The sequence below is a fragment of the Corticium candelabrum genome, chromosome 16 (genome assembly GCF_963422355.1).
Source record: "Corticium candelabrum chromosome 16, ooCorCand1.1, whole genome shotgun sequence".
In the NCBI taxonomy this organism is placed as follows: domain Eukaryota; kingdom Metazoa; phylum Porifera; class Homoscleromorpha; order Homosclerophorida; family Plakinidae; genus Corticium; species Corticium candelabrum.
The window spans coordinates 5,171,945-5,301,567 of record NC_085100.1 but is presented as its reverse complement, the minus strand read 5'-3'; the positions used below and the strand labels follow the sequence as shown (position 1 = coordinate 5,301,567).

The window sequence follows — 129,623 nt, the reverse complement described above, 5'->3', positions numbered from 1 at the left end:
TTCGCAGTTCATTTTTTACAGCATCCTGACCTTCTTTGTACACTTTATAACGTTCGAGACAATCATTCAGTTCAACTTCATTAACACTCTCTTTCTCACGATGTGTTTCTTCCTTAGAATTAGAAGACAAAGCTGGAGCTGAAATATTCAATATTCCCACTGCATTTAACACCAGGTCAGCGCTCTGATTTCGAACACCTTTAAACCTTTCCAGCAGGAAACTTGTCCGCCATTGAGACTTAGTCCTTGTGAACCAGAAACAAGTCAGTGACAAACCAATAAATTTATTCAACTAACTGCCTTCTCATATTCTCAATAGTATGCTGCACTACGAGAACAATCAATTGCACCTCAATTGGTAAGCATGTCTCTTTAAGTAGCCATGCACTTGCATTTGTAAGACCAATATTATTAGAAATCATTTGACGATGTCAACTAGTCATTTATCAGTGAGTCCGTCTGTCAGTATGCATGCACATGCACGCATGCACACACACACACACACACTATCTACTGGGCGTGCTGTTCAGACCAGGCAAAATCCTTGTAGCGCACGCAATCAATATCGATAAGCCATTGGCGCCATATGGATTACAAGGAAACATGTACCTCTTTGGGACTTACCTGCCGGGTTGGTGGGCACCCAGTTGAGACTAAAGACCCCACTTACCCTACCTAGGGTGATGACAACATAATAATAAAGCCACTATAGCCTAGTGGTTAGAGTTCTGGTTCTCTGACCATGATGGCCTGGGTTCAATCCGGGGGTGGGGGAGCACAGCAATATAATGAAGCAAGTCTGCTGGCTCTATCTCGCTGTCTATTTGGCTATGTCTGTGAGAGCAGACTTGTTTCCGTCAATGGAGAGTTTCTGTGATCTGGTGTGGGGATCATTGTCAATGAGGATCAGTGCTTTCCTGGTAGTCATTGATATCTACTGAGCATGCTGTTCAGAGCTGGTGCAATCCTCGTAGCACACACAATCAATGATCAATAAGTCAGTTACTAGTGCCATATGGATTACGAAAACATGTACTTCTCTGGGACTTACCTGCCGAGTTTTTGGGTGCCCAGTTGAGGGAGACCCCACTTACCCTACATAGGCATATTTTTTGGGCCCCGTTAAATGTGGCCTTAGCTGTTCCCGTATGCACTTCCTTGCGGTTTGCAGTGGTCTCATAATACGAGGCTACGGTGCAGCGTTTGATCTCGGCAGTCAATGGACATGTTTACAAATGCAGACCTGCCAACCTAGCTAAACCAAAATGAAAAAGTTTGATCGACAATAATGAGACAAAAATTGCTTTAGCTACGCCTACAATAGCACATTAACATCAATAAATTTATGTCATAATATGCGTTAAATAATATATGTAATTATCAAAATCTATATATTTGCATGCTTGATCAGAGTAGATGCCATTTGAGTTAATAAATACGTAAGAGTCAGAGTCACTCATCTTCTGGTTCAACGGTCTAGGAATCCATTTATCTGCCACGATTCTCCAATGCTAGGTACGTTTCAGAAAGTCTCAGAGGACTGCCTGAATTACTGTATGAACATACTAATTAAATAAAATGCGCAACAATTGAAGAACTTCGTGGATTCCGTCACATATTTTCCGAGATGATAGATTCCATGTTTCACTTCATAACTGATTACTGGCAACAACAATCCCTCCATTATCTTCCTCCAAACAAATGGATTTGACCCAGTCCCTTTCACTGACCCAAGTATAGAAATAAAGATGCATAGAATTTTTGACATCTACTCTCTGTTCGCATTGATTTTGCGCTCGGAAGTGACTAATGATGTATCTGTATTTGTTTACCACACTCAGATGTTAAGTGATATCACATTAACTGTACAATTTAGAGGTGATATTACAATAAAAAGATGTTAGGCAACAGTAGAGGAAGTTGCAGGCTATCAAGACAAAACAGAACGAGAAGAGGAGTCAGAAATATCAAGCAACTACTTGCGAAACAAGAGCAACTGTGAGTTGATGTCAAGGCAGCGGACCGTTTAGTGACCTTGTTAATTGGCTACTTCCTCTATTAGTAGCATTCTTGTTGTAAGGCCATACCTTCTCAATGAGTTAAGAACCCTAACGACTCTTGATATGCAAAAGCCTTATCAAACTGCCTGTGTAATACATATGCCGTCGTTACCCTAACTATAGAAAATCCGGCAACTTGTGGTTTTGAACGATACCAAGATCGTCACTGTCTGCCCTATTGCACAGAAGTTATTACAGATTTTCAAAGCGCAAAGTCAACACAAACAGAGAGTAACAAGCACTGCTTCTAAATCATCTGATAAAACAGAAAAAATTATATGACCTACGTGGGCAATTTTGTCGACTGACTTTTAACTTCATGCAACCTAGCAAAAATTCTGGTTCACTGTATTCTGCATGTCTTGCTCGTCTGAGTACAATGGAATACAAATATAAATGACTACATTGCCTACATTACCAACACATGACATAGCTCAGCCTTGCTGTGCTCACCAACTTGTCACTAGATATACCATAACATACCACACTTGAAACATTACACTGAGTGCAGTTATCTGCTGTTTCTCTACATTCTGCCTGTATGTATACATGCTGTTGGTCTACAACCTTATACACATCTTTACAAAATATGCAAAAGGTACTACGTATATATTGACAAACCCATTCTGGGTAGCAGAAAGCAGTTTCAAAATAGATTCTCCATCCATTACAGCTGGAATTGGCCTTTGAGCAATATCAATGAATGTCGGTGTTAAATCAATGTTCAGCACAATGCCAGTTATACTACAAAAACACAGCAGTTAAAGTTAATGTAATCTGGCATAAAAGCAATGAAAACAAAAGACAGACAATATGAAAAATTTAAAGACATTCTCACTTCTTTTTGTTTGGGATTCTTGGACCATACGCAAAAAACGGCACCCGAATGTCATCTTCATAAGGCTTGCCTTTCCCCTTAAGCACACCAAACTGTCCAAGATGATATCCATGGTCTGATGTAAGAAAAACGTATGTATTATCTAGAGCATTCATCAACCACAACCGTAAGAAAAGTTCATAGATCGCATCATCAACTGAACGCATTGTCTGTAATCGTTTTCGATACAATAGATCAGCAAAGGAAATTTCAGTCTCTGTCAGCAGTTGATTGTAAGTCATAAACCAGTGTTTACCATATGAACCATTGTTGAAGTTGGGAGCCCTACAATTAGATGATACTTAATTCAACTTAGTGACAACATATCAAACAACCACAAGCAACTTCAGACAATTGAAAGAAACCTTGGAATCTTTGCATTCATATACTTGTCCCGATATTTGAAAGCTGCATCCTCTGATCCATGTGGAGAAGGGTAGCTCAAAATCATAAATAGTGGTTTTCTCTGTTTTGCAGTCATAACAATTTGCATGTGTCTGATAGCTCTCTCAGTCATTAACGTTGGCAGGTAATCCTGCTCATTATCACCATGACGCTCCAGGTAAGTAGAATCTCGATGAGAATTGTACCTATAGTAAATACAAGTGCCACTAGTAGGTGCATTTAGTACATTCTGTTTCGAGTACAAGTAGTCAAATTTTCAGCATAAGCACCCGACAATTTAGCTATAAACAACACACAAGCACATCCATACACTGACGCACAAACTAAACAAAACACACAAAACTTCTTTAAAAACCAATAATACATTAATTAACTCAAACTGTGAATTCATAATATTAAAATAATACAGTCAGATATGACATTCAGTTGATGTAGTCTAATATAGTACATGACTAACAATATGATTTTGTAACTAACCCAACAAGCATTTTAAAATTTCCCAACAATTTTTAAAAATGTTAAACTGTACCCAAAAAATTCATTTTGGTGAGACACGTTAGCTAAAACACATTTTGCACATGACACCAAAGGTTAGGGGTAGTCAATTGCCTCCATTTATTGGGAGGAAGGGAACTGAAGGTGGTGTATGCATTAGAAAATGTATATTTACCATATTTCTTCGATTAAACGCCGTGACGTTTATTTTTTAGCTAGGGCTTCAACTGTGACGTTTAAACAAGAGAAGTGTTTATTGGAGGACGGCGTTTATTTGTTGCAGGTTCTCTTTCCATGCTTTAATGTGTCACGCTGTAGGTTTGACATCTTTTCAAGAGAACAACACTTACAATAGTGGTGTGAATTTTGTACTTTGAGACGTCATGTGGTAAACAGTATCTCGGTCAGTGTGGAAAATAACGGTAGGACATATGTCCCACCAAATGTGTTGTTTGTCCGACCAAATACTACACTAGTGTTGGGACATGGTTGGACAAAACATTCATCGGTGTATATATACGGATATACGGATATATGATAGTGTAAACCTTGTCTCTTAGCATGTGATGGTCTTTCCAATGGTGTAACTGTTAATTTCATGAACTTAGGTGCCTCCAAGCATGCTTTAGCCAGAGAAAACCTCAGCTGCCTCTATAACGCCTCTTCTCCCTTGGAAGTTGGTTGCAAAAAATCACATGCAAAATGGCTGCAGTAGGGGAGGTACTTAGTTAGACATGTAACACCATACAAGAATGCCCTACCTAGGCTCAGTCAGTCCTAGCCAAAAATAATTCCCTATTTTCCACTGTCAGTAGTCTAAAGAAATGTTTGCCTTACGTATGCCTCCAAAACAGTCATATGATCTTTTCTTCAAAATCCGAGCAATAGATGAAATGCAGCGCCTATTCGAGAGTGGCGTTTATATTTTATTACTACTCCTAGCTGCGGTGTTTAAACAAGGGCGGTCTTTATTCGAGGATGGCATTTAATTGAGGATGGCGTTTAATCGAAGAAATACGGTAACTGCATGTGCAGTGCAGTAGAGATGGTGTACACAGATATTGATGCACAAATGAACTTGTCCGCACAGCTAAGACTTGCTGTCCGTCTGCCTCTCGGTAACCCATAGCAAGAATTCGCAAACGTTTTAATGCTCATGAATGGCAGAGTACAAAGTGAACTACTAGTAAATTTGCAGGAAGTCCATGTCACAATTAAACAGAATTAGAGGACTTTACAACTTGAGCACCTGACAAACCAAGCTTGCAGAAAGCTAAAACAGCACTGTATGTGCTGGCAAAAGGGCCTCTATTTTTCAGGATGCATACAAAACAATGAGATAATTTGTCCAATTGCAAGCAGCAAAATGCAATGAGATGTTTCACATGCATATTTGGACATGTCTTATACAAATCCTAGGCAAATCAGACCAATGTCGAGCTTCCTTCATCACCTATGTCGATGTGCCGTCAGCTTGAATTGCAAGCAGCAAGCACTAGCTCTAGAGTTGCACGTGGCTATACCTACAAAGCAAGAGACAGTCATATTTGCTTTATTGCTACATTATATTGAGCTACATGTCTCCATACGTTTTCAGGAGGGAGGGAGGGAGGGAGGGAGGGAGGGAGGGAGGGAGGGAGGGAGGGAGGGAGGGAGGGAGGGAGGGAGGGAGGGAGGGAGGGAGGGAGGGAGGGAGGGAGGGAGGGAGGGAGGGAGGGAGGGAGGGAGGGAGGGAGGGAGGGAGGGAGGGAGGGAGGGAGGGAGGGAGGGAGGGAGGGAGGGAGGGAGGGAGGGAGGGAGGGAGGGAGGGAGGGAGGGAGGGAGGGAGGGAGGGAGGGAGGGAGGGAGGGAGGGAGGGAGGGAGGGAGGGAGGGGTCGGAGAAAAGAGTACGTTTTGTATGCTCATGAAAATGGAAACGACTATGACCCTTTAGCTAAAAAATGACTGAATCCTTTCACTTGAGTTCTGCTAGTGCACTATCAATTTGCGCATGAATAACAAAAGCGTCAAGTGTGTAAAGACCACCTAAAGGACAGCACATTTGACAGCTGACCAAATGCAGAAACGCATGAAACAGAACAGAATCTTATAATTCATCATGTCTAGCTTCTAAAGTGTTACCACCCTACATTTCTCATAAGTGCCTTGCCAACAGCTATCACTGTTTGCTTTAGGTTTAAGAACACAGATAGCACACTGTACGTCACACTGCTTTCTAATTAATGGAACAGCAAAACCCTAATCAAAAGTCTCATCAACTCTGTTATTAGCTGCTGCAATTGACCGGTTACCAGTTGTCAGTTCGGTATGCTGAGTGCCGCATTTTGGCAGTAACCACATATGCAAATCTAATGCTTAATCCCCTTCGTTTGACAGAAGATGAAGTTCCTGATGCCATCGAAATGCAAGATAGCAGAGCCTCATAAGTGCCTTGCTTGTTGCGGTGTGCCTCATTCAAGTGTCAAGAAAGCGACAGTGAAATAGTGCGGTAGTTGACAGTGTTCCTTGGGTTACCTTCCAATTAGCTAATCAACACTCATCTGCTTGCAGAGTGATAGATCCAGATGGTGGTGTTAATGAGAGGAGGAAGTTGGAGGAGCTCCAGAAGGTGAGAGCCATCAATTACTCAACTCTTCCCCGTTCTAGCAAATAACAAGATTCCGCCAAAGAAGACACAAACGGTTGCAGGGCAAGCGAGTGAAGGCGTGTTTCTAGCCAAATACGGTTACTGCCAAAGTACCCGGAACTGGAAAGGGATCATTTCTTTCACACTACAGTCCAGCAGCCAGAATCTTACAGATTTAGGCTAGGCTTCTGCTTCTGCCACCCAAACCAACTTGTGTCAAGTTTGCATTAACGTGCATCTCCAATTCATTTCGCATCATTAGCATCTTTAATCTATAAAATCATGTCATAACTACCAAGGATAGATATTTGTGCAAAATACTTGAAAAGATTTCAAGCTAGCAGTATATGCAAGAAGAGTAGTCACCAACATGATTCCAAAAAGAATATGAACAGCTCAACTACATATACACTGTATATGTATCTATCATGTTAAGTTAGCTTTCGTTCCAAGAACTACACTCAAACTTCCCTAATCCGGACCTCCAAGATGCAGGCACCTCCCTAGACCACACTTTTCCAGCACATATCAGGTCTTGGGACTCTGAGGGTAAACACTTTGGCAAGTAACTCCCCGTATAAACACTCAATTCTCAAGCCTGTCTTGACTATCACGTGCCAGTGCGTAGGAGAACACGTATGTAACTGTAGTACAAAGTACACATGTACATTACAGTGTAGTACAAGTGTGTACTGTACACGTATGCAGACCTGGTATGACGTTCACCAAACTATACATTAAAATAGTCTGAGATTCCAAGGACATAACACACGTTAGCTATCTCTATCTTCCGGACATTTCTTGGGGTGCATTCGATTTGCCGATTCCAACCATTCCGGAATGAAGAGAACAGTCATTCCAATCGAACACTTGTTCAACTCAAACCACATTAGGGATGGAGGGTGTGTTGTCAGTGTGTGATGCTTGTGCAATTGTTTCTGCACGTCTGTCGTCATGGTGGACGATCTACTGCTCATGTATGGTTTGCAGTTTGGTCAAAACAAACAGGTATACCTTTCATTCTCACACCTCTAGTAAACCAAACCACAAACTAAACCGAGTAAACCGGTCAATGGAGTGGTTTACTCAGATATAAACCGATCATTCCGGAATGCAAATCGAACGATTATTCCCGGATTCCTAGTATTCCGGAATGGTTGGAATGGGCAAATCGAATGCACCCTAGATTCCGGACAGCGGCTGGTCCCATACTGTCCGGATTAGGGAGGTTTGAGTGTACTCGATCTGAGAAACTCTCAGGTCTTTGCAAATCCATTTAATTACTGAAGCAAGATACAACAGCAACAACTAAATTTGTTCTAAACAAGTTACTAGCAACCTCTCCATGTCTCAAATAAGCATTGCAATACCATTCTGACTACAGTGCATACAAGACCGATGACAAACACAATAATTTTCAAAGGTCTCTCAGAAGCGGTGCTAATAAAGCAAATCTAGTGCAACAAGCTTTACCTGCTTTTCTACTTGGCTGCAGATACATACAAGATAAAAGATTCACATCATAGTGAAAAGCAAAAGCGTATACAGTCAGACCTTGTTATTCCGATCACATTTGTCCAGCTGGTTTCCAGACCTCTCAACTTTTCTTCGCACCAAATCGTGAAACTGTCTTTTATAAAACACCACGCCCATTCAACATGTCCAAAGTAGGCGTGGTTTACGCCTCAAACTTCCAAACGTTACTTTTACTGCAGTTACCTACCTCGCCCGGAGACCCCAAATACAAGCAAGCAGAGCCGTATACAAGAGTCCAGTGCAAAGAATCCGCTATGTCCAGAATGACAGGGCCAGTGTGAAAAATAATGGTAGGACATACGACAAAGTCCCACCAAATGCGTTGTTTGTCCGACCAAATACTGCACCAGTGTTGGGACATGTTTGGACAAAAAATCTATCGGTACTCATATATAGTGTAAACTTTGTCTCTTAGTACGTGATGGCCTTTCCAATGGTGTAACTGTAAATTTCATGAACTTGGGTGTCTCCTAGCATGCTTTATCCAGAGAAACCTCAGCCGCCTTTAACACCATTCCTCTCTCGGAAGTTGGTTGTAAAAAATTACATGAAAAATGGCTGCAGTAGGGTAGGCACTCAGTTATACATGTAACACCATACAAGAATGTCCTACCTAGGCTCGGTCTGTCCGAGCCAAAATAATTCCCTATTTTCCACACTGTGGAGCTACACAAAGTGACTGTCAGAGGGTCTCACAGTAGGCTCATCGAGAGAAAGGACTGGCAATCATGAGAATTGGGCACAAATCATGAGATCGTGAGACACGCCCGTAAGTGAGACTCACGACGAAATAGTGAGAGTAGAGAGGTCTGGCTCTCTGCTGAATTTTTGATAACAAATACACAGTGACCCATGTACCTTTAATCAGAAAGTGAGGGTTTCGAATTATCGGGTGTTAGAATAATGAGGTCTGATTGTAATAATGAAAGGAAGCACTAACAGTGCTGAACCATAGGCGATGAGAAATTGACCCTTTGCAATTCCGGGTACTTTGTAGAATTAGCAATGTGCTTCCAAATGCACTGCAAAGCAAGAAACTTACCTAGGCATGTGTTCCTAGAACACCAGTCCAACGATTGATTATAGTCTCAACAGCAAGGCACAGGTGTACGTACTACTCCAATCGCAACAACGCCTAGGGTTATCAAAACCAAACAGTTGCTGCACATGTACTTTGTACTTGCAAGCATGCACAAATTAATTAACACCACGTACACGCCACTAGACACAAGCATCCCAAAACTTGTTTAAACGTATGGCTGAGTCACATTACACACTTGTTAACACAAGTGGCTGAGAAAGGACAGGCAGTCTTATCATCAAACTGTGAATCACTTGGGCACTTTCGTCGCCGGCTACTCTGCGTTCGCTATGACCTTGAAGGTACACACGAAATTCATGATCAGTAATCAAAATAGGAACGTCCTGCGTGACTCCACGTAGACTGCCGGACAATCTCCAAAACCATGTCAAGATTACACAAGCGCTACACTGTACCAGTCAACGCACGCTATACATCGCAAAGCTGTTACATGGTCTGGTTGTTTCTGTCGAATTGGTATTTCCGTCGAGTTGGTATTTTTGTCGAGTCATTCCGTTGAGTGGGTCGCTACTTCCGGTGAGACAACTACTATAGCCCTCGCTACGCCTAGGGTTAATTCTTGAGAATCTGAATTTGAGACAAATGTCATTGTCACAAGCCTCACCATATTGCAAAAGCAAAATGAATCCAACAAAACGTGCCACCAACATCCAAACAGGTCAGCAAGTCACTAAATTCCAACTAAAATTCAATTTCAAGTTCCAACAATTTACTACTCAACGCTTAATTTAATACTTATTCTTCATCCACATCACACAAATCTACAAATCAAATACAGGCTCTTTACTAAAAGAGAAATACCACAGCTTCCCTCAAATATTTCACATATACCTCAATCTTCATCACCTTCGAATATTTGCACATCGCCGTTATTCTTAGGACAATTTACCACTTATAGCTTTTGCCATAAATAATGTAACATCCCTGTATTCTCCCAAAAACCATGAATCCTTATCAGTATTTTTACAAAATTACATGTATACGTGTACAATTACAACATCATTCAACATACTGACTATCAAGCTTAAGCTCAACACATTCCAACGTGACAAGTCTTCGAATCTCATATGCTCTATCCTTTATATCTTCAATACCTGCAACACCTGTTTAAATTCTATATTTATCGTCTCTTCAACAGCAAATCTCCTTTCTCTCAGTAATATTACGCCTCGTTGAAGATGTAGAAGGCACATGGTGACAAATCAGGGAAATGTGAAGAATGTGATAATATTTCCTAACCTCAATCTCAAAGCAAGTCGACCATGGAATTCTTTCTGTAAGAAGAGGCATTGTCATGCATCATGACTGGTCCTCTCCGTAAGGTCACGCCTATTTTTTCATATTGCTGGATATAATTTCGTTCTAACCACATGCTCGTAGTAGTCTCTGTTAACTATAGTTCTTTGAAGAACTGTGATCTACAAAATGCATTGGATACCAAAGAAGACGATGTGCATGACCTTCAGGGTACCACAACATCTGACACACTTTAGAGGACAAGAAAACCTTTGATGCATCATTCAGTGCTTTAGTTCAGGCTGAAATGAATAGACCCATGTCTCATCCCAAGCTACAATTCACCGCAGAAGTTTCATTTCTTGAGCAAAACAGTGAGGTGTTGCTCAGAAAGGCACACCCATTCTCTTTCTGGTCCTCCGTCAGGACGCGAGGCACCCACTTGGTGGCAACTCTTCTCTTCCCAAGATGATCTTAAGGAATTCAATGAGCAGTGTCGTGAGGGATGTCCATTATTGCACCTATCTGCTTGCATGTTAGCCGTCGATCTTCCATAACAAGTTTCTCCACTCGTGAAGCTGTTTCCAATGTTGTTGCAGCCAGAGGCCTTCCACTTCATGGAGTGTCAGCAACATCAGTTCTGCCCTGAGAAAATGCACATATTCACCACATTCAAACTGTCTCATAGCATGGAGCATAATCCTCTAGAGCAAGAAACATTTCTTGGTGGATTCCTGCTGGCATCTTGTTCAAAACAGTACCTGGAACTTGATGACTGAGTGTACTTCATCTCGTGTAAACGAGAGACATGTGGCCATGACATCCATGCTATGAGACTTGAAGACACTGTCGCAAACTATCAGATGAAAAAATTCCACTAATTACACCACAATACAGGAAACTGTTTGAATAACCCCATACTCAATTAAACAGCCTAACCAAAATCACACCAAAAACAATGATGTTAACTCACCTCACAACAGTATAATTATAATATTTTGAATTTCCTTGCAACACCATCCATGTATCCCATCCAGGAGGTATCACATCTCCACGATAATTATTCATGTACTTGCCAAAGTATGCTGTAGGCAAAATACAAGACAATATAGTAAACAGACATTTACTCATAGACATAAACAAATCAATCATAAAAATAACAAATCACTTGTCAACTATAAAGGTGAAACAGTGTTCCTTGCAAGAGGCGTATCATGTGCCGTCGTCTGTACTGGTCACATAATTATTGAACCTCAATTCTGTACTTCTAATACTGAAGAAAATACTTTCAACAACCCCACACACAAACAGACACACTCCCTCATGTTAACCTAGTGTAACTGTCCCTCCTACGATTTGGTTATAGGATTAGGGTTAAAATTTATACAATACAACTGATTTTGTTTTTTGCCCATAGCAGCATGTACCTGCTATCAGAAATTATAAAATTGACGCATTGATGAGTGTGTCTAATGTGTAAAAATAGAAATGTAAGCAGACAATGTCAGACTCATGCTCTGTACCCAAACGTCATTACTTGAAGCACCAGAGCAGCACAAAAATTAACAATAATGTAATGTTAACAGTGAATACTGTACTAACCAGGAACCAAGTTAGAAGTTAGGGGTTTGTTGGGTCAGTGAGCTACCTTGAGTTTGCTAATAAGCCATTAACACTACAATACAATTGGCCACGAGGATTCTCTGTGAGCTAAGTTCAAGTGAAGTAAAACATCTTCACAATTGCTCAGACCCCAAATAGGGAATCACGTGGTGTGATTTGCAAACAATGTCGCAGATTCAACGATGAGACAACAATTGACAGTGCATGTGGAGCAAAGTGGAGGTACTGCCAATGCAGTAGAGAGATTTATCTGCACAGAAGACAACCCCGCAAAACTATGACCAAAGTGGGACAAATGAAAGAGGAGTCTGCAATATTACATAGAAGAGAAAGGCATCACAGGTGACAACAAAAGAGGGGTACATTGCACTGGGTCACAGGTCCAAGAGGTTGCCAGACACTTCTCTTCAGCCATTCAGACACTTGGTTCATATTTCAAACCACCAGTGAACGAGTTTTATGAGCCTTATAACAGCGAATGTGAAGACAGTCAAACATGTGGAACAAACAAGTACAGAAATTGACATTTGCCGTCTATACCTACTGCTATGTCTTCCAATATCGAACCAAAGGATAATTCCTATGAAACTGTTAAAGTGAAAGACACTCGCTCTCCTACATTAACAAACTCTGCACAAGTTGACAAAGAAGCCTGTTCTCCTTGTGGACCATCTCAAGTGGAGTCGCCAGCTCCTATGGAGTCTATAGGATGATGATATCCACTTTGAGATAGAAGACCTCCTGCGTGTCTGCATTACTAACACTGATTATTTTTCAAAGTACCGGTTTTTGCATTTGACTCTTGAGTTATGCAATTGACTGCGTTTAGTTGTCTAGTGTTCTATATCTAAATACACTACGTACATGTACATGAATGTGTGTGCGTGTGTTTGTGCATGCATGCGTGTGTGCATGTTTGTGTGTGTGGTGATATAGCTCAGTTGGTTACAGAGTTATTGCATGGCATGAGATCATCCGGGACCCTACAGGGTTGCAAGTTCAAGTCACAGTGATGGCGAGCTATGGCATAATTTCCTTAAGTTAAGCAAGATACTCACACACAATCGCCTCTCTCGACTTAGGAGTATAAATGAGTACCTGGTCTTTGACTGGATTGGCAAAGGCCCCCAACTGCAACCAAGTCCACCAGTCACTGGAGTTTAGGTGGGACTTCAGGTGCCCATACCACAGTTATATATAGAGTCGCAGGTGAGGCTCCTGCGAGTACCTGACCAGGTTCCAAGAGATTGCTTAGTACGGCCCATAGCACCTGCGTAGTGGGCCAGCACTCAAGCCATCTGGCTGGGGGTGACCGCGTCTAACAGCAGCTCCTTATCCATTTGCGATTTTTGTCCATTTGTGTGTGTGTGTGTGTGTGTGTGTGTGTGTGTGTGTGTGTGTGTGTGTGTGTGTGTGTGTGTGTGTGTGTGTGGCTGTAGTTCAGTTGGTTAGAGAGTCATCCTATGGAGTGTGTACATCCGAGACCTTGCAGGGTTGCAAGTCACAGTGATGGCAAGCTAAGGCATAATTTCCTTTAAAACTCACACACAATCGCTTCTCGTCATCAGAAGTATAAATGAATACCTGGTCTTTGACTGGGGCCCTAAGAGGCCATCGACTGTGACGTGACATCAGCCACTGAGATCTAGGTGAGACTTCAGGTGCTCACACGACAGTTGTGGCTTCACAAGCCGGTGCTCCTGCGGGTACCTAGCCCAACTCCAGAAGATTGCTGCACAGGCCCAGAGTTTCTCCTGAGTAGTGCACAAGAGCCCCCTTGTTAGGTGGTGGGGGGACAGAGTTAGCCTCAAACTTCCAGACCAGAGAGCACGCGAAGCACGCAAACTCTAGACTGGACCAAAACAATACTAAAATGATTTTGGAAGTACTTATCAAAAAGTAATGCTAAATGGTAGTCTGACAGCCTAGAATTGTTTTATCTAGTTCAATAATGAGATGGAAAGATACCGCTTTTGTATTATGCAAACATATCATTTGTAAATGCCATGAGATCTCACGAACAAAGAAGAGACGTCTGCCGTGTTTGCGGCGATATCTTGGTGGACAGCATGAAATGACGACTTTGATTCTTCAGCAGAACGCTAGCTAGTCTAACCGCTTGACTAGCGAGACTACAGCTCGACCAGTTGTCAAAGGTGATGGTCTAGCAATGCTGCTGTGCATGTCCTGTCACCGCAAGCTTGAAAAGATCGAAGAACTGAAGCTAAAACTAAAACAAAGACGTGTGCGTGCGCCAGAGTCTCTATTCACGACTCTGGCATGCACTTAGCATAACCAATTACTGCTAAACCAATCAGAAATTACAACCGACATTCCAATTCTAAGATGCTGATTGGCTTGGAAGGCTATTTCCGAAATCATTTTAGTACAGTTCTGGTCCAGACTAGAGTTCACGTGCTCCGCGCATTCTCTGGTCTGGAAGTTCGAGGATTGGGGAGAGTGTAACCCAGAAATTGGCAGCTCCTAAGGTTTTTCTACCTAGGTGGCAATGTTTGCTCAAAATATGTCACGCTGCTCTGAAAAAAGGCCAATCACAAATCTCTGATCAAAGAAATTCAATCACAGAACAGTATTCACATTTGATCTTTATGTGGGAATCACACACAATGGATGACCAATCCAATACCACTCACAAAGTCTTTCACCCTGAACAGTTCCTAATAATATTTTCATGTGTACAAACGATGTGGTCTTGTTGGAAATGCGCAATTGAAACATATCTGTCAGCAACAACCAACATGTTGTTGCTGTCGCCACGTAAACACCAAGTGCTGGGCTTCCATGGGGTACATGTATGCTAAGTCAGGGGGCTAGCTCTGGCGGAGACGAGACAGTGTTACATTTACAGATACTATTACAGATCTAGACGGTGCAGAATTTGACAAATTGCAATCACGTGCAAGTGAAACCACAGTCGCTTTTTGTACAATTTTACGTAGACTTTCAAGAATCAAGCGCGCTTGGAAGCAAAAGGATGTCCAAATTCGTAATAGTTCGCGACCAGTTGATAGTCTCGTAGAGCTGTGAAGCGAGGGTGAAGACACAGCTTCGGTTATTAGATACTCCATCCACGTACCATCGCTAATGCCTCTCCATACTACTCTTACCTGTTCTATATCCAGCATCTTTGAGATGTTTGCCCACAGTCTGCCTCTCGGGTCCCCTAATCCATGATTGAGTGTAGCAGTCTCCATCCAAATTAGAAGACACATTATGATTGTGAGCGTATTGTCCAGTCAATATAGAGGCACGTGACGGGCAACAGAGAGGACTCGTAACAAAAGCGTTCAAAAACTGAGCACCACGCTTGGCGAACAGCTTGGCAGTCTTTGGCATGGCTCTCATTGACTGTAGTGTAATGTCTTGGTCATCTGTCAGAATGAGGATTATGTTTGAGCGATTATCGGCTACAGCACTGGAGACGTAAGTTACTGATACGACCTCCAGAACAAACACAAAAAACAACGCCAATCTAGAAACAACTCTCCGCATTGTTCGGTGACGTGCCGAGCCCCACAGGAGTACAAAGTGGAACGTCTGGAGTCCGAGGTCTTTTACATAAGAGAATTTTTTAGTGCATTTGCTGTACAATCTTGGTGCAGTCGGAGTCCTAAGGGCATGCATGGCAGATGCTCAGCTGTACAACTAAAGACCCTATTAGATAATATTACAGCTTCTGCATCTAGTGGTTGCCGCTGGGTTCGCCTGCTACACTTTAGGCACACATACGGGAGCTCCGTATTCGTACACGTAATGGATTTGCTACAGTTCACGTCTTGGATAGCCACAGCTGTCACTGTAGGCTTTTTCGCGACAGGAATGTGAGTATACAGTAGCATTTTATGCTTTGAATATCACATTTAGGTGTAATTTAGGCTTGATTTTGTAGTCACGTGTGCATGCAGTTCAGAACAAATAAGAGCACTGGAGACATTCCGATACTACCGTTTCTGTCAGCTGGGCTCAAGTACGTGTTTCAGTAAAGTCTGTTTAGATTTTAGGGCATGTTCTCTAGGTGGTAGTTGGAAACTGTTATATAATTATAAACTAGAGGGTGACTGCAAAGCAAAAATCAAAAATTCTTTTATGTTAAATCGATAGTGCTGTCAAAACATATTTGAGGTTGTCTCAAATAATGATGCGATAATAATGTTGAATAGCGACAATAATGGCACAGTGTACTGGTGAGTTCATGCAAACTCTATCTAGAGCTAATGCTGTGAGAAAGAGAACAAAATGAGTTGATGTTGTGCGTTGAGTTCACGTTGACACACTTCACTATACTGTAATGCATGCGACTGCATTCACTATACATGATGATCAAGCAGCTATACGCAAGTCTAGTCATCAAGAGTCTGATCTCTCTTAGCCATTTGCAGTAGTTTTACTCCTGCACAAGATTCTTTCTTGCTCTCATTTTTCCATTTCTCAAATGCGCTTTTTTGTTTTCTTTTGCGAAGGTTCCAGAGTACGTGCTGCAATCTTGAATTGTGGAGGCAGGTAGATGGAAAATGGTGGCCTCAATTTCGCTCTTTTACAACCTAGACTAAGTTCTTGAATAGGCCTGGCTGTATCTCGAAGCAATCAGGCTTAAAGTGGCTACTACAGACTCCTGGCGACTCAGTAGGACGCGTTATAGTCAGTTGTAGTCGCCCGAACGACACAAACGTCTCTGTGATTGTCCTTCTTATTTGCAATTCCCACTCTTTTCTTAGCTTGAGGATCTTTGGAAATCGAAACACCACTTGCGTATGACTTGCGAGAATTGGTGCATCCTGCAGCCACACAGCACTGAACCACTCTTTCCACAGATTTCTTTGTTTACAATACACGTACCGTGGAGTCTCCTCTCTGTGATGTGTACACTACACCACACCTGTTACCGGAACTTAAAGAACCGGTAGCAACTTTGACCTGCTATTTCTCAGCAAAGACTTAACTTGAAAATCTAAAACTATTTTCTGTCATGTATGCAACTGAGCTATCGATTTCCAACATAAAAGAATTTTTGATTTGTGTTGCAGTTACCCTTTAATGCAGCCTGTGGTAGATCTCCAGCCGGACAAAACCTCTGGAGGAGTTGACACTCTAGGGTAAAACTTTTGCTGGATCCCAGAGCTGCTGCTCTAGGCCTAGGGGTCGGTTCCACTGCCAAAAAGTGCACTAAAGTCTAACCTCCACCATCTGTGGTAGAAATTAATTAATTTTACTCCTGTAAATCCTCATTGCCTAGGGCTAAACCTTCTGGTCATCCTAATATTTAGAACCTTTCCCATCAAACAGGGTTGCTGTTTTCATGGTGATTGGGCAAATTGTCACCCCAGACTTAAAATTTGTGGTCCCAGACAAAGAGAAAAGTAATTAAGTATTATATAGTATAATAATAAATGTCAGCTTGTCGGTCATCTACTTTGCATGGATGATCTGAAGATGTATGGCAGAAATCCTAATCAGCTGAAAGGGTTGTTGCACATGGTTCTTACCTTTGCTGATGACATCCAGATGAGCTTTGGTCTGGACAAGTGTGTTGTTGCACACTTTGTCAATGGCAAGCTCTCTAAACACAATGCTGGGGTGACGGTAGGAAAACGGACACCATCAACTGTCTGGAACCGGGTCAAGTCTCCAAGTATTTGGGTGTGGACGAGAGTAACAGTATCCAGAACACCACTATGCGGGAGACACTCCGTCGTGAATACTTTTGCAGAGTGAAGATGGTTCTCCGGACTGAGTTGTATGGTCGGAACAAGATTCTGCCATCAATGGGTTTGCACTGCTGGTTCTCACTTATGGTTTTGGTGTCATTCATTGGAGGACCACGGACTTGCAGCAGCTGGATCGATAAACCAGGAAACTTCTATCTATGCATGGTGTTCACCATCCTGCGGCCGACGTTGACCGGCTGTATGCTAGGGTTACAGCAGATCGAGTCGACGTATCAGTCTGGTATTGTGCGGACTATGAATGTCTCAGACAACCTACTATTCCACTTTATTCTCATAAGTTGATTAGCGTACCACGTACGCAGAAACTTCACGACATAGATAGGACATTGCAAATCCAAAAGTTTATTGAGCAATCGATAATGAGAGACCCGGTTGTAAGCTTTAGAAAGGTCTAAAGCATAGAGATACATTTCATGATTTCCTCGAGTCAAATAATAATTGATAGATTTTTTAGGACATATCAACAATCAGAGCAACTATGCGACTTCTTGAAGCCAAATTGTCTCTTCCAAGAAAACAGGCATCATTCTTGATTCTATCACATATAATCATTTCCAATGCTTTAGATGCCACACATGAGATAGCAATTCCACAATAATTATCCTGATTCGAAACATCACGTTTTATGTCTTTAAAGGGGAAGTCCAACAAAAATGAACTTAACTTGTATGAGTAGATTTTACAAATAGTCCATCGGCCAACTACGAGAAATGAAGTTTCATTGCCCCCATCTTGCAAGGAATGTTTTTTAGTAGCACATGCTAGATGAAGTACTTGTTGGCTAATTTCGATTTGTTGCCACTTTCAAAAGCTGTCCATTGTTGATAAATTACGACGATCTAATCGCCTTGCGCGTCCAGTGCCTGCATACAGGTCTCAACGTTGCTTTTCTCTCTCACATACGATAGAGAGGTTTGCGGAATTTTGCAGTTGTACATTGACTAGAAGTATATGTGTCTTCCAGTTGGCGTCTAATGTTAACATACAGGAAACTGTGAACCAGGCGTGGGTTGCAGTTACATTGATGTGGGGTTTCTATAAACTGGTTTCTTCTACTATATGGCCTCTCGTACTATTAGATGATTTTTAGCATTAAGTTTGAACAGTTTAACTGTCTACCGCAAAGTAATCGACACCCTTTTCAAATTTTATAATATTGTTCACCAAGCGTATTGTAGTATACCATATAATTATCTAGCTGGTGCGATTTGAGAATTGATTAAATTTCTGCATTGCAACGACAGAACGTTACTAGATCTAGTTGTATTGTTGCCTTCTATACCGGTCTATAGCCTTGTTGTTCATTGCTTTGCTCACTAAAATACGTGGGATACATAGCGGTTTGCTTTGCAAGCTCTGAAGCCATGCAATTTCTCTAAAATAGCGATCAACGTATGTCTAATTCTAAGTAAGCTCATACCAAAGCGACCTTCTTGCACACGGCAGTTTCACGTGCAACATGTTTCAAACTACTGCGCAGGTGAATGAACATGCAGTGATTGCCTGGGACTCCAAGAATACATGACTAAATATTTGCAAATTTTAGTTGTGGGCACTCCGTGATTACTTCGCAGTATTTGCAGAAATATCATGATCACAGAAATAACCGCGAGTTATGTATAAGATACCTGCATGTCGTTGCTTTGAATTCATGCATTGGTTGTGCTAGTACATGCATGCATGAGCTGCCAACAGACTAACTGTAGAATCTTGTTGTCAAAGCTCACATCTCGATCCCCTAGATCGTGCCTCGAGTCAGAGATATTTCTGACTCCTAGAGTTCTATAGGTGAGGTATAGACTCACATCGTTGTGAGTTTAGTTTGAAATGATGTGTATTAATTTCTAGTATGGATGTGAACGCCACGCTATAAACAAATGAACATGGCAGTTTCATTTGATTTCAGATTTGCAGTATAGATCTGTTTTTTTGTGACACTGAATTGTTCCATCATTGCAAGTAGGTCACTAGCTAAGGACGTAGAGGCGACCAGCGACTTGTGCGAAATTGCTCTCGAAAAGCCTCATGCTAAGAAGTTCCCTAGAGCACGAGCTAACCGATGTACGTGTATGTGTTCAACCAGTAGTAGACTCTCAAAGGCCCTGCATGTCCGCCTGGTCATAATCGAACTGATGGAGTTTACACTTGCCACCTGGTTGACATTTCTGAACGCTACCAATATAGCTAATTATTGAATTCTAATTAACGGAGATAAACAATTCAGGACGTATTCAGTGGACGAGCTAGAAGGAAATTACCATACCGTATCTGCTGCCGAACGTGTATACATACAAACGTATGTACCTTGGTCGTTTACTGCATCAAAGCTAGCTGACATGCACCGCACTATACTGCAACACCTGTTGTTGCTGCCAGTACACCTGCATGTCAGTAATGACTTCCAGAAGTACAAGTATACATCCACTAATGCGGCAAAGGGATCAATTCACTGGGCGGTAGGTGTCTGCTTTGTCACAAAAGACCAGACGAAGAGTTGAGAAATTGTCATATAGCTATACATGCGGTATGAATATTAATTAAGAACGTTGGAGAAACAGTTCACAAGACTGCTGAAAATGAAGGAGACGATAGGACTGCGTTTCTCACTCGCACAGTGACCGACTTAAATTTCGTTGCTGGTAAAATTTGTTACTACCTGTAGTACCATGAAAGCTGTCATTCTAGTTAAACGCACAAGCACAAAGTAGATTCAATACTCTAGAGCTATTAAAACTTCAAGAAAACAGCCTCAACTGTATAGTGGAGGACCGGATGTACATGCGATTGCTTTCAGAAACTTGGCAACTGTAAATATCGACGTGATTGCGGCATGGCTCAATGGGCCAGTGACCTGTCACCGTTCTAACTGCACAGACCTTTTACTGCAGCACATGCTAGATGATAGGCCACAGAAGAAGTAACAATAATAGTTCAACTCCGATTCAGACGACGACTAAAAATATTTTAGAATTATTGTTACTCTGGCAAGTCTAATTAGAGACTTAGCTAACAATGTTTCCTAACCCACACCCATGTTACACGCTAGGCCGCCTCTAAATTTACGGCACTGGCAGCCTGGCACGTTGCATTTATAACCTTAAGGATAAATTACCTTACTTATACAACCTTCTATTTGCTTTGTTACGTACAAAACGTGACAAACAGCCCCTCTAAAAATGCTTTCAGCGTTTTGTAAGTACGTAGATACCCGTATAACCATCACTTGCCACCCGAGGCGATGCGCACATTAGATATTAGTTATTATTTCAAAAAAGGACAATGTTTGTAAGTGGCAACATTTTGAATTTTGTCAGTGACTATTTTGGCTACCATTTACCGTCAAAAAACCTTTCTTGCAAGATGGGGGCAATGAAAGTTGATTTCTAGGCGTCTTTTAGACTTTGGCCAGTGGACTAAAAGGCAAATCGATCAGTATAAGTTACTTCATTATCTTTGCTTTCGTAAACAAGGAATCAATGTGTTTACTGATGACTGCTACGGATATATCAAGAATGCTGAATGTGAATGCGAAGATATTATGAAGATCTGCGTACTTGCCCTCAGTGGTTGCTCTCTAGAGTAAAACGGTGTCAGCAGAGCTGTTTTCCCATCAGACTTTCTAACAGCATTTCCCATTACTACGGCTTACCTAGAGAACTTGCTTTTGCTTGAGTAATTGTTTATCCTTGTTCTTTTAATATCCAAAGAGAAACGTTTTTAGCGGGCCGTCTAGTGTGTGCTACAGAGGACAAGCCTCTTTTTACATCCAGTATGTTCACTTTCTTTTACAATTCTGGATGTGAAAATGGAATCATCCTCTGTTGTACACACTGGACGGTGTACTGAAAACGTTTCTCTTTGGATATTAAAAGAACAAGGATAAACAAATACTCAAACAAAAGCACATTTTCTAGTAGTAATGAAGAATTCTGCTTGAAATTATGACGGGAAAACAGTTCTACCGACACCATTTTACTTTAGAGAGGAACCACTGACGGCAAGAAGGTAGGTCTTTCTACTCTCTGTTCGCGTTGACCTTGCTCTTTTGAAATTCTGTAATATCTTCTGCACAATGGGGCGGACAGTGATGATCTTGCTATCATTTGAAACCACCAGTTCCAGGATTTTCTATAGTTAGGGTACCGACAGCATATGAATTACACAGGCAGTTTGATAAGGCTTTGCATATCAAGAGTTGTTAGGGTTCTTAACTCATTCAGAAGGTATAACTTTACAAGAAGTTGCTAATAGAGGAAGTAGCCAATTAGCAAGGTCACTAAACGGTCTGCTGCATTAACATCAACTCACAGTTGCTCTTGTTTTGCGAGTAGTTGCTTGGTATTTCTGACTCCTCTTCTCGTTTTGTTTCGTCTTGATAGTCTGCAACTTCCTCTACTGTTACCTAACATCCTTGCATTGTAATATGATCTCTAAATTGTACAGTTAATGTGATATCACTTAACATCTGAGTGTGGTAAACGAATACAGCTGCATCATTAGTCACTTCCGAGTGCAAGGTCAATGCGAACAGAGAGTAATATTCTTGCATTCACATTCTTTGGCATTCTCGATATATCTGTAGTAGTTGTCTGGAAACGCATAGATTCCTTCCCAGTGGGCGTTGCACATCACAGAAACATTGCTCGTTCTCGTTTTACGAAAGTGAAGATAACGAAGTAACTTATACTGATCGATTTGTCTTTGTAAGATCTACTCATACAAGTTACATTCATTTTTGTTGAAACTTCCCCTTGAGTGACTGGAACAATAGAGGATTGTAGCCACTGACTAGGAACAAGAGAAGGCCTCAGAAATCCCGAAAAGGCAATACTCAAATGGATTGACAGAGCAGATCCACCATATCTCAAATGTTCAGCTTCAAGTCCATTTATCCCCGCAGATTTATTCAACTTCAGACTATTAGTAGACCTAACCACTTCAGAAGGATGAACATTGGCAACCCATCATAGTAATTTTGTATTACCAACCTGTTTGCATTTAATGGACATTCTTCATTGTTTTAGGTTCAGATTCACTGTTTGTGATAGCTCCAAAATGTGGCTTCCACAAGTTTAGAATTTTATCCTCAGAGATTGCGTCCCCTATCCTTGTTGGCTTGCTCACTGAGGAAGTACCCAGTTCGTACCTTATTTTCTTCCAAGAGTCCATGGGATTTTCATCCTTGATGTCCTTCATCAAATTCTTGCACAAGTCTTCTCTTTCTTTCAGTTTCAATTTTTTCACTCTCCTTTTGAAATGTTTCCTTGACATGAACATTGCTGAATGCAGATCTCCAGCGAGAGGCTTGCCAGCAGATTGCCATAAGAGAAACTTTTCTTTAGCTTCCCACTTTAGTTCCTTGATATCTTCGTTCCAGCCAATCTTCCTGACACTAAATCCTTTTCTCCAAGGTATACTTAACTTAGCGGCTTTATGTAAAGATCCAACGAAGTTGTCATAGTATGATAATTTGCAACTGTTGCCTATGATCACATGATTCAGGTTCGTTACATACAGCTGCCTCTGCCGGAAGTACAATATTCCTTAGCTCCCAATCCACGCACTGACGATAACTAATTTTGTCTCTCTCCTTAGCTTCTCTCCATATCAAACGTTTCTGTACAGGCACATTAGACTGCTTGGTATCCAACATCTTTACATTCATCCATTACTGATCATGAAACACAGAAAGGGAGTTAGAATAACCCCAAGAGGTTCCTCAGGAGGCTGAAGCTGTTCCAGCACTGACAAGTTTGTCGACGTTGCATAGGAATCCGCCACAAGTTTGAAACCACCAGACTGTTTGGACTTATAGTGCACGTTGGTTGGACATTGTCTGAGCTAAGGAGGGGGTGATGTAGTGTATTGTGGTAATTGGCGGGTGGAGTCTGTAATGACAGTGCTTCTTATACACAGAGTATAGGTGTATACTAAACTGTATTGTCTTAGTGTTGTACGCTATTATAATACATGTAGTCCGCCCACTATAAACCACTCCTACTACATCCCTTTTTCTTTACGGAAAAAGACAAAGAAAAAAAAGTAATGTTGTTTTACTTGCAAACATTGTCTCTTAGATACTTAGATGTCACTACGACTCTTCCACTTCCTGTTGCTGTCTTTTTCTAGTCATTTGGTGTCTGCTGTGTCCGAGTTGTCCTGTCTGTCTTATGGCTGTTGGTTTTCTTTGACCCTTGGTTGGCTGTGGTGTCTTCTCCAAATGTGTTATTTTCTTTGTCGGTTTTAGATGTATTTGTTTTTACGATAAACTCTGCCATTGGTTGTTGTCACCTTGTAGGATCTCCTGTCGATTTGTCTTGTTGTCACACCTTCCTTTCATTCTTGTGAGGTGTCTATTGGTTGATTTCTGACAGATTGATTTTTGTTAGTTCCCATTTATCCTTGGCTCCTTTGTCAAAGTGGTACACAGTACTCCTGTGTCGATGTATTCCTTATCAAGGATTTTGACTCCTGAACTGTAGGTTTTAGTAGCTGTGTGGATGTTGGAAGCAGGGTTTTGGTTCTCCTACTGAAAAGTCTTTGAGCAAGGCTGGTGTTCATTCCTTAAGTTTGCGTGTTCCGTAGTCTAGTAGACACAAATATGGGTCCCATTTTGCTGTTATGGCTTTCCTCATTATGTTTTTCATGATTTTGACAGCATTTCCAGCTTTCCATTTGACTTTGGTTGTTCAGGGCTACTTGTTTGAAGGTTGAATTTTCACGTTTGTTGAAATTTCCCGAACTGCGTTGAGCTGAACTGAGGACCATTGTCAGTAATTAATGTGTCTGGTATGCCATGTTGATCAAAATGCTGCTTCAACACTCTGATTATTGCTTGTGTTGTTGTTGTTTCCATGCTGTCTACCTCTTAAAAAAGTTACTGTAGTTGTCTACAGTGGCCATGTAGTTTCTTTCTCCAAATGAGAATAAATCGGCTTCAACACATTCCCATGGTCTCCTCGGTATTGGATGGAGTTGTAGAGTTTCTTCTGCTGTCTTGGTTGGTATTTGTTGCAAATTCTGCACTTGCCAACACAGTCTTTGATGTCTGTTGTCATCCTTAGCCAGTAGACGTGTACCCTTGTTCTTATAAAGGCTTGTTTACTATAAATGCATGCACGTTCACAATATGCGTCCAATCCACAAGTGGCACTACAGATCGTTGTTCACAATACGGACCGCGTGCTTGCACTGTGCTCCGGCAACTATGATTTGATTATGTAATAATTGTCACATGACAATATGCTAGCCACGTGACTATTACGTGTCACCTCTGCACCACGCATTCTCTCTGGCTCTGGCATTTGTATAGGGCTTGCTTTGCACTCCCACTAACAAGGAAGTCGTCTAACAGCTTCTATTAGAAGCTCTTCGATGCTCTCCATGACACGTTCTCTACCTGAATTTCTGGACATTGCTATGCTACATCTCGTGACCAATTAGACATGTTCGGTGATTAGAGAAGTATAAATGACATTTCCTGTTTGGCTTACGATGTTTCCGCTCAAGCGCATTGTAATAGAACTGATCCTATTGTTGTGCTCCTCTGTGTGCCACTGTGCTTCGACGGCGGCATCCTTTAATGTTGGCGCACACCGTCAGATTGGATTGCAGCGCATGCATATTGTGAACCAGCCTTAAGGCATCTCATCATGCCTACATGTGATCCGTGAATGTGGCACGGTTGTTTTCCTGTATGATTGTGGTGGTATAACTAGTCTGTCTCCTCTCATGATAAGTCCATCTTTGATGTTCATAGTAATCGGTTAAGGAGCTCGGGTGATTATTTTTTGTAATTTGGCCATCCTCTTGCTATCGTCTCACTTAATTGCTGAAGAGTGGTATCTCTGCTTGTGGCCGCTTGAGTCTTTGTTAGCGTGTTCAGTCTTATGGCAAGATGTTGCGACATGTTTATACTCTCGAGATCCTTCTCCAACTGTGTTTGTTGTGGTGGTTGTGTTTCTAGCGGTGAATAGATCATATGGTGTGTTGAATGCTGTCAGTCGACTAGAATCATCATCAAGTTTGATGTGCTAATATCCGCTTTTGACATCTAACACACTGAAGTATTTTGCCTCACTCAATTCTGGCAGTAACTCTTCCATTGTATGCATCGGATAATGTGTCGACATAAGGCTTGATTCAAAGGTTGAGAATCAATACATATTCTTAGCTTGTTGTTTTGTTTCACCACCGGGACTAGACTTGATATCCAGTCAACATGCCCATCTTCTTTCTCAATCATTCCATTCCTCTCTAATCTGCATATCTCAGTCTTCTCTCTGTTATGTATTGCAATTGGGGTTCTTCACTTGTTGTATGTCCCTGTTGATATTCAGATGTGTTTCCCTTTTAGCTTTCCAGTTTCTCCAGTAAAATATCTGAATATCTGCTGCATATTTCTTGCTTTGTCAATTCTGGCTCATTTGATCTGCGCCATAGATATATGTGGACTGAATATTTTCGTGGTGCACATGTAGCAGTGTCATCTCTTGTGCAGTTTGTGCCCTCAGCATTGGGGTTGTGGCAGTCTCTATCACCACAAATTCCTTCTTGTATCGTCTTCTATTGCAGGGATTCCTCGGTATCACATGACATTTCTCCAAAGGAGTGATTTTCCTTTCATTGTACGAGGATAGTACTTGATTTGTCTTCTGCAGTGATTCAATATTTGGCATGTCTTCTTTTCTCACTACATTACACGTAGCGCCCGTGTCTAGCTGAGAGGTTATCAACTTTCCGTTCAGTTCCAAGTCTGCATATAATCTGTCGATGTCAATGTTAGCGTCATCATCTGTTCCTCGCCCGTACTGTCTTCACCATTGCTGAAGAATGTTGCATTGTCACGTGATTCTTCAACAAGATGTAGTATTTTCCTCTGAGTTGAGAGCTTCTTCTGTGTGGCTCTGCAAACACTTGCAAAGTGGTTCCATTACCACATGTGTCGCATATCTTCTCGTGCGGAGAACAGTGCTGTGTTCCAAAGGTGTGGCATTTACTGCAATACAAACATTTCTTTTGCTGCTTTTGTTTCATCATGCTGTGCTTGATCGTTTTCGTTCCAGTGTATCTTGCTTGTACTCTGTGCATGCTGTCATCTTTGCTTGTCATTGCTTTCATATTTGTGCTGTGGTGGATTCATTTGCTCTGCAAATATCCATGCATCCTGGTAGTGTTAGCTCCTTTTGTAGTAATTGCTTCCTCACAGCATTGTCGCGAATTCCAGTTACCCATCTATTGTATGATTTGTCGTGCATCTGCCCATACTCACAGGTTTTGCCCCATTCTTTTGGGGCAGTCATAAATTCTGTCAAATGTCTCGACTTTGTCTTGCACTCGTTGATTCAATTTGAATCGTTCGTATATGAGATTTGTTTCTCCCAGATAGTGCTTCTCCACGAGGCATAGCACTACCTGCATGTCCGATTTCTCGTTCTCCGATGTGAACGGTAGAGCATTGTAGATTCTTAACACATCATGATCTGTACACATTAGGTACGTTGCAATACATACCTGCGGCTCCTGGTATCTTAGGTTCGTCAAAATCTTATATGACTCCCAGATCTGTCTCCATTCTCTCCATTACTGGGCTGCATTTCCCGTTACTCATACAACTTTCGGGAGTGGAAGTCTGCTTAGCATTCTCATTGGCATTGTTGTTGGTCATCTTGTCGTTCTGTAATCTGAACTTTATTTCCATGTTCTGGTATCTCTTGCTTTGCCATCATGCACTTGTGACACCGTGTAATGGCACTGCTTCTTATACACAGAGTATAAGTGTATACTAAAATGTATTGTCTTAGTGTTGTACACTATTATAATATGTGTAGCCTGCCCACTATAAACCACTTCTACTACAGAGTCAATTAGAATTGCGGTGTGCACTGTACTTGTAGTGTCTATTCAGTGAATAATAACAGTTGTGTTTTGGGTGTATTTGAGTCCACTTCTATGCATATTCCTCCTTGTCTAACTAGAACTTTACGTTATATTACAGTATGCATTTACGAAACTGTACACTAATGCTGGTCCTGGGACCAGCCGCGATGTCGAGAGGAGCTGTACCATCCCAGACCCGTTGAGGCCGATTTTGAATCAGTACTACACGGGTCTGGGAGACCTAGGCTAGTATAGTAGAACTTAGCTAATCCAAACCTTGCTTTGCGTACCCAGATCATAATAGGAATTCTGAGGAAGCCCCATCCGGGTTGCTGCCCTATTGAAACAGTTATCTAGTCTTTAGCAGATGCACGTATCTGACTATTTTAAATTCTGACTGTCATATTTAGAAGATTGTAGTTGTGTTAGCTGTTTCGTTTACCATAAACATGACATATAGAGACGTACATTAATGCACAAGGGTCTGGGTGTCAGTTTCACTTCTAACTAGGTCCAATTTAACCATTCTTGGCGTGGTGTTTTGTTTATTTATGTGTGATGCGTTGACTTTGTTGAGGTAGAGCTTGCTGAATTAACCTACTGCTGGTCTTATGACTTTGCCAGAAAGGAGGGGGACAAGTTTAAATGCATGGCACAGTTATAACAGGGCCGTAGGGGAACGAAAATTAGACTGGTCTGGTCTAACTCGCATTAAAGGGGAGTAGCCTAACATGTGGTAAAAGGCAGTGGATATAAAATGCTTTATGTTACGTGATCACGAGATTCAACAGAAGACAGCAAGTTATTTATGAATATAGCGTCAAACAGGGGACGATTTACCATCTATACATGAGCACTAAAGAAGAATATCAACAGAAAGTGCAAAATATGCTTAGTCTATGTTTGCTGCCAGCAACAAATTTGTTCAGGCACAATGGTATTCGCAGTGAATCTGTTTGTTCCTTATAAGTGTGAAGTATTAGCATGTGATTTTGAGGCGAACTTGGGACATTGTCACCCTACTACGCAGGACTGTCCCACTGCGCTCACTGCTAGCGTTGTTAGCAGCAGTGTAATTATTTTGGAAAGAGAAACATGCTGAGCTGTTGAAAGAGATCTCAAGTTTGATGAACTAACTGTTGCCATAGTTTGTGCTTCATTTGAAGAGGCAGATACAGTTGTTGAGTTGTCTGGCTTGAGGCAGAAAAGTCGCCTTTGTAATGATCTAGAACAGATGCTAACTCTGCATATACTCATGAGCTTTCGCTGCTTTCAATATGAGATTCTCAAGGTTTTGCAGAACTTATAACCAGGCTGACTAAACCTGTCCTGAATAGAACTGGTGATGAGCTCAATGCTCTCGTAGTATCGCCTAGCAGCAGTGCTCTTTAGGTAAAGTTGACCAATATCCATCGGATTCTCCAATTCAAGAAAAGATGGAACTCTCCTCTTCCTAGGCAAAGAAGCAGCACTGACTCCTAGTAGTTCTTGTAGAATATTCACTCTCTCCCAAAATAGATCAAATGCCTCAGTCGTTCTAATCCTACGGAGTGTAGTGCAAGTCCGTTGGGCAATCTGTTGTCCTTCTGATGTTGTAAGCAAAGGATTTTGTAGGGTGCTGCTTAAATTATCTGTGTGCTTCAGAATACGTTCACCAAGAATCAAACCGAACAAAAAATCGATTCTGAAATTGACTGCTTCCACGCCTAGTGCTCTAGCTCTGACTTTGGACTCGGTAGAAAAACTTCTTTCATAGCACTTGAAAAACTGCATAGTTATCTACACACTTGTGAGCGACGAAGCGGTGACAGTTGATTTTGTAGGGCAAAACGTTAGAAATCAAGTGGTTGCCGGAGGCAGTTGTTCTTTGAGTCGTGCATAACTGGCATCTTGTCTTGGAGAGAACTTTATGAGCTGTGATATCTCCAACGCTGTGTCCAAAACATTTATAAGAATTTTGTTCTTCTTTACAGTGTCGCTGACAGCCAAATTTTAGTGCATGAGAATAGCAGTGAATAAAAAAAGTGGCAAGTGGCTCTTCAGTGCTTATCTGCGTAGCAATGCCCCTTCTGGAACCAGCCATATTGGCAGCCCTATCATAACATTGGTCACGACAGTTGTTGATCGACAGGTTCATTCTCAACATAGTGTCTTTTGAACTATTCTATCGCTTTGAATTAACTCGATGACCTGAAGACGTACAAAGTTTTCTTCAGCCTCCAATTGATCATTTACTGTTTGAAAACAAATCACGATTTGCTCTCTGTTTGCAGCATCTGTAACTTCATTTGCCACGAGACAAAAGTACTTGGCTGTTTGGATTTCATCCACTATATTTCTAACTACACGTAGAGCCATAATGCTTAACATTTCATTTAGGATTGGCAAGCTTCTATTGTATAGACTCAAATATGCCCCGTTGTCTTATATCTTTCAGCCAGTTGCAGATATTAGGGTGCAGGGCTTTATGCGTGGGGCTTGTTTCTTTCAGCAAGTTGCAGATGCGGGACTTATTAAGGTGCGCCTCCTTCTAAGCGATATTTCTTGCATGGTTGCCCAACAGCTTGAAGGTCTGTGTCTTTACTCTGCTATTCCCTCACTGTCTTTTTGTTCATGCCATGTTCTCATGCAGCCACCCAGTTTCCAACTACTTTCACCTTCTCAACAACTTTCAGCTTTTCCTCTAAAGTATAGCGATGTAACTTCTTCCGTCTATGGGATGTTAACGCTTTGAATGTTTCTTCATTCATAGCTAGAAGTATGCGTGTTTCCGGGACTTTCATACAAAGCATGCATAGTCTTTCTAATGTAACAACCCCCATGGGGCTTATTTACGACTTGGGGCTTATTTCTCTCAGGCAGTTGCAGATGTGGGGCTTATTAGGGTGCTGGGCTTATTTATGTTGCGGGGCTTATTTGAGCTTATATAGTATATTTGTTGGTTTTGAGTTCCAACTGGCTTCCAAACTGTGGACAATAATCATCTCTTCTCAGGCAAGCTAACTGCATAAAATTACTGTCACTTTCGTCACCGTCACCTCTCAGGGCAAGACCTTGTCTAGCCAGATATCGTATATTTTCTGCAAATCTTATCAGACACTGGCGATTAATACCCTTCTCAGCAGCATGGGACGAAGAAAGCGATTCATTTACATCTTTCGTCGTCCGAGGTAAGGTAACTACAACTTCCATGGTTTGTTTTTGCATTTCTGTTTTGTCGTGACTGCTAAATGAAGCTGTGCCATCTTTCCAATTGCTATAGACACTGGAAATGAAGGCAGAGTCTTTCATGTTGCCATTACCTGGAGACATCTTTCCTTTATCGTAGAACAGTCGTTTATGTATGACAAAAGGTCATGTCCTAAGTAGCATCATAGTCACTAAGTGCAACAACGGCCACCTCTGGAACCAAGCACTCCGAAATGTACATAGACCACTTTGGTATTTCCGTACGATTCCTTGGGAAACGCAAGCTCAGTTGGTTGATTCAGATTTGGTCCAACATCCGTTAGAGCCAACAGCCTAATCTTGTGCTAGTCATGACACTAGCTCAGAATAATTGAAATTGAAAGCATGTGCTAGCAGACTCTCACAATGATTCTGATTCCCGGATGTGTATCAGAACTCTGAAAATAGAGCACTCTCTCCAAGTATTTAGTTACAAAAACAATTTTGGCTGAGACATGTCAAAATTCCATGCATATTGAATGCAGAAAAAATTCTACTTTCACAACCGTGACGGACGTTTCTAGAATGATGCAACACTGGTTGGTCGTGTTGGTGCATTATTATATAGATTGATATTATAAATTGATTATTTAATTACTTATATCTCATACCGAAAGTTGATTGCATTGTACTTCTGGCAAAAGTCATCTTTCTGAAAACCGAACAGGCCAGGCTGGACTGGGCCCTACGGCAATAATGTTGGATGGTCTTTGTGCTTACAAGATTTAGATATTTATCATAAAAGGAACCCAAGAACAACATCCTGAATAATTCTTATTGTTCTGACATTGCTTTTTACACTAACTCTGGGCAAACATGGTTTGAATAGAAGCTCACAGGAGAGATTTCATGCAGCAGTCCAATGAGAAGAGAAAGACTTGAAATCCTTTTATCATGGCATGCTCTTAGAGTCATCTTTTAGTCTTTGAACATACGTGTATTTGTAGGTAGGTGGGTAGGTAGAGTTATTAGCAGCAAGTGTAATGTTACACTAAAATGCTAAATTTAGATGGGTCAGCTTTAATTAATGTACAGTAAATTGCAGATTGTGTAAAGCTGAATCATAGGTAGGGAGGTTAAAATAGGTAGATAGATATAGATACACAGATAGCCAAGCATATACATAGCCACACAGACCGGGAGTGCTTGAGCACACTTTGAGTATGCTCTTTACATTGTACATGTACATAACTTTACAAAGTCTCATGACTCATAGCTGATTCTAGTATAGACGTCCGTGAATGGATGTTCATGTTAGTGGTGGTACTGTTTGTTTTTCTACATACCACAAGTTTAGCAATAAATACAGACATTATGTAGCCCAAATTCATTTCTTTTGTGATACTAGGATTTTGGTAATTTTGTATGCCCTTTGAAAAGATAATGCCTCCCTATACATGCAGTGATAGTAAAATTATAATCCAAGCAACAGAGTTGTTTCTATAAAATTTATAAAGAGTTACATGGCAGTTTAGTTTTGACCTTTGACTTGTGTGTAATGTAACGAATTTATGAAGAGTTATCAGATGTTGCATAATGGTATGTCTTTTGATTGGAAAATATTAGCTATAGTATGGAATCACACTTTGTGTGATTGCTGTTGCACATATTGCGATGGTGATAACATTACAGCAAATACCGTATTTCTTTGATTAAATGCCGCCCTTGTTTAAACGTTACCCTCAAATAAATGCTGCATTTCAATGAATTCCAATATATCTAGCTCAAAGTTTGAATGAAAAATCATACGACTTCTTTGGAGGCATACGTGAGGCAAATGTTTCTTAGACTACTTGGATACTGTTTCACTGCATGACGTTTCAAAGTGTGAAATGCGTACCTGTGTTCTTAGTGTTGTTCTCTTCAAAAGGTGTCAAACCTACAGTGTGTACGTGCTACAGTGTGTACGTGTCCTAAAGCACAGACAGAGGACCTATAACAAATAAACGCCATCTTTGAATAAATGCTGCTCTTGTTTAAACGCCATGGTTGGAATCCTAGCTAAAACATAAACATATGGTGTTTAATTGAAGAAATACGGTAGCTCTATTTGCTTGTATAATTTTTGCTTACGTACATAATATTATTGTATTGTTTCTGGTTAGCGCACTGCTATGGACTTCATATGGAATAATGAAAAGTGATTACACCGTTACTCTTGTCAACGCTATTGGACTACTTCTACAATCGACTTATGTTGTGGTTTATTATGGATACACAATTAACAGGGTGAGTTCATGATAACTACTGACCAATTGGTTGTAACTACAAGTATGAGGCCCACAAGGAGGGAAGAGCCATACTTTCTTCATGTTGCAGGCACGCATCCACCATAAGACCCAAAGGGTTGTGTGTAGTAGGTCACTGTCAAAACAACAGTGCAATTTGGATATCTACGAATTTGAAGTACCATGTTTAGAGGTTCATGACACATACAGTGATGATTTTCAAGTTGTTAAAGTTAAGTGGCTATCAGAAGACTTCACGACCACCACCACCACCATGTACGTGTTCATTAATATCAGCATCATGGACAGCTATTAAAGATGACACAATCGTGAGGTCATTTCTCTATTGTGGATTTCAAATGCAGTGGATGGCTCACAAGATAACGAGCTCCTTGACTATTTTTCTTAGAGCAAAAGTGAACTGAAACATACAGCTGACTTGTTGACTCCAACTCTGATGCAGAGTTTGAAGGTTTAGTGAATCTGAGATGACAGACGATTAGTATATCACGTAAAGGTGTCATATCCTCCAGCACGGCCCCATCTCATACTTCACAGACTAAGCTGATGTGCGATGGGGGTGGGGTGATACAATAGTAGGTGCAGTATCTTATATTTGTATTGTTGAAGTTTCTAAATGTTGGTCTATTGAGATTTATTAATTAATAGCAATAGCAATTTAATTTCAGCTTTAAACCAGAAGAAACGGGACTTTACTCAGAATGTATGGCTGGAATGACTTCTGGTTTGTGACTATGCTGTGGCTGACTATATCTGTCACACTCATAGTTTGGTCCAGTCAATCTTAGTTTGGTATTTACCCATCAGAACATTTTAGCCACAATGTTGCGCCATCTGTTTGTCAGCTTAGTCTTGATCCAATGTGGTGGGTCTTCCAGCAAGATAACAATCTAAAGCATACTAGCAAATCAACTTGTTCTTGGTTTCAGAAAAACACCTCGGTTTAGAGTGGCTAAGCCAGAGCCCTCACTTTAATCCAATTGAAATGCTCTGGAGAGATCTGAAACAAGCAGTTCATTCTCGTGTTTTAAAAAAATTGACAGAATTAAAAACATTTGCTGTTGAAGAATGGGCTATCATTTCTGTGGACAGATGCAGAAAGATTATAGAATCATACAAAAATCGCTTAGTTGATGTAATAGCTGCAAAGGCAGAGTTATCAAATACTAATAAAGAGTTCGCTTAGCTTTACACACAAGATTAAGAACTGAAACTTGATTTTTGTAAATTTGGTCAATAGGCTGAAACTTATTAGAGGCTTTTTGGCATTCACATTAGCAACTTCAGAACTGAGCTGGACCAAATAGATGTTTTTTCAAGATTGTCATTACTTTACTCTACTCAAAATACTTCATAAAGGCCTCGTTTTGATTTTGACTGTGGTCATCTAGATCACTTTTTGCTGTCCCTGGCACGGTTCTGAAGTGGTATTAGAAGTTGCAATGGCAAATCGTTTTGAAGTGTTATATCAACCTAACTATCCATGTCTGGACTTTAATAACAGCCATTTAGTTTATTTTACTATAGGGTTCACTTACTGTTAAGCACCACTGTAGGTACTTGTATTAAAAAACCTTGCATGAGCTATGTTTGTTGGGACTCTTTGGTCTGTGGATAAATACAAGATGTATATAGGAGATGTATTAACTTTACATTTTGGAGAAAGAAATTTTGCAGTAGTCATTAAGTGTGATCATTTCTTGAATAGTTTGTCTGATTTGGTGAGATATGTATTCTTTGCACCTTTGCACTTTTCTTTCTACCTAGAAGTTAATGCTAAGAATTTTTTGCTTGAGCTAGAATATCAATCATGCTTCTGCTTTGTGTTGGCATTTTATATTTCTGCAAAAAGAAAGGGTTGTTTTCAACTGTTGTAAGTTTTTGACGTTGTCGTTGGAATACCTGTGATTTGTGATACTATTTTCGTGAGGAGGAACTCGTACGACAATACAAGTGACATTGTAGATAGTGCTAACTGCCATAATTCTATTCGTAGTTTTGTTAATAGAACTATTTTTGGACAGAGCAGTTTTCTAACTTGGGGCATGTCATCCTGGAGAGATGATAATGTGAATAGCTTACTGCCTTACTAACATTGCTGTGCATTATTGCATTTGTTTCTAACAACAAGAACAAAGCTTGTAAACATGGTACATGTGCATGTGCACTTTATCACTTGTCTTTTAGGACTGCTACGTAGTAGTACAATCTACTGAAAGAGTGCTGACCACAATGTGCCGATTCCAGAATCATTTCACTGCATGTAGTTTTTGCTTAACACACAAAATTTTATAGCCTGCATTGTCAAACTCATGGTGTCTTCAGTTTCATCACAGTATGATTCAAACTACAGAAAGCAGGTCATGTCAAGGCAAATGATACATGGACAAGAATCGAGCTGTTCATACACGCCCTCAAATTGGAAGCTTGTTTATTTCATCTAGAACAAGATTTACTAACAAAGAGAGCTACTAATAGAATCAAGAAGCACTAAAGTGCTAACTCTCAGCTGCTAGCTTAGGTTACGGAACAGCTGTTGCACAAGTACTGTACTGACACCTGCTAACTAACATGAAGAGAGTGAGAAGGGACTAACACGTGGGATTGCATGTTGACATATGGCATGCTACTGGTAATTAACGCTGGCGATAACTATGAGCGTATTTGCTGCATTCCAATTGACCGGCTGGCCGGCTGTCTACTGACACACTACTGTAACCATAGTGTATGCGCACCTTGAGTTAATCAAGGAAGTTACAACTATTAATCAGAATGTCACTTGTGTTTTTCATGGGAGTTTCCCTTTAACTATTATTTTGACAACAGGAAAAAGTTAAACGTCAACTGCTTGCAACTGTTCTGGTAGCCGGTGGCATTCTATCATATGTGAAATATATTGGCATGAGCTCTGAAGAATGGGCGCTGTTTCACTTGGGAGTCATTTGTAATATTGTTACAGTGGTTATGTTTGGTTCTCCACTCGCTTCTATGGTAAGACTGTGTGGCTGTTGTTAACTCAGACATATATTAACATCTTACTGGTTATATGTAGGCAATGGTAGTTCGTACGAAGTCAACAAAGTCAATGTCTTTTCCAATCTCAACTGCTATGGTTCTTGTTGGTGGAATTTGGCTAGTCTATGGAGTACTGGTTGGAGATCTATTCATTGAAGTGAGACTTTATTTATATATGCAATAATTGATTTTAATATTGCATGTGATTGTTTTTTCTATTAGCACTGTTATGCAGTGTCATCATTTTTAGTGTTGGGGTTTATTGTTATGAAGGTGTTATTTGTTGGTTTTGTTATACTGTACCAAACTCATTCCAGAATTAAATGAATAGAGAAGCACTATACAGTGCTAAACCCTCGGCTGGTGTACATGCACACCACTGGCACTAAGACATGTGTACAGTGTAAGGCAGCTGAAGATGAAGAGGCATGAATGATTGACACCATTGAAAATCCCCTCACGTGGTGGTTACGCCTACCGTATTTATTAACTGCAATCATTTAAGTTGTCATAATGTGGTGACCAAGTTGTCAGAGCCAAAGCAAAACATTAATGTGGGAAAACATGCACGTGCAAATGTAGATAAGGCGTCTCTTTCCTTCTGACTTTGGATACCATAACAAAAATGAATAGAGACGCATTAGCGTACTTACAGGTCAGTCGCTTTGTCGACGAACAGACGCTGTCATAGACAATGGATGTTCCCCTTTGCAAATTCCCGTCGAGTGCCAAATTTCTGTTGAACACAACACTAGTGATTTTTGCAACAACACCGTGACCGCTCAGCCACGCACACCGAAAATTCAAGCTGTCAGACTGCAGAACCACTATGCAGAAACACTGGAACAAGCAAAATGTTACAAGTCAGGTACAGCTACACCTTCGCTCTCTAGCTAGATGCCTGTTTGTTGGTGGGTAAACATACATTTGCAAATGTAGACTGTAGTCGTTGTTTCTATGTGCTAAACCCATAAAGCAAAGTACTAGACATCATGTACAGGACGGACCTCTGATGGCTGAATTCTCGTAGCACAGCTGCCAAACAAATAGAGGTGGAGCCTTATGACGACATCACGTTTGTCTATTGGCCGGAATAGCTTCATTTGCATCTGCACTAATCGAGTATAAATACGGTCAGGCGCACGTTGTCCCACTACTATACCCTTAGTTCGGATATCCGGGCCTCGGGTAATGAGCAACAGAAAGCCAGGTTCTGACAAGGCACATTGTGATGTATTAATGTCATACAGGTAGTATTCAAATATGTCAATCTTCTTTTTAGGTTCAGCATAGTAAAAAGATATTTCTGGCAAAAAGTTGAGATAGAAAATGGAGTCTTGTTAATTATGCTTATCTATTTTGTAAGCAGACTAGGAGATTAAGCACACGAGACTTTGTAAAAGTCACGTAACTGTAGGAAGTGTATTCAATAGGCACAGAAGAGTGTGGTTATGTACATACATATTTATCTGTCTCTGCATGCGAGAATAGTACATGCAGCTAATTGTTCAATCAAGGAGCAATGTTTGTATTATATGTTGTGACATAAATGACAATGCTGATGCTTTGTTGAATGGAGCCTACAAGTTTGCATTGTAGATTGAGTTTGTCGTAGGTCTACTAGCTACTACACATCATTGACCTGTCTTGAGCACATCTTTTGAACAAATAGAATTTGCAGATGTTTGGGCCTATAACATCTGATAACATTGACATGACATACTGAACAAACACTATACTGTTTTTGCTGTGTAGCATGCATATATGAATAATTAATAACACATTTAGCTTTGTTTACCAAGCCATGCTCGTAGGCAAAAGTGTGCCTCCTCAACCAAATCTAGGTTCCTACACCGCTGACATTGGTGTATGTACTTATGTACATCCACTTTTCATGTGTATTTTGTTACTGTAATATTACTTGTCTTTGTGTCTAGGTTCCAAATTTTTGTGGCGTAGTCCTTGGCTTAATACAGCTGTCGCTGTTTGCTTTGTACCAAAAGACAAGTGGCAATACTTTGTCAGTATAGATCATATGACTGTAGGTATAGTAAAATGGGTATGTATGTATGTTACCAAATTACTGTGCATTCAATTCAGTACGTATCTCTTTCTTTCTAGAGTGTGTTGTAGAAGTCAATTGCTGTTTCACAGCTAACTGTTGCTGAATCTGAAATATTTGACATCTGCTTGCTTACACGCAGCATCCTGGATTCTCAGTAGTTGATATTGAATCAGATTGTAATACTTACTTTAGGTGTAATCAAATTTATTTCCTAGTTTGATATTAGAAGTGACGACCTGGCATCAGCTACTGCATGTTGATAATAGCAATTTAATATAAGAAACTTTAACGTTTGCAGTTATCAACTGCACTCAATGCATGTATGTACCTGTCGATATGCTATAGACATGTATTACTGACTACATTTACCAGTCAGTATTAATTAACTACATCACTCAATTAATATATTGACGGTATTTGCCATGCAGTGTTGCCTGTGTACATTAAGTTAACTAAGAACATCAACTATTTTCACCTACTACTATTGACTGTGTTCAATAATTAGTATTTAACAATGATTAAATTTGATTGAGAAGACAAACAAATGTGATCCTTCACTATGCCATGCTCCGTCTTCAAATTTGTTTGAAATTGACATTGCGCATTCACATTGTATCATTTTCTAACTAAGTTACATATGTTGGATGGTGGTAAACATCTGTCGACCTATGAGACCAAAGACGTAGTTGTCTGTCACACTTGTATGAGAGGACTTGCTTTCTAGTAGGTATCAGAACTTTCTGATGCAGAAAATTGCCTTAGACGTTTCTCTGGATATAATTTCGTTAGGGAACTGTGAATATGATCTATTGCAAAATTTAGACAATTAATTAAGAAACCATTATTTAGATATTTATAAACCATATTAATTAATAAATATTGACGTCATCTACATATATATAATCAATTAAAAGAGGTAAGTGTTCTATGGACGAAGCCATTTTGAATCTTTGTTCCCTCTGCGCCTGCAAACCGCAACTCCTTTCTGCTCCTCCTCTGGCAAGCGACCTTCTTTACTTTCGAAGAGCGACTGGTGTCCTTCGCGGTGGCCGGTGGCTTTGTGCTTCGCTTTGTGTTGGCGCGTTTGTCGGTAGATTGTGACGTCGCCAAACTTGGTCCCTAGGCGTGGTGCAAATAGCTCAGTTGGCTAGAGAGTCATCTTATGGAGTGTTCACATCCGGGACCCTGAAGGTTTGCAAGTTCAAGCCACAGTAATGGCGAGCTATGGCATAATTTCCTTAAGCAAGAAACTAACACACAAATGCTTCCCTCGACTCAGGAATATAAATAAGTACCAGCAGAAATGCTGGGGAAGAAGGCAGTCTACTTAGGCAGCTGCTGCAGGACCCCCTGGAAGACCAGCCTCAAGCTGAAGGGGCATTACTGGGCAAATATAACCTCTTCTTCTTCTTCTTCTTCTTCTTCTTCTTCGAGGCGCTCGCAAACCGCCGCACTTCTGCGCTCCTTCTTTGGCGCGCGGTCTTTAGCTAATTTCTCAACGTGGAATAGCAACTGCTGCCGTTCGCGGTGCTCGGTGACCTGTATAGCGTATATCTTTGCGCCGCTGGCGTTTTACTTCGCGCACGCCGGTTCGATTGAGGACAGTGAAGGTGTCGTCGTCTTCCAGGGACGACGTGATTTCTTTCCGATCGAACCCGCCTCCACTCGCGCGCAAATGTCTCTAGAACGGCGCAGCGGATCTCCACCAATTTTAAAATTCTCAGAACGGAATACTCATAATAGTCATGAGTACACCGCACTCTCTAAATGGTGCGTTAGATCGCTTGAAAGGTCTGGGAAAACGAGGTGTCAGCTCTGGATATGGCCGCGCATGAAGGTCTGGGTATGCAGTTGTACCTAGTTCCCGTATATTTCTGTGTTGGGAAAGATGGCGAAGGCTGTTCGAAAACTTGTTGATGATACTCGAAAGAGTGGTCATCACGAATTAGATTTGGATGCGAAAGGACTATCTGATCTTCTTGAGTTTCCCGAGCTTTGTATGTTTGTGTTGTTCAAGTTAATTAACTTTGATGATCTATTTCATTGGTATTGTCTTCTGTTAGTCAAATGCACGAAATTGACGCGGTTAACATTATCACACAACAAAATTACAGGTATAATTTCTCAATCCCTTCGAACGTACGGTTCTGCCTGCCTGTCTGTCTCTGTCTTTATGGCTTTGTTGTGTTGCAAGGACTGGTTAGCATATGTACAAGTAGAGTGTATATGAGAAGAGAGTGTCTGTCTCTTTGTCTGTCTGTCTGTCTGTTAATACATATATTTTTCATAAATGAACCATAGCACCAAAGCAATAGCTAATTTACGTGTCCATTACATACATGAAAACTGGTGAAAACTACAATGCACACTAAATATAGTTATACATACCAAAATACACAGACACATTATGACTAGACAGAAGGGACCTGTGGTCCCAGTCTCTAAATGTTTATGACTGTCCACTGAGAGCTGAAGTCTTCATGCAGCTATGTTTAGGGAGGAGAGATGACAACTGCTTCGCAAGAGTCTTGCTATTGCATCTCTGAAGTTGCACGATACATCTCTTCCTTCAATAATCCAAGAATTCTGGGGCATTTGGTTTGTCCTCTTCATTGACTGAACCGGTATATATCTAAAGTCCCGTATATGCAATGTTTGTATAGTAAAAGCAATGCATGCATATACTACATCTTCTTTTCTCAATGAAGCTAAGTAAATACAATTGTGTATTGATTATCAATATGTTTACAAGTTTAATCTTTAAGGCCGTTGGACAGCTCTCCCTGATCTTGTCACGTACTGTCGTTTAGTAGACTGTTGTTCAGACTGCACAGGGTTTGAGAATCCATCAAGTTGGTCCAAAGATGACTGATTTTCTCCCGAGTCAACAGAAGACTGTGATTGCTCGGCGGAAGACTGTGATTGCTCCACTTCATCTTCTTTTTGACTGCTTCATTATTTAACTGTCGTCTAGTTCATCTGAAAGCTCCATGAGGAGTAGCCACTAGATAAGACGTCAGTGCTGCTTGCTTAACAACTGTCCTGCTCTCTTCCTTGTCTGTGATCCAAACTTTATCTCCTGTCTTCAATGTCAGCAATTCTTGTACTCTATGACGTTCATCAAAATTTTTCTTTTCTTTTTTTGTAATGCTGTTAAATCTGGTATCAACGGTTTTCTTTCTTTTGGCGTTATAGGAAGTGTTGTTCATAACTTCCTACACATAAGAAGTTCTGCTGGACTATATCCTTTACTGAGAGGAGTTGATCGGTATATCAATAAAGCCATATTGGAATGGATCTGTTGCTTTCGTAAACAAACTTTTAATCATCTGTACCGCTTTCTCTCTCTGCTTCCCTATTTCCTTGTGGACAATTGGGGCTTTAAGTTACATGTCGAAACCCGTAGCTATTAGCAAATGTGACAAAGTCATTTGAGCTAAGTTGAGGGCCATTATCTGAAATGAATGTGTTTGGTATCCCATGACAGGAAAATTTTGTCTGTATCTCAGTAATAACATCTCTTGAAGTTGTTGACTGCAGATGAGCCACTTCAATATAACGAGAGAAATAATCAATAATGAGCAAATAAGGACTACGTTTAAACTCCAATAGATTTATACCGACTGGACCATTTCCCAAGGAGAGAGCTGTGTTGGTATTCTCTGGTGGCTCGAGTTGGAATTCTCTGGATGGACACGAAAATGATGGAATGCGCTCTTGAAGTCAATTTTGATCATGTATGGGGATGATCGAAATGTCTTAATCATAGCAATGGCTGTTTCCACTGATGGGTATTTCATGGTAAAATCAGTTTTGTCGATTGCATCATTCACACTTTTGCCCAAGGGTGCTGATAGATGACAGATAAGTCGCCAAGAGCCATCTTTTTGGGTACTACACCCAAGCCAGAAGAAACGAAATTAGCCAGTGGATGATGGTTGTGTGGCCTGGAGAGAAAACCTTTGTCACACTCTGCTGCCAATGTCGCCGAAACAACGTGTGGATGCTGAACTGCCGACTGTAGGTTACGTGCTGCGTAATGAAGAATGTCGTCCTTACAACCCATTCTGAACCCTTGCTCTAAGTTCTCTAGTAACAAATCAACCTTCCGTGCATGGGGTGGCATTGCAACAGAAAATGAAACTTTTACATTAAAGCTCGGTTCACAGGACGATGCTGGCACGAGCATCGTGCGAGCGTCCTGGATGCTGACAATGAGCGAGCGTCCTGGACGCTGACAATGAGCAAGTGTCAGCGTTACACTGTGAACATGTCAGCGTCCACGAAGCTCGCAAGACACTAGGCAAGTGTCCACGGTGCTGGAATAGAGAAAAGTTCTAATCGAACATCCTAGTCGGAAGTGACCCAGCGTTCGATGACATCACGTGCTCCATTTCAACCAATCAAAAGTCAGTCATTGTACGTATCCGGGATATTCTATTTGTTGACGTGGCATCGATCATTGATTTGTTGATGGAAATTTTCATTGAGTGTGTGCGTGGTTTTCCCTGCATTTGGCAAGTTCAGTTAAAGGACTACAAGGACATAAGGATGAAAGAAAATGCTTGATTGAGGCTACGGTGCAGCAGCACAACAAAAGCAAAACATCGTTGTCCATGTCTGTTGCGAGTACACTGTACAGTACACACATGGTTACTTTGCAGCACCAGACCACTGTCGCAGTGTGTTCTTTGTGCGATGGACGCTCGTGTGAGCATCCTTGTCAGCGTCCAGGATGCTCGCAGTACGCTGTACCAACTTCGTACTGTGAACTGGGCTTAAGTCTAAAGGTACTGTCCTTAACTACTGTGGTTCTCCTGCCGCATTTACTGCCTGTTTGACTTACAATCAAGGGCAGCATGTTGCCTGCCACAGCGGCTACAGGTGTGGGCAAACTTGCATGCTCCTTTGCCGTGGTTGCACGTTCCATTTTGTAGTCTCTGCACATGACGCCCGAGTTGGCTTTCGTGAGGGCGATGACGTGAACTCCCTTGCTTGTAGGCTCTCCCGATTGACTGGAATTGCCGTCGCCCATTGGCCGAAAAGACTGGTGTCACACTGGGACGCTAGGTGCCCAGAATCCCGACACTTGAAACATACTGTTCTTGCCTGGTTGGTGAAACAGATGGACCATAATGACGCATCTACTTTGTCCCAGGGTTGAGCCGGCTCTTGAGAGGCTGCTTTACGGAATGCTATGTCGTATTGTAGCCATGCTGCTGTAGTAAATTGACTAGCTACTTGAGCAATTAATAACTGGTAACCAAATAACTCGGACACTCAACTTAGGTTACTCACTGATAGCATGTTTACAAACAAAGACCATGCCGTCAACCACAAGGTAAGGTCCATGACCAAGCGGTGTTGATGTTTCTGTGCTACACTCAGACCTGCAGGGCCAACCTCTAATGTGACGTGCGACTGGTCAGTCATTGCACCGGCTGCGCATACAATTGAACTGGGTCATTCAGCCAACAACGCATCGAAGTCAACGAACTCGCTTCTAGGGATCTTCTAAACCCATTTTTCTGAAACAGGATAGACGCTATGCAATGAGTGAGACTAATCTATAAGCATACCTGTCTGTGTGTGATCCGGAGCTGGCCGCTTGATATCCTCCTCATCTTCCGAGAGCTCTGGCGTACTTGCTTCTCCTCGTGCAAGCCTTGTACATTGGACTTTAAAAGACCTTTTGCTGGTTTCTCGAGATTTGCTCTGCCGGAACTCGTTGCACCTGTGTGGCCATCTGCATCTACCTGCGACTTTTTTGCATGCACTATTTTTGTCACCAATTTGGAGATAAACTGCTGCTGCTCCGTGGAGAACATAAGTGTCGTTGCCGTCTGAATTATCTCCTGCATGCGCTTGCTCTTCCTTCCAATCCTGGTATTCGGCTCATGGGAACCACCGGATGCTACTGGCAACTCGGTCTCAGACGCTGATTTTGTACCCTCATTCACGTCTCTTCGTGTCCCGTTTCAATGGTTTCATAACCTCACGGCCTTTTCATCCTTTGTGCCAGTTGAATGCTAAGGCTGTTCAATTCTAGCTCCAGCGTTTCACCCAACAGAGCCAAGTACTCTTGAAGCGACCAATCTGAGCGAGAAGTAGCTCTGCTCTTTTTTTGCGGCATAACAGAAACAGACACTACGACACTGTACAGAGTCTGCTGCTGTTTAACCCACCAAAACACGTCACTATGTACGTCACAAGCACCCGCACACTCTTCTTCCTTAATGCCCGTAGTCGAACATGTATTTTATCTCTCTAGATAGTTCATATTTTTCAAAATTAAAGCTAAATCCACTAGCAAGCAAGGGCTGAGTATTGCTCCAAGTAAACTATGAATACTACACTATGTGAATAAAAAGGAACATAGATGTTCCTGTCTTGTAAAACTACAGTTATGTCATAGACAGCGCTACTTGACTATAAAATTAGATGTCTTTTTCATTAACTTTCTTACATTGCATTGTTTGTCTGTCTGTTTGTTTGTTTGTTTGTTTGAACTTCATCTAATTGTGTCTCTGTTGTGTTCAAACATTTTGGAAGATGTGGCCTCCAAGCTGATACTAGTACTTTCTACAATGTCTTTCAAATCAGTGCAGTCTTATCGATGAAAAAATCTTTAGCAATATTTGCCAATTTGGGAGGTTCTGAAGGAGAAGGTTCTCAATAGTTTCTCAGAGTACAACAGTAAAGTAATTGTCAAGAAGCTATCGAGATTGTCAGAACCTAGGAATGACATGCACCTTTTGTTTGACTATGATATGCAAATCTAATTCCACTAGTTTTCCAATTTTTGAAGCAGAATTGGACTAATTAGGTTTTGTGCAAGTAGAGGATTTATGGCAATAAAACAATCTCTCTCTCTCTCTCTCTCCTGTCTATCTGTCTGGTCATATATATTTGATAAATCATAAATGAGAGTACATGATGGCTGCTTACAAACCTGTACAATTGTTCAGTAATGTTCAAACTACTTTCATCTGTCTTTCTGTCGATCTGTCGTTGTCTGTTCTGTATTTGTATGTCTTTAATTAATTAATATGATTAGCTTTGATAAATGAAGAGCTAACAGAATTTGTTTTAGCTATTCCACCAAACATCATAGATCTTACGAACGTGGAAAGTATCAATTTGTTTGATAATCATGTTGAGGTAACAAGTTATTGATGCGACAGTAGTTGTAGTGGTTATAATTAAATGACAACTATGTTATATATGTAGTCTCTGCCTTCCGCTATTAGTGGCCTTTTAAAACTAAAGCACTTAAATCTGGGGTGAGTAAATCACGAGTTTTGAAATTATTGTATTACTATATCATGTATATTTCAGTGTTCCAAACTTTGGTGAAAACATACACTTAACCTTTCAGTGTTACCCTTGCATTTGGTACAAGTTATCCATATGGCTTCAACTGCACGTAAAAGGGGGGATGGGGGGGACTGACCACAAAGTAAGATAGCACTGTCGTGCATCATTGTGTTTCTGAATTGTGGTCATCAATAGATTCATGAGCTGAGGTGTCAGCAGTTATTAGTAAAGTCAGATGGACACAGAACTGGTAGTATACGCTGTATGCAGTAACATACGCTGTTTTGTTGAACACTAAAATCAATTTTGGGATTAATCTAAATTAGGTAAAAATTGCTTGGACTAAAAACACTGAAAGGAACTTGACATTGAAATATACATGAGGTACTGTACCTATTTGGCATAGTAATTGCTCTTCTCATTAGGATGAACAAGTTGTCTGACTTACCAAGGGGTTTTGGCTCATTTCCAATGCTGGAAGTATTGGATCTCACTTATAACAATCTGACAGAGGCATCTTTGCCTAGCAATTTCTTCTTGCTGAGTGAGTATTGGTTTAGGATGGTCAGGTGACAGAGGCTTTGAAGTGATGTATTGTAGGTCAACTTCGTGCATTGTATATGGGAGACAATGAGTTTACCAGACTGCCGAAGGAGATAGGAAACCTCTCCAACTTGCAAATTGTAGTGAATTAGTACTGCTCTTAAATTTTATCTATTCATTAGACTAGTTATACACATACTTGTATGTGTTAGCTGTTTTGGTGACAGGTGTTGACAGTGGACGTGTGTGTGTGTGTGTGTGTGTGTGTGTGTGTGTGTGTGTGTGTGTGTGCATGCGTGCGTGTAGTGTGGTGCTGTAGCTCAATTGGTTAGAGTGCACTTGGAGAATGAAAACATCCGGGACCTTGCAGGGTTGCAGGTTCAAGTCACAGTGATGCGAGCTATGACATAATTTTCTTAAGCAAGAAACTTACACACAATTGCTTCTCTCAACTCAAGAGTATAATGAGTACCTGGTCATTGACTGGGGTGGACATGACCGCTGGCTTGGCAGTAACATCATGCAAGTAACATAATGCAGCAGACGGGTACTTGTGGGCCTTGGTGTCTAGTCCCAGAGCTGCGTCATTGTCAGTGCACCTGGTACCTGTACCTGGATGACTCCGGCCAAGCTACAGGCAGACTGTAGTGCTGGCCAAGCCTCCACGTAGCACAGGCCCTGTCTCAAGAGGCAGGGGGAGCTATGTCTTCAACTGACCCTAAGATCAACGTCGAATGACGTGGAGAGCTTGACATTTGTTCATTTGTTTTTGTCCATTTGCATGTGTTTGTGTGCATATGTTGATGTGCTGCTGCATGTGCATGTTAGGTGAGAGGTATGATCGGTGTCTCAAATGTTTTCTTAGCTTGTGCTGAGAGACAATGAATTAGAAGAACTCCCTGCAGAGATTGGCAAACTGACTAAACTCAAAGAACTCCATCTTCAGTGTAATCAACTCACTTTCTTCCCTACTGAGCTGGGTGATTTTGTTGTAATTAGTTGTTGTATGCTTTCGTAATGTTGCTGGTCTTTTTTCAGCTGGACTGGCTCTTTATGATACATCCAAGTCTGTGTTGAAGGCAGAGGGAAATCCTCTTTTACCAGAATTGCAGCAGAAACTGAAGATTGGTCCAAAGCACATGCTTGAATTTCTGCGATCATCTGGATATTCGCTGTGAGTTGAGTTGGCACTTCTTGTGTTATCGGGTCTTGTTGGCAATAGGCACATATAGGCAACTGTAATCTAAAACAAATTAGAATTCCTAATATGACTATATTGTGGTAATGTTCTGTTTAATTAAAATTTCAGACTTTTCAGTAATAGGTTATTGGAAGAATTAGGTAAGAACACGATGATGAGGATGGGTCGTACCTTCTAATCCTCGATTGCAATGAGCATAAGCTTCCAGGACCAGGAACACTTGCTTAAGACTGTTTCTTTCAAACGGGCAGTTGTAATATCACATTATCCAGATCTTGTTACTTGTGTTTATAGTTAATTAACTTAAATCATAGGTACATGATACTGAGACTCAAGATTCATTGTCAAAGATAATGTCAGCATTGAAGGCCTGTGCTGTGAAATAGTGTTATGTCTGCCAGGATGTCATAGCATACATACCTTATCATGCATGCTGGAATGAAAGTGCTGGCTTTGCTTATGCTGTACTTATCAAAACAGTAAAGAAGCAAAATGTGTATTACTGTGATATTCATGTTCATGAAGCAGAACTGTGGAAGGTTTGACTTTAGTTTGTGTTGGAATGTTAAACTCAAAATTTGGTGTTTACTTTTCAAAAGTGGATGTTATTACGATGCCAGAATGTTCTGTTTGCATAACACCTTTCGTAATGCCCCACATAGATGAAAAAAGCCTTCACAGGTTTGAAACATTTTCAGATTAAAATTACATCAATAATTCTGTAATATATATATATATATATATATATATATATAATTATTGCTGACAGAATAGTACTTGTTGTTAACTATTTCAAGATTGGTTTTGTTAGGTTGGTGAATCATTTTAAGGCAGCCCCAGACAGACCAGTTGTCGAGAAGGACAAAACACTGAAGAAGAGCCGGATGAAAAAGAAGTGAGATAGAATTCTCGTAGCATCGATTGTAGCATACACTGGTGAAATATAATTAATAGTGTTAGCTGTTTCTTTAATGTTATAGTCAGTATTTTTGTTCTAAACAGATCTTGTACTGTATAGTTTATTTATTTTGATTTTGATTTGTTGCAGCTCACCTGATTGATGTGTCACTGAAGTTACTAACTCTTATGAAGACTAATTGAGATTTGATGGCTGATTGTTGCTAAACTGCTAACACTTTCGTTTTACTGTTTTGTAGAATAGTAGTTCTAATGTACCAGAGAGTTAAATGATACGGGTGACAGCTAATTGATTAACTCAGACTCATCTGCTCCAGTTTATGATTTGGAGTAATTGCTATCAAATTGAAGTTTTCCAAATCTGACCCGGTGTTACAGCGAGAAGACTGCTTGCCCAGTTGAGACAATCTTTCTTCAGCAATTTTTTCATAGTTCGTTTGACACTGGGGTATTCTTCAAGAACAGCTTCGAAATGTTCACGGGATAGAGGGTAGATATCACAGACAGAGACAGCACAGACAGTGGCAACAGGAGGGGAGTTGTTTAGTAAGCAGATTTGGTAAGCAGATACACAGTCAACAGACAATTTGTGGAATTATGCCGACAGACTAACAAAATACATTAATTAATTAAGTTTATTCCATCACCACGTATCCACGTTTCGTTAATTAAGAGCGTGTTCACACCAACATCTGGACTAACTGATTAGGCTAACTATGATTAGGCCAACATCAGCGCAAGCGCGTTCAGACCGCTAACTATGATTAGTAGTAAGTCACTGGGGCACGTGAGTGTAATTAACCTTTCCGTTTCCGTCATGTCCGGCAAGAATTTGTTATAGGTTTTGAAGAGGGAAACATTTTGTTTGCTTTCTCTGGCAGCTCCTTCGGGAGTTGTCACATGTACAGCCACGTACGTAGACACATCTGCCTGCGCTTCCGTATACGTCGCCATGCTGTTGCTGCGTTTGTACGTTTAAACATACAATACCACATCAGACATGCCCTTCTTGTAAACTACTTCACGTGCCAAAGTCACGTGCAACCACTAACGCGACTGTGGTTGTACTAGTACTCTTCACGGCTTTAGAATGGCGTTACACTTATTATCATTAGGATCAGTGTGAACGAGTAGCGTTAGTGCAAACTAATCATGAATAGGCCCCGTGTGAAGACACGTCAAGGCTTACAACTATTCTAATCTTGTGGCTATACATAGAGTAACACGTAAAACAACATTTCGCATCACAGACACTTCGAATAGGATCATGCTCGTGGCGAACAGATCAGTCAGACTAGCGCCAACCTGCTGTAAGGCGTGTTCTCGGTTTGTGAAAGCATGCAGTACCTATTCTTTTTTTCACAGGTAATCTTTATATCTAAAGGCCATTTCACTATCCGCAACCTGTGGACGTGCTCAGTAGAAGATGGCACTGCTACTGGGAAGAGAGCCCAGATTCCGAGACAGACAAACATACAGACACACACACATACATACATACATACCTACATACATACATGCATTATTTGTACCTACGTACATACAAGAGCCCCTAAGGCTCAGGTTCGATACTGCAATGACTATGCTACGATGCTACAATGCTACAATGCTACAATGCTATCAGCAGTCACTGTCTATATGTCATTTCTTCTTCTTCTTGGACAGAACTGACACTCTGGAGAGAGAGAGGCAAGTGTATGTTAGTTCCTTGCCCAAGGTAACTTATGTATGTGGCCCTCCCGCACTCAAACTCTGACCCGATGGTCCTGGATGTTGCCAATCTCCAACTGCACACTCTAACCAATTGAGCCACATACATACATACATACATACATACATACATACATACATACATACATACATACATACATGATGGTGATGGTTGTCCACTGATTTCAGTGATGACACCAGTCAATGTCTGTTTGCTCTCCTGTGTGATGCAAGGCCCGCACTTTAACGGAAAATTGTCCCACATGAAAGACAAGTACATATATTCTTCACATTAGAAACCAGCACATAACGCAGATGTGCTGTTTTTCTATTCTGACCTTTAAGTGCTATTGTTTTAACTCTTTTCTCTTCAAATGTTCTAGTGAGGAAAGACATACATTCCTCCAAGTTGCTCTATCTGATGTTATCTTTTCCAAGTTGTTGGGATCAATTGAACACTTTTTCAAGTTGGTCTCTAGTGAGTCTTCAAACCGTTTTGGCTTTGACTGAGGACGTTTCCCTAAGCAAACTGACCAAAAATAACTGCTTGGGAATTCTGTCATCAGACATCCAAATTAGACGTCCAGTCCATCTGAACTGAGATTTGATAAGAAAGTACTCAATTCTAGGCATATTGGTCTTTTCCAACACTTCAACATTCGACATCATGTCTTGCCAGCGAACACCACAGATGCTGTGAAGCAAAGAAGATGAAAAGCTTCAAGTTTCTTAATGTGACGCCTGCATGTGGTCCAAGTTTTGAAACCATACAGCAAAATAGATAGTACAACAGCTTTGTATACTGCAATCTTGGTATCGATCCAAATGTCATGTCTCTTGCATAATTGTTGAAAGAGCTTTCCAAAGCCGGAGTCTGCTTTGAAAATACGCTGTGATACTTCTGCGTCTATTGTAGCATCATTGGACATTCGCTTCCTAGATATGTAAAGTTGTCGATATAAGACATTTTGCTCTCGTTGATAATAACAAATGGAGGTTTGAAAGTAGAACAGGGGCGCGTGGTTGAAGTATCATTTCAGTCCTTTTAGACTGATTGCCAGGCCAAAGCAATTGGTAGAGTTAGCCAGACAATTGACAATACACTGGATGTCAACAATACTGTGAGCAACTAGTGCACAATCATCAGGAAATAGGAAGTCCCTAACCAGAGACTCTAAAATTTAAGATTGAAGATTCCACCATCCATTCTGAACTGAATGTGAACTCTCTGTCCTCATAAAAAAAGGCATCCATCAACATGACAGAAAGCAATATGCTAAAAAGTGTGGGCACCAGGACACATCCTTGCTTAGTTCCATTCACTGGAAAGCAATCAGATTCTGAACCACCTTCAATGACACGGCCACCATGCCTTCATAAATGCTTTGACTAGATTCACTATTTTGAAACTGCAGTCAGTCCACTACAACTTTGTGCTGGCCAGACATCCGGTGCGAGGCAGCAACACATATGCTATGAATACCATCTTTGATGACAAGAATACAGAAGCCATCTTACTCGTGGACGCCACCAACGCCTTTAACAACCTAAACAGACAAGTGGCAATAGCAAGCATTTCTATCAGCTGTCTCGCAATTTGGCCTGTACTAGTGAACACTTACCGACAACCATCCAATCTGTTTGTTAGTGCCGAAACAATCCTAAGCAAGGAAGGCACAACTCAATGTGATCCACTAGCAACGCTGATATATGCTCTCACAACAATTCTCTTGATGATGATGCTGGTGGTGGTACACTGTCCTCCTTGTCGTCACGGTGGAGAAAACTGACTGACCACATCCCGCATTTCGGATACTTGTCAAATCCGAAAAAGTCTTGGCTAAACGGCAAAAGACAACACCTTAGTGCTGCAAACGGTCTGGCGAACGGTCCGTTGACGATGACATTCAGTGCTTTCCTGGTGGTCATTGATATCCACTAGGCGTGCTGTACCTATGTTCACGGTCACCGAAATGCCTGCAATCTATATCGAATTGGCTAGTCATTGATCGCCGTGTGGACTACACAGAAACATGTACCCTGCTGGGCTCTCCTGCCGGGTTGGTGGGCGCCCAGATGGGGGTAAAGACCCCACTTGCCCATCATGGAGGGGCATAATGACACATAATAATAATAACAATAATATCCACTAGGCGTGCTGTATCGAGTTCGCGGTCACCGTAATGCCTGCAATCTATATCGAATTGGCTAGTCATTGATTGCAGTGTGGACTGGACAGAAACATGTCCCCTGCTGGACTCACCTGCCAGGTTGGTGGGCACCCAGATAGGGGTAAAGACCCACTTGCCCATCATGGAGGGGCATAGCGACACATAATAATAATAATAATAAAAGTCAACCAGTTCTCAAACACCGACATGGAGACGAAGGCTGGATATGGAGAGTCTCACACTTCGACGTGCAATCCCAATGTTGCTGGAGGTTAGAAAGAGTTCATTGGGCATTCGTATGTTACATGAATTCCGACTTCTCCGGCATCGGTTGGGAATTTCCCGTTCGAAGAGTTGTGAGGTCACCATCAATCAGTTGAAAACGGAACTAAGCCCAAAGTCGAGCGGACCAAAAGGCTGGAGAAGAATCGTAAGAGACTTCGCCAGAACGGTTTGTTTCAACAAGATGCTGGACGTTTTTACAGAGAGTTGGGTAAGCAGACTATCCAGATCACTTCCCCGCCATCCGAGTCTGAGATCGAGCAGTATTGGGGTGAAATCCTAGAAACTGAGGTACATCACAATGAGTCTGCCTTCTGGCTGAGACGTCAAACCTATGGCGAGACGCACCGGAGAGATTAGCAGCAGTGGTTACCTATCTCAAACAATGAGGTCACATCGTGTCTCAAAATGAGGGGAACTGGAAGTCTCCTGGTCCAGACAAGGTTTATGGTTTCTGGGTCAAGCGTATCACGTGTCTTCACACTGATCTGACTCGTAACTACAACCTGCTGGTTCAGAATCCAGACTCTGCACCCGACTGGTTGTCTCAAGGAACAACCACTCTGATTCCTAAGAAATGACAAGACTGACCAGGCCAAAAATTACCGGCCTATCACGTGTCTTTCTGTCTTCTATAAGACCCTCACCTCAGTCATCAGGCAGAGGATTGCAGGGCATTTGGTTTACAGAAACCTCATGGCTCCGGATCAGAAGGGTTGTCGACAGGGATCTTTTGGTGCAAAGGATCAGCTGTTGATCAACAAGCTGCTTACCGAAGACTGTAAGACCAAGCACAAGAGCTTGAGCATGGCTTGGGTGGACTACCAAAAAGCCTATGACAACGTGCCACACGGTTGGTTGCTCCAATGCCTTTAGATGAATAAAATCAGTCCAGTCTTGTGCGGGTTCCTGTCACGTGTGATGAAGTGTTGGAGAACATCGATGGTACTTTCTTGCGGGAACAGTATGATCAAGACAAGGCTTATGCAGATCAGGAGGGGTATTTTTACAAGGTGTCTCATTTTCTCCACTTCTCTTCTGTAGGGCTCTCAATCCTCTGAGTAAGAAGTTGAACAGAACCGATTACGGCTACCGGATCACCACTGGGCATGGTGAGACTGCCAAACGTCAGTTCATCAGTCATCTACTTCACATAGGTGATCTAAAGCTGCATGGCAGACACTCTGATCAGTTGGATGGCTTGTTGCCCACAGTTCGTACCTTCTCTGATGACATCCAGATGAAGTTTGGTCTGAACAAATGTGCTGTTGCACACTTTGTCAATGGCAGACTATCTGGACACAACTCTGGAATGACGGTAGGATAAACGAACACCATCAACTGTCTGGAACCGGGTCAAGTCTACAAGTACTTGGGTGGAGATGAGAGTAACGGTACTCAACCCAGCATGATGCGGGAGAGACTCCGTCGTGAGTACTTCCGAAGAGTGAAGGTGGTTCTCCGGACTGAGTTGTATGGTCGAAACAAGATTCTAGCCATCAAAGGGTTTGCACTACCAGTTTTCACTTACAGCTTTGGCATCATTCGTTGGGGTACACGGACCTGCAGCAGATTGATCGACGGACCAGAAAGCTCCTCTCTATGCGCGGTGTCCACCATCCTTCTGCAGACGTTGACCGACTGTACGCTCCTTGCAGCGATGGGGGTAGGGGGTTACAACAGACTGAGTCGGCATATCAATCTTGTATTGTGAGGCTGAACTGTTACCTTGCTGACAGTTCTGATCCTTTCATACAGATGATACGGGAGTGTGACCGCGGAAAATCTTCAAACTTGATCAAGCACATGGCTTGCCGCTTTACTGCACAGCTGCCTAGGAGTCTTGCTTGGGACGACAAGTCGCAGAGCTTACACAGGAATGCATCCATCTCGGTTGAAGGTGGCTTTGAGCAAGCGCCTGAAACAGATGCGAGACACTACCGTACGTGTTGCAGTTCTCTTCGTGTGCAGTCCTGGAGCGGGAAGCTTATGCATGGGCAGTATCGCCGTCTCACTGAGCAACCGCCTGTGGACACAAAAGATACCTACGAATGGCTAAAGGCAGCGAATCTTTCTGCAGCGACTGAGGGAATGGTTGTTGCTGCTCAAGACCAAGCTCTTCGGACTCAGTGCTATGAGCGCAAGATTCTACCTCGTGATGTCAGTCCTACTTGCCGCATGTGCAGTGTAGCCCTGGAAACAGTCGACCACATTGTGGCAGGCTGTAGTGCTTTGGCACCGATGGACAACACTGACTGACACAATCAGGTGGCCTCCATCATTCACTGGGATATTTGTCGCCATTTTGGGGTTCCAGTGGAGAGCAGATGGTACCGGCATTATCCTGATAGGCTTGTGCAGACGGATGACATCGCTATGATGTGGGATACCACCATCCCCACTGTCAGGAAGATCAAAGCCAATCGTCCAGACATCTGTCTCAGAAATAGGAAGACAAACACTTGTCTTCTTATTGATATCAGCTGTCCTGCTGATGGCAACATTGACAAGAAACATGCTGAGTAGTTGGCGAAGTACAGCAACTTGCGAGTGGAGATAAGCCGCATGTGGCATTGTCGAACACTTGTGGTTCCGGTGGTCTTGGGAGCATTGGGCACAGTGCACGCAGGTATTGCACGGTGGCTGGACATTATTCCAGGTCATCATAACCTGCAGCACTTACAGAAAACAGTGCTTCTGGGATCTACTCGGATCCTTCGTAAAGTCATGTCTTCTTTCTGAACAGCCGTGATGGTCTAAGCACTTCTGAAGCAGGGTTTGCTTCCGGTACTTGTAATAGACTTTACATACCTGACTGATCTGGTTGAGCATGACACACATAATAATAATATATTTTGTTTCATACCGCTACAGGTACAGTGCTCTAGACTAGACAAATTAAGATACATACCACTAACAAGTAAAAATAGACAGTCATAGAAGAATAAATGTAGAAGAATAAACAGACATAAATTAAGGTTTAATCCTGCTCTTGAAGTCCATGTAGGACAACATCATGATTCTTGTCCTTGTCTCATTATCCACCGATCGCAACAGATTACCTTGAGTATCCAGAATGAACCCGCTCACTACTTCATTATGAGAATGGACTGCTCTCCATAAGAAAGAGAGCTGGCTAACTCGCAATAGATCTGGAGCTTCCATGATAGGTTCTCCAAGAGTTTGCCGCAAAGATGTTCTGTTTGAGATCACTAGCCCTCCACGATACCCCTCTTTTTCCAAGCTTGATGTGGTAAACGTTTGGTATTTCCCAGTCCATAATCTTCCCAGCTACAGATAAAAGGGAAATACCTCAATGATTGTGGCAATCTGATATATCTCCTTTTTCTTGTGCAGATGTACAATGTTTGCATCTTTGAAAACAGTTTCTTGCCTCCAGCAGTCACGAATAAGGTCTCCCATCTTTGATACTAATAGCTGCCCTCCATATTTGTAAACTTCTGCAAGTATCTTGTCAGCACTTGCTGCTTTCTTGTTAGACATTGCCTTGATAGCACCAAAGATCTCATCATTTTCGGGTACCTTACACATTTCAGGGCAAACAGGAACTTAAGGAATGCTCTCAACAGCCTCTGAAAAATGAATGATGATCTGTTGAGCACAGATTGGAAATGTTCAGCCTAACGTCGTAACACGTCATTCTTCTAAGTAACTAGAACTTTCCATCAACACTGCAAAGTGGAGCAAAGCTGCTTGCCACACGTCCAAAGATTTGTTTAAGTGTAGTGTAAAGCGATTTGAAGTGAAGATTGTTGGTTGATAACCAGATATCTTTGGCTGTTGTCTTCCACCTATTGTACTGGGCTTTTTCTAGCATTATTTCTCAAACATCGGTAGTCAGAAGCTTTAGAGACATCATTGGGCTTAGACAGCCAGGCATCATACTTTATGTACAAGTCGTCTAGGAGAGTGTGGATGGTATCATAACTTTTGTCAAACCAATCTTGATGTTTATGAAGCTGCTTCCCTAGAACTTCGTGTGACACAGAGTAGATACATTTGCGTAGATAAGACTAGTTAGATTCAATATCATCTGTTGACAATGTGTTAGTTTCTTTTTCAAGACAGAGGCAGTCATTTCATCACACAGTTTCTGAGCAAATGCTCGAACACCTCAATTTGTCCACAGCTAGCTTTTGCAACAGTGAAGATGTTGTGCGTTGAGTTGGTGGTGTGACTGAAAGCCAAAGTTTAGATCTCAAAAGTCTGTGATCTGACAAATCAGACAAAGGTGCCAGTACGTGTTCAGCAGCTGTTCAATAACCTAGGCTAGCAAGTGAGGGTTTAATTAGCATTTTAGTGCTTCTTCAATATCATTTGCTCGTTGGTATTAATTAGAGCCTATCATGACGCAAGCTTTGCTATTCAAGAAAAATGAGGTTGAAAGAGCAATTTTTCAGAAACACCACAGTGTTGTTAAATATGTGTCAGACAGAGTTTGAATTGAAAAAGTGGGAGGGTGGTCACCACCAATCTGATCATTGTTTGAACTAAAGAAAATGTCTGTCAATTGGAAATGCCCACTTACTTATAATATGACATGCCTCTACATTTGAGAGCATTAATTCAATTAATCTGCCATCATGTCATTAGTTAGTTACAACAACACTTAGTCCAAAGAATAAGATTATAAGATTATATAATTAGGATTATATTATATACAAATAGGATTAAGACTATAATAGCATCAACATGCATGCTGGGTCTGCTAAAATGTAGATTACTGATGTCTTAGTAACATAGCTAGAGTATGTTCAACGTGAGCAACAGTAATAACTTTGCTAGACAATAAATAAACTGCAACACATATACCCATTTGCTTGTCATCTCTTTTACAGTTTTCCTGTACATATATAACTTCTACATTACAAACTAGAAAGATAATGTGTCTATAATAATAATAATCAATACCACAGTGAATTAGACTACATGCTGAACACTCCCATAAACTACATGACACAATAAAATAGACAGTTTGCAATAATGTTACATGTATCATTGTACAAATTAAGTCTCATCAAATCAAGTCAAAGTAAACCGGTCTCTATAAAGCCTAACACAATAGAAAAATATCACCCAAATCTCGATCATAGTAAATTGAGTACTTAGTACGGCAACACAAAAGGATGTCCAACAATCATTCAGCGAATTTACAAAGGTGCCAATAAACATGCAGCAAATTTAATTGCTAAGAGTTACAATCACCCCACCATGCACGTGTTTACAACTGGAGCCTACAGAAGAGCAGAAGCACATTTGAAGACAAAATCATAATCGATCCATTTGCAAAGTGATGAGGTTTTGGAATCATGCACTGCACAATAATCAATCAATAGACACATGTGTACATCAATTAACATATACAATCTAAACTGACGTTGTACATCATTCTGACAAAATGCACTCTATTTCAGATGAGCACATACAGTTGCCAACTAAAGAACATCTAATCTCAGTTATCTAACCTCCAAAGTGAGCTCCTTCAGCTAATCTTGCATAAACTCTATCACACTTGTCCACCACATCAACAAGTCCACGTTGGATAAAGTACATCTTATTTCCCATTGTTCCAACTTGAACAATGTCATCGTCAGGCAAAAACAATTCCAACTGCAGGTTAGTAAGAATGGATGAAACAAAGCCATGATCAGCATTCTGAAAGAATGGAACAGATTCAAGGAGACCCTGACATTTCTGATAAAGTACTTCCTAAATGTCAAAACATTCATTTCAATAATGCCACTGTGCTGAAATGATTGAATTACAATTTAATTCTAATATGGCTGCACTAAAAGATTGTCTGATTGGGGTAATCCGCCCGCAAGTGTTTGGAGAGCCGCTGAGTTTCTTATTGCTGAGCATAGCGAGGCTTCTAATCCGGGTCGCACAACAGAAAGGGGAGTAGTCCTATATCTCCATCCAACTCTTGGTCTATACAGTGTATATACGGTCAACTACTCACACGTCCCGTAATACAGTATGATGAATCCTTCACTACACTGAGCTGTATCGATCTAACACTGTTGATAGTCAAGTTTGCAGATATCAATTTCTATGTCAGTAAATACCATACCACTGTCGTTACAACGGAACTGAGTGCATATGTACCCTGTACATTTTCAATTGTCTTGATTACGATCGCAAAACGACGACTACCTACCAGGGTTAGATACGTAATCTAAATTACTAAGAAGTTTGCATGCTTACTTCCATGACAGGGTTTCAATAATACCTATTGTCTAACTAGAACCCGCGGCATTTCAGAAAACTCTATTGGACATGTTACTCACCAACGCAAGGCGTCTATGGATACCGTAAAAGTAGTATTTAAATACGTTTTCTGTTGGCCTGGGCATATTTTGAGAGATGGCAAGATTCTCCGTGTGTCTGGCTACTGTAGTCTTCGTGAGGTGTTGCAGGAGGTTGGATTCGGTGATCGAGTGGACGATGTACACATCGTGACTACAGACACTTCCTCCAAACAAGACGCTGAGTTAGATAATGTCAGATTAAAAACTAAAAATATGAAACTCCGCCTGCCCGTCTCTTTCTGCTGCATGTTACCCCAATCAAACCATTCTTTGGTGCGGTCTATCATAATTCATTTCATAACCAACTCTTGCAAATTTAGAGTTCTGAGTTCTGATAGCTGTCTTTCATTGCTGCACAAATTGCAATATATTGTAGAGCAGGCTAGCTCCATAATATGTTGCTCACAATATGTTTTACTAATCTCGCATACCAGACCATCTTGCACTGAGAGGGTCTGGTACGAGGCTAATGTTTGACCATCATCTTGCAATTCAAATAACATTGTTGCTTTGATACAACTACAACAAAGCTAACTAAACTGCACATCTCCCGCTCTGGAAAAGTTATATGATTATCTATCACATTTTAGCTTCACATTTTAAAATAATATACAAAAAATGAAATAAAATATATTTAGCAAAAGAAGCTATGTTGACATAAAATGGTTAGAATTAATTAGTTGTACAAAGTATGATTTCATGCTAAACACCATATTTATAGATTTGCTTTGTAAACATGAAGCAATGCTAACTGCTGTGCTTGCAATGCCAAAAATATGCAGTCAATCTATAGCAGCAAAACAAGGGTGGCTATCCTGGACGAGGGACACAGGAAGTGACAGGTTGCTTCCAGATGCTACATTTAAAATCTGTTCAACAGATAAAACTGAGAAAGGAATTAAACAACTTGAACAGCTGATGTGTAAACATAGACATAGCAGAAAACTTCTCTCTAATGCCAGGAAAGACTAATGCCTTATCTTAAGTCTTTCTCTACTACGACTGACTTCAAGTGAACTGAAGAAAAAGTGGGAAACTGGGCCCAATGTCAGGTACGTGTTCAGCCAACAGACTCTGTACATTAGATATGAAGACCTGCAAAGCAAGCTAGAAGAACCCGTTCATCAATGAGAAGCAAAGAAAGCAAAGACTCGATCAATTTTCACAGATAACCACAAGGATTGGACTGTGGTGAATGACTGGAGCAAAATAACATATTCTCTGGTAAATCCAATTTCCAGCTCTAGCTGTCCCACTACCGGGTGTTCAATGGTTTGCAGGAGGTCAGGAAAGAAAAACCAGAATGACTTAATTGCCCCTACAATGAAACATGGCAAAGCACCAGTGATGATATGGGGTTGCTTTGATCAATAAAGTTATGTACTGGCAAAATCTGACTCTGTGAAAGACCCATAAATCAGCTAGCGTAAGTACAGGGTTGTCCTCCAAGAAGACCTACTTCCATCAGCTCAGATAATCTTCCCCAACTAGCTGCAATTTTAATGACTGGATATACTTCAACAATGCACCAAGCCACACAGCAAGGTCTGTAAAGTCATAGATGGAAGACACAATTCAAGTTCTTGACTTAATTGCAAGAAATTAAGTTGGCTAGCTCAATCTCCAAATATCGACATGATACAAAACTTGTAAAATACCATAAAACGCAAAATGGGCATTTACAAACCTTCAAATAAAAAAAAATTATTTGATTTTCTATGACAGGAGTGAGAAATATCAATTAAGATCAATGTCAGAGGCTGCACCGCCAATGTTTTTTTCACATTCTGGCTGTGATTATTAAAAAAAGGACTACGCCACAACATTCATTCGTGTATTTAAGTAGTTGTTTATTGTTAATTATATGGTGATTTATTTTGATAGCTGAAATCTTCTGTTAACAAATTGCCATGTATTTGGTGTAGATTCAGTCAATATATTTTCAGACTAAAATAGCTATATAAACATATTTATGAGTAACTTAGAATAAGAATCAAATAGTTATATCTGACAATGGTGATAACTTGATACCACAAAATTCTTTAAACGCACGTTAATATGTAAAACTCAAAATTTGGAAGGCGGTCTTATAATCTTTCCAGAGCCGTGTGTCTGCTAAGAAGCACTAATAGTCTGTAATCATTGGTCACTGCCATGTGGCACACAAGACAAATCCACATTTCACATTGAATTATGATGTCAAAAAGCAAGGGTGTTCAAGTTTGTGAAAAGCTGGTGTCCAATAATGGTGCCAAGAGGTGTGCCTGGTGCCAGAACACGACGCTTTCTCTGCAAGTGGCCACTTCAAAAAGTAGTCAGTTGCAGTGACAATATACTTATTGCCTCGAGGTGTTTCTGGAAGTGGCCCTACTAGATCTACACCAATGTGGTTCCACACATCTCTCACAGGGATAAGATGCAGCTCAGGTCGTTGTTTTGGTATTTTTGGATTTACTCGCTGGCATGTGTCACAAGAGCTACAAAATTGCCGTACGTCTTTTTTCATTCCTCTCCAGTAGTAGCTGAGTTACCTGCATGAATTTCAGTTGAGGTTATTGCTGTTGTGTAGATTGCATGTATGTATGTTTGTATACAGGTATATACGTATCATGGTATGTATGTATGCATTTATGTATGCGCACTGGAACCATTTGCCATGCTTTTGCATGTTGGTGGCTTGTGTGAGATGGCTGAATTTAGTTGTAAAAGGTGAAACAAGGACAAACTAAAGATTTTCTTTGCAATTGCATTGTGACTAATGTGGTTGCTCCTGCACAGCACACATTTATGGATACATCATGTACAAAGTCATAATTGAGCTCAGTCGTATTGACTACTCATTAAATATAACTGAGCTCAGTTGTGTCCACTACTCATTCCATTATCATATATACATGTATAGGTATATATAGGTATGTATGCATGTGCTGTATGTATGTATATAAGTATATATGAATGTATGTACAGTATGTATGTACAGTGTGTAGAGTAGGCAAGAAATTCACATGCAATTGCCTCTCTCTATGGAGTGTCGTTTCTGTCAAACCAAGTAGAGCAAGTGCATGCTTAAATTTTGTTACCGTTTTGAAAGTTGTATTGTCATATACTCTGACTTGCGATTCTATTTAGTTAATGGTTGCCATTAATTTTTTTAGAATCAATTGACTGAGTCGATCAGCCTTGCAAAAGTCTTAAAAGATATTTATTTAGCAGACACATTGTAATGTTTGTTTGTCTATGAATATCATGTGTGAAGTTTTCGTTCAATAGAACAGAGAACACATTGCATTTTATGTTGTGGAATATTATATAAATAAGCAAGCTGAAACTTGCACAAGTTAAATTAACTAATGATTGTAATTACATATAATAAAGACTGTACCTTGCTGAGGATTTGTCGCGACCAACGTGACAGCCATCAATACTATCATGGCAAGCTTGAATGACGCGCAGTTTTTCTTCTTTCGACACTATTACCCGCTGAAGGTTGATGGTGTTTGACGTAGAGTCTACTTGCTTGTGGTAGAGCACTCCATCCTCCTCTTTGAAAAAGCCTGCTTGCTGACGAAGACCTCTTGTAACGTTTGCTGTAAATTCAGGTGGATACTGCAGTTGTCCGAGTTTATGACTGCGTAGGTAATCTACTAGCGCTTGACAACAACTTTCAAAGAGTTCGGAAGACTTGCTCATGTCACAGTTCGAAAACGGCGGGAAAAACTATTGTGGTTTACTTTATATCAACACGGATGTATGGACTGGTACACACGAATACTTTGTCCGATGCTACAATATCCGGCCGGATAGTCTAGACTATCCCCCGGATAATCTAGACTGTCCCCTAGACTATCCGGGGGATCCTATGTCCTGTGACAGGTTAGAGCTCATTATTTGTAGGCGTGGTCATAATAATTGTGGACTGTAAATACGTGTGAGAATCAAAGCTGATTCTATACACCATCTTTTTTCCAGTCTGGATCTGCCGCTGATTCTATTGCATGAGTCAACTACACTGTAGAAGCCAATAAAATGGGCGTGTCTATAAAATGGGCGTGTCTATAAAATGGGCGTGTCTATAAAATGGGCGTGGCTGTAGGATCACGCTCCATTTCTAGAGGTTACGCCACTCTCCTGCCCTGCATCTTGCTGCCATCCCTAAATGCGCAGACTCTCTCGCGCCTGGAATGGTTATACGGGCACCGAACAAGACTAGCGAGAGAGAGTCTGGGTACGAGGCTAAAATGCGCCATGGCGGCAGGCCTACGCATGACGCGGCGGCAAGGTCTGGCTACGCGAGACTTAACTAGTCATACGGCTCTGGCTGTTTTGAATGCAATGAATGCCTCTACATTTGTCATTCTAGTCGTTTTTGTGAGTCATGCAATGTGTGTCAAGGAAGAAACGTCGGTGTTTAACGTGCAACCAAATAGCCGTCAATCTCATCACGAAATTTCACTGGTACGAATCCCTTCTGTAGGCAAACGAGCTGCAGTGCATTGGCTAGCTAGTTTATTTGCGTTAACTAATGTGTGTGCAATTGGACATGGAGATATGGTAGTCTAACTGGTTTCTGTATTCTTTTTACAGGGAAAAGTGAAGTGTGTGTTTTCCTGGGCCGCAGTGGGAGGAACGAATGAGGTAACGCGTTCATATTCATGCAAACACACCAGCTGAAGTGGCGTTGTTCGGTCTCTGAAAGTGGGGAGGCAATTGGTAGACTCATGCCAGTCGCCGCGCTTTTAGAAGACAGACCGCCGGCTGCGGGGCGTTTCAATTTTACACCATTTTCAGATCAAATTCGTTCATAGTCACTTTAAATTTGCATTATGTCAATTCAAATTGGTACCTTGTTAATTCAAATATATACGACTTCTCAGTTCAAGTTCATACTTTGTCATTTCAAATTGACGTTATGTCAAATCAAATTGATTCAGACATTTCTAATTGGTCACTTGTCATTTCAAATTCATTCACATTTATTTCAAATTGGTCAACTGTTAATTGAAATTCATTCACAAGTCATTTCAAATCTGTCATGAGTCATTTCAGATTCCTACCAACACATGTCAATTGCACACAACTGCAATTTTACTGATTAACCACTATAGTTTGAAACTGGACCACTATATTCTGTAAACTGAGCAAATACACTGCATCACACAAATGATCTAGCATATTACAGTACACAATGAAACACAACACTAAGTTAAGTAATTAAGTCATCTGATGTCATTTTCAAGAGGAAGATCACATCTGTTCATATTACATAAAGGTTGGCTAGTGCCTTTGGCTAAAACAACGGACAACCAGCAGTGGATCTAAAGCTGATTCAACTGCTTCTTCAGCAATTTCTTTCGTAATCTGGCATTTATGTGTGACCTGCATGTGCTGTGCCAATGGGGTGCCGTACAGAAAGTCTGTCTTTTTTATACTGTCTTCATGAATAGTCTAATTAGTAAGCTACCTCAGGAGTTTGGTCAATACCTTAACCCACATTCAAATTGGAAATGCTAACTATCTAGGTAGGAGGAGTGCAATCTACACAAATCTACACATAATTTTAGCAGGACACAGATTTTGAAATTATTGTGAATGAATTGGAATTGACAGTTGACCAATTTTGAAATGACTGAATGAATTTGAAATGACAAGTAACCAATTTGAAATGACTTGTGAATGAATTTGATTTGACGTAATGCCAATTTGAAATGACAAGGTATGAACTTGAACTGACAACATATGAATTTGAACTGACAAAGTATGAATTTGATTTGACATAATGCGAATTTGAAGTGACTATGAACTAATTTGATATGGAAATTTGTGTATTTGTATGGTATACATAGCAGCCTTGTACCCAGGCCTCTTGCGCACTCGGAGAAGAGGGCCTCGTGCAAGGCTATATCCATAGACACCTCGCATTGGTGAGTAACAAGTCGTAACAGAGTTTTCTGACCGTCTAGGTAGCCTACTGAAATGCCTTGCCCTAGCTAGACAGTACACGTATTTGTTGAAACCCTGTCATGGAAATTACCGTAAACATGCAAATTTCCCAGTAAAGTACAGGACGTGTGAATAGTTGACTGTAGGTGGCATTCAGCTTCTGAATGTATTTCTTGGTTGTTAAGTACACACAATCTCTAGCTACAGTACGAAAGGATGGGGCAGCTGAACTTCATGAGGCTTTTTCGTTGCTGTTTGGTCACTTGCACGAATCGTTCCTACACTGATCTGTAGTCGGACACGGAAATTTTTGAAGTAGGTCTTCTAATGAAACGTGGTTGTGGGAGGAGAAATTTCAGGTTCGTGCGCGTACACATACACACACATATTTAATTGTGACATTGCCTACAATGGCCTATTAATCGCTCTATTTCGACTATTCGAAAGCGAAAACCATTAATTTCCTTGCACGCTATGCTCTTGAATGTCGTGCTTAGCAATCCGATCAATGTGGGACAGAATAGACAGCTTTATTGCTCAAGGGTCGATCACCAAAGGGACCGACCTATTGAAACTGACATCGCTTTGTTCATTTTTATTCGGTAAGCATGTTTGGAGAATTTGAGTGACAATGAGCCAAGAATGACAAATTAGTAGCCGCACAAACATTTAGGATCTTGTCTTTACAGATACTCAGTATGTATAGATACCAAGAGCTCGATAGAGAGACCTATAGGACCATGCCCCTTTCTGTTGTGCGACCCGGATTAGAAGCCTCGCTATGCTTGGCAACTTTTAGTTGTATGGTATCCGCAGGTGGTGCTTTGCGTTAGTGAGTATCACATCGCAACGGAGTTTTCTGACTGTCTACTGAAATGCCGGACTCTAGCTAGACAATACATATTGGTTGAAACCATGTCATGGAAGTAAACATGCAAACTTCCTAGTAATTTAGATTACGTATCTAAGCCTGGTGGGTAGTCGTCGTTTTGCGGTCGTGATCAAGACAATTGAAATGTACAGTGTAGGTATGCACTCATTCAGTTTGATCCATTGTAACGACAGTGGTATGGTATATTTGTTGACATATAAAATGGTTGTCAGTGCACTTTCCGGCCATTCCACTTTACAATTTTTAGTTTGGTTAAAAATTGAAAGAACATTGTGTATTTCAATTTTTGGACCAATTATAACTAAAAATTAAAATTACAGAATTGAAAATTGAGTTGCTACAAATAAGAAAATCAAAAATACAAAATTGAAATGACAGCTGCAGTTTGTGGTCAAGTATATTCTATCTAGTCTTCTAACATAAAGGATTCTCTAGGATTGCAAATTCTTGCTCAGTTAATGTGGCGTAATTTGTCAATTGTAGACTTTGCTGGAGGGATTGGTTTGTAGCACACTTGCAGGTGTATACAAAGCAATTAGGGTTGTGGCACAAGTGTACACATAGCAAGCTATCTTCTTTGAATTTAAAAGGTGATTATTCCCCCAAAACAATAATTAGCACATGATGAACATCCAGAGTTTCTGTTGAATTAATTGAGCGCATTGTTCTTGTTGATTGTTACACAAATGGTCAGATTGCCTATTTTCTTCAGCAACAATATCTTCCAGGAGATTGTTATCTGAGGAGTCTGTTATATAGTTCGATTATCACTTGTGTGTACTTCTTTGTGTTGAGTAATTTGTGCTAAAACAATCTAATCAGCTTAGCGATATTGGCAAGGGAAGGTGAACTGTTCTGTGCTTAAACCCATGCCACAATTGTAATCCCTTTGGTGCAAGTACAGGTGCATCTTTACTATACCTGCAAGTGTTACAAAGTAAATCCCTCCAGTGCAAGTGTACAATCGACCAAATATTTTAAGGTGCCACATCAACTGAACAAGAATTCACTTTCTGGTCTCGCTGGAAGGATGTAGGTGGGAAGTGTCTGGATATGCAAGACACTTTGCTAGAGATAGTTACTAATGGCTATTTCATCAGCAGTACCTATTATTTGAGTAGGTGGTCTGTCAATTGTCGCCTAGATTGTACACCTTGGAAGAGACAGTGCCAACAATCAAATTGCTTTGTCACATCTAGGTGCTGTCACTGAAGACTAGGTGGAATATGCTTGGCCAGACAGTGCAGCTGTCATTTCAATTTTGTATTTTTGATTTCCGTATATGTAGTATCTCAATTTTCAAATTAGTAATTTTTAATTTTTAGTTAAAAATTGGTCCAAACATTGAAATGCATGATGTACATTTCACTTTTTAACCAAACTAAAAATTGAAAAAAGTGGAATGGCCGGAAAGTGCACTGATCTATCTAAAGTGTTAGGATTGATTATGCTGTAGTACGAGACGAGTGAATAGTTGACTGTAGATGGCATACTGGTTAGCAGTCAGCTTCTAAAGGTGTTTCTCGGTTGTCAAGTACACACAATCCCTAACTACAAAAGGATGGGGCGATGGAACTTCATGCGGCTTTTTCATCGCCGTTTGGTCACTTGCACGAACTGTTCTTGTACTGATCTGTAGTTGGACACGGAAACCATTTTTTAAAGTAGGTCTTATAATGAAATGTGGACGTAGGGAGAAGAAATTTGAGGTTTGTGTGTACTAACACACACACACACACACACACACACACACACACACACACACACACACACACACACACACACACACACACACACACACACACACACACACACACACACACATATCAAGAGCTTGATAGATAGCCATATAGGACCATGCCCCTTTTTGTTGTGCGAGCCAGATTAGAAGCTTCACTACGCTCGGAAATTAAATCTGCATTTCTTAGTTTGTGTCTATTTGTTGGCTCAACTCGTTAAAGAACAATTATTATATTCACTAAAGTGCGAGCAGAATGCAACAAAACAGAACAACCACACACGTGGCTGTAAAACACCAGCTATAGAATTCTAGAATGCACATAGGCAGTACAAAGATCTAGAGAGTTCTATAATTAAGTATCTAACTATGCTAATTAGTTTCCAACACTATTTAGTCCTGTTGGGAACTGTAGGTACCTGTTTCCCGTGGGTAGGTGTGAAAGAAAATGAAAAAAGAATGAAGTTAGACCCTTGGTTGAAAGGAATGTTGCATGTGCGAAGGCTTTGGCTCAAGAGGGCTGTTACGGGGATGCTATGCGAGCTCTCGGCTCTAGTGGCTGTGAACACGATGATGAAGGTGCTTTGAAGAAGCTTTAGAGGCATTGACATCCTGAATATACGCTTCCTGACTGGTCAGATGACATTCCAGCACCACTTAATTTTGTTGCACCTGCTGCAGTACTATCAGCTCTATGTGCATTTCCTCACTTTACTGGTTGTTCTAGACTGCATGCACAACACTTACTGGATGCTGGTGATGGCTGTACTGCTCCTTCCTCCATAGATTTTGACTGAACTGTGTCGTGTCGCTTTATCTGACAGGTACATCAGACAGGCATATTGCTCCTTGGCTTACATGTTCACCTCTAACGGCTCTATTTAAAAAGCAGGGTGGCATTAGGTCAACAGCTGTAGGAGAAGTGTTACACCGTCTGACTAGCTGAATTTGTTGCGCAGCTGTCAAACCTCAACTTTCTCGTGTTTTCCCCCTTAATGTTAATTGGGTGTTGGAGTTCCTGGTGGTCTGGAGACTGCCATTCACTCTGCTAGATCTTCTATTAATAATCACGGAGATGAGATAAACATGTTGAACGCCTTTAACAACTGCAGTCGTTCATCTTTTCTATGCCATATTCATCAGGAATTCCCATCGTTGTTTGCATGGGTCCAGTGCTGTTACCATTGTCGGGGAAAGCTTTGTTTTGGGGATCACACAATTTATTCATACAGTGGATTGCAGCAAGGTGACCCTTGGGCCCGCTTTTGTGTTTGTTGGTGGTCACTGATCTATTGCATAGCATAGATCCTTTTCCAAATCTGCTCTACAACTTTGCTATCGTGACGACAGCACTTTTTTGGTTCACGTTCAGATGTGGCTTCATTTTTGGAACAGATCCAGTCATTCCCAGAGTTTCTATTAAACATTTGACGTGTCACAAGTCTAAGGTTGAGTTGACATTCTCGGCGCCAGTTTATGGTACAGATGCATTCCTTGACAATACGTTTTGCCAGAGAGTACACAAAGTTTTTCAATGCCAACATCATAAAATCCTCAATAGAACTACTGTGAATTCAATCATTTGTTGTGCACAGTTCCACCAGGTAAGGCAGATGACCAATTACTTCATTTTGATACAGGAATGCAACATTCTTTGGAGATGCTGATGCATTCTTGATGAAATCTGGAAACCACGTTACCAATTTGACTAGAGTCTTGGTCAACGGGAGGCATCTCGTTTTGCAGCAGCTGCTTTTGTTGGCAGTTGTAACATCACAAGATTGTTACATGAAAAACTACTTGATTAACCGGTTTTGACTCTTCCTGATGAAACACAAGCAAGGGACACTTTTCATGAGACAGTCACCTTCTCACAGCAGCATAGATCCTTTTTGCGGTAACAGCAATTTCAAGTTTCATTAGACTACTCCCTTCAGTCATCAATAACTTGTAGCTTACATGATTGCGTGATCGCTTGAATTCTATCCCAGCCTCACATGCTAGTTCATGGTTGTGTGCAGTTCCTAATCTGAAATTAGGACTTTGCCAATTATGACACCACAGAAGATATGATGATAGTTGCCCTACATTTATGGCTTGGAATTACCATGTTTTCATCACTACCAAAAGCTGTCAGATATACCTTCAGACAAGTACTGGACGAATTTAGTGACCACCTTTTGTGTTGCCGTTGATCAGAGAAGTGCTAAAAGATGCTGTAATGCCTTATCATGCAAACTTTGTTTTCCACACTTTACTTATCGACAACTCAGACACTCGATGTGAACAACGATGTTCGTTTGACAATAGCAGCAGACTAGGAGAAATTTATCACCCCGATTTCATGATGGGTCTAAGACCCGGATATTGTGATGTTTTAGTTTTGGAATCCTTTACAGTCTTCTCATTAATGAGGCAGCTGGGTGTGCAGGCGTAGTAGCAGCAGAAGCGGGAGAACGAGCAAAGAACAAACTATATGAAACTTCAGTTCATAACTGTGACAGGAAGTTCTTCTCATTTGTCGTGGAATGCTTTGGCTGCTGGTCTCTGAAGAGGTTAGAGCATTTGAAAGACATAGTTAGAAAAAACTTTTTGTAGAGGACAAATTTGAGTAGAACTGTAACCAACCTCCATGAGCAACTCTCAGCCAGATTGTGGGTACACAATGGCCACATGATTTTACAGAGATTGTTTTTGGAGGCACGAGACTTATCAGATGTAGCTTGAGAATATAATATATGAGTATATATATATATATATATATATATATATATATATATATATATGACAGATTAGTGACAGATTATGACTTGTGATAGTTGACTATCTACCTAATTATTGCGATATTGCGACTTAGACTCTTTGTGCTTTCGTCCTTAGGGCAGATATGTGTTATCTGTGTTATCTGTATTATAAATAAATAATATATATATATATATATATATATATATATATATATATGATGTTATATGCACGAAGTGGTGTGAAGTATATTGATGGTAAGTGATGCGGGAGATGTGGGTTCAATTCTCACCAGGGCCACCTGACTTTTTCAACTAAATATATTCATATCTTCAGCCAATGTTACTATCAATGTCTTTAAAGATATAACGGTAAAAATGGACAAATGTTGCCAGCATTGTCCCTAATGCGCGTATGCGTGCACACACACACACCTTTCCTTTCACTGGATTCATTCTAATAAGGAACGGTGCAGGCCAAGGTCACGACAGACTAGGTTGGGAGGTGGAAATTCTCTGACAGCAAAACACTCAGTGGTTGCGGAGGCCTAGTTGAAGGAGGGCTGGGTGGCAATACTGACATTGGCCAGTTAGGGACTGACTGTGTTGCTGCCTTTGATGGTTTACAAGACCAGATGATTTACAGCAGTGAAGCCACAACCTTCAAAACAGCAATGTATATCAAACTTCGATGTTGTTTGCCTTGCTTAGCATCGCCGTTTCTGCTCATCCTTGCAGTCTTTCTCTTTTTCTTCTTTCTTGAAATTCACTTCTTGTCTGGTGATCCAGATTTTATTCCTCCACACATTTTGATCTTGTGGTTGTATCCTCCAAACCTCAAATTTGCAATCCCTCAAATATCTCAGCACTAAATCGTTCCATCACATTCTCTGCCCTCCAACAAAAAGACTTCATTGGGATACACACCTCCTTCTCCTCCTCCTCCTCCTCCTCCTCCTCCTCCTTCTCCTCCTCCTCCTCCTCCTCCTCCTCCTCCTCCTCCTCCTCCTGTGTTGCTTCTGTCTAAACAGACATGCTACCCCTTCAGTTGGGAAGTCCAGGCAGGTATGGCAATGATCTCTCCAAGTAGATCTTGATTTATTTGCTAAGTCATATCAAGAGCTTTCTGGAATCTTTAGATCATTTAGGTCTTTCCTAATTATGTGTTTCCGGCATTTTCTAATGCCATCTTGTGGACATTTTTCTGATAGCCACCCAAAGAAGCACATCTTGGGAATTCAATGGGTATTCAAGCCAAATGCTCTAACCATTGCATACGTCGTTTTATACATTTTATGTTTATAGTGTCAGGATCTCCCCAGCGTTGGGTTATTGATTCCTTTGAGATATGATTTTCCCTCTGTGTTTGTTGTGATAGAGATTCCAAGACACAACCAAAGACATCTATGATGAAAAGAAGTAGCGCCGCCAGCCAGATGGCTGGGTTCCTGTGCACTAAGCAGGAGCTATGGGTCGTGCCAAGTAATCTCCTGAAGCCTGGCGAGGTGCTCGCAAGAGCACCAACTGTGACGCCAACTGTGGTGTGGCCATCCTAAGTCCCATCAAGACCCCAGTGGCTGATGGACTTTGTTGCAGTCGGAGACCTTTGCCACCCCAGTCAAAGACCAAGTACTCATTTATACTCCCGAGTTGAGAGGCAATTGTGTATTTCTTGCCCAAGGAAATTATGCCATAGCTTGCCATCACTGTTACTTGAACTTGCAACCCTGCAAGGTCCAGGCTGTTTCCATTCTCCAAACGCACTCTCTATTTGCCAATTGAGCTATAGTACCACACACATCCGACATACACACACGTCTCGCGTAGCCAGACCCTTCCCACCTACATCCTGCTGGCGAGATGCAGGCAGGAAGGGTCTGGCTACACGAGACTAACACACACACACACACACACACACACACACACACACACACACACACACACACACACACACACACACACACACACACACACACACACACACACACACACACACATCACACACACATTGTGTTTTTCTTTTTCTTTCTTGGAATTTTTCTTTCAATTTAATACTTCTTGAATTTTGTTGCAGTTTACCATACGCAACATATTTTCTGTCCAGGAGATCTTGTATTACCACGTTGTTGGTGTCAAACTAGTCGTCCCTTTGGTTCTTTATGAAGCCAATAGTTTTCTTGGCTGCATTTGTTGCTGCTATATTAAGTCTAGTCCATGAACCTTCAGGTTGTTCAGATGCTGCCAGTTCTTTTTGAGTTGATCTTCAAAATTGAGAACAACTCTAGGATCATTCAGACGACTTATGTCAAACTTTCGACTGAGAAATTCAGATGACATCTTTTGTAAATCTTTAATTTGACATTGGACCTTAACAGCTGATGATCTGTCCAGCACTCAGCGCTTCTGAGAACGCATGTAAGCTTGGACATCTCGTTGTCCTGTAATAATATAATCAAGTAGATGTCAGTGTTGAGAACGAGGATGTTTCCAGGTTGTTTTCAATTTATTAGGTAACTGAAATCTGGTGTTAGTTATGCTCAGCTCATGAGTGGCACAAAGTTCTAGCAACAGTCAACCATTTGCATTTTCTTTACCAACACCATTACACCCTATGATTCCTGGCCAAGAAGCATAATCCCGACCAACTCTAGCATTGAAATTACCCATGAGAATGAGTTTATCATGTGATGAAATTTTTACTAAAAGTTGGTGAAGTTGATCATAAAAATTTTCCTTTGAAGCATCGTTTGAAGTTTAATGTTGGAGCATATACACTAACTATTGTTAGATACCTTTTCTTGTCTAGAGGTAACCTCAGTGACATCAGACAATCACTATGTGCAATGGGAAGATCAACAAGTTTGTTGGCAATGTTGGTCCTGATGGCAACACCTACTCCTGATTCACGCCTGGCATCCAATGATTTCCTGACCAAAAGAATCTATATCCATCATTCACACACACACACATTAATTAATTAATTAATGTACTCTTAATTTGGATTAATTAATTCGGGTACTCTTGCCCACAACAAAAACGTTTTCTTTTGATTGTGGCTAACCATGGATATTAAATAATTTAACTAGGGATACAACTTAAAAATTAATTTACAATTGCAATACATGTCACACACCATATAATGTTGACTGCAACAGTACCTCAACATACCACATGCAGTATAGGTTAGGGTTGCTGATGCATGACATGGTTGTAATTAAAAAATATCGTGGTTTTTGTTATTATTGTTATTTCTTGTTTGTTTAGGACTGGCAAATCACATTGACTAAACAGGATGGGTATGTTTGCGTTATTGAAAGGTATATGTCAGCATTGCTGCAATGTGACATGCATTATGTTGGCAATAATTTTGTTTTACCTTTATTAGACCAGACAAAGCATCATACTTATTCTTCAAAAACTTTGCAGCTTCAGTAATTGGAGCTGATTTCAATTCAGCTGAAGTGTTTGTAAGTGTTTGTTTAGTTTGACTACCCATGCTTGAGTAAAAGACAGTTAGACAGACTGATAGACAAATAGTTTGTTTGCTTATATGTATATGTTATTGCCATACAGCATACATACTTGTTCTTTGGAGACTTGAGGTATACCTTGACCTTCGTCAATTTCTTTGATAAACCTTATCAAGAAGTTATATAGGGTGGGTAGCGGGGAAGTTTAATTGTGTTTGTTGTTTGTTAGTTTGTTTTGTTGCTCATTGTTGCCCCCAGTGGGAACTACATCATATACATGATATGAAAGAAAATTCAATAATAATAATAATAATAATAATAATAATAATAATAGTAGCGATAATGGCTACCACTCCATGGTTTAGGGGTTCAAACCCCAGTAAATTATGAGTCTCTCTCTCATGTTTCTCTAGCTTTGGGAGTTACATAATTCTGTGCCTAAATGAAATTACAACAGGTACATACAATGTTGGCTGATTTGCACTGGATCAACTATTGAATGTCTTTACTACAAATATATTGTTATATCATGTTCTTTTACAACTATGGCAAGGAAGGCCTAATTCAAATAATGATGCTGCATATTTCTAGCTTACAGAAAGTAAGTTTGAAGCAGTTACTATGGGTGCAGTGTCCATGTGCATAGCAGTAGGAAAGCTACATGTACAATGCAGTTGTTGCCGTGGAATCAGCATTGTAAATAAGACTGTTATGTCTACAGTAAATAGAATGCTGAGCTGTAGGAGACAAAGATTAGAATGAGGAGGTTTTGCAAATGATTGACTTGGAGTAAACGGACGAGGTTGAATACATCAAATACATCAATGTCTAAGCTTATCGTCCATGTGCAAAATAGTTGGTGGTATCTAGTCTCATAATTCAGGAGTAGTATTATTAACAGATGTTTAACTAAGCTAGCTGAAAGTTCAAATGTATGTAATTGTTGACACTTTATAAGCAATGTTTAGATTGCGAGATGAGTGTGTTGGTTGTGTGACAAGCTCACCATATAGTAATCTAAGCCCAACCCATGACAAACACGGATCAGCTGTGGTTTGTTTCAAAGTTGCTAGGTAAGACCACATGTGTTGCCTCAGTAGATGAATGAGGAAAGCAGGTGATGTCCTTGGCTTGCTTTTTTAAGCTAGAATGATTCAATCACATTTGAGTAGCCCAAGTCATCATAGTCATTCTATATATGGGCATGTTACGGGCAGCAATTGCCTTTACTTAACTGTCAGAGATATGTTGGCAATTGGTTGGATGTTTACATTAAAGTATTTGCAGCATTTTAAGGTAAATAGTGCCAATCTGACTTTCATTAGCCTTCTGAAATTCCATTAGCTCATAATTTTAGCTACAATCATGGCAATACCTGTAGCTACTAGATCCTGTGTCTAATAGTATTTGATGTTGTAGGACAGTATGGGTCATCTAATAAACGAAGAAGACTTTACAGCGAACACTGGTCAAGGTTCAGGTAATAACACTAGACAACAGGTCTGTGATGAATGCATAACATGTCTCTACATACTGTTAATAGTGCAGAGTGTTGAAGGCAAATTCAAGAACAGTCTGGGTAGACTAATTCTGAGAGCAACCAAACACAAACGCAAAAAGGAACTCTAAGTTTGTAGCGTTATGTACCAAATCAGCAAGTGATTTAGTAAACGGTGAGGACTCTGTGAATTTGGAATTTTCAAAGTATTCTCCTAATCACGTACTTTGAAACTGTATCTAAAATTGCTATCCACTCACAACCACCATTGCCTAACAAATTCTGCTAATTTAGTTGTGTTGGATTAAACCAAAGCGTTCACTGAAAGAAATAGCGAACTGGTGGGATTGGCTTGTCCTCGTCTTCTCCTGGTATGCTGAATGACACTGTTAGATCAACATACTCTGTACCTGCTGGAGGGTTGATTAATTTGATCATTCTGATATGAAGACAAATCATGATCAGATATAACTATACATTTAACATTCCAAATTACCTTTCTGGCAGTCTCTTTCTGTGGCCTGGCATCACTGGAACATAGATCATTTTGACTCCATGAACTACCATAGCTGGCTCTAGTCCATGGCGGTCCTAAACAACAAAATTGCAAAGTTTGTCTCCAGCTGAGCAGTCCTGGCATCGACTGAAATATTAATATGCTTTCTTGGCAATATTGATTTATGGTAGTATGTTTGTTGTTGTATTGTTTGACATGTTTCATATCAATCTTGCATCTAGTTAATTCTGGCATTTCTCATGTTCATTTCACATTTTTGCCCCTACAGAATATGCAATTTACCCACTATGGATAAAGTGAATAGACTGTAATCGTTTCTTGCTTTTGTCAACAATGGTGATATCAAATCTGGCAGACTTTTAATATGCCCTTTTGTTTGTCCAACAGCTCTGATCAACAAGGTGCTATTAGGTCAAGTTCATTACTACTGTACCAGGCACATACCAGGCATGTTTCCAGGTTTCCTGAAAACACCCACAGATGTGTGGTACCCAAAATATTAACTTTATCTCACATACGAGTTTTTTCATCTGGCAGTCACGATGACAGAGTGAAAGAAGTCTGCATAGTCCTAAGATGCTTCGAGGCCTATCGGTTGTCTTCAATGGGCCAAGAAAGACTAAGCAGCCTGGCATTACTGCACATCCAATATTTAATGCCAGTTGATCTAGATGCTATTCGTGTTACCAGATATCCTGCAGCCACTGTACATGTAAGGAACCAAGGCTGTTGTAACTTTCTAGGCAGGTATGACTTTCAATTTCTCTGGTCAATGCCAAAGAATACCAATCCTATGGAACTGATAATTATCTCCACACACACACACTTGCTGACCACTGGTACTTCTGACTTATAATGTACATACTGATTGGCATCTGTTGATATTAGAAAGGTACCTGATGTTTGTGAGGTAAGAAAATAGGTATAACGAAACAGGTCTGGGTATTTTAGAAAAATTGATGTTATCAAACAAATATGCAACCAAATTGCTCAAACAAATACAACATGACCTCATTTACTGGGGCATAATTTATGATAGCCTGGATTGTGATAAGGCAGCAAGACGAGTTTGCCATGAGACAACCACAGACTGAATGGTATCTTACCACAAAATGTTTCAGGAACTCTCTTAATGAGTAGTTGGCATGTCCTCGGACCTCCCACTTGTCCCACAATGTGTATGAGAGCCCTTGTCTAATCTCAGTTCTTTCAGCAGCAGCTGGTTCAGACAGGACCATAAGAGGGAGAGCCAAATTCAAGAAAACATTTCTATATTGGTCTATGGGACCGCCTTTCACAACCTTTAACAATTCAATGCTCACCTAAAGAAACAAGAACAGCAGATGTTGTGTTAAGACAATGTCACTAGCCTGGTCTAACTGTCCATGCAACGTGTACAAGCAAAGAACAGACTGTTGCAGACTGTTAGATAACAAAACCATGTACACAAGGTTTCACCAACCAATCCTGCAACTGCAGAAGTTGTTGTTGCAATAGCTGGCACAATTCGTCCAGCTATACGCTTCGTTTGAAGTTTGTCAGATGTTTCAATACCATACATACGAGCACGACAGTTCTATAAACAATCAAACCAATAATTAACAATGTTCATGCAACTTATCAAGCATGGGCTACAAAGACATACTGCAGCTGCATTGATAAAGTCAATGTGGAAATTTCCCTCTTGATCTTTGTCAAATTTATGTGGCTTCATCTTCTGAATTTCTACAACACAAATATAAGTATACAATACAGCTGTTTCCAATAGCTTATTCATGTATCTTCTTACCTTGTGAAACTGACTTGTTTGACAATATCTTTCCCAGTGTCCCTTTACACTTTTCCAGCTGCCCTTCTGATCCTGCTATATCTTCCTTTTCTGGTTTCTTAACACTCTCGTCTGTTTCAATTCTCTACAATAACAATTTACATTGCTCAAAAGCCAAAGTGGTGGAGGAAATAGTCAAAATACGACCATAACAGCAAAGATCAACGTTACACAAGGGCATCTCAGCTGTGATAACATGTTCCCAATTCAAACAGAGGATGTGTCCTAAAGACCTCACTCTGAACAGGTACTGAAACTTTCCAATTTCCATTGAATCCAAGTACTGGTTTGGCTCGATCTTCAATTCACAATGAATGCACAAAAAGTATGGGTTGCCTATTCTCCTTTCACAGAGGTGTTCTAACAATGCTGCTAGTTTATTACTTGTGAGCTATAGTGGGAACAACAGTCTAGTCTGAAACTGAGAAAGCGTTATATGGTTTTCACTGCCCAGTAATATCCACCAGAGCTATCAGTTGTAAAGAATGGCTCGTGTCTCTTCACTACTATTTCCATACTTTACTGGCTGTTTTGAACAGAGGCAACCGTGTAAGACAAGCCTAGCTCAGTGTGCTGGAAATCTGCAACTATCAGCAACAACTCTTATCAATTCTAGAAAGAGGATACCAGAGCATATGAGGTGGCCTACAAACAATTTCAACATCAGTGGAACCATCTAAGTAAGAGGCAAACTATAAGACATGCGACAAGTCAGCAATTTGTAGCATACATCAAGCAATCCGTATTTGCCATCAATTCAGTATTGTTTAATGAAACACATCTGGTTCTAATATGTGTAATAACACAGCAAATCTGCACACCTAACAAGTGTAGTAAACACGGCACATTTGTATAAACAATTGGTCTACATAAAGACTCAAACAATCACTCTTACCTTTCCTGTTGGCTTGAATTCTGGAATGTCACAAGACTTCAGGAAGCTGTCCATCATTGGTGCAGATGCACTCTACAAACAATTTTGTATAGAGAAATGTCCTTGAACACCACATTATGACTAAAAACTTTGTCAATGTCCATTCCCCATTCTTGTGCATACAACTTGGCAAATGATGTAACAAATGACAAATGACTGTAAAACAAATAAAATTATAGAACTAAGTAATGCTTGTGCATGTGGCATATTCACATACCACTAAAACAATACACATTTAAAAGACCCCATGCTACTCTAATGCCTTACTCAGACATTGAATTCTGTGTTTTAAGACGTAGTCTTAGCAAAGAAACCAAATAAACCCCAAAATAAATAAAAGAACCAAAGAGTCCCTGTAGAGCACATATTAATTGTCTAGCACTACCTGTGGGGGACTACTCGGTTCCAGCGACTATTTGGTTTCGCTTCTTGCACCTCAAATCGGCACTCTCTAACTGCTATGGCTGTATAACGCATATGCAAACGACATGACAATGGTCATGATAATTTTCACGCATCTCTCAGCCGTGTTGATGAACAGAAATCGAGTGCGACCTGCTTCTTCATTTGTAGTTGGCTTCAGTCGTCATGACATGGTCGATTGCAATCTCACGAGTCTGACCTTTTGTTTTGAGGCAAAATCTCGGCTCCTCTGCTAGCGGGTGTGTAGAAAGTAGGCGGAGTAAGAATCTATCGTATTCAATCATCGAGATATGTTTGTTTACCCTGTAGACTAACATAAATTCTTACTCCACCTACTTTGACATGCCAACTACCAGGCAAGCCTGAGATTTACCTCAAAACAAATGTCAGACTCGTGAGATTGCAATCGACAATGTCATGATGACTGGAGCATTCATATGAAGCCAAATACAAACGAAGAAGAAGCAGGTCGCACTCAATTTCTGCTCATCAGGATGTCTGAAAATTATCATGGCCATTTTTATGTCATTCGTATATGTCTCGGACAGCTGTAGCAGTTAGAGAGTGCCGATTTGAGGCGTAAAAGGCAAAACCAAATAGTCCTGGAAACCAAATATTCCCCACATGTGGCCAAAACCAATAAGCTCAGTTAACGGTTTTTGGAACCAAATAAGCCCCAGATAATTGCCTGAGACCAAATATTCCCAGAACCAAATAGTCCCTGTACATGTATGCCTCAATATTCCGCATCTCCACTGAATTAGCTAAATCAAAAATGTTTGTAGAACTTAATGACAAAGCTGAACACTCCCTCTCTCCCCTGTTCTCCTCTCCCCTTTTCTCAAGTCTCCTATTTGTCTCTCCCCTCTCTCCTCTCCTCCCTCTCTCCTCTTCTTCCTCTTCCCTCTTCCTTCCCTCCCTATCACCCTCATTCCTCCCCTTTCTTTGTCCTCTCCTCCCTCCCTCCATTAAGCCTGTTCCTCCCTCCTTCCATCCCCTCCTCCTCCTCCTGGTCCTCTGTCCCTCCCTCCTCACAACCCGTTCTATTTAATTTCACGAGAGCGCCTCTGTCTAACAAAGGGGCCTCTGTGCAGTATATGAAGTCTCTGGGCCAAATTGCATGAGAAATATTCTGTCCAACAGCTTAACAGACACCAATATGATCCAATTTGTCAACAGCACTCACTCTGGTTCATTGAAGTCAAAATTCAGTGGTACAGGAGGCCGTTTTGGGGATTGCCAAAACAAACCTAGGAAGAACATGATACATTACAGCTCTACAGATTACATGACTAAGATACACTGGAAGTAATAGTGAACTAAACCTCAATTAGGTAAGTTATTTATCAACTAGTATCTTGAATTTGCCACCCCAATTAGAATAAAGATAACTCTCTCATTCATAGAATCATAAATCAGTCAATTACGTTTTGCATAGTAAATTCAGTTGATATAGCTACAATAGGTCACAGTTACAGATAACGCAAACTGACAGCCTGTGCTTTATGGTAGTGTTTGTGCGCATGGACATGTATGTGTAGTGTGTGTGTGTGTGTGTGTGTGTGTGTGTGTGTGTGTGTGTGTGTGCGTGTGTGTGTGTGTGTGTGTGTGTGTGTGTGTGTGGTAGCATGTCCGTTTAGACGGAAGGAATACAGGAGGTGTGTGTGTTGTGTTGTGTTCCTGGATGTGGATGGCAGCACCCGGCGCTTTGTAAGCTCTGTGGTTGCCAGTCTATCATGAACAATAAGTGTGGCTACAGTGATTCCACACCAGCGAAACATCTTGTTTTGGAATTTTGACTCACAGCAACGTTGCAAAAGCTATACAAATCTTTGAGGTGCTCTGTGTACCAGTACATGTCAATCTAAGCTGGACTTGTTTCTCTTACGCAAGTTCATCAACATCAAGATCGGACAACCTGACAGTTTCTTTTTTGTCTATTTATGTAAACATTGTTCAGGAGTGATTAGCTCGTAACTGAGTAGCATAGAAGGATGGAAGTGTGTGTGTGTTGTGGGATGAAAGTCCTCACTCGACCCTCCAAGACAGTACCCCATGGGACCTTGTATTTCCGGTAGTTCCCTGCCCAGGGGGAGGAAATACACGTTCACTTCAGCCTTGGCAAGCTGAGGATGGTGTGAGGCTAGGATGTGCTAGCCCAGCAAGATGGTCGTCCGAGTGACTGTTTCTATGCTACTACTCGCAGAACAGAGCACATTCCTCTGCGTGTGGACAGAAATAGGGGTGATACTGGGAAAAGAGGCAGTGACACCAGGAATAGGACTGGACTCTGAAGATCTAGAGACAACCCGGGGATCAAAGAGTTGTGTGCATGGGAAGGGGTGTTGTCACGAAACCTCCGACTGATCATGGCAACCCAACGACTAAAAAAGCTTACAATGAATACAGAAGCACTACAGTGCGAAACCCTTGACCAGTGTATGTAATCACATATCTCGTCATGTAATAACGTTTTGCATACTGAGGTTTTAGCCCAACTCACTGGTCTCAGCTAAGGTTTCCAATGCATTCGTGTAAACAAAAGCTGCAAAGCATGTAACTCGTCTCCAGACTTGCTTACTTACAGGTCTGTCACTTCGTCTGACAAACAGATGCGCTGTCATGGACAATGCACGTTCCCCTTCGTAAATTCCTGTGGAGTACCAAATTTCTGTTGAAGACGACACTATTGATTTTTGCAACACCGCTCAGCCACTCACACCAAAAATTCAAGCTGTCAGACTGCAGAACCACTATGCAGAAACACTGTGAACAAGCAAAATGTTACAAATCAGGTACAGCTACACGTACCGCATGGCACCTGAATCCAGCACCTACACTCTGTAGATGCCTGGTTGTTGTTGGAAAAACATGAGCGTGCAAATGTAGACTACAATTGTAGACATTGTTTCTAAACCCTCATGTAAAGCAAAGGACTTAACACCACATACAGGATGGACGACCTATGGCCGAATTCTCATAGTGCAGCTACCAAACAAAGAGAGGTGGAGCCTTATGATGACACCACATTTGTCTATTGGTTGGTAATGACACCATTTCTCGTCTATTGGTCGGAATAGCTTCATTTGCATCTGTGCTAATTGAGTATAAATACGGTCATACATCCTGTTGTTCGCCAGAGCACTATTGTACCCTTAGCCCGGATATCCGGGCCTCGGGTAATAATGTCAACTAAAGGTCAACCTATGCAATGTCCAGTAGCTAGTTGTCAAAGCGAATATATCATCAGCCAACTCTATGAGAAACCCTCTGAGACGATTTCTCAACTCTAAATATTGCAGTGAAAAACTGCATTCCAACTTCATCATCTCAGCAGCATTCAGTAAATGTAGTTCATATATCTCAATTTGTTATAAATGGAAGGATGTCATAAACAAGTTCTGGAAGAGAAACAATATTTTAAGGATTGGTCTACGGAATGTTAGGACATTACAAGGTGTAGCTCGATCCAATCTTCTTGCCCAAGAATTAGCAGCAGCTCAAATTCCTTTATGTGCTATCACTGAAACTCACCTGCCTGGTTACGGCTGCATGGAGTTGGACAACCAGTCTGGTTACAATCTGTGTTTTTCTGGAACGTCTGATGTTGCTGCAAGAGGTGATGGTTTGATTATGCTACGTGCCACGAAATCAGTGATGTCTTTGACCCAGTCTCGGATAGGGTTATGAGGGTGAATCATATGACAGAAAGAGGTGTCTTAAGTGTTGTAGTTGATCATTCACCAACTGAACAAAGTGAGGATGAAGTGAGAGATTTGTAGTGCCAGCAGTTAGACATGGCAATGCAAAATACCAGATCGTTGGTGCTTGTTTTGGGGATTTCAATGTTAAATTTGGGCAGAAGCGACCTCCACTAACAGGCGCCTTTGGTTTAGCTAAAACAACCAGTGACAATGGAATGAGACTGCTGGACTTTGCTGATGCTTATGACTTGGTAGTTCCAAACACTCTTTTTCAGCATGAACACATCCATACTGCCACCTGGTATCCTCCAAATGGTCAGTTGCAGCCAAGTGTGCATGATTTCATTTTGGTCAAACATTCTATGAGGTCTATGGTTTATAACTGCAGAATAAAACGAGGCCCTGATTTTGAAGCGATCACAAGTTAGACATTACCAAGCTGGTATTGATACTGAAAAAGTCAAAGGTGACAAAAAAAGCAAATAGTGTAAGGAGAGATGTGCATACAGGGCTAGTATAATTGCCAAATTCTTGCAAAGATCTGGTGACACTGTCAACAGCATATGGTCTGAATTTCGTAAAGCAGTTATGGATTCAGTAAGAGAACATCTTGTACCACCAAGAAGGGCAAAGAATTATTTAATTTGACCAAACTTTGGATTTGATTGATAAGAGGCGCTCACATCCATTGGATGCATTCTCAGGAAAAATAAGAATCACGAACTAAATATACTGAATTGCAAAGAATGGTAAACATGCTGGAAGAAAGGACAAACAGGATAGGCTAAATCGGGAAATGAGAAATTTAGAAAGTGATTGTAAAACAACACAAGCATGGTGAGTTAATTAGGAAACTCAGGAAGTTTGATGAGGTGTTGGTGCAGTCCCCCTGATGTGATCTTAGATGAACAGGGTCACAACTTGTACAACCGAAGATCAACTAGCTCGTTGGCTACATCACTTTGAGTTAGTGCTGAACGTCACACGTCCAAAACACTGGTGTTTCTCCTTGTCAGTTCCTTGCACTCCACTCAATGATGAAGAAATTATAGAGGCTATTAGAAAGTTGAAGAATGGTAAGGGTAGAGTTTCTCAAAGCAGGCCACCTAACTTTTTGACTGACTAATCGAGATTATTCAATTGATCTCGATGACTTATAAAGTTCCTCAAGAATGGAAAGATTCGGTTCTGATCCATGATTTAAAAAGAATGACTGTCTGGTATGTGATAACTATTGTGGGATATCTTTACTCAGTATATTCCTGGGAAAGTCCTTGCCAATGTTTTGTTAGGTCAGCTAAGATTCTCTTTGAAAGAGCAATGTGGTTTTGAACCTCAAAGGGGAATAATTGAGCAGATTTGAGTACTGCGACAAGTCAATGAGAAGGCTGTAGAGCACAGATCCAACTTACGTATTTGCTTTGTTGACCTAAAAAAATTTGACTCTGTACCAAGACACACTCTCCCTAACATTCTCAAAGGTTCTGGTATAGAAGATGAAGTGGTTAGATTGATTGTTGACATGCACAATGGTAAAGGTTGTGTTGTACGACATAGGGGGGAAATCTCATCAAGATTTCAAGTAACCACGGGTGTCTGTCAAGAGTGTGTGTTGTCTCCAATCTTGTTCAATTTGTGTATGGATAGAATTATGCACGAGACTCTGGACAAGAGTGGTGGCATTGAGTTTGCTTACAGAACAGATAGTGGCCTATTTATGAACTAGAACAGTTGGTGGCCTATTTATGAACTATCGAGTAAAACCTGAAGGGACAATTAAAAACCAAAGCTCCCATATATGCTGATGATTTGGCTCTAATAGGTACGTCAAATAGTGAGTCGCGACAGATGGTGAATGCTTTCCATGATGCTGGTATGAAATGGGGTATGAGGATCACTGAAAAACTAAAATCTTCTGAATTTTGCTATCTGGGCAGCATTGTCACTAAGTCTGGGGATTATCACACAAAGGTTGTTGAACGTATTCAGAAATAATTTTGTTCTTGGAAACAGAGTTTTCGCAAACCGAGGATTTAGCAAGAACACAAAACTGCAAGTCTTTGGATCACTAGTGATGCCAGTTTTGTCATATCGTTGTGAGACTTCGGCAATCACTCAAGTAGATATTCGAAGACTGACCACTTTTCATATGCGCTGTATTAGATCTACCTTGGGTGTAACAAAACTGAACAAGATATGAAATACCATCAATTTGAAATCTGCCAAGGAAGAACCAATTGAACGTCAAATTCAACATAAAAGACTACAGTAGCTTGGTCAACTTAGAACAGATGAACGCCTCTCGTCCACAAAGTTGTTGCTGAGAAGCAAGTTACATCATGTGAAACGCCCTCAGTATGGTCCAAAAACAGGTGGGTTGACACCATACAACGAGACTAGGTATTATTGAATATCGACCTGTCACAAGCCAATGACTGCAGTTCCTGGTGGAAATTTCTGCGATACCAAAGCCCATAGTAAGTATTGGCGGAATTCCAGGTTCAAGTGTGTGTGTGTGTGTGTGTGTGTGTGTGTGTGTGTGTGTGTGTGTGTGTGTGTGTGACAAAAATTGCCGTGACTGGTACAAATTGCTATTCTTTGTCTGACAGCTCATCAAAAGTTCCATTCTATATCAGTGTGCCCAAAAATCAAGATTTTAATCCCTTCCATTGCCAAATGCTATTTATGCATTCTTCAACATTCTTTTGTCTGCCACTGCATACATTAAAATAGATGATTTGCTTTTTTTAAAAAGTGGCAATGTAAGTGATTGTGCTGTTTAGAACAAGAAATTAAATCAAATTGAGTCAAATATGTTCGCAAAGCAACTGAAGGTAAATTATTCAGCACAACCTTGTTCCTCTTGTTTGAGTTGACAAGTGCCGACACCAGATCTAACAATCAACCTACCGTTGTCAACCATGCTGTCAAATGTAACAAAATGTAATGTAAATCGGCTAGATCCAGTTACCGAAGCATTTACCTAAATGTACAAATTACATACAAGGAGAACACAGCTTACTTCCATCCTTCATCTTAGTGTCAAGAGGAAATGCGTGGATTAAGTTCTTTGCCTAATATATATAAAATCAATCAGCTGTAGTTTATTATTGATTAAAGTCTATTTATGACTTCTGACACATGAGACATGGCACAAAGGCACTCACACCACAAAAGCTGCAAACAGAAAATAATGTTACCATAACTAACTATTATGGGAACCGGCAAGTAAAGGTATAGATCATGTAAGGAGCATGTAACAAGCATCAGCTAATTACATAGCACGTTTTAAGACATACGTATCAATTGATACCGTTATGTTCTGTTCATTAGGGAAATCCATCAGAAGCGGGGTACAGCCGTAGGTGTACGGGCGAGACACGATTCACTCGGTTGATTCTTGACTGACACACACACACACACACACACACACACACACACACACACACACACACACACACACACACACACACACACACACACACACACACACACACACACACACACAAATGCTAGCAAAACCAACTGGCACTGGCTAATCACACTGATAGAATGACTGTATAGAGATTGAGTGTAAACTATTTATATAATTGCAACAATGTGAAAGTTGTAGAAAGGGGGAGGGTCCACTGGCACAACACACCAACTAACCTACTGAATGCATACACCTGTCTAATTACAACACCTTACACCTGTAACACTAGAAGATTACTCACCTAAATGCTAGATGCTATTTCTTCTAATACCAAACAGATTTAGTACCATATCTTAGTCACACAACAATACTTGTGATTGTTACTTATGTCATGTGCATTAAAGAGCAAACGTGAAATTACACACATAAAAACATAACACTGAAGTCGTTTCAAGTGATATTAGATGTAAACCAAGGGCTTTCTTTCTCATCTCATAAACAATTGGTCTTTCAAAGTCACAAAATGTTACAGCAAGTTAATAAACATGCACAACATTAATACTACTAAAGTTCCAATAAATAACTAATGTTACCTTGTGATTGAAATATTTCTCAAATTTCACCCTTGCCATTAAAACACAGTCTGACCATTTTTCAGGACGATTAGCAAGCAGTTTTGCAGCCACCTTTACTCCCTCCAATCTCTCACCTGCTTCAAGTTTCTAGTAAGCATATTGTACATATTCATATCAATCTCCCATACTACCACAGAGCATGTCATTACTCTGAGAACAACTGCAGGTGGCTTATATTTCTCCCAGAATTTGTTGAACAATGACGGTTTCTGAAAAAACTGGCTCTCAAACTAATAACAAATAAACAGCAATAAACTAAGTATCACTATACACATGACCAGTGTACTAAGCTAACACATAAGCAAGAAAGTTACAAGTACAACCACATTTTTATCAGTGACATGTAGCAGAGTAAGTTTAATAAAGCAAGTGTCTGCTATTGTACAAACAATGTAGTATATATATGCAACTCAAAAATCATTTACAAAATCAACGGTCTGTCGAGTTTGAGCTAACTATGTTAGCTGCTAAACCTAAGCCCACTAAAAATGTGTTACATTTTGTCTTTTAAGATAGCAATGTAATCTTGGTTACCAAAACAGACTACTGGTAGTTAGGAACAGTTCATTTAGTCTGCAGTAGTTCAAACTGAAGAACAATGTATGAAACTGTTGTACTGTATTCTTTGAATAGAGACTGCCCTTAATCTAAAATGTCTATGATACAGGCACCACCTGGAATGACACTTCAGGAATAATACTGCTGTATGTGTACCATGGTGATAGCTTGTAACCATGCTTTGTCCCTACTCTAAATGTATTTGAAATTGTTATTCTTCATCTGTTTCTGTTTCGTCCCTCAATCCACTTCCTGTTTCATAAACAAGAGTAGATCATCTTTAAACGTACTCCCAACTCCTCATATTGCTAATCAATTGCAAGCCAATATCCAGATCTAAGCTGTGCACGTGTTCAGAGTTTCTACATACTAGTCTTCACACATAATAGAAAGACTGTAACTACCAAGACTAAAGGCTGTCCTTGCTTAGAAACCACAAATATGATTATTGGCATAAAGAAGTTAATAAGGCCATTGCTACGCCTAGTTGACAAAAGGATATATGCAAAGTGGTTTCATAGGAATGAAGAAAATACTGCATTGGTAAACAGCAAGAGCAATTTGCTCATGAAAGATTCATGTTTACTGACTTTGAGCCTCCTTCAACATGGCATTTTATTTTACTGAATCAGAGCTTCCTGCATGTTATGATCAGCAAGTGCTCAAATCCTAAATGACTGTTGCTGAAAGGTGATGTCAAAAAGTGCATTCAGTTCTTCAATAGACGTTAGGTAGGCATTTTTACCATCACAAGGGGGGATATATGTACAGTACTCGCCAAAGTATGCCATAATGGTCCCGAGTAAGCTCCCATTCCCACTTTTGGCCTAGGCTCTAAGATTCACACCTCTTTTGCTCTTTAATTAGTGCTAATTGGCATGTTCTACAGTGACTGTTTGCTAGGGCTGTGCTGCATGTAGGAATGCTAATACAATTATTCATCATTTTCTTATGCCTTTGACATGTGTAGCAGCCATGCAGAAAAGAATTCACAGTTGAAGAATGGCATCACCACAATGGCTTCCTGGTGTCAAAAATTGCCAACCAATTTAGTATTGACAGTTGGTGCCTCATTAGGGCTTGAGCAGGCCTGGCACTTGAGTCAATTCATTAATCAATTCCACCAATTAACACCTCTATGTGTCAGTCTATTAAGTAATGTCCCATGCCCACTTTCACTTTGATGCTAGCCAACCACGGGGTGGGATAATACTCAGTGAGTACCACATCAATTGCTTAATAATATCAAACAAATCGATTGACCTGGGCTCACAACAGGGCATATGACAAAAACATCCTCTGAGATGACCAGCTGTGTTTTGAACAACCAAAATTGTGCCTTTAATAGCCATTCAGGCAAAAAACATTGGAATCCATATTTTGGCATACTACCATGATGGTGTCTTTTCTCAAAAGAATAGAACAGTAACAAATATTATAAAAGCATTTAACAAATATTGAAGAGCAGTCGTAAACCTACTAAAGGGTTGACTGAGTTTAAGTGGCAATTCTTCGCAAAAAAACTTCATTTATAAACAAACAGCATTGCCGGTCAAAGTAGTGGTTTTGGTTTGTTTCTATACAGTAGTTGACTTGGTCACTCTGTCAGCTGTCCTGGCCTTTAGTGCTAGTATGTTAATTCCATAAATTGTAAACACATTTCTGAATTAAAGCCAGTGCATGAAGTCATATCAGCATCTTAACCAACAAGTCCTATCTTTTATGTCCTCCACTCAATTATGCAGGAAAACATTTATGCTGATGGTGCTATCTTAGAACAAGAGAGGTTAAGTACAAGTTAACAACAGAAAGAACCAATTAATTTCCACAAGAAACAAGCAATGGGTTTCTGCTTCTTGCTATGCTTAGCGACTCCCATAAAACTTAGTCGTTCTTTACTGTGTAGTGACAACATTTAGATTTTTGACCATGGCAAATTCATGATGGACACTTAGTGGTTATCATTAGACCATACAAACTACATATAGTTTCGTGTCAGTGCCCGCATCACTAGCCTCCTGCATGCCCCTCCCCTAGACACCTGTGCATGCACCAGCGGCCATATTGTTACATGTCCATCTCGTGCATTCACTCGACAGTTGCCAACACCATGAGTCTGATGTGCATTATATAGTGTGTAGTCACTTTTAAACATACAGTTGAACCTCAATAATCCGAACAGCTCTGTGCCAAGCCCTGTCCAGATTAGTGAAGTTGTTTGGACTACCAAGAACACCAAAAAGCATAGCCTTGGAGGTCCAGACCTTGTCTCAGACACCCAGACCTCTGGTGCATTAATGTATCTCTACACATACCGTATTACCGCACATAAAAGCGCATGTGCTTATACGTGAAAACCGGCTTTCACCAAAAATTAACGCGTTCATTCCGATATGAATTCACATAGTAGCGCATGCGCTTTTATGTGCGGTGATACGGTATGTCGTGTTTGTGGTAAAGGACACAGTTGCAACGCCTACATGTACTTCTAAATAAATGTGACAGTCAAGATTTACAATAATCAGATACGTGCATTTACTGGAAACTAGATTACCGCAACCCGGATCACAGGCTGCCCAATAAGATCTGGGTATGCAAGGCAGGGCACCAAAGGTAATCGGATTAGCAAGGTTCGACTGTATTAAAGCTGTGAGCCTGTGAAACCTACTGACTACAATAACGTGTTAATATTAAATTGTGAGTAGAACAATTTCTTAATATTAAGCAAATACCGCATACACGTGTACCGTCCGCACCTAAATTCAAGAAGAGGTTGACACGAAATTATGAGTCGTTTGTATGACTTTGTGAAACCTGCAAACAGCAAGCAGGCCAGAAGGCCATTAAAATCGTGCTTGTGGGTCTAGCTGTCTAGATCATCTCCAAATCCACCATCTAGATCTCAAAAACCCAAATGACAGATGCTGCAATCATGAATGTTCTTAGCACTCAATCATTGACAAAAGGACAGCTTGAACATATTGCAATGACCTACTTGTAAGATTCATGACATACCATATAAGATGAAACATTGGCGGAAATTTATTTTGGTGGTTTACTGCAAATTGATGGGAAAAGCATATTGGCAAATGGACATCATTGTTAATAATTGATTTACATATGATATTCCTCACCCACTAGAGCTAGGTGGCCGTGTCATCAAGGAGTTTGCGATTGACATACATGCAGCTGCATTCACAGCCATCACGTTTTCCTAGCATACTGGTCTCCAACAGCTGTAACAGTATACTGATGAAGAATTACTGTGTCAGCGCAAAGAACGTGACCGTCATGACTCCTACTTCATCATAGCTTCACGGTCTCATGCTCATGTCTAACCTTCTTGCTAGACAGCTAGGGTATAGGCACAACAAATGGCAAAAAGGGGTTACCATCCTTTGGCCTGTGACCATAGACATGTAGCTAATCCACGCGGGTGGCGACATCAACATATCCCGGTGGTCAAATTAATGGCAGATTTATATTGGCGCTCGCTGAAAAATCCGCCAATCCACCAAAATAAATTCCACACCAATATTTCATCTTATACGGTACTTTCAACTTCTGATGGGGTTGCAGTCTCCAAACAAATGGACCAGAAGAAAAGCTTGTTATGATAATAAGACATAACCACATTGTATGTCTCTTATAGTAGTTCTTTAGCTATACAATATAAGATGAAATAGTACTGAGGATCTTATTTTGGCCACTCTGAAATCTGCCTTTTGGCCACTAGATATTGTGACATCATGTTGACTTCATCACCCCGCATGCATCAGGTACAATGGTGACGTGGTGGTAGATCACGTGAATGAGGCCACAACATGCCGGTAACCCCTGCTTGCCATCTATTGTGCCTACCCTGTCTAGCAGGGAGGTTAAACACAAGAATGAGGCCGTGAAGCTATTGATGAAACAGGAGGAGTCATGCAAATTACAGTCTGTGCTGACACAGCAATTCTTCATCAATACAGTAGTTGCAGACCAGTAAGTTACAAATTATAATTGTGATGGCCACGAACACAGCTGTCAATCGCATCCTCCATGACCTTGCCACTTGACAACTGGGTGGGGAATATGGTACATCTAACAATAATCCAACAACAACCGCCAAATAAAGTCCGCCAATATGTTAGCAAACCGTCAAAATAAATTCTGCCAATGTTTCATCTTATACGGTAAAATACTTGTTTGATAAAAAAAGCAGATTAAAGAATGTCTTGATTAGTTATCAAAATTAAAAGAAATGTACAAAAGCTGACAGGAGCAAGTTCCAAAGACTATTAAGTAAGCAACTAGTAATTTAAGTAAGCAATGGCAATTTGACTTCCGAATTATGCTCACGAGTGTTCTCATGAAAGGCAACCAGCTTGGTGTGAGCACTCCCAATCAACATTCAGTTGGACAATGCAAAGTGTACTTAACCTTTGCTCGCAATTGTATCAAACTTCATCTCAAAAATATGTGTATTAAAACACCAGGCTGATGCTTAGCCGGAATTTTATGAACAGAACAAGGTCATTTAGACAGGTCTGTTAGTATCTACAGTAGAGTACCTACCGTCCCACGCCATGTATGCTTTAATTAATAAACACGTGCTATGAATGCTTAGTACACGCTATACGCATCATACACTTGCGACAGATAGTTACAAACCAGAGTTGAAAACTCTAGTTACAAACGTAGATACAGTACAACACACGTACATATAAATGCAATATCCTGATTTCAGTATCACTTCCTATCTACTTCTGGACCAAAAAGAAATCATCAACATTTTATGCTCCGCCCCAAAGCGTACAACTACTCTTACCCCCTTAGCCCTAGCGTATTCTTTGTACGCTTGAGTAAACGTCAACAATTATGAACCTCTAAGTGGAAAATAGATGTCTTTAGACAGACATACAGTTACATAATGCATGTTGCTAGATTCATGTTTCAAATGTATTGAACAGACAGACAGACAGACAGACAGACAGACAGATTTACAGCCAAGCAGACTGTGGTATAGCAAGCATGCACTTTAGGTGTGATTGTAGACTGTGGTATGTTACTCTATCCGTAACCTAGCATGGAGTGCACTTGTGTATAGTAATGTATGTGCGGTTTGCTGTAGCAGAAATAGATTTTTATATAACTGGTGCACCGAGCCTGTATACGCGATACTAGGTCAGACTACAGCGGAGTAGTAATAGCTGACAAGGTATACAACACAGACAGACAGATATACAGGGAAACAGTCAGAAACCTGCCAGCGAAAGCATCATCATATTGAATAAACAATTAAGTCTCCCACCTTGTCCCTTGCCCACTGAATGGTGTGCTCAATGTTAGCTGGAAAAGACTTCAGAGTGCAATAGGGAACATCCTGGTCTGGAGGATCTTGCTAAAGAAAAATATGTATCAACTAAATCAATGATAGATAAAAAAAGGGCCAACCTGGCTCGAATAACACTCGGTCAAGTGCGGAACAATTACCTACATAAAGAACAATACAATTTGGAACAATAAATGTTAGCAATGGAAAGGACAAACAATAAAGTGAGTACAATGTTGCTTTCACTTGCAAACAACAGAACATGCAGTACAGTCATTCCTTCTTCAAATATGACGTGGGAAATAGCTACCACCTTCAAGCAAAGACAAGCTAACAACTGTTTGTCGTCGTGCTGATACTTCTCATTGGATACTGTATCAAAGTTTCTCAGAAAATGTAGACATGTAAGAGAAATCAAGCCCTTTGAAGTATCGCTTCCAGGAATAATTAGTTTCTTAACCAGTAATGACATAAAAGAATAAATATAAGAAATGCACCTAACATATAATGTGAAACTATACTACCTCATCCTAACTAACACAAGAAATGTTATGTGACTACTAAACTGTTCAAGCATATCATAGACACAACTGACACTGCAAGTGCTCACAAGCATTTCATTAAACCGTTATGGTATCTAACTCCAGAACTTCACTTTGTATACTTCAAAAGCCATAAGATCTCCATGCAAATACATGTAATGTATATGCATTTATACAATGACCTTGATTTAGTTGTTACTGTTTTCTACATATGGCATTCATTTACATTACCGCTCCCAATGTTTTCACACTGAAAAGCCAATATCACATCCTGTGTGATGTAACCTCCTGACAGCCAACTGACTGCCACAGTACTGTGCTAGGAATCACTGAGAGATCACTAGACCTCTCACTGAATGAAAAAATTCGCATGTGATGACCAAAGAAGCCAACACCAGCCTGTCTTTCACAGCTTGCACCAATAACTCCTAAATTCAACACACCATCTGCCAGTGCAACACCCACATATAATCAAGAGGTACTATGAAATGGCTAAGAATAACATGAAGCTAGAAACTTCTACAGCTGATAAGTTTGGACCAGAAGGAAAGTCAGTGCTGTTCATTTCCTTCGACTGAACTTTCCATCAATCTACACAGGGCTAACAAAAACAATGCAAAACAGCATTAGAAAATGATAAAAATGACTTGGAGGTTAGAAGAGCCCCTCCAATAATTACTGACCAGCTGCAAGCTGAAGTCATAACATCAATCAAGGAACAGTGTGAGATGGGTGCAGCAGTCAATTCCTTTCTTTTTCAAAAGCTGATTGCATTATAATTGAGCGTAGAGACAAATTCTTCTAAGACAGCAAAGTGTTACAGTTTGATTTCAGTACATCTTGGATCAACAAACTGTGTTGCAGCCTCAAACTTACTATCAAACAACTACCACAACCTAAAAGACCAGCATCCGAATTTCATCCACCTCTATATTCCTGCTGGATGTATCTACATCAAAACTGCAGGCCACTGATGTTACATTAATAGGCATATAAAAGCTGTGATGAAACAACATGCAGAAATGTACCTGCCATCACAAGTAGTGGAACAGGTGGATACGGGTGTACAACCACAAGTGATGCTTGACCTGGAACTATGTACAAGCTTATACAGTCATTGAAAGATAATGTACCATGACAGAACAGGAGAGAAAGAACTGGCTGATCCAAGGCAATGCTTCTATGAGCATGGAAAAAAGTTTTCCAATCAACAGCTTTGGAACATCATAAAAGAGAACTTTGCTTCTGATGTTACATTTACAACCCCATATCAAGGTTGTAATGCTTTCAGTGGTATAGCCAGGATTATTTTTAACCAAAGCAAGTTGGTATAAATTTGCAATTGATATAAATTTGATTAGTAATACCTACAATTTTTCCTAGTGCACACAGTGACATCAAAGACAAATTTCAGCTCACATTATCAACAAATGGCACTACATAGTCAGCTACCAACACAAAATTCTGAATAATTATCATGAGACAAGCAGCCGCTGAATCAGTCTGCTTTCTTTCTCGCTGAAGACTCGATCATGCCGTGGGCATGCAACAGAAACGAGACCAGGATGTGAACACATGATGGGAACACACCTATTTTTCTAGAGAGGCAACCGCCCCATTGCCTCATGCCTAGCTATGCCTCTGGTTTTCAGAGGTGTTGTGTGACTGTGTGTAAACGTGATATCTCTTGAAAAGCTTAACATATCAATATGAAATTCTTAGAATATGAAGATATTGCCAAAATCTCAAGACAAATTTGAAAATGGGCACTCAGGGTTGACAAATTGATTAATAAAAACTAAATAATTAACTGATAAATATCGTGCTGCACAATGGCTTTTGGATAATAGCAGGACCACTGTACTTCTTATTGCTCAACATTACCCCGGCATCTCTTTCCTTGATCGAATAGATTTTCTCTTGCCCATTGCATGAAAGTGGTGTTGTATTGAAATTTCCCAAATATGCCTCCATAGAAACCTGTTTCACATTCTGTGCTAAACTATCTCTTCATGAAGATAGATGCCCCAGAATCCAACTCAGAAGAGAACACTACGCTTGGCACATGGGTTATGCAATCCCATCGTAAATGCAGTGTTCTCCCCAGAAATCTTAAAATGCAGAGGGGATACTCCGTGAAGTGGACGTTGCCAACACCACGCCCACTTCTCGCAATGCAAGAAGCTTCATCAGTTGCCGCTCGTTTTCTTTCAACAATGCAGATGTTCTTATCTTCAACAGCATTGCTCATGAAGAAAGACTCAGTAGTTCTCTGCGACACCAACATGACACATGCACTTCGCTGACATGTATACCTACTTGCATGTGAACACCAGCTGCGAAAGCGTGGCAAAGGGCTGCATGCATGGGTGTAAAAGTGTTAGTGTTCTGCATAATTAGATACAACCCGCTGTCTTAGTTAATTAATTAATAAGCTTACTTCTAGATCCTCAAGTCTTGGCATCTGGAATGATCTACTTTACCTAAAAGCTTAATTGCTTAGAATAATAACTCAGAGCAGCCCACGCTGCCAAAAGATCCTGGGAAGAACACTGAAATGGTTTCTAGTTGATCCTGAGAGACCAGCCTGACAATCATAAAATAGTTGTAGAGATAAACTAGAATGTTTAGGCAATTGAATTAGATTAGTAGAATAATGAAAAACAATTAAATAAAAAATTACTGATATCACACCAAGACATCACACAAAATCATGATTAAAAGCTATAAAATTATTTTTAGAGCCTCATAGACAATAAACTTGAAAAACATTAGGAACAGTAAGGCATAAGTAAGTATCTAGAAAGTTGAGGCATCATATTGCAAGACAACTAGCTAAGATGTCTCAGATTATCAAGAAAAATCTCTCTCTGGTAGTTCAATTACATGTAAAGACTGCACATAAGGATAGCAAAATTATCAACAATCCAGTTAAAAGTCAGACAAGACTGGGTAAACAATTCTTATTTGTTATTCATGCAATTACACTAACTAAAGCAAGGCGTCTATTTGAGAACAGCATTTATTTCTAATGCATTTTTACAAATGCAGCATTAAAGGTGCCTGCTCACGAATTCATGTGCACATGTCGACACACCCACGTAAACTTGAAATCATGCCTTTATCCACACATGTATACCATTTACCAGTTTGAAATAGCTTGCTGTTACACAACAAAACGATTTCTTGATCTTTCCCTGTTGCATGTGACCTGAAAATGGATCTGGAACTTCGAGGCTAGACCTAGCTGTGGATCATGTAAAGATAGATGAGCGATCTACGTCAGCGGCATCTGGTACTTCTCCATGGCTACTTTCATGCTCATAGAGTCTTGGATACCATCACCATACCATGATAATGCTCTGATTTCCACACATTTCCGGATCACGTGCAACAAGAAAACGATCGAGAAAGCGCTTTGTCGTTCAACAGCAAGCTATTTCAAAATGGTAAATGGTAACTGGTAAATGTGTAAAAAGAATCTAACACACTTGTCGTTAGCTTTCTCAAAATGTCAAGTACGAGGAGCAAACTGCTGTAGCAGACAAGAATGCAATTCGTATCTCTTTATACACTAGGACTAAAGACTGTATGTCATAGAACATGGTGCACCCTAAAGCCCTGTTCACAATAACTTCATTGGCACCAACATAGCATAACGAAATGGAACGAACGTAGCAGACACTTCTTTCCAAGCATTCCTCTTAGCAATAGTGTCTTTGTATGCATGGGAAGTCACTTGCCACAAGCAAGAGTACCTTTGACGGTTTCAACTAAAAAAATTTAGCTTCTCCTCCATATTTTACAAATTGGTGCCCGCTAGCGTAACCATGCACGGATTCCTTGCACCATGGCTATTGGTCAAACGTTTGGTTTCTCTCCATTGGAATAGAACACCAACGTAATCCAATGTAATCCAACGTAATCCAACGTAACGTAAAGTGACGAACAATAACCTGGTTCACAATAAAGCGTTTGTTACGTTCTGTTGGTGCCAACGTATATATTGTAAACTGGCCTTAAGATGTTCCCTTGTTCTGCTTCGTTATGACATAACTGCCACAATTTCAAGTTTGCGTGGGTGTATCTGCATGTGTTTGGTGAATCGTGAGTGGGCACCTTCAACTGTAATGTCGCATAATAAAACCGAGGCTTAGTTCCGCATAAGTCAGATTTGCCTGCAGGCTTCAATTCAAAACAGACTCTAGGTTGAGACAGGCAACCCTGACAACTGAATGCACTTTTGAAGCTGCAAGATTAGAATTGGCATTTGCAGCTCTGACCACAGCCAGTTTGAATGTAAGTGTACTGTCCCTTTTGGCTGTGTATGGACAGTGTTGATATAAAAAACAAAGCAACAAAACGAGGGGGAGAAGAGCAGAAAAGTGCGATAGCAGCTGACTGGCATGTGCAACTCAGCAAAGACAATTGGCCAAATGAAACTGCACATGCATGATTTGTCATTTACAAGCCTTGGCTTACATTCAAGACAGGCAACTGTAACAGGAACGACACTAAAATGTCAGCTTGTGCTTGAGACCAGCTTCTATTCAAAGTTGGCTTTTTAGATACGTGACATTATGGTATATACACTGTCACTAGAACTGGGAAACAATTGTAACAAACCTGCACATGACCCTTTGCACCCATTGTTCCTGATTCCAAAAGTGCTCGCTGGTTAGTCACACAACGACTGGACAGAACAAAACATCTACCATCACACAGACAACCACATATGTCATACCAACTGCAAACTGCAATGACCTGTCCATATATCTTCGAGCTTCTACATTATCAAGTGCATTTACAATAAGATCCTGATTCAAGAAGAAAGAATCATTGTACATTGTCTTCTCAGTTTGAGGACAAACTAAATGCATCAAAAGACAATCAGTCTGTTGCCGAGAACACATCTGAAATATGAGTCTGTTAATCACTTACCTTTGTGTTGATGAGAATCAATGCGAATCTCTATAAAACACTACAAAATCATAAAACTATCAAAGACATCAATATCAACTGACCAGGATTAATTTCCTGTGTAGCAGCAGCAGCTACAGTTGACTTGGGTTGCTAAAAAGCACATACAATAGTCATCTAATCAAAATGGGAACTTCTCTAATAATGTTGTCTCGGTAGTAAATTCATAAGTTTGAAGTCCAAAACAAAAGCTACAAGATGACAATAACAAATAAAACCTATCATAACAACAAAGTCTAAAAGTACTACCTTAGTTAAGATTTCATTTGTCGTATTATATCTAATCAGTACGTGCACACATACAGAATCAACCCTAATATATAAAATCTGTTAACACGACTTATAAAAAATGAGTACAAATATATAACGTAGCGTCAGGTCAGGTCAACTTATGCTAACAGTAACTGCAACCAACTTAGACTAAGTAGAGCAAATCATCAATGAAATGTAATGTTGCAAGCATCATTTTTCGAATATAAAATGGCAAACTGGCAATACTGGCTTTAGTATGCCCAAAAGTAAAAAAAGATTTGTAAGAAATGACTTGATTAAGAGTACACAAGACTTACCCAAAGTCGGTTGAGTAAATGTTAAAGAGAAAACACTGAAAACACTATCCAATTTACATGACCACTAGATCTCTGACAGTGACATAAAACATAACCCAACCACCATGTGCTTTGCCGAAGCCCAAAAATCAATAAGCCTGGCAACAGCACTTTAATTTACTCCAATCCTATATGACCCACTACCTGAGATCTATACTGTCACCCAATTCACTTGAACCTCTCAAGCTGATGTTGAAGCACACTACAGGCAAGCATGTAATTTCAGCAAAAAATAAGCTGCCCAATTATACAACAATAAAACAATCTCAAACAACTGCTCAAACATTTATCATACATGCATGAGAACAATAATGGTACATAGCAGTTGCACATGGTAAGCTACACAACTGAGTACAAGTCTGGACTGCATATACATGTTTCTTTAACAGTTCAAAAGAAGCAGTTGATTTGCAAAATCATGTTCTTCTGCAGCAGTTACTTGAATTTGTTGAGCTGCAGACAATGCCATAGGAAAGAGTTATAAAAGGCAAAAAAAAACAAGACAAAGAACAATAACCAGCAAACCAAAAATCAGCAATGGTTTCATTGTTTAAAAAACAGTTTGTGGTATATTTAGAAACAGTGCAGCATAGCTAACACTGCAAGATTTTCATTTGTATTCTTGAAGATATTTCAAGATGATTTCTGAAGGCCCAATAATCCAGAAATGCCCTCAAACATACTGGCCCTTACACATAAAGTACTACAGTACTCCGTACATACACTCTCGTTTGAATTAAAATCACATACAAAATAATAGTTAAAACGAAAAACAGTGTTGGAGCCAGCCTCAGTGAGAACATGCAGACAGGAAACAGTGATTTGTCAAAAGATTTTCTATGTAGTTAAACACAAATGGATTCCTACACCTCCGCAATGCAGAACGCAAACCACTTTGTGACGTGATTGCACTGTACATACTTTAGCAAAGAAATTTACCTGTGTAAATTGGTAGCTTTAAATCAAGCTATGTTTCATTCACAGCTGGACGTGGACGTGAATACACATTTGGACATCAGAGAACATGCAAGTGTTCTCACATTTAGTTGCTTTTTGGCCGCAGTCATCAACAACCTGGTAAACCGTACAGCTTTACACTTACACCTGCATTGTGACATCACAAACCGTTATGTCTGTGATTGGCTCAAAATCACATCATTTGCGCTCATACCAACACACAAATCTCAACACAGTACAGTATACATACCCAATTAGAAGGATCTCGCCAAGACTTGCCCTAATTAATATTTAACATCACTCGTAATACATGCCCGCTAGTTGTGATACCGCGTAGACATGAGACAGTGTGGGCTTCAATGGGGCAACGTGCCAGGTTGTGAGGGATTTGTGAACGATGGGTTAACCAGAGTGGTCAGCTCACATGCTGAGCTCCGACAAGTGACATGAAGAGGTCACTGAGGGTGATGTTGGAGGATCAACACCCATTAGAACCACCACGTACTTAAGTCCAAGAGGTCAAGCTGACATTGGAGACTGGCCCACCCCGCTTGAGCCCAAGAGGTCAGTGGAGTTGTCAATGGAGGCTCAACACACCATCACAGAACCCATTCCATTTAACAACGTACATGAGACAACTGGCTTGAGCTAAAGATGTTAGTCGCGTTGATATTGCAACCTGAGTGGAGGTACTTGTAGCCTCAAACTTCCAGACCAGAGAGCGTGCAAAGCGCACGAACTCTAGTCTGGACCAAAACAATACTACAATGATTTCGAAAGTACTTATCAAAAAGCGATGCTAAATGGTAGCCAAACATATACAGCGTAGAATCGTTTTACCTAGTTCAACAATGAGATGGAAAGATACTGTGCTTTTGCATTACACAAACATATCATTTGTAAATGCCATGAGATCTCACAAACACAGAAGAGATGTCTCGTCTGCCGTGTTTGCAGCGATATCTTGGTGGACGGCACGAAACGACGACTCTTTAAATCTGCGACAGAACGTTAGCTAGTCTAACCGCTTGACCAGTAGTCAAAGGTGATGGTTTATCGACGCTGCTGTGCATGTCCTGTCACTGCAAGCCGGAAAGATCGAAGAACTGGAGCTGAAACTCTAACTAAGACGTGTGCGTGCGCAAGAGTTTCTATTCACAGCTCTGGCGTGCACTCAGCGCCCACAAGGATTTCACACGTGCATAATCAGCGTTAGTGCACTTAACATAACCAATTACTGCTAAACCAATCAAAATTTACAACCTCCGTTCCGGTTCTAAGATGCTGATTGGCTTAGAAGGCTATTTCCAAAATCATTTTAGTACTGTTCTGGAGACTAGAGTTCGTGCGCTTCGCGTGCTCTCTGGTCTGGAAGTTCGAGGATAAGATACTTGTAATGTTGGGGCAAGACTGGCCCGAACAAGGCCTTTCCCCAAATGGCACGCTACCCCCAAAGAGCCAGAAGGCTGCATGTGTACCAAAGCGCTGGAATACAGCCTGAGACCATCAAATTCAACATACATATACATACAGATATATATATATATATATATATATATATATATATATATATATATATATATATATATATGCATTAACCATCTCTATCGTGAGCAAACATGAAAGAAAACAGATGTCAGTCAGCGGACCATGATGGAAAGTTTGTAGGAATGTGGGCTTTAGCAAGAGTGTTTGCCACAAAAGAGAGGGCCTTGCCATTCAGTTGGATGTATTCGTTGGTAGCAGTCTAAAGAGCAACAACCGAGAGTATTGATCAGCCAATCTGGCAGGCCAGCGGCAGCTGCAGTTGTAGCTGCTCCAATCCAAAAGCTGTGACCAGCGAAATAATCTTGTACCCCAATTTATGTAGCAAAGACCTAAGCATAGAGGTAAGAGGTAGGGGAGAGAGAAAGGACCTGTCTGCGTGTGCAAATAGCTGTAGATCCAATGCTCTGAGACGGGCCAAATAGTTTTTCAATGGCTTTACCGGACAGACTGAATGGTGTGTCCGGCTAAGAAATAAGTTGATGCCCAAGAAGAACGGGTCCGTTTTAGAAGCCTTGATGTGCAGCCAATACCCATTGCCGTCGGTTGTGAGATCAGAGCATAATAGCATTCGGTCCTTGTCACAATTGCTGGGGCTCAGAGCCATAAATTCTGAGCACTGTAGAAAGCAAAGAAGGCCATGGTAAATGCAGCCCAATACATCTGACGGTCGTCAATTGATAATTCAAGATGTTCTCGCAGCGCCAATTTCATTTGATCCATGATCTGGATAGTGATTGGAAGGTGAGGTTTTGGAGGCAGCCAAAGTCTGCGGCATCTGATGCCTCAAAGGGAAGGTGAATAGAAGTTGCTACGAGGTCTGGCATGCCTGTACGTTGATGGTGTTTGACGCCAGCCAGATATACCATTAGTGTCTGGTACTGCATTTCCAAAGCTGCTGACGCGACAAACTTGACGAGAGAAGACTCTTGAGGCTGAGAACAGTGACCACTTCTTCTGTCTGCAGAACTCCATATACAGTGACACACCTGTGCTGTAGGTACTTTGTGATGAGGCGTCAATGCTTTCGTTTAGAAAGAATGTGGCTGCTGGTCCGGAAGACCAATGATGAGGGCTACTGCAGGCAGTGGAGTTGGCCATGGTGCTACTAGAGGTGCCAATGCATGAAACTTGGGCATCTGTGCACGCAATGCGTCAGCAATTACGTTATAAGCACCCAGAATATGTCTAATAATGACAGCATAGGTATTGTTTGCCGCCGCAAAAACAAGGAACAGACGAGTGCCATGAGATTGGGGCAGTGAGATGAGCCGTGTTGCCATAAGTCGACTATGATCTGATTGTCACAATGGAATAAACCCGCTTGCCAGACCGATGCTTACCCCACGTCAAACAGGCTATGACAACAGCAAACAATTCTTGCCATGCTATGGACTTCCCTGATTTCAAGCGTCTGGTGTGGCTGTCAGTCACCACGGAACCAAGTTCCACTGTAGTATGCGCCAAACCGTGTGAATAAGACGCATCTGTGTAGAGCTCCATGTCTGCGACGGCAGACAGATGGACATCCAGCATCATTACCACCCCATTCCAGGACGGGAAAAAGCAATACCACCATTAGAAATCCTTCCTAGTTTCACTGTTAATGTAGACATGGTGATGACTCAATCGGATGGAGGTTGTCAGCTTGATGAGTCGGAGTAGAAAATTCGGCCAGCTGCACTGATCTTGCATGCAAAACTAAGCTTACCAAATATGGAATGTAAGTCGCGCTTGATCGCCTTATGGCGTGACAGTCATTGGGGAATTTCATCCATCAGGTCCCTCAGTTTTTCAGGAGGTAACCTAGCAACCAATGCCTCTGAGTCGAGTTTAATGCCTAAGAAAGTTATGGTTGTAGTCAAGCTTGTTTCTTTGCTCGGCTCCACCAGCACACCCAGCTGATGGGCTTTGTCCTTCACCCGTGTCATGGATGCACGGTAAGTGGAATTGTCAGGTTCGACAAAGAAGAAATCGTCGAGGTAGTGTAGAACATGATTAATGTTCAAACTCAAATTCAAACACGTCCACCACTTGATTAAGTAGTGGTGGTGAGAAGCATAGACCAAAGGGCAAGCGCTTGTCGACATAGTACTGGCCGTTCCAATAAACTCCCAGCAGGTCCCAATCCTCTTGGCAGATTTGGCACAGACGAAAGGCATGTTTCAAGTCCATGTAGCAACCCTGACTGGCCTGTTTCACAAAGGCAATGGCATTGCCAATTTTTCTTGTACTGTAATGGCACTCCTCCGGGTCGATGCCGTCGTTAATACTAACTCTTTGAGGAGCAAACAGGTGCACGATCAGTTTCCAGCTACCGGTTGTCTTGGACCACACCTATGCCAGAGCACTGGAGAGTTGGCAGAGGGGATTCTTTGTAAGGGCCAGCCATGTGGCCACGTTCGCATTCTAAATCAAGACAACTTAGGTTGAAAGATAAACGAAAGTAACGTGCACCAGTGTAGCCAAGATTGAAAACATGACGTAGCGACCAAAGCAGTGATTTAACAAATGTACAGGGTGATTATGTAGTGACATTGCAAAAACCTCAGGCTGAAGTGGAGTGTCTGGTTTATGCTTGTTTATTGGTGCCCTTGCGGAAACACGTGGCCTCTGGGTAATCACCATGGCAGGTGAAACATTCGTGTCGGAATTTGCACAGGCTTGATGAGGCTTTGGCTCTTGCATCTACCAGCGTTAAAGAAACGGCAGATTTGGGTTTGCCAAAAGGGTTGGAGATATTACCAGAAGATGCGGCTGCTCGTCTGGAGGGACGAAAGGACTGGTCGATGTTTGCACAGCTGTTGCCACGTGACCTGGCTGACCACCTGTATAGCAGGTGATAGAGGTTGTTGTGAGACCTGTGAAGCACTGAGCCCACAAGTGGTGGTTGATCGTGTCCCATCTTACACCCGTGGTCCTGTTGGAAAAATAACAAAAGGCTCTATTATATTTTAGCCAGGCTGAGGTTTGGTATTCCAAGCTAGCTTGAGTGACTATAGACTGGTAGCCAATAAGTTCGTAACTTCGTGCCAGATCTGCTAGTAAGACTGTAGCCGCATATGAAGACCAAGCCTGAAGCCACAAGCCGGTGTCACTGACATGTCTGCGCTTTGGACCGGATACCAAGGCTTTCGTTGCCATGGGGACCCCACCCATGATAGTCGTTACTTCAGTAAGTATGGTGTCAAAGTCAACATAGTCACCTGCTAATATCTTCCTCTTTGTCCCCTAGATAGCATCCAGGATGCCGGTTGATCACTAGATCTGGCTGCCGTCCAAGCGTGGCTGAAAGATGTGCGAGTGCTGGAACGACATGATTTTGATCTTGTGTGGGAACGGCAACTGGGCGATCTAGACCGTCGTTTGTATGGTGATCGGGACCTTAATGATGAGTGAGAGCTGCAGCTGCTATCACTGTTCCGTTCCCACGCTTGCGGCTCCACGTGACGTCCGGGTATGGCCCTCCCTTGTGGTGTGGCGGGAAGAGCCTGACCTGGATCTCGAACGACTGAGCATGGAACGAATAGTTTCAGACATGGCAGCTACCGATGCTTGTACTGCTGACTGGATCACAGTCTCTAGAGATGTCCTGTCGATTTGAGTAGCCATGGTAGGCATTTCCTTTGTCACCACCGTAGATAAAGCTGTTGCCAGCTCTGTAGTTGTTGTAGTCCCTCTGTCACTATAAAAAAAAAGAACAGTGGACAGTTACTTGATCCGTTCTGGCCTGGAACCAGTGGAGACAAGGTGATGTTGCTCTAGGAGTAAGTGAATTGACACGTCTGAAAGCAAAGCAATTTCTTCCGGAGACTGAGGAAGAGTGAGGGATGATGCTCGTTGGGTTGAACGGCTACTGTGCTAACTCATATCAAGAAAGCTACCAGCTATACATTGCTAACCGAACAATGCAACCTCCTCACAGTCATTTGTATTAATGAATAGCTCAACCTCTAGCTATTATTAACATTACAATGCTTCAACTAACCTTATACTCCTGATGTTAACCTACGTTTACTATTTTTGTAAGGTAATATTAATATTAATAAGATGATCTTCCAGATGATACTGGCTCCATGTAAGCTGGTGCCTTAATTTTACAAATAACCAATGCAGAATCTTTGTTAATTCCTCTATTAATATTAGCAATTACTCATGCAACATGCTGACAACTATCAACAATCGCTTGTACAATTGTACTTGTACTTGTACTTGTACTAGGGTTTTCGTGCCACTGTAAACTTTAAAGTACATCACCATCCAGCTTCCTAAGACTGTAGCCTCATACCAAATAGTTCAACAGTGCAAGAACTTGTTGAAAACACTTCAATACTCGTTTAAGCCTCTCAATCAAAGTAGAGAAAATCTAATGTGTTGTACACCCTACATACGTACTTAACCAAATAATTCTCTACAAAGTACATTTTTTAGTCTTAAACAACAAAACCTCATGTAACAGAAAATATTACTATTTAGTATCTTGTGCCAATTACTAAATTATTGAATTAAAATACACCACAAACAGTGGAATAACATTGAATCTTTAACATCTACCAAATTATAGTATTGTCCTTCTACTAAACACTATGCATAGCTAATAGATGAACATAATGCGGCACATTGAGACTACATTGCACCCTAGCAATAGCTGCCATGCAAAAGACAAAAATATTTGAGAAATATTACTGTTTGGAATCATCTTCATTTAATGACAAGTTGAAAAAAGAAATCATTTGCTAGAATACCGCAGGTATTTTACTTTTCTTCCTACATAACACCTCTCCCATAATTATTATATGTACAATGCAAACGTACAAAACTACTATAGCTACTACGCAGAGGCAGTGCACATACCAAAGATCAAAGCAAATACGATGAATATTAGACACTAATGATATACAGCAATTCCAGTCACATTACAGAAGTACAATAACATTTACCTGAATATGACGTGATCTAAACAAAAACTGTCTGTTGAGATTGGACTTCTCAATCAGATCATTATCGGTAACTGTCACCTACACAAAGCCTTAAAACAAACAGATTTTAATTGTCGAACACTTAAACACTAACCAAGCCATTAGGAGCCACTCCAATTCCCATCATTGCATAGTTTTTCAGCATCTCGCAACCAATAGCACCACAACCTACCTACAGTAACCCACCAAATTATATGTTCAATTTCCGACCTATTGCAGAAACAGCATGTACCATAAACATTTTCAGACCAGCTAGTCTTCCACATAATGCTTCACCAACACATAGCCTCAAAGGATCATATCGATCTCCCCTAATTTACAAAACACCAATATCTATAAATTTATATACGCAGTCGTTGCAGTGCTTTGTTGAGTATTTGGAATCAAATCCAATGCATAAGAATGGTTTAGTAAATAAAGGTGTACATAAACTTACAACAACGAATTAGTCCAATTGCATCCAATGTATTAAATCATGTTAGTAGATAGAGCTGCGAATGGCCAACCTGATAATAATAACATCCTCATTCAATTCTATAATTCAATTAGTAACTAGATACAATATCTTTAGCTATCTAAAAAGATGAGTATAACTCACTAAGATCTAAATATCAAAGCCAATACAAGATAAGAAAACTGCGTGCCAAAAGACTAGTCATGTATCAGCACTATGTCATACACAAGTATATAAAATAAGGTAATGTATCAGTACACTTACTCTCTTTTCATAAATTGAAAATAGATCAATCCTCCTTGTATGAGTTTACAGTACACAAGAAATCACTGACTGCAACGAGTGCAGTAACTTGGGCTTCCAGTAAAATACCATACAAACTCAATACTGTATTTCCCTGTTTAAGTGCTATTGCTCTTATTCATCAGTTTGTTGTACCCACAGCAATTTTTTTTAGAGAGGCACTTATTTATCAAGAAACACTGCAGGATTCACCATGTGAAATGCCATAACAATATTAGTATGTCTCTCAGTTCCTTCACCTCTTTCTTTTCTCTGCATTCCCTTGGACTCTTCCCTTATTCATGCAGTCTACTGTATTTACGTGACTCGATTTCCATGTAACTGTGCATATGATAGCACATCAAGGTTACTATTTTAAAAGAAGACAGTTATCTTCTGAGTCTTCTCATAAGTTGTACGTGTTACCGGTATTCTGACAGCAAGAAAAATGTCTACCATGAGACAGACACTCAAGGTGCAACTCTTAAAATAAGTTTGGTTGCCTGTCTAATTTCCAGTGCCTAATCGAGGGCAGTGCTCCTTTGAAGAAGAGCACTTGAATAAGAAAATATGGCAACTTTGTAGCCATTATCTCTGATTTTAAGAATTTAGCAGATATAGTAAAATTGTAAATAGTGTTCAGACACTTAGCATCTGCACAACAGAAAATTAACTCCATGCAAGGCCAGTCACCAACTCTCAGATACATCTGCAAGTATAAAGTATGTCATATATTCTAATTTCAGCATGTCTGTTCTAAACTGCTCTTAGTACCATATTTTCGATTAAATGCTGCCCTCGATTAAACGCTGCCCTCATTTAAATGCCACAGTTGAGAGTACAGATCAAACATAAATCCAGCCCTCGAATAAACGCCACATTTATGAATTCCAATAGATCTAGCTCAATGTTTAAAGGAAAAATCATATGTACTAGTCAGAGCATAGGTTGTAAGGATCTATCAATGTTAGTGACCTGAAGCCTAAGGGCTCAGCAACAAGATAACAGTGCTTTATGTCGATGTAAGTTGATAAAATAATTGAATAAGTTGTTTGTTGAAGCATGGTTGCTCTTGACTACTGTCTTCTATCAAACTGCAGGTCTCTATCACAGCCGAGAGGTCTCTATCATGTATAGAAGACCTCATAATGACCAATCAGCGTTCGTAAAGGTCATGTGACATATTCTAAAACTTTGAAAGCATACATCAGGCAAATGTTTCTTTAGAATACGCAGATAATGTTCATTGCAGACATCTCAAAGGGTGAAATGCGTACCAGCATGGAAAGTGTTGTTCTCTTGAAAAGGTGTCACACCTACAGCATGTACATGTACTCCTAAAGCACGGACAGAGAGCCTTTAACAAATAAACGCTGCCCTAGAATACATGCCGCCCTTGTTTAAACACCGCAGTTGGAACCATAGCCAAAAATAAATATCGCAGTGTTTAATTAATTAACTGAACTAATAAGGTATTTTACTAATTAGCTAGCTTTCTATTCATGTACTAAATTACATAATTCACAACTGTACCTTGGTTGCAGAGAGCTCATGTCCAGTTCATTCAACAGCTCAATAGCATCAAGATATAACTAAACACAAATCTAAGCGAGTGACAAAGATATGTTTTAAATAAACAATAAAGGCAATACACACCCACTGCACTAATGGAGAAAATTTTCCTAAACAACAAAAGCAGTAACACTATATTAACTAGATTCTTTGTATTCCCTTCATTTATGACTAATGCATACCAGTCAATGACTTGAGAACTTCCTGAGCAACAACTCCTCCTAAGCTTGCAGTAAAAGCAGGCAAACAACCTGCAGCAGTTTGAGCCAGTTTTGTAATCAAGTTAGTATCAAAAGTTTCAATCTACGACAGACTTTACAATGGAAGAAATTCATGTATGTTAACGACATGTATGCAATACAGACCTGTAGGTTGTGTCGCTTTATAGCAACACCTGCCAATGCCACTACCTCTGTTGCATCATCAGCATAACTGAAATGACAATACAATCTAGCAAAATTTTCTAGAATGAAGCATGTAAAGCACAACTTTGGTCTTGGTAGTCTGTTGTAAGTGCTTTGAAATAAATCCAGTGTTAACATTGCAACATGTAGCTGCATTCCAACCTGTGAAACGGTATCACAAATTGCAGTTGCTGAGCCTCTCTCTTATTTAAACACAAAACCCTCAAAGTTAGGCTCAAGTGTCCAGTCGGTCATCTCCCCCGCGGAGGAGAAAGACTAGCTGGAGACATTTGCCACTTAAACAAACCGCTGACTCTCTATCCTCCAATCAGAGTGCCGTTCAATGTTTGTGCAACCTCGATAGGGATGCACGTCGCTATTGGCTCTTTGCTAATGAAATTTCATTCTGATGCAAGTGCCTGCAGTCTCGACACGTGTCATCCAAGTCTACACCGTGTACAAACAACAAGTCAAACTCTTTCCAGTTCTCCTCGTTGTCTGTCTCTCGTTCTAAGAGCGCTAGACTCACAGCTTACCACAGAGGCCAACTAAAAATCGACCGCAATGTATGCAAATCATAGCTCTGCACGTCACCCTGCGTTAAGTCTAAATACCACGCAGATAGTCTACTCGTTCAATGCATGCAATGTACGACACCCTGAGCGACTAGAAGTTGTTTTGCATGTGCTGCCTATTCCTCGAAGTAAGAAAAGGAAGACAAAGGAGAAGACGACATATAGGTGTAGCTCACACGCTAACGGATGTGATATCAGACGGTAAAAGCAACTACTTAGTTACAAATGCATTAGCAGAGAGCCAATAGCGATGGGCATTGCTATCAGCACGTGCATGCACAAACACTAACCAAACATGTGAAATCCTGATTGGAGTATAGAGAGTCGGCGATTTCTTTTGAGAGGCGAATGTCTCCAGGCAGTCTTTCTCTTCTGCGGGCAGAGACGACTGGCTGGGCACTCGAGCCTACCTCAAACTTGGCAAAATCCACTGTTAAGATAGTTGGAGAACATAGCTGCTGCTTCAGAGGATGCTACATAATGATAACAATATAAGCATTCTTAATTCATAATATGTACACACAAAAATGCTTACAAAACTAATTTTCTTTGGAACTTTGACCTGCAGAGCTACTCCCTCTCGAATATATGGCTGAAATTTAACTCCACTTGTATCACCGATACTGAATGTATATGGAGTCAATACTAACATGCCAAAAATGATGCAGAATGAAAGAGCTCAGTGATTGCACGCATTAAAAAGCATCAATAAAATAACCTCATAATAGATTACCCTGCACTCTGATTAATAAGACAAAAAAGTATGTAGCAACATACAGTACATACTCCAAAACACAAAAATGAAGACTAAACGAAAGTCACACACGGAGGCAGTAAGATGATGATAAACATATCTTCAAGTCAAGCAAACACCTGCTGCCTTGTATTGACTTCCAAAATACAGGGCCGTAGCAACCAACAGGGTTCCACATATAGCGCCAAGCCAATTTTTTTGCAGTAGCAGAGCAGTGCCAAGATGGTAGTAATGCTTTGGCACGCCCATTACCGATTATTGTGCACAGTCTAGGTATGTCAATATGTCAAAGCAAAAGACAATTGACTCCTACTGGCCAAGCAAATGTAGGTCTGGTGACTCTGGTCCTGAGATGCACACAGTGGCTGTCATACCATACTTTACATACATTACCAGTCATCATACATAGTTTATCACTATGTGTGGGAGTGTTCCATTGAGTCAAAATATGCGCAGTGCCAAGAATGTTTTGGTGCTGCATTTGCAGTGCCGGTTTGCAGAAAGGTGACTTTCACCAGAGGCACAATGCAATCAACTTCTGGTTTGAGGTATAGATGACTAAATAAGAAATACGTAATACTAGCAGAGCAAACAGAACAGGATTCACATTTGAAATAAGAAGCAATCATTAATTAAACCTGCAAGTGCTTATGATTAAATCATTTCTTATGCTTCCAAATGCTGTTGGAGACAACACAAACTCCCGGATAATTCAAGAACCCAAATATATCAAATGTCCCGGTTGAAGACAAATGAATTTGCAACCATGTGCGTTCCAACTTTATGTAATCTGTGATTCCTGGTTGTCGTCACTTAAGACGTTGCTGCTGTTGCAGTGAACAGGCAAGCGGGACATGGCACCTATTCGGCACGCATCCACAAGCAAACTAAGGTAGTCTAGACATATTTTTAAAGACCCGGATATACCGTATTTCTTCGAATAGTGGCCGCCCTCGAATAGAAGCCACCCTTGTTTAGAAGCCGCAGATGAAGAGACTTGTTGAAAATGGAGGCCGCCCTTCCATTGAGGCCGCACTAGTGTGTAAAGTTATAGGCCATGCCCATATCACATGCTCTTGATGCTTCCACGTCAATCTCATCCTATTACACACACCATCTACCAATTATAACATACTAGTCGTAGCATTTGCAGCTTAACCTGGGGCAGTTGGCACCTTCAAAAGTGTCCAATTATGTCAACAGAAAGAAATGTGACATTCAAGTACCAACGTGTCAAGGTGTTAAGTAGAGACTTAAGTTAAGAATAGAGACCACCCTCGAATACAAGCTGCCCTTGTATAGAGGCCGCAGTTCCGTAAACTTGTTGAAAATAGAGACTGCAGCCACTATTTGAAGAAATACGGTATTCAAAATATCTTTGTCTTTTTGGCATCACTGGCAATAAACTACATGGTTCGTATGTACCGTCCGATGTCAGGAATAAACAATTAAAATCTGGTAGAGATTCGATGCACCGTCAAAATTTACACGCAAGTGGAGGCTAGCCTCAAAGAGGAACACAATTGAGTTGGACGTCAAACCATATATCCCATGTTGTTCTCTGTCAAAAGTTAACCCCGTTGGTAGAATTTTCAGACCGATCCGCCAACCAGTCTTGCCATTTTGCGTTGACAGACGAACAACAAAGGTCTTTCTTCTATATACAATATTGGTGACTATACTGTATCTGCATATAAAGATATTTTGAAGCTACATCTAAGATAAATGGTTTCATCAAATAACTAAATATAGATTGGTAGAGAGCGTTCTAGCTTTAGACTGTCGATACACATCCAGGAATAAGAATCTAACCCTATCCAGGAATCTTCATCGACTTCTATGATAATGTAACGCACGTTTGGTCACTCCTTGCTAATTAAAATGCACCTTAGGCCACACACACACCGTTAATGCATGTTAGCCCAGACTGGTTTAAATTCTGTTCCTACGGCCCTGAAATATGACCAATTTTTGTGAGCTATGCTAAGTAGTTCTTAAAACGTGCTTTCATTTCCAAATTATCCAGTCTAAAATTTTCATTTAAATGTTGTACGTAATTCTTTAGTAGCCAAATACAACCTGAACTACATACAATAAACCATTGCCAAGCACTATACAGCATGCAGTGTAAAACGTGCACTTATTAGCGATTAATTACATGTATATCCTGTTACACACCTTCAATTCGATGAATAGTGTCATTTAATTCTGTCATTCCTTGTACTTCCCGAAATGTCACATAATCACCAGACTCAAAACCATGCATTTGATTCTCAAGCGTAGCTACCACCCCTGGGTTAGCCTGTCAATAAGAATACATAACACTATAACCGTATCTGTTGCATTATTCATGTCAATAACCTTCGTTATGTTAGAAATAAAAGTCTCCTTGGGTTCTTCTCCTGTAGCATCCAAAACAGAAAATTCATCTCCAAAGTCGCAGAAAATCCAGCAAAATACACCTCTAACTTCACCAGATATAAACTGAAAATAAAAAAGAACAAAAAAATTCAAAGCATAACATGATTTCTAACACACTATATCCTCAATTCAACAACTGCACGTTCTGAACCTTAATCTGTGGCGACTGCAGCCGACAAAATTCATTAACTTTCAATTGAAGTTGCAAAGGAGCTTCCGTCAGAACAACACACTGTTGAAACATACTTCACTTTATACAGCAACTTGCTAAATGCAACAAAATTAGTCTAGTGGTGTCTAACATAAACCATGCAGGCATTACTCCAACAGTTCATTTCGTGGTTCATTAATTGATTAATGTTTCAACACCAACCAGTTTCTGTATCTCTACTGCAAGCAACTGACTTCATATCCTTGTGTCATAAAAATCCTAATTTTACAGTCAACGGCTCAAATTCCATGTACTGATAACATTAGCATAAAATTTGCTATCTGCTGTCTGTAGTATCTCTAGTCAATCGCATTTTATGCAGATTTAAACTCCTACCAAAGTTTGACTTGTCAGCATCATACAAACATTAGCACCTTGTTTTACATATAGTTAACAAACAATACCAACAAAACATTACCTGAACACCAGAACTCAAGCGTGAAACTAGAAAGCAATGTACTTAGCAGGGCTCTAGCTAGACCGTCTTTACCTTTGTTACTTTGACGGTTGGTAGCATTGCTAGACGGTTAGAGAGGTTCCAACCATCATTGTCCAAATAAGGAGCAGTGCTGTGGAGTGTTTTTGTATACAGTTGCACTAACCTATATTTACAAAGTACCTGAAGACAAGTGTTGGTATTGTAATCATATCTACACTAAATAGGTCACCAGTGAATTCCAATTTGTACTCTTAGTTAACTTAAACAACAGTTGAACAGAGACAGATGTTCCTGAAGTTTTGAAAAATGAAGCTTTGGTTACCATATTGCTATGACCTAGAGCACAGACATACTGGTTTGCTTTGATATGGTTACAGAAAATGTAACTAGTGTATTGCAATTGCTAGATTTTGAATACAGTATAATGTTTGTGAGCAAGCCATCAAAAGCAATTATGGGCGAGGCCACTAAAGTCATTGTGGAAGTGGTTATTAAAATTAGTAACGGTTGGCACAAAATCCTGGCTAGAACCCTGGTTAATGTACAGTCCATTAAGTGCACTAAATACTGACAATAACAACTGCCATCAAATTAAGCAGTCAATCCTGAAAATCAGGATATCTTTAGTAACCCAATCTCTTGCTCAATTAAAATTTGCTGCATTCAATATTTGTTCAAATTAAACTACACAAAGTCAGTATTTTTCTGCTAACATTAAAATGTACTATATGGGCAATCAGTTGGTTGGTATGTACCCTATGTGAATTTCTTCTAAATCTTGTGTTTCAGACAGCAAGAAGACACTGCAGCAGTTTTGCAATTGAACAGCATAAACACAAACCTGGTACTTGCATAAGAACGACAAATCTGTTTCAAGAGTGAGCGGTTCAACAGATACATCAACAGCTACATAGGGATTTAATTCAGCAAGTCTTGGGAGAGTTGCCAAAGCCCTGTTGCAACATACAAGTTAGTTGCTGTACAGACTAAGTAAGATCAAAGTAAGAATACATGTATCACCTGTTAGTCCCATCCTGCACATCTTGCATTCTAACAAAGCATTGTGTGCCAAGATCATCTACTTTTACAGCTTGGCTATCTTGGATGGTTACAACCTTACATGTAAAATATGGTCAGAAGTTGCCAAACACTTAACCAAACACAATAACCTTTGTCCCAGCCAAAACCAGATTTTTCGCTAAAGAAACACAAAAGGTTCATACATCATAGTCACATAGTTTTTGCAAAACAACAACTAAACAAGCCAACAAGTTCTAATTCAACATATTATTACGCATATAGTCAACCACATCTTCGTAGCAACAACCAACATGCCAAATTATAGACTAAAATAACTACAAAATTATGCATTAGCAAACAAACCAAAACTACAATAAACAGCCAAACAGACGGCCATCAGACAGGCAAGCAAGAAAGCAATTGCATTAACTAACAGTTTCTCCAACTGCATTAATTACAATCTTATACATGTAATTACAATCTTGTATATACACATGTTAATGTACAGTGGCATGTGATACACCATTGCTAGTAAATTACTTGAAAAACATTGATTAAAATCTAAATCATAGCAATTTACTTCAGATGTCTATGCACAAGCTGTTTGAAAATGGTGTTTTGCTGAAATTTGTTTTACAGTGTATGTACATTCCCGTGTTTAAATCATGTTATTAATTAATTAAAGGCATTATACTTTGCATGTCTCTTGAACAGTTTCAATAATTCAGTGTTCTCATCAGATGCCACAATGTGAGCATTTTGCTAGTTGAAAGGATTCATTGCCAGTTGGAAGGAAAAATTGCCCAACTTCACTGAGCAAGTTGCCAGCAGGGGCTGCTGAGATTCCTTATCAAGACTACTATTCTGTAGAAACTGTGTCTCAAGGTGTAACATTTTAATAGTCAATGACGTCATAATGTCATTAGCGTTGCCTTTGAAAAAATTCTACCATGAACAATGGAGATTTATAAGTCATATCAATATTGACAACATACATGTTAAATAAGCCACCAAAAAGATGCACAATCATGACAATGAGGATAAAATATTTCAGAGCTCTTGGGCAACGTCAGTTCCGTTGAGCTCCCACAGTGAATACAGATAGGTCCATCTGATCCATAGACAGTGTAACAATAAAACTTATTTCATTTTCCCCTAGTATGATGCGGACGGTGACAACAAACTATGAATCAAGTTTGCCTGGCCTTAGTAAACCCATCTTATACCATTGGTGAGATCACATCTCTCAGCAAATACTGGTGTAGTCCTTTCTCAAAAGGCTAATTAATCAAATTGTACATCATCTTTACAAAAATCAAATGTAACAAACCATGCTGAAAAATTTTCATCTTAATCAACCAGTTCTTATTGCAATCACCAATATTCAGACCACTTCAAGGTTGGGCAGTAGATGCCCAATTATATTAAGTAATTAAACAAAAACGCAAATTCATGTGACAAATATAGATGATTTGATCCACACATGTGGATGCAGGTATACACGCACGCAAAAAAAACTTGTATAAATAAAACAGACAGATATTATTGCCGAGAGCACAATGAGACAAACAGACACATAGCCACTGCCCGCACATCTACCTATTAAGATGAAAGAACATGCAGTCATACCTAATTCGCGAAGAGAAATCAAATACCTATTTCTACTCCAAGACCTCCCATGCCGGATACAAAAACACCTGCCTTCGCGATAGCGTACATGGCATCTTTGCCAACGACGTACAGTTGACGGCTGCATCATAATGAATAATTAGTGTATGAATCAAAAATCAGCTGCTGACTTAATAATTGTCTAGATGAAACCTTAGACTGTACCTGTATAAGTCTGCATCTATTTCATCGCTTTCATTCATTTCAACGCCACTCTTGTGTTTCTTCGCTTCACTTTCAATGAAAGAGTCACAATAACTAGCACGTGCACTGTGCGACTTCCCGGACATTGCGCTTGCGCAATACGAAAGAATGCGTAGCAGTAATTCGATACCCTTAGTCTTACGCAGGTCTTTAGCTCAATGTACGTTGACGCTTTTTCACGTGCATTTGCGAGTATATAGAATATGGCATCTTGGAGAAGCCGCTAGTGGCCATTTGGTGGCAACGGCATGTGTAGGGCGTGAACCCTTGTCATAGACGGGGGCGTATCCCCTTCGAGCCACACCTCGTGTTTGCTATCGTGGCGTAGCAGCTGTTCTTGCGTAAAAATCACGCATTGCACGTATACGTATACCGGTGTGAGGCTTCTGTAACGCTGGGAGCACGCCTTCGCACGACAGTGAGTGATGTAGCAGTGACACGCACAATCTGCACATTCTACTGCTTTCGTTCTTTGTGTGAATGTGTAGCGGCCATCTGTGGTCTGTATTAGTGATGTCTGATCAGCTTCGACGAGCTCAGAGACCTAGATTGCGACTGAACGGTTTGCTTTCGTCGAGCTCAAAATCGCTCGAGTCCGCAGCCGCAGACGCAGTTGACTCGCTGCTGTCGATGGCAACTCCTACGACAACTCCCCCGTCTGCGCCGCCGTGCACGCCCATCAAAGACTCATCAGTCGTTACCACCAGTGCTGTTCGTCGTTCAAACAGTAGTCAGGCCACCGGGGAGCCTATCACCCAAGGTAACAAGTCTATGCTTCTAGTGGCCCAGATACTTACAGGATTCAAGGCAAAGCAGGAAGCGACGCACGACTCTGTAAACGTTTCAAACAACCAGTCTAACATTTCTACGATGAATGGAACTGATCAGCAGACTCTGACGAGTACAGTAGAAGCCAAGGGGACTATAGGGACCACGCCCTCCATGGAGGACGCCCACTTGACCCACGCCCCTGTTGTCGTTGGACAGACCATTGAGGTGAAAGAAGTGGCGAGAGCTGGACGTAGAAAGCTCCATCTGTGTCATTATGAAAACTGTGGAAAGGTGTACGGCAAGAGCTCGCATCTAAAGGCTCACATTCGTTCTCACACAGGCGAGAAACCGTTCAATTGTAGGTGGGAGAACTGTGGCAAGAAGTTTGCCCGTTCTGACGAACTTGCGCGGCATTTGCGCACACATACGGGAGAGAAACGATTCGCCTGTCCTGTGTGCGACAAGCGTTTCATGCGGAGCGATCATCTAACCAAGCATACGCGAAGGCATGCCAACTGGAAGAACTTCAAACCAAGCAAAATGCACGTCGTCAGAGATGAGTCAGACGCGACTAGTTTCGCTCATTTTGCCACCGTGAAGCCTCTGGAAGGAACAGTGACGTCCGTTACCCTTTCCGTACCCATGGAAGATGGGAGGGTCCCCGAACCGGTGTCTGTCATCGAGATTCAAGGACCGGACAGTCTCGTCAAACCTGAAGGAAACTTTACTAGCAAACAGGTCAGAGCTTCTACCGCCGTTATCTCCCAAACTATCGACCCTGCAGTTATTCATGCGATGACAGTCCAGACTGCTGGCCTCCAACAGTCGTAGATAGTGAGGACACATTTGTAGTTGCTTGTCACTTTTAGGAGTGCTCTATAGCTAGTGCTGCATGGGTGCTTTAGTAGAAATTTGCTGTGAGTATGTATGTGTTCAGCAATAGAGTTATCTATACGTAGTGTTTGTGCCAGCTAGTTGTACATGTCTCTAACTAATTACCAGTTAGCAAATAGATTTCTGTATCTGCATGACTGCTCTGTACTGTAGTATGTAGTCAAGGCTCTGGATTATCTCAATTTTTAATAGTTACTACACCTCGGTCTGGAGATGCATGCCTAGATGTGCACTCTGAAACTGTCCAGACAATTTCTTTTCTTTAGTAAGCAAATTGCAATCCTGAAATTGTGATTGTCACACCGAAATTACAATTACAAACCTGTCATGTGAAAGGTATCTCCTACACACAGAAGGGTGATAAAGTTTGAGTTGCATGAAACTGTAATGGCATAAAAGCATGAGTAATGTAAAGTGTGATTCTGAACTTATTTAATTGATGTGGATATCATCTATATTTGTACAGACTAAAACCCTTCATACACCTTGATTCGATCCCTTTGTCATTTCTTTCAGTGGAATAGGAAGATGTTCATGATCAGGGGGAGGGGGCTGTACCGTGGATGTCATGCATCATGAGTAAGCAAAAACTACCTCGATTGTCAGACCGTAAACAGATGTGCAAAAGTCACTGGCACAGAAAATTTCAATTCCTACACTGAGCAAGGGGACTTCATCCCCCCAGCTCCGGCTTCCTAAGCCTTTGTCTTTTACTTCACGAAAGCTAACAAAACATCCATATATGTCTGTTGGCCGCGGTAGCATATTGCTCTGAAATGAGGTGGCAGCAAAGTTTTCCTTCAAGTTGTGGTGTCTTCTTATAATATCAGCTTCGAAGGCGTTTAGAATATCAGACTCTGTTCAATCATGTGATTGATATCTATCTACATTGGGTCTGTCATGTTCTCTTCTAAATAATTTAAAAATTCTCGTTTACTTACTCACCATTGGGAATAATAGTCCTAGGATGTTATACAGGTAGCTGCTCAGTAGAGTAGTGACATTACAATGCCATATGGATTATGGTATACTATAATAGCAACAGCTTAGAGGCTGCAACATGCACCTACCTCACTTATAACTTTACAGGAGTGGTTATTTATAGACGCAAACTATGACTTGGGGAATTAAATATGCACATGCCTAATTTTTAGCAAAAAACTCTTCAAAGAGTGTCAGTAAGCACCGTCAATGTCTCTATTAGATTCCTTTATTAATTTCGTCTAGTTCCATAGAACCCCAGGAGCATTAGGAATTAAACAGGCATTGTATTACTGGCAATGCTATACACAAGTCAGTGTATGAAGCAAGACTCTAATTATTGACAAAAGCACCCTAATTGAAGTCTCCAAGATAATTTGGACACAGACAGGCGTCTCACTAAGGCATATTTTACATATATATGCACTTACAATTATCTGCGTGTTCTTTAGTTTGTAAGCTAGCAGACAACCCCTACTACTGTAGTAGTAGTGCTACCTGTATCTTCCAGTGGCATCCATGTATCATGGTACTCAAGTGAGTAGTTCATTGAAGATCAGTCTTCTATCTAGTTAATAAGAGATGAGTTCTACAGCTCCAAACTGCTTCAAACAACAATTAGATGGTAACGGTGACCTCTTGGTTTATATGCACAGAAAGGAAAACCCAAACCCTATGAAACACAGCACAAATCACAGCACCAACCATCAGTACTGTTCCCAGAAAGCACTATAGAATACAAATTAAATGTTTAATGTTTCACTAACACAAGACTGAACTGACATTGTACAATGCATAAATTTGTAACTAACTAATCATAACTCAGAATTTGGTATCATTGCCTCTAGTGTTTCAATGAACCAAAAACATTTGTACAAGGGTTAAGAGGACTGTTGAGGTATCAACAGTCTTGGTGGTCTGGAAGACCATTGGTTCCATTTGGTTCATGTGGCTGTTTTCAGGACTGGGAGAAGTCCAAACATTTTGTACAAGTGCTCATCTGTTTATAGACCTAATAAATAAAAAAACAGCTACTTCAAAAGAAGAGTAAAGTGTAATACACATGCTCAATCGTAATAACTAAACATGAGTGCACTGGTCATCTTGACTAATACTAACACGGTCTCTGCCCCTGTGGGTTCTGTTCAAATATTGTGTTTCCAATTGCTTTCCTGCATCTGTGAAACCAATCTGTGATCGAGTATGTGGATATGATATGGAAGACCTGTGTGCTGGAAAGTCACAAGTTGCAGTTTGAACACTGTCGGGGTAATATCCAGCATACTGGTTCAGATCAAGTAGCTTGTTACGTGAGACAGAAGGATGAGATGCCAACTCAGTCCAGCTAGGCGAGCTCTGGTTGAAATCGTAGTGTCCACCCAATCCCGATGTGTCCCTACGTACAAGACCTGTGGGATGGTTAGAACCAGTTCCAATCAAGATCGGGTGTTGATATGTCTTGCCTAAATGTTGCAGTTGCTGAGCATAACAATGTGAACACAGGAAGTCTGTTTGTGCTGTACCATACATTTCACACCCCACAGTTTGACAGTGTCTTGTTTCACATGCTGCTTTCTCCTCTTCCTGTTGTCGTCTAGAAGATTCTCTTTCCCTCTCTTTCTGTGATTCTTTCTTTTGTGCCTGTAAAAACCTGTCATGAGCTGACTCCAAATAATTTGCAATCAAATCATCATAATGAGGTGGTCTTTTGTTGACATCAAGTCTAGAACCCAATGCTCTTGTATCAGGTGGCAATTTAAGCTTGTTGTTACCAAATCGAAATCCAGCAGCAAGTGCACTGAAAAATGACCTTTTGTTTGCCTTCACAGTAGAATTCTGCAAATGTTGTCCTTGCAGAGGCACACTGCTACCTTCAGAACTACACACTGACTTGCAATCAGCAGACAAAGAAACAGGACTGAGAGGAGGGCCTGGCTGTTCTTCATGTACAAATGTCAGATCAAACTCACTGACATCCAGGTACTTCTTCATTAATTTCAAATGATATGTCTCTAGGTCATCCTGTCTCATCTCATCAAGAGATTTTAAATGAGAATAAGTCTTCTTGATTGATGCTAGCTCTTTAAGGTTCTCTCTATCAATACTGAAGTGGACTGGAAGCAGAGAACCATCAGCTAACTGCAGGGGAACCACAGCTGATGGATTCTTTTTCCTGTTTCGCTTAGGAAAGAGTCCTTTCTTCGGTTCCATCATCTCTACTGCATGAGATTCCACGGAAACAAGAGCCGAAAAATGAGACGCTTCGTAAGTGAGCAACAAAGGAGTCTTGAAACATTTCGTTGGGTGACGTTCAAGAGGAAGATACACACCACCAAAGTAAATTGGAGCAATAGGCACATTGTCACAGTCTCTTAGGTACTTGTCTGATATTACGATCAAAGGCCGGTGTAAAACATGAGCTAAAGCAAACACATGAATCTCCTCCAGACTCTCATAGTGTGGCTGTAAAGAATCGGAAGGCCTTTCCTGACACGATGAAAGCCGTAACACATCATTCCACTCTCTGTCCCACTCCATTTGTGAGTAAACCAGACCACCTGCTTCTTTGTTTCTCTGTTCAATATCGTATGTCCAACGACGACGTAATGATCCTGCCATTGGGCTGTCTGTTAGTGTTTCCTGTAAGGCTTGTCGAAGGGTGAGAAGTCGATCATGTATTCCCCACATGGCCAGTGATGCAGCATGCAATAAACAGTTACCATCTCCTGATGTTGCCAAGGGAATAAGACGACGAGCAGGGCCTGGGCTCTGACTGCACCACCAGTTAAGACAGCCTGAATAAATAAACATTTCAGAATTACAATCAAATAAACAGAATGAATGGAAAACAAAACAATCAAGACAACTACTGAAGCTTGCTTGTTTCACAGTCTGTCAGAAAGCAAATATACACTAATGTAAAAATGAGTCACTTGGCAACTAGTACGTGCTCTTTTTTCTTGATGCACTACAGCAAACCATAACAGTAACAGAATGAATGACAGAACAAAAAAAAAGTATTGGTAGTCTCTGAAAAACACCAGCATTCTAAATAGAATGACTCAGACTGAAATCTAGCTACTACTTAGTACGACTAATGTGGCTGTTCATCGTAAGACTGCAGTAGTAGCTGACGTTGTCTGCATATCTTTACTGAAGTAGATGATTAAATGTATAATACCAGGTAGTGTCATTTGTTATTCTACATATTTCAGTCAGCACACAGTTTGCAACTGATCTGTAATATGCAAACATTACTTGAGTACAAACTCAGTGTTACATGCTACAATTTAAACATAAACATTATTCATATAAAGTGGACAGTGTTCTATTCATTATATAATCAATACTTGCTCATTAATTAACTACCATCTCTACCACCAGAAGCATGTGCCACTTGTCCGATGAACCATTTAACTAGGTTATCATAACAGACCAACAAATCGAAAATAAGCACTCCAACCTGAGCAAAACAAACATTTGACAAAATAGCAATCATGTCAATGATATACATTGTATAATTTCGTTTACTTTACTGTACTCATAAACAGACACCTTTGGCTGACCTAAACCTAACATAGGATACAGTAACCTTAAAGAAATACTTCACCGATTGACGCATGCACAGTAGACATTGCAGACAAAACGTATGCCGTGTTGCGCTGTGCATTGTTTTGGTCTTGCTTTCCAAGGCCAGCTACTAGAGTACATGAGAGATGGATCTAGACGCTCCCAGCAACTCAACAGTCAAAGAGAACAAGTTACAGTTCATAAGCTACTCAGTCGTTCATATGTTGCAGACTCCACATGGATCATCGTGAATGACTTGCCACTGCTCGGTCCTTTGCGCTTTCCGTGTTTCTTTCTACCAAAGGAGGCCATAGTAAAGTACACATAGTGCTTGCGTGATGCAAAAAACCCCGAGGAAACCCTTTGAAAAGTTGAGATGCAAATTCGGTGAGAGGTGCAACGTAGTTGAGCAGAACACATGCCGAAATCAATGAATTCGCTTTGTATTCTGACGGAAGCAGTAGCGTAGCGGAAGCAAGGCAGTATTTGCATCGGGTGGAATTCGGTCTGTATACAAAGTAGATTCTATGCGGTAGTTGTTCGCCTCGAATTCTGGCCAAAAGAACAAGTGATTCGCTTTGAATTCAGGCAGAAGTCTAGACAGTATGGTGTTCGAAAACGGAGAAAAGTCCAGCTGCAACACGCACCATCAGACATGCAAACTATATCCATTCATCTATCTATTAGATCCACTCCTCTGAATCGATGGTATACACTCATACAAGATAAGTAAATTATCTGATTTGGGTCTTGCAGTCAGTGGTGCCGCTATTATAAGTCCATGTGCTCAATTGTCGCTTATTACCAAGTCTTGCACCGTAATGGCAGAGAAGACAAAGACAAAACCTACACGACCCACACAAACTAAACAACAATCGACGAGATGACTATATTTACAACAACGCTGAACAAAGTGGTTTGGATAGGTCTAGCAAGCCTGTTGGCTGGTCATGTTTCTTCGATCTAGCTTTGTGAACTTCAGAAGTTAAGTATTCCTGTTTCTGTAGATTGCTTGATGACTGTCCATATAAAGTTTGATGCAGACAACGTCAAATGGGTGGGCATGGAGCCATGGAGGCTGACAGTTGGGCATGGAGGCTTTTCTGCTTCTACTCTCCGGACTAGTCTAAGTGACTGGTGTAGTTTGTGTATGAGACTATTGTTGCAGTGTAGTAGTAGCTAGTACAGCACATGTAATACGAAGATCAATATTCTGAATTGATGTGGCATATGATACATGCATATAAATTGTACACAAAAGGTCCGGCGAGTTTCTCGTTCGCAGCTAATTCAGTAAGAATTCACTGAGTATACAAATGGCCACAATACGCAGAGAATTCAAATAGACTCCGCTTCCGTTTCTGCTCGAATACGATACGAGTTCCGCTAAATTTTTGTGTGAATACAGAGCAATTTCTCACCTAATTCAGCGTTGTTTAGTAAGTATTCGACCCGGAGTCACTAAGTGAAAGTGGCCAAAACTTGCAAGAAACCCAGAGTGAATTCGCTTGAGTTTAGGGGTAAATTCATTATGAATATGCAACAAATTCTCCCAAATTTGAGTGAAAATACGAACTATAACATTGCCGAATTCTAGCCAAATTTGCATCTCAACTTTCCAAAGGGAACGTGCGTCACTGTGCATAATCATGTGACACCAAGTGCCTTCATTCTACAGCCAAACCATCGCTGTATGTGTGCTTTTCGCTGTAGATTGAAGGTGAGTCAGTGATGCAAAAGCATGTTTTACTTTCACCTAAGCAAATATCAAAGTCTACACGAAGCAGTGAAACTAGAGTTAAAAACTTAGTGGAGGTGATTTGGAAGACAACCTAGTACGTTTTTGTTTTCTAACCTTATCATAATGCTCAGCTATCAAGTTTGCTCTGAGATAATGCCAAACTTAATTCCCAACTTGATGTGTGAAGTGGCCAAGGGCGGAATCAAGAGTTGCAAACACTGGTGAAGTGCTCCTTTAAAACCTTCATCTGTACATGTTTAATTACGTTAAGTCAGTATTAAAGGAAATGTTAGAAAATGTATTTAATTTGCTTCTTCCTGTTCAGAAAACACTTCCAGTGCTGCAAAACAAACTTCTTGAAATATGGTCAAATCTGCACAGTTAGTACCTTGGCAGTATCTATCAAACACAATGCACATGCAGTAACTCCAATCTGAGCATCGTATTATCTCTAACATAAACACAGGTCTCCAATACAGTTGCGTCTCCAATAAAAGCACACTACGGGACACTACGGGACCTCATTCAAAGAATAAAAGGCACAGTCCCCAATAAAAGCTAGCACACGTCCTATTACCAGTAGTCAAACGTAGTGTATTGGATGGTAATAAATGATAGTTTAATTGTAATGTAATTACACACAGTTGAGTTCAACAACATTGAAATGACATAAGACACAGTCTCCAACAATCTATCAAGACATGAAATATAAGAAGGACATGTTTATGTTAAAGATAATACGGTAAGCCTTTCTTGAAAGAAGAGTTTCATTAGATTCTTACATACCACTTTGTAAATTCAAATTCTGCTAGTAATATACACAAAGTTTTACCTACCGGGAATTTCTGAAACAGCACCCAGGGCAGCAATACAGAAAACGGAATTTTTATGGAAGAAAATCCGTTCTCAATAAGTGCCCGGGTGGTTCGTAGGAAACTCTGGAAATTGGCAGATTGACTTGAGCACCACAGAGTAGGCAAGTGTGAGGCCCATCTTGCACATCCTGCATACTTTAATAGTGTCTATAAACTTAGGAGTGTGACCAGACCTGACTGCCCTCCTACACTTCTTATCAGGCGTTTCTTTAGAGGTTCCTTCTTTAGTCTACAGTGTTAAGCCTGGTTCACAATATTGACGCCGACGTCGACAATAGAAATGAATCCTATTCCAGCGTCGACGTCGGCGTCAACATCAAAGGATGGCGTCAACATCAAAGGATGCCGCCAACGTCGAGGCGGTTTCTTTGAAGTTTGACGCTCAACTGAGCATCGGCATCATATTGTGAACCAGGCTTAAGACATCTATCTAGTTGCCAAACTTGTACGTACACTGTACTATAGTAATGCACATTACTAATACAGCCTCTGAATATTGACCAACTTTGGGCCGTGCCGTCAAACCACACACCACAATCTTGATTCTCATTAGTGGCCCATGAACCGTAAATGAGAACTTATCCCAAAAAAATTGCCCAATGGGTGATCTTTTGGCTGGGCGCTGTTTCAGATATTCCCAGTAACCTTGGTCTTCCAGAAATACAATGCTGAGTTCAAAAAAATTGGAGTAACTTTCCCTTATGAAAGTAGCCATACTGTGTTGGCTCTGTGCACTATAAAGAATGTTATACCACTCAAGTTGCTCATGAGACCTTCATCAATTGTTCTATTAAAAATGAATTCTAACCAAAGAGGCTTCAATTACCAGTAAGTATGACTAATAGTTCAAACCCTCACTCAATTATCACTGATGGATGATGGTAGTAGTTGTTGAGTAATGACTTCCGGCCACACCCATGTCAATGTTCAAAGTATTATTACTACATGTATATTTATACCCTGCCATTTTGCCACTCTGACAGGAATTGAAATTAAACAGTTGCGTCATTAGTACTTTCGCAGAGAAAAACTGTCCACAGTCCTCTACTTAGGTACTGTACCTACAGAGTGCACACTTAGAATCCTACGTGCACAATATGTTTGAACCATCTACATTATTAGCGCACTAGATAGCTTACTTCATCCACAGACGTTGCATCGCTTGTATGCGTTGCTACATAAAAACATGCACTCACCCGCACTCTCTAGGGCAACTTGTGCTGACGTATTGACAAGATCCTTTCTAAGGAACTCTTGATAGTCGGCATCCTCCCCGGAAAAATCCGGCAAAACGAACGAGTAGTCTGAAAATTTGTCCCCAGCTTCACTCAGCCGGTCGTACTGTACAGCATCCCTGAGTCTCGTTACAACTGGAGAATTGCTGAACGACAGGCCGCGGTGATAACCCTTCTCGCTGTCATGACCGGAATGTGTTTGAGCTGGAACTCCGCACGATAACTCACTTTCTGCTGCTCTACTTCTGTTCGCTATCGCTTGTTCATAAGGTGGTGGCTCAGATATCGTGACTGATGGTTCCGTGCTTGCTGTAAACTGCGAATACGCGTCGAAGGCGGCCTCCAGATCCCATCTGAGATTCTGAAGAAGATCGCGTGCAATGTCTGGATCGCAACCTGTTTTGGTCACAAACTCAGACAAAACAGAGTCATAGGAATACGACATCAAGAAATTTGTCACACTATCACTTTGACTATCACCGCAGTCTACAGTATCAGATAAAGACGTCTAGCAAGTAGCTATGCGCAGACGCAAAAACTGTCTAGCGCCTTTGTGTAGATCTAGTCTCGCGTACCCGGACCATCGCGAGACTGTACAGTACTGAACAAATCATATCCGAGACCAGAGCCGTACATAATAGGAATACAAAAATATTTATGTAAATAAAAAAACAAGGTAGAGATGGCTGCGTAATTTATCTCTTGAAGAAATAAGGGTCGAAACTTTCGCAGACAATTAATTAATTAAGTATAGTCACATCTGAAACCAATCTCTCACAATTAGATCCCTACTTCACTCTTATATCCAAGCAGCCACCTTGAAAACAAACAGAGAAATAACTTGTCTGCGAAAGTTACTTCTTTCCTAATTTGTTTTATCTACTACATAAATATTTTTGTATTCTTGTTCCTTTCCTTTCTAGAGAAACATTGTTACAACTCATAGTATACTTGAGAATTGCTTAGAAAGAACAGTCTCGATCAGGCGCACGTGCACGTTTTGAGGGACGTGGAGATCCTGTTTGCGTAGGCCCACGAAAACAGGAAAAACCTAACGAAACTGTCGACAGGTCGATCGGCACTCAGAGCAAATCGACATGTGTTTCAAGTAACAGGTGAAGTGTTGCGTCGCAAGCCAATCGCGTTTGAAGACTCGTGAAATACCAAACAACTGTATTTCTACTAGATCCCGCTCAAAACTAGAACACAACAATACACATACGCATAATCGTAATACCCCGTCTAATTCACTACGTTACACTACCCCCTATCTAATCTAATGTCCCTAGATTAACTAAAACTTCAGTTAGCAACCTGATGACTCTTAATAGTACGTATAGTCGGGTAGCTTGGCCGACTTTACTACTCGTCTTGACCTAGTTGTGATCCCGTCGGACAGGCTGCCATGTTCCTGGCTAGCATTTCCGTTGGCCATGGTATCGACTGTTTCCTCCACTGTAGAATTCCCATTTCTATGATTTCCGGCCATTTTGTGTGGGCATCAGCAATTACCATGTACATCCTGCTGTCAATGGGGCCAGCGAAGTCTACATGTAGGCGCTGCCAGGGCAGTGCGTGGGTACTCCCATCTATGTAGGGGGAGTCTTCTCCGGGGCACAACTGGTTTCCTGGCAACCTTGACATCTTCACACAATTTCCTCAATCTTTTGATCCATCTTAGGCCACCAAACCGTATAACGTACGTACGAACCAACGCCTTGAAGGCCCTTCATCTTCGTCATTCCAATATGTCCCTCATGCGAAACGTCCAGAACTCGTGGCCGTAATTTGGTAGGTATGACGACTCGAGTGCCCCATAGTAGTATGCAGTAGTAGGTGGTCAATTCATATCTCCGCACGTAGAATGCTTGTAGTCCAGACGACTGTGGGGGCTTCTCTCAGCCTGTCTGCGTAGCTTCTATAACAGTGGACAGTATTGGATCTCGACGCGAAGCGCGACGTACTTCGGCATATGTGGGTGGCATACCTTACACAATGTCTGCATAGAGTAGTGGCTCCTCATCTGACTCCTCAGAATGACTTCCAGGTAGCGGTAGACGAGATAAACCGTCGCAGTTACAGTGCTGTCTGGTACCCCTGTGCTCAATCTTGTAGGTGAAAGCATTCAGAAACACACACCATCTCTGTAACGTGCGGCGGCAGTAGATGGAATAGCTTTATCCGGTGCCATTACATACTGCAATGGCTTGTGATCGGTGATTAGCGTAGGGTCATCCTTCCAGATAACCTGTGCATGGAAGTTCGGCGTTCCCCAGTATAGTCCCAAAGCCTCCTGCGTGTACTGTCGTTCGGTCTTCGTCAACGTCTTCGAGGCGTGGGCTATTGGCCGTTCCGATCCATCCATCATCCTATGAGACAGCACGGCTTCGAGTCCATATGACGAACTGTCACGGATCGTAGTGTGTCAGAACTCTGTCTTCTAACAGCAGGCTTTCACGATTTCGAAACTTCGACTCTGTTCACTACTCCAGCGCCATTCTGCATCATTCTGTAGCAATCGGTGCAATGGTTCCAGTCGGCTAGCTAGAACAGAAAGAAACTTTGAGTAGTACTGCGCCAATCCTGAATAAGCAAAGTTGAGTGATGCTTTGAGGAGGTGGCATCTGGGTGATGGCTTGTGTTGTTTTGGGTGATTGGTGAAGGCCCCGTGCTGAGATAATGTGTCCGCAATATTCGACGGAGTTTTTTTTAAAAACCACACTTGTCCTGATTAACCTTGAAGCCATATTCTCGAAGGCGTTGTAGTACCGAATCCAAGATTGTGAGGTGTTCTTCAGTGGTTCGGCCGATAATGACAATGTCATTGGGGTAATGCTGGCGCAGAGGCAACGCCGTACGGTAACCGCTGATATTGATAGAGTCCCTTTGGCGTGTTGACGACCATATATTTCTTTGAGTCTTCTTCGAGTTCCATCTGCAGATAAGCTTTCTTGAGATCGAGGACGCTAAATTGTCTCCCCTCACTCAAGCGTGCGAATTTGTCATCGATCCGTGGCAAAGAATAAGAGTCAATGTCTAGCTGTGGATTCACTGTCATCTTGAAATCACCACAGATATCATACGGACGGTATCATAAGGGTTACATATGTCCCGCTCCGTAGGGGTTCCACCGGGTCGGACCACTCACTGTGTTGAATTCGCTTCACCAGACCGTTCCGTTCGAGGTTATCTAGTTGCTGTTCCACCAGTGGCCTCCGTGCTAAGGGTACTGGTCTGGCCTTCCAGAACCGCGGTCTACTGTTCTCTTTTTAATTAAGACAATTCTAGCTTTGACTCCCTTGATCGCACCTAGTCCCGGTGAGAACACTTTCGCGTGTTTGTTTTCTAGATGTAGCAGTGGCTATCGTAATTGTACTTCTCGAAGCCCTTCATGTCCAAATAGAACCAGTCCCTTTCCCGGTAATACATAAAGTTGGAAGCATCTCACCTAATCTTGATACTCCACCCTTACTTTACAAACACCAGTAGGTCCTACCGTCTCCCCTGTACGTATACGTTCGTAATTCAAGGGTTGTTGGTTCCAGATTCACTAACGGGTGGAGCTGTTTGTCAAATTCGCTTTGCTTATCACTGATACAGCTGCCCCTGTGTCAAGTTCCATTTTCCAGGGCTTCCCTTCAATGGTGACGTCTACTGTAATGACCTTGTTTGCCGTTAGTTGAAACAAGGTGCTGAGATTCTGTTTGAGATTA

The 129,623-nt window shown here is 40.8% G+C and overlaps 8 protein-coding genes and 1 long non-coding RNA gene across 11 annotated transcripts in view; 4 read left to right on the top strand and 5 right to left on the bottom strand.

The window, feature by feature from the left end:
- Positions 1 to 15,488, bottom strand: part of LOC134192654 (extracellular sulfatase Sulf-1-like) — a 19,319-nt gene extending 3,831 nt beyond the window's left edge. Inside the window, exons 1-6 of the mRNA XM_062661403.1 lie at positions 15,090 to 15,488; positions 11,312 to 11,423; positions 3,303 to 3,527; positions 2,899 to 3,222; positions 2,682 to 2,804; positions 1 to 245 (exon numbers count right to left, since the gene is read on the bottom strand). The exon at positions 1 to 245 is cut by the window's left edge and continues 219 nt beyond it. Of these exons, the coding sequence (XP_062517387.1) occupies positions 1 to 245; positions 2,682 to 2,804; positions 2,899 to 3,222; positions 3,303 to 3,527; positions 11,312 to 11,423; positions 15,090 to 15,474 (1,414 nt within the window). The 5' untranslated portion in view covers positions 15,475 to 15,488. The remainder of the gene's footprint in view (positions 246 to 2,681; positions 2,805 to 2,898; positions 3,223 to 3,302; positions 3,528 to 11,311; positions 11,424 to 15,089) is intronic.
- Positions 15,489 to 30,713: 15,225 nt separating this feature from the next.
- LOC134191786 (sugar transporter SWEET1-like) lies at positions 30,714 to 38,467 on the top strand. Its single transcript, XM_062660408.1, has 7 exons — positions 30,714 to 30,757; positions 30,824 to 30,940; positions 32,849 to 33,044; positions 35,891 to 36,055; positions 36,117 to 36,236; positions 38,017 to 38,138; positions 38,201 to 38,467. Exons 1-6 carry the CDS (start codon positions 30,714 to 30,716, stop codon positions 38,107 to 38,109), a joined length of 735 nt encoding a protein of 244 aa, XP_062516392.1. The 3' UTR covers positions 38,110 to 38,138; positions 38,201 to 38,467.
- Positions 38,468 to 40,011: 1,544 nt separating this feature from the next.
- On the top strand, positions 40,012 to 48,488 carry LOC134192272 (ras suppressor protein 1-like). Its single transcript, XM_062660994.1, has 10 exons — positions 40,012 to 40,141; positions 40,208 to 40,258; positions 45,238 to 45,305; positions 45,375 to 45,427; positions 45,887 to 46,005; positions 46,062 to 46,144; positions 46,870 to 46,984; positions 47,043 to 47,178; positions 48,017 to 48,100; positions 48,254 to 48,488. The coding sequence occupies exons 1-10, from the start codon at positions 40,033 to 40,035 to the stop codon at positions 48,264 to 48,266; spliced, it is 831 nt and encodes a 276-aa protein (XP_062516978.1). The 5' UTR covers positions 40,012 to 40,032; the 3' UTR covers positions 48,267 to 48,488.
- A 1,083-nt stretch (positions 48,489 to 49,571) lies between these two features.
- Positions 49,572 to 51,672, bottom strand: LOC134192304 (uncharacterized). The gene is made up of 4 exons (XR_009971925.1): positions 51,554 to 51,672; positions 51,456 to 51,494; positions 49,993 to 51,380; positions 49,572 to 49,798 (listed from the first exon to the last, which is right to left on the bottom strand). It is a non-coding gene; the product is annotated as an uncharacterized LOC134192304 (long non-coding RNA).
- Positions 51,673 to 57,655: 5,983 nt separating this feature from the next.
- Positions 57,656 to 62,411, bottom strand: LOC134192458 (uncharacterized). 2 transcript variants are annotated; one of them, XM_062661195.1, is made up of 2 exons: positions 62,001 to 62,411; positions 57,656 to 58,016 (listed from the first exon to the last, which is right to left on the bottom strand). In XM_062661195.1, the coding sequence occupies exons 1-2, from the start codon at positions 62,306 to 62,308 to the stop codon at positions 57,794 to 57,796; spliced, it is 531 nt and encodes a 176-aa protein (XP_062517179.1). In that variant the 5' UTR covers positions 62,309 to 62,411; the 3' UTR covers positions 57,656 to 57,793. The 2 variants fall into 2 exon arrangements, with proteins under 2 accessions (XP_062517179.1, XP_062517180.1); XM_062661196.1 differs by having other exon boundaries at positions 57,656 to 57,962.
- Positions 62,412 to 62,905: 494 nt separating this feature from the next.
- LOC134191873 (myeloid-derived growth factor homolog) lies at positions 62,906 to 75,080 on the top strand. Its single transcript, XM_062660504.1, has 6 exons — positions 62,906 to 63,073; positions 63,203 to 63,253; positions 73,194 to 73,246; positions 73,315 to 73,396; positions 74,819 to 74,879; positions 74,943 to 75,080. Exons 1-6 carry the CDS (start codon positions 62,951 to 62,953, stop codon positions 75,026 to 75,028), a joined length of 456 nt encoding a protein of 151 aa, XP_062516488.1. The 5' UTR covers positions 62,906 to 62,950; the 3' UTR covers positions 75,029 to 75,080.
- Positions 75,081 to 75,195: 115 nt separating this feature from the next.
- On the bottom strand, positions 75,196 to 115,919 carry LOC134191871 (ubiquitin-like modifier-activating enzyme 6). Of its 2 annotated transcripts, XM_062660502.1 has the most exons (36): positions 115,805 to 115,919; positions 115,627 to 115,721; positions 114,121 to 114,149; positions 113,972 to 114,066; positions 113,793 to 113,904; positions 112,453 to 112,533; positions 112,242 to 112,364; positions 112,059 to 112,182; positions 109,662 to 109,771; positions 109,537 to 109,599; positions 108,637 to 108,713; positions 108,513 to 108,579; positions 108,330 to 108,450; positions 108,232 to 108,257; positions 108,109 to 108,167; positions 106,072 to 106,150; positions 105,934 to 106,011; positions 105,801 to 105,878; positions 97,795 to 97,843; positions 97,712 to 97,741; positions 97,535 to 97,640; positions 97,397 to 97,463; positions 92,351 to 92,389; positions 92,208 to 92,297; positions 86,503 to 86,583; positions 86,312 to 86,440; positions 85,326 to 85,377; positions 79,786 to 79,849; positions 78,266 to 78,332; positions 78,138 to 78,209; positions 77,204 to 77,327; positions 77,060 to 77,139; positions 76,877 to 76,990; positions 76,521 to 76,736; positions 75,394 to 75,488; positions 75,196 to 75,336 (listed from the first exon to the last, which is right to left on the bottom strand). In XM_062660502.1, the coding sequence occupies exons 1-36, from the start codon at positions 115,840 to 115,842 to the stop codon at positions 75,216 to 75,218; spliced, it is 3,051 nt and encodes a 1,016-aa protein (XP_062516486.1). In that variant the 5' UTR covers positions 115,843 to 115,919; the 3' UTR covers positions 75,196 to 75,215. The 2 variants fall into 2 exon arrangements, with proteins under 2 accessions (XP_062516486.1, XP_062516487.1); XM_062660503.1 differs by lacking the exons at positions 113,793 to 113,904; positions 113,972 to 114,066; positions 114,121 to 114,149; positions 115,627 to 115,721; positions 115,805 to 115,919 and adding an exon at positions 113,003 to 113,044.
- Positions 115,920 to 116,153: 234 nt separating this feature from the next.
- Positions 116,154 to 117,573, top strand: LOC134191952 (transcription factor Sp2-like). The gene is made up of 2 exons (XM_062660605.1): positions 116,154 to 116,261; positions 116,332 to 117,573. Exon 2 carries the CDS (start codon positions 116,357 to 116,359, stop codon positions 117,443 to 117,445), a length of 1,089 nt encoding a protein of 362 aa, XP_062516589.1. The 5' UTR covers positions 116,154 to 116,261; positions 116,332 to 116,356; the 3' UTR covers positions 117,446 to 117,573.
- Positions 117,574 to 119,481: 1,908 nt separating this feature from the next.
- LOC134192240 (OTU domain-containing protein 7B-like) lies at positions 119,482 to 126,404 on the bottom strand. The gene is made up of 2 exons (XM_062660956.1): positions 125,872 to 126,404; positions 119,482 to 121,284 (listed from the first exon to the last, which is right to left on the bottom strand). Exons 1-2 carry the CDS (start codon positions 126,353 to 126,355, stop codon positions 119,570 to 119,572), a joined length of 2,199 nt encoding a protein of 732 aa, XP_062516940.1. The 5' UTR covers positions 126,356 to 126,404; the 3' UTR covers positions 119,482 to 119,569.
- Positions 126,405 to 129,623: the final 3,219 nt, after the last annotated feature.

Excerpts from the sequence above, each read along its gene's own strand:
- LOC134191873 (XM_062660504.1), top strand. The coding sequence starts at position 62,951 with ATGAATGCCTCTACATTTGTCATTCTAGTCGTTTTTGTGAGTCATGCA. Across the intron at positions 63,074-63,202 it reads CTCATCACGAAATTTCACTG|GGAAAAGTGAAGTGTGTGTT; the intron begins GTACGAATCCCT and ends TTCTTTTTACAG. Across the intron at positions 74,880-74,942 it reads GAACACTGGTCAAGGTTCAG|TGCAGAGTGTTGAAGGCAAA; the intron begins GTAATAACACTA and ends TACTGTTAATAG.
- LOC134191952 (XM_062660605.1), top strand. The coding sequence starts at position 116,357 with ATGTCTGATCAGCTTCGACGAGCTCAGAGACCTAGATTGCGACTGAAC.
- LOC134192240 (XM_062660956.1), bottom strand. The coding sequence starts at position 126,355 with ATGTCGTATTCCTATGACTCTGTTTTGTCTGAGTTTGTGACCAAAACA. Across the intron at positions 121,285-125,871 it reads AGTTGCCCTAGAGAGTGCGG|GCTGTCTTAACTGGTGGTGC; the intron begins GTGAGTGCATGT and ends TTATTTATTCAG.
- LOC134192272 (XM_062660994.1), top strand. The coding sequence starts at position 40,033 with ATGGCGAAGGCTGTTCGAAAACTTGTTGATGATACTCGAAAGAGTGGT. Across the intron at positions 46,145-46,869 it reads ACCTCTCCAACTTGCAAATT|CTTGTGCTGAGAGACAATGA; the intron begins GTAGTGAATTAG and ends ATGTTTTCTTAG. Across the intron at positions 47,179-48,016 it reads CGATCATCTGGATATTCGCT|GTTGGTGAATCATTTTAAGG; the intron begins GTGAGTTGAGTT and ends TGGTTTTGTTAG.
- LOC134191786 (XM_062660408.1), top strand. The coding sequence starts at position 30,714 with ATGGGACGAAGAAAGCGATTCATTTACATCTTTCGTCGTCCGAG. Across the intron at positions 33,045-35,890 it reads ATGGATACACAATTAACAGG|GAAAAAGTTAAACGTCAACT; the intron begins GTGAGTTCATGA and ends TTTTGACAACAG. Across the intron at positions 36,237-38,016 it reads TTGGAGATCTATTCATTGAA|GTTCCAAATTTTTGTGGCGT; the intron begins GTGAGACTTTAT and ends CTTTGTGTCTAG.
- LOC134191871 (XM_062660502.1), bottom strand. The coding sequence starts at position 115,842 with ATGAATGAAAGCGATGAAATAGATGCAGACTTATACAG. Across the intron at positions 108,451-108,512 it reads TAAAGCGACACAACCTACAG|ATTGAAACTTTTGATACTAA; the intron begins GTCTGTATTGCA and ends AGTCTGTCGTAG. Across the intron at positions 108,168-108,231 it reads TTTCTCCATTAGTGCAGTGG|TTATATCTTGATGCTATTGA; the intron begins GTGTGTATTGCC and ends ATTTGTGTTTAG.
- LOC134192458 (XM_062661195.1), bottom strand. The coding sequence starts at position 62,308 with ATGAGCAAGTCTTCCGAACTCTTTGAAAGTTGTTGTCAAGCGCTAGTA. Across the intron at positions 58,017-62,000 it reads CGCGACAAATCCTCAGCAAG|GAAGTACTTTATCAGAAATG; the intron begins GTACAGTCTTTA and ends TTTGACATTTAG.